Source organism: Bombus pascuorum, chromosome 8, assembly GCF_905332965.1.
Source record: "Bombus pascuorum chromosome 8, iyBomPasc1.1, whole genome shotgun sequence".
Lineage (NCBI taxonomy): Eukaryota > Metazoa > Arthropoda > Insecta > Hymenoptera > Apidae > Bombus > Bombus pascuorum.
This window is the reverse complement of record NC_083495.1, coordinates 3350121-3494299: the sequence shown is the minus strand read 5'-3', so window position 1 is coordinate 3494299 and position 144179 is coordinate 3350121.

Below are 144179 nucleotides of genomic sequence, written 5' to 3'. Positions count from 1 at the left end.
TAACGTTATACGATATAAGGTATTACTACATAACGTTATACGTTATTACGTAATATTTTATAACGTTATACGTTATTACGTAATAGTATATAACGTTATTCGTTATCACGTAATAGTATATAACGTTATACGCTATTACGTATTAGTTTATAACGTTATACGTTAGTTCGTAATAGTATATAACGTTATACGTTATAAGGTAATACTACATAACGTTATACGTCATTACGTAATACTATATAACGATATACGTTAGTACGTATTAGTATATAACGTTATACGTTATTACGTAATATTATATAACGTTATACGATATTACGTAATAGTTTACAACGTTATACGTTAGTACGTGTTAGTATACAACGCTATACGTTATAAGGTAATATTACATAACGTTATACGTCATTACGTAATAGTATATAACGATATACGTCATTACGTAATAGTATATAACGTTATTCGTTATCACGTAATAGTATATAACGTTATACGTTATTACGTAATAGTTTATAACGTTATACGTTAGTTCGTAATAGTATATAACGTTATACGTTATCAGGTAATACTACATAACGTTATACGTCATTACGTAATACTATATAACGATATACGTTAGTACGTATTAGTATATAACGTTATACGATATAAGGTATTACTACATAACGTTATACGTTATTACGTAATATTTTATAACGTTATACGTTATTACGTAATAGCATATAACGTTATACGTCATTACGTAATAGTATATAACGTTATACGTTATTACGTAATAGTATATAACGTTATACGTTAGTACGTATTAGTATATAACGTTTTACGTCATTACGTAATAGTATATAATGTTATACATTATTACGTAATAGCATATAACGTTATACGTCATTACGTAATAGTATATAACGTTATACGTTATTACGTAATGGTATATAACGTTTTACGTCATTACATAATGGTTTATAACGTTATACGTTAGTACGTATTAGTATATAACGTTATACGTTATAAGGTATTACTATATAACGTTATACGTCATTACGTATTAGTATATAACGTTATACGATATAAGGTATTACTACATAACGTTATACGTTATTACGTAATAGTTTACAACGTTATACGTTAGTACGTAGTAGTATATAACGTTATACGTTATAAGGTAATACTACATAACGTTATACGTCATAAGGTATTACTATATAACGATATACGTTATTACGTAATAGTCTATAACGTTATACGTTAGTTCGTAATAGTATATTACGTTATACGGTATAAGGTAATACTACATAACTTTATACGTCATTACGTAATACTATATAACGATATACGTCAGTACGTATTAGTATATAACGTTTTACGTCATTACGTAATAGTATATAATGTTATACGTTACTTCGTAATGGTATATAACGTTTTACGTCATTACGTAATAGTTTATAACGTTATACATCAGTACGTATTAGTATATAACGCTATACGATATAGGGTATTACTACATAACGTTATACGTCATTACGTATTAGCATATAACGTTATACGTTATAAGGTATTACTACATAACGTTATACGTTATTACGTAATAGTATATAACGTTATACGTTATCACGAAATAGCATATAACGTTATACGTTATTACGTAATAGTTTATAACGTTATACGTTAGTTCGTAATAGTATATAACGTTATACGTTATAAGGTAATACTACATAACGTTATACGTCATTACGTAACAGTATATAAAGTTATACGTTATAAGGTATTACTACATAACGTTATACGTCATTACGTAATACTATATAACGATATACGTTAGTACGTATTAGTATCTAACGTTTTACGTCATTACGTAATAGTATATAACGTTATACGTTGTTACGTAGTAGCATATATCGTTATACTACATTACGTTATAGTATATAACGTTATACGTTATTACGTAATAGTATATAACGTTATACGTTATTACGTAATAGTATATAACGTTATACGTTAGTACGTATTAGTATATAACGTTATACGTTAGTACGTATTAGTATATAACGTTTTACGTCATTACGTAATAGTATATAACGTTATACGTTATTACGTAATAGTATATAACGTTATACGTTATTACGTAATAGTATATAACGTTATACGTTATCACGTAATAGCATATAACGTTATACGTCATTACGTAATAATATATAACGTTATACGGTATTACGTAATAGTATATAACGTTATACGTCATCACGTAATAGCATATAACGTTGAACGTCATTACGTAATAGTATATAACGTTATACGTTATTACGTAATAGTATATAACGTTATACGATATTACGTAATAGTTTATAACGTTATACGTTAGTACGTGTTTGTATATAACGCTATACGTTATAAGGTAATACTACAATACGTTATACGTCATTACGTAATAGTATATAACGTTATACGTTATTACGTATTAGTATATAACGTTATACGTTATTACGTATTAGTATATAACGTTATACGTAATTACGTAATAGTATATAACGTTATTCGTTATCACGTAATAGTATATAACGTTATAGGCTATTACGTATTAGTTTATAACGTTATACGTTAGTTCGTAATAGTATATAACGTTATACGTTATAAGGTAATACTACATAACGTTATACGTCATTACGTAATACTATATAACGATATACGTTAGTACGTATTAGTATATAACGTTATACGTTATTACGTAATAGTATATAACGTTATACGATATTACGTAATAGTTTACAACGTTATACGTTAGTACGTGTTAGTATACAACGCTATACGTTATAAGGTAATATTACATAACGTTATACGTCATTACGTAATAGTATATAACGATATACGTCATTACGTAATAGTATATAACGTTATACGTTATTACGTAATAGTATATAACGTTATACGTTATCACGTAATAGCATATAACGTTATGCGTTATTACGTAATAGTTTATAACGTTATACGTTCTTACGTAATAGCATATAACGTTATACGTCATTACGTAATAGTATATAACGTTATACGTCATTACGTAATAGTTTATAACGTTATACGTTATTACGTAATAGTTTATAACGTTATGCGTTATTACGTAATAGTATATAACGTTATATGTTAATTCGTCCTAGTATATAACGTTATGCGTTATTACGTAATAGTTTATAACGTTATACATTAGTACGTATTAGTATATAACGTTATACGTTATAAGGTATTACTACATAACGTTATACGTCATTACGTATTAGTATATAACGTTATACGTTATAAGGTATTACTACATAACGTTATACGTTATTACGTAATTGTTTATAACGTTATACGTTATTACGTAATAGCATATAACGTTATTCGTTATCACGTAATAGTATATAACGTTATACGTCATTACGTAATAGTATATAACGTTATACGTCATTACGTAATAGTTTATAACGTTATACGTTATTACGTAATAGTTTATAACGTTATGCGTTATTACGTAATAGTATATAACGTTATATGTTAATTCGTCCTAGTATATAACGTTATACGTCATTACGTAATAGTATATAACGTTATACGTTATTACGTAATAGTACATAACGTTATACGTTATTACGTAATAGTTTATAACGTTATACGTCATTACGTGTTAGTATATAACGTTATACGATATAAGGTATTACTACATAACGTTATACGTTATTACGTAATATTTTATAACGTTATACGTTATTACGTAATAGTATATAACGTTATTCGTTATCACGTAATAGTATATAACGTTATACGCTATTACGTATTAGTTTATAACGTTATACGTTAGTTCGTAATAGTATATAACGTTATACGTTATAAGGTAATACTACATAACGTTATACGTCATTACGTAATACTATATAACGATATACGTTAGTACGTATTAGTATATAACGTTATACGTTATTACGTAATAGTATATAACGTTATACGATATTACGTAATAGTTTACAACGTTATACGTTAGTACGTGTTAGTATACAACGCTATACGTTATAAGGTAATATTACATAACGTTATACGTCATTACGTAATAGTATATAACGTTATACGTTATTACGTAATAGTATATAACGTTATACGTAATTACGTAATAGTATATAACGTTATTCGTTATCACGTAATAGTATATAACGTTATACGTTATTACGTAATAGTTTATAACGTTATACGTTAGTTCGTAATAGTATGTAACGTTATACGTTATAAGGTAATACTACATAACGTTATACGTCATTACGTAATACTATATAACGATATACGTTAGTACGTATTAGTATATAACGTTTTACGTCATTACGTAATAGTATATAATGTTATACATTATTACGTAATAGCATATAACGTTATACGTCATTACGTAATAGTATATAACGTTATACGTTATTACGTAATGGTATATAACGTTTTACGTCATTACATAATAGTTTATAACGTTATACATTAGTACGTATTAGTATATAACGTTATACGTTATAAGGTATTACTACATAACGTTATACGTCATTACGTATTAGTATATAACGTTATACGATATAAGGTATTACTACATAACGTTATACGTTATTACGTAATATTTTATAACGTTATACGTTATTACGTAATAGTATATAACGTTATTCGTTATCACGTAATAGTATATAACGTTATACGCTATTACGTAATAGTTTATAACGTTATACGTTAGTTCGTAATAGTATATAACGTTATACGTTATAAGGTAATACTACATAACGTTATACGTCATTACGTAATACTATATAACGATATACGTTAGTACGTATTAGTATATAACGTTATACGTTATTACGTAATAGTATATAACGTTATACGATATTACGTAATAGTTTACAACGTTATACGTTAGTACGTGTTAGTATACAACGCTATACGTTATAAGGTAATATTACATAACGTTATACGTCATTACGTAATAGTATATAACGTTATACGTTATTACGTAATAGTATATAACGTTATACGTAATTACGTAATAGTATATAACGTTATTCGTTATCACGTAATAGTATATAACGTTATACGTTATTACGTAATAGTTTATAACGTTATACGTTAGTTCGTAATAGTATGTAACGTTATACGTTATAAGGTAATACTACATAACGTTATACGTCATTACGTAATACTATATAACGATATACGTTAGTACGTATTAGTATATAACGTTTTACGTCATTACGTAATAGTATATAATGTTATACATTATTACGTAATAGCATATAACGTTATACGTCATTACGTAATAGTATATAACGTTATACGTTATTACGTAATGGTATATAACGTTTTACGTCATTACATAATAGTTTATAACGTTATACATTAGTACGTATTAGTATATAACGTTATACGTTATAAGGTATTACTACATAACGTTATACGTCATTACGTATTAGTATATAACGTTATACGATATAAGGTATTACTACATAACGTTATACGTTATTACGTAATATTTTATAACGTTATACGTTATTACGTAATAGTATATAACGTTATTCGTTATCACGTAATAGTATATAACGTTATACGCTATTACGTATTAGTTTATAACGTTATACGTTAGTTCGTAATAGTATATAACGTTATACGTTATAAGGTAATACTACATAACGTTATACGTCATTACGTAATACTATATAACGATATACGTTAGTACGTATTAGTATATAACGTTATACGTTATTACGTAATATTATATAACGTTATACGATATTACGTAATAGTTTACAACGTTATACGTTAGTACGTGTTAGTATACAACGCTATACGTTATAAGGTAATATTACATAACGTTATACGTCATTACGTAATAGTATATAACGATATACGTCATTACGTAATAGTATATAACGTTATTCGTTATCACGTAATAGTATATAACGTTATACGTTATTACGTAATAGTTTATAACGTTATACGTTAGTTCGTAATAGTATATAACGTTATACGTTATCAGGTAATACTACATAACGTTATACGTCATTACGTAATACTATATAACGATATACGTTAGTACGTATTAGTATATAACGTTATACGATATAAGGTATTACTACATAACGTTATACGTTATTACGTAATATTTTATAACGTTATACGTTATTACGTAATAGCATATAACGTTATACGTCATTACGTAATAGTATATAACGTTATACGTTATTACGTAATAGTATATAACGTTATACGTTAGTACGTATTAGTATATAACGTTTTACGTCATTACGTAATAGTATATAATGTTATACATTATTACGTAATAGCATATAACGTTATACGTCATTACGTAATAGTATATAACGTTATACGTTATTACGTAATGGTATATAACGTTTTACGTCATTACATAATGGTTTATAACGTTATACATTAGTACGTATTAGTATATAACGTTATACGTTATAAGGTATTACTACATAACGTTATACGTCATTACGTATTAGTATATAACGTTATACGATATAAGGTATTACTACATAACGTTATACGTTATTACGTAATAGTTTACAACGTTATACGTTAGTACGTAGTAGTATATAACGTTATACGTTATAAGGTAATACTACATAACGTTATACGTCATAAGGTATTACTATATAACGATATACGTTATTACGTAATAGTCTATAACGTTATACGTTAGTTCGTAATAGTATATTACGTTATACGGTATAAGGTAATACTACATAACTTTATACGTCATTACGTAATACTATATAACGATATACGTCAGTACGTATTAGTATATAACGTTTTACGTCATTACGTAATAGTATATAATGTTATACGTTACTTCGTAATGGTATATAACGTTTTACGTCATTACGTAATAGTTTATAACGTTATACATCAGTACGTATTAGTATATAACGCTATACGATATAGGGTATTACTACATAACGTTATACGTCATTACGTATTAGCATATAACGTTATACGTTATAAGGTATTACTACATAACGTTATACGTTATTACGTAATAGTATATAACGTTATACGTTATCACGAAATAGCATATAACGTTATACGTTATTACGTAATAGTTTATAACGTTATACGTTAGTTCGTACTAGTATATAACGTTATACGTTATAAGGTAATACTACATAACGTTATACGTCATTACGTAACAGTATATAAAGTTATACGTTATAAGGTATTACTACATAACGTTATACGTCATTACGTAATACTATATAACGATATACGTTAGTACGTATTAGTATCTAACGTTTTACGTCATTACGTAATAGTATATAACGTTATACGTTGTTACGTAGTAGCATATATCGTTATACTACATTACGTTATAGTATATAACGTTATACGTTATTACGTAATAGTATATAACGTTATACGTTATTACGTAATAGTATATAACGTTATACGTTAGTACGTATTAGTATATAACGTTATACGTTAGTACGTATTAGTATATAACGTTTTACGTCATTACGTAATAGTATATAACGTTATACGTTATTACGTAATAGTATATAACGTTATACGTTATTACGTAATAGTATATAACGTTATACGTTATCACGTAATAGCATATAACGTTATACGTCATTACGTAATAATATATAACGTTATACGTTATTACGTAATAGTATATAACGTTATACGTCATCACGTAATAGCATATAACGTTGAACGTCATTACGTAATAGTATATAACGTTATACGTTATTACGTAATAGTATATAACGTTATACGATATTACGTAATAGTTTATAACGTTATACGTTAGTACGTGTTAGTATATAACGCTATACGTTATAAGGTAATACTACAATACGTTATACGTCATTACGTAATAGTATATAACGTTATACGTTATTACGTATTAGTATATAACGTTATACGTTATTACGTATTAGTATATAACGTTATACGTAATTACGTAATAGTATATAACGTTATTCGTTATCACGTAATAGTATATAACGTTATAGGCTATTACGTATTAGTTTATAACGTTATACGTTAGTTCGTAATAGTATATAACGTTATACGTTATAAGGTAATACTACATAACGTTATACGTCATTACGTAATACTATATAACGTTATACGTTATTACGTAATAGTATATAACGTTATACGTAATTACGTAATAGTATATAACGTTATTCGTTATCACGTAATAGTATATAACGTTATACGTTATTACGTAATAGTTTATAACGTTATACGTTAGTTCGTAATAGTATGTAACGTTATACGTTATAAGGTAATACTACATAACGTTATACGTCATTACGTAATACTATATAACGATATACGTTAGTACGTATTAGTATATAACGTTTTACGTCATTACGTAATAGTATATAATGTTATACATTATTACGTAATAGCATATAACGTTATACGTCATTACGTAATAGTATATAACGTTATACGTTATTACGTAATGGTATATAACGTTTTACGTCATTACATAATAGTATATAACGTTATACGTTATTACGTAATGGTATATAACGTTTTACGTCATTACATAATGGTTTATAACGTTATACATTAGTACGTATTAGTATATAACGTTATACGTTATAAGGTATTACTACATAACGTTATACGTCATTACGTATTAGTATATAACGTTATACGATATAAGGTATTACTACATAACGTTATACGTTATTACGTAATAGTTTACAACGTTATACGTTAGTACGTAGTAGTATATAACGTTATACGTTATAAGGTAATACTACATAACGTTATACGTCATAAGGTATTACTATATAACGATATACGTTATTACGTAATAGTCTATAACGTTATACGTTAGTTCGTAATAGTATATTACGTTATACGGTATAAGGTAATACTACATAACTTTATACGTCATTACGTAATACTATATAACGATATACGTCAGTACGTATTAGTATATAACGTTTTACGTCATTACGTAATAGTATATAATGTTATACGTTACTTCGTAATGGTATATAACGTTTTACGTCATTACGTAATAGTTTATAACGTTATACATCAGTACGTATTAGTATATAACGCTATACGATATAGGGTATTACTACATAACGTTATACGTCATTACGTATTAGCATATAACGTTATACGTTATAAGGTATTACTACATAACGTTATACGTTATTACGTAATAGTATATAACGTTATACGTTATCACGAAATAGCATATAACGTTATACGTTATTACGTAATAGTTTATAACGTTATACGTTAGTTCGTAATAGTATATAACGTTATACGTTATAAGGTAATACTACATAACGTTATACGTCATTACGTAACAGTATATAAAGTTATACGTTATAAGGTATTACTACATAACGTTATACGTCATTACGTAATACTATATAACGATATACGTTAGTACGTATTAGTATCTAACGTTTTACGTCATTACGTAATAGTATATAACGTTATACGTTGTTACGTAGTAGCATATATCGTTATACTACATTACGTTATAGTATATAACGTTATACGTTATTACGTAATAGTATATAACGTTATACGTTATTACGTAATAGTATATAACGTTATACGTTAGTACGTATTAGTATATAACGTTATACGTTAGTACGTATTAGTATATAACGTTTTACGTCATTACGTAATAGTATATAACGTTATACGTTATTACGTAATAGTATATAACGTTATACGTTATTACGTAATAGTATATAACGTTATACGTTATCACGTAATAGCATATAACGTTATACGTCATTACGTAATAATATATAACGTTATACGTTATTACGTAATAGTATATAACGTTATACGTCATCACGTAATAGCATATAACGTTGAACGTCATTACGTAATAGTATATAACGTTATACGTTATTACGTAATAGTATATAACGTTATACGATATTACGTAATAGTTTATAACGTTATACGTTAGTACGTGTTAGTATATAACGCTATACGTTATAAGGTAATACTACAATACGTTATACGTCATTACGTAATAGTATATAACGTTATACGTTATTACGTATTAGTATATAACGTTATACGTTATTACGTATTTGTATATAACGTTATACGTAATTACGTAATAGTATATAACGTTATTCGTTATCACGTAATAGTATATAACGTTATAGGCTATTACGTATTAGTTTATAACGTTATACGTTAGTTCGTAATAGTATATAACGTTATACGTTATAAGGTAATACTACATAACGTTATACGTCATTACGTAATACTATATAACGATATACGTTAGTACGTATTAGTATATAACGTTATACGTTATTACGTAATAGTATATAACGTTATACGATATTACGTAATAGTTTACAACGTTATACGTTAGTACGTGTTAGTATACAACGCTATACGTTATAAGGTAATATTACATAACGTTATACGTCATTACGTAATAGTATATAACGTTATACGTCATTACGTAATAGTATATAACGTTATACGTTATTACGTAATAGTATATAACGTTATACGTAATTACGTAATAGTATATAACGTTATTCGTTATCACGTAATAGTATATAACGTTATACGTTATTACGTAATAGTTTATAACGTTATACGTTAGTTCGTAATAGTATGTAACGTTATACGTTATAAGGTAATACTACATAACGTTATACGTCATTACGTAATACTATATAACGATATACGTTAGTACGTATTAGTATATAACGTTATACGTTATTACGTAATAGTATATAACGTTATACGATATTACGTAATAGTTTACAACGTTATACGTTAGTACGTGTTAGTATACAACGCTATACGTTATAAGGTAATATTACATAACGTTATACGTCATTACGTAATAGTATATAACGTTATACGTTATTACGTAATAGTATATAACGTTATTCGTTATCACGTAATAGTATATAACGTTATACGCTATTACGTATTAGTTTATAACGTTATACGTTAGTTCGTAATAGTATATAACGTTATACGTTATAAGGTAATACTACATAACGTTATACGTCATTACGTAATACTATATAACGATATACGTTAGTACGTATTAGTATATAACGTTATACGTTATTACGTAATAGTATATAACGTTATACGATATTACGTAATAGTTTACAACGTTATACGTTAGTACGTGTTAGTATACAACGCTATACGTTATAAGGTAATATTACATAACGTTATACGTCATTACGTAATAGTATATAACGTTATACGTTATTACGTAATAGTATATAACGTTATACGTAATTACGTAATAGTATATAACGTTATTCGTTATCACGTAATAGTATATAACGTTATACGCTATTACGTAATAGTTTATAACGTTATACGTTAGTTCGTAATAGTATGTAACGTTATACGTTATAAGGTAATACTACATAACGTTATACGTCATTACGTAATACTATATAACGATATACGTTAGTACGTATTAGTATATAACGTTTTACGTCATTACGTAATAGTATATAACGTTATACGTTGTTACGTAGTAGCATATATCGTTATACTACATTACGTTATAGTATATAACGTTATACGTTATTACGTAATAGTATATAACGTTATACGTTATTACGTAATAGTATATAACGTTATACGTTAGTACGTATTAGTATATAACGATATACGTTAGTACGTATTAGTATCTAACGTTTTACGTCATTACGTAATAGTATATAACGTTATACGTTGTTACGTAGTAGCATATATCGTTATACTACATTACGTTATAGTATATAACGTTATACGTTATTACGTAATAGTATATAACGTTATACGATATAAGGTAATACTACATAACGTTATACGTCATTACGTAATACTATATAACGATATACGTTAGTACGTAGTAGTATATAACGTTATACGTTATAAGGTATTACTACATAACGTTATACGTTATTACGTAATAGTATATAACGTTATACGATATTACGTAATAGTTTATAACGTTATACGTTAGTACGTGTTAGTATATAACGCTATACGTTATAAGGTAATACTACAATACGTTATACGTCATTACGTAATAGTATATAACGTTATACGTTATTACGTATTAGTATATAACGTTATACGTTATTACGTATTAGTATATAACGTTATACGTAATTACGTAATAGTATATAACGTTATTCGTTATCACGTAATAGTATATAACGTTATAGGCTATTACGTATTAGTTTATAACGTTATACGTTAGTTCGTAATAGTATATAACGTTATACGTTATAAGGTAATACTACATAACGTTATACGTCATTACGTAATACTATATAACGATATACGTTAGTACGTATTAGCATATAACGTTATACGTTATTACGTAATAGTATATAACGTTATACGATATTACGTAATAGTTTACAACGTTATACGTTAGTACGTGTTAGTATACAACGCTATACGTTATAAGGTAATATTACATAACGTTATACGTCATTACGTAATAGTATATAACGATATACGTCATTACGTAATAGTATATAACGTTATACGTTATTACGTAATAGTATATAACGTTATACGTTATCACGTAATAGCATATAACGTTATACGTCATTACGTAATAGTATATAACGTTATACGTTATTACGTAATAGTATATAACGTTATACGTAATTACGTAATAGTATATAACGTTATTCGTTATCACGTAATAGTATATAACGTTATACGTTATTACGTAATAGTTTATAACGTTATACGTTAGTTCGTAATAGTATGTAACGTTATACGTTATAAGGTAATACTACATAACGTTATACGTCATTACGTAATACTATATAACGATATACGTTAGTACGTATTAGTATATAACGTTTTACGTCATTACGTAATAGTATATAATGTTATACATTATTACGTAATAGCATATAACGTTATACGTCATTACGTAATAGTATATAACGTTATACGTTATTACGTAATGGTATATAACGTTTTACGTCATTACATAATAGTTTATAACGTTATACATTAGTACGTATTAGTATATAACGTTATACGTTATAAGGTATTACTACATAACGTTATACGTCATTACGTATTAGTATATAACGTTATACGATATAAGGTATTACTACATAACGTTATACGTTATTACGTAATATTTTATAACGTTATACGTTATTACGTAATAGTATATAACGTTATTCGTTATCACGTAATAGTATATAACGTTATACGCTATTACGTATTAGTTTATAACGTTATACGTTAGTTCGTAATAGTATATAACGTTATACGTTATAAGGTAATACTACATAACGTTATACGTCATTACGTAATACTATATAACGATATACGTTAGTACGTATTAGTATATAACGTTATACGTTATTACGTAATAGTATATAACGTTATACGATATTACGTAATAGTTTACAATGTTATACGTTAGTACGTGTTAGTATACAACGCTATACGTTATAAGGTAATATTACATAACGTTATACGTCATTACGTAATAGTATATAACGTTATACGTTATTACGTAATAGTATATAACGTTATACGTAATTACGTAATAGTATATAACGTTATTCGTTATCACGTAATAGTATATAACGTTATACGTTATTACGTAATAGTTTATAACGTTATACGTTAGTTCGTAATAGTATGTAACGTTATACGTTATAAGGTAATACTACATAACGTTATACGTCATTACGTAATACTATATAACGATATACGTTAGTACGTATTAGTATATAACGTTTTACGTCATTACGTAATAGTATATAATGTTATACATTATTACGTAATAGCATATAACGTTATACGTCATTACGTAATAGTATATAACGTTATACGTTATTACGTAATGGTATATAACGTTTTACGTCATTACATAATAGTTTATAACGTTATACATTAGTACGTATTAGTATATAACGTTATACGTTATAAGGTATTACTACATAACGTTATACGTCATTACGTATTAGTATATAACGTTATACGATATAAGGTATTACTACATAACGTTATACGTTATTACGTAATATTTTATAACGTTATACGTTATTACGTAATAGTATATAACGTTATTCGTTATCACGTAATAGTATATAACGTTATACGCTATTACGTATTAGTTTATAACGTTATACGTTAGTTCGTAATAGTATATAACGTTATACGTTATAAGGTAATACTACATAACGTTATACGTCATTACGTAATACTATATAACGATATACGTTAGTACGTATTAGTATATAACGTTATACGTTATTACGTAATATCGTATAACGTTATACGATATTACGTAATAGTTTACAACGTTATACGTTAGTACGTGTTAGTATACAACGCTATACGTTATAAGGTAATATTACATAACGTTATACGTCATTACGTAATAGTATATAACGATATACGTCATTACGTAATAGTATATAACGTTATTCGTTATCACGTAATAGTATATAACGTTATACGTTATTACGTAATAGTTTATAACGTTATACGTTAGTTCGTAATAGTATATAACGTTATACGTTATAAGGTAATACTACATAACGTTATACGTCATTACGTAATACTATATAACGATATACGTTAGTACGTATTAGTATATAACGTTATACGATATAAGGTATTACTACATAACGTTATACGTTATTACGTAATATTTTATAACGTTATACGTTATTACGTAATAGCATATAACGTTATACGTCATTACGTAATAGTATATAACGTTATACGTTATTACGTAATAGTATATAACGTTATACGTTAGTACGTATTAGTATATAACGTTTTACGTCATTACGTAATAGTATATAATGTTATACATTATTACGTAATAGCATATAACGTTATACGTCATTACGTAATAGTATATAACGTTATACGTTATTACGTAATGGTATATAACGTTTTACGTCATTACATAATGGTTTATAACGTTATACATTAGTACGTATTAGTATATAACGTTATACGTTATAAGGTATTACTACATAACGTTATACGTCATTACGTATTAGTATATAACGTTATACGATATAAGGTATTACTACATAACGTTATACGTTATTACGTAATAGTTTACAACGTTATACGTTAGTACGTAGTAGTATATAACGTTATACGTTATAAGGTAATACTACATAACGTTATACGTCATAAGGTATTACTATATAACGATATACGTTATTACGTAATAGTCTATAACGTTATACGTTAGTTCGTAATAGTATATTACGTTATACGGTATAAGGTAATACTACATAACTTTATACGTCATTACGTAATACTATATAACGATATACGTCAGTACGTATTAGTATATAACGTTTTACGTCATTACGTAATAGTATATAATGTTATACGTTACTTCGTAATGGTATATAACGTTTTACGTCATTACGTAATAGTTTATAACGTTATACATCAGTACGTATTAGTATATAACGCTATACGATATAGGGTATTACTACATAACGTTATACGTCATTACGTATTAGCATATAACGTTATACGTTATAAGGTATTACTACATAACGTTATACGTTATTACGTAATAGTATATAACGTTATACGTTATCACGAAATAGCATATAACGTTATACGTTATTACGTAATAGTTTATAACGTTATACGTTAGTTCGTAATAGTATATAACGTTATACGTTATAAGGTAATACTACATAACGTTATACGTCATTACGTAACAGTATATAAAGTTATACGTTATAAGGTATTACTACATAACGTTATACGTCATTACGTAATACTATATAACGATATACGTTAGTACGTATTAGTATCTAACGTTTTACGTCATTACGTAATAGTATATAACGTTATACGTTGTTACGTAGTAGCATATATCGTTATACTACATTACGTTATAGTATATAACGTTATACGTTATTACGTAATAGTATATAACGTTATACGTTATTACGTAATAGTATATAACGTTATACGTTAGTACGTATTAGTATATAACGTTATACGTTAGTACGTATTAGTATATAACGTTTTACGTCATTACGTAATAGTATATAACGTTATACGTTATTACGTAATAGTATATAACGTTATACGTTATTACGTAATAGTATATAACGTTATACGTTATCACGTAATAGCATATAACGTTATACGTCATTACGTAATAATATATAACGTTATACGTTATTACGTAATAGTATATAACGTTATACGTCATCACGTAATAGCATATAACGTTGAACGTCATTACGTAATAGTATATAACGTTATACGTTATTACGTAATAGTATATAACGTTATACGTTATTACGTAATAGTTTATAACGTTATACGTTAGTTCGTAATAGTATATAACGTTATACGTTATTACGTAATAGCATATAACGTTATACGCCATTACGTAATAGTATATAACGTTATACGTTATTACGTAATAGTATATAACGTTATACGATATTACGTAATAGTATATAACGTTATACGTTATCACGTAATAGCATATAACGTTATACGTCATTACGTAATAGTATATAACGTTATACGTTATTACGTAATAGTATATAACGTTATACGTCATCACGTAATAGCATATAACGTTGAACGTCATTACGTAATAGCATATAACGTTATACGTCATTACGTAATAGTATATAACGTTATACGTTAGTTCGTAATAGTATATAACGCTATACGTTATTACGTAATGGTATATAACGTTATACGATATTACGTAATAGTTCATAACGTTTTACGTCATTACGTAATAGTATATAACGTTATACGTCATTACGTAATAGTATATAACGTCATACGTTGTTACGTAGTAGCATATATCGTTATACTACATTACGTTATAGTATATAACGTTATACGTTATTACGTAATAGTATATAACGTTATACGTTATTACGTAATAGTATATAACGTTATACGTTAGTACGTATTAGTATATAACGTTATACGTTAGTACGTATTAGTATATAACGTTTTACGTCATTACGTAATAGTATATAACGTTATACGTCATTACGTAATAGTATATAACGTTATACGTTGTTACGTAGTAGCATATATCGTTATACTACATTACGTTATAGTATATAACGTTATACGTTATTACGTAATAGTATATAACGTTATACGTTAGTACGTATTAGTATATAACGTTATACGTTAGTACGTATTAGTATATAACGTTTTACGTCATTACGTAATAGCATATAACGTTATACGTCATTACGTAATAGTATATAACGTTATACGTTAGTTCGTAATAGTATATAACGCTATACGTTATTACGTAATGGTATATAACGTTATACGTTATTACGTAATAGCATATAACGTTATACGCCATTACGTAATAGTATATAACGTTATACGTTATTACGTAATAGTATATAACGTTATACGATATTACGTAATAGTATATAACGTTATACGTTATCACGTAATAGCATATAACGTTATACGTTATTACGTAATAGTTTATAACGTTATACGTTAGTTCGTAATAGTATATAACGTTATACGTTATTACGTAATAGCATATAACGTTATACGCCATTACGTAATAGCATATAACGTTATACGTCATTACGTAATAGTATATAACGTTATACGTTATTACGTAATAGTATATAACGTTATACGTCATCACGTAATAGCATATAACGTTGAACGTCATTACGTAATAGTATATAACGTTATACGTTATTACGTAATAGTATATAACGTTATACGTTATTACGTAATAGTTTATAACGTTATACGTTAGTTCGTAATAGTATATAACGTTATACGTTATTACGTAATAGCATATAACGTTATACGCCATTACGTAATAGGATATAACGTTATACGTTATTACGTAATAGTATATAACGTTATACGATATTACGTAATAGTTTACAACGTTATAGGTTAGTACGTAGTAGTATATAACGTTATACGTTATAAGGTAATACTACATAACGTTATACGTCATAAGGTATTACTATATAACGATATACGTTATTACGTAATAGTCTATAACGTTATACGTTAGTTCGTAATAGTATATTACGTTATACGGTATAAGGTAATACTACATAACTTTATACGTCATTACGTAATACTATATAACGATATACGTCAGTACGTATTAGTATATAACGTTTTACGTCATTACGTAATAGTATATAATGTTATACGTTACTTCGTAATGGTATATAACGTTTTACGTCATTACGTAATAGTTTATAACGTTATACATCAGTACGTATTAGTATATAACGCTATACGATATAGGGTATTACTACATAACGTTATACGTCATTACGTATTAGCATATAACGTTATACGTTATAAGGTATTACTACATAACGTTATACGTTATTACGTAATAGTATATAACGTTATACGTTCTCACGAAATAGCATATAACGTTATACGTTATTACGTAATAGTTTATAACGTTATACGTTAGTTCGTAATAGTATATAACGTTATACGTTATAAGGTAATACTACATAACGTTATACGTCATTACGTAACAGTATATAAAGTTATACGTTATAAGGTATTACTACATAACGTTATACGTCATTACGTAATACTATATAACGATATACGTTAGTACGTATTAGTATCTAACGTTTTACGTCATTACGTAATAGTATATAACGTTATACGTTGTTACGTAGTAGCATATATCGTTATACTACATTACGTTATAGTATATAACGTTATACGTTATTACGTAATAGTATATAACGTTATACGTTATTACGTAATAGTATATAACGTTATACGTTAGTACGTATTAGTATATAACGTTATACGTTAGTACGTATTAGTATATAACGTTTTACGTCATTACGTAATAGTATATAACGTTATACGTTATTACGTAATAGTATATAACGTTATACGTTATTACGTAATAGTATATAACGTTATACGTTATCACGTAATAGCATATAACGTTATACGTCATTACGTAATAATATATAACGTTATACGTTATTACGTAATAGTATATAACGTTATACGTCATCACGTAATAGCATATAACGTTGAACGTCATTACGTAATAGTATATAACGTTATACGTTATTACGTAATAGTATATAACGTTATACGTTATTACGTAATAGTTTATAACGTTATACGTTAGTTCGTAATAGTATATAACGTTATACGTTATTACGTAATAGCATATAACGTTATACGCCATTACGTAATAGTATATAACGTTATACGTTATTACGTAATAGTATATAACGTTATACGATATTACGTAATAGTATATAACGTTATACGTTATCACGTAATAGCATATAACGTTATACGTCATTACGTAATAGTATATAACGTTATACGTTATTACGTAATAGTATATAACGTTATACGTCATCACGTAATAGCATATAACGTTGAACGTCATTACGTAATAGCATATAACGTTATACGTCATTACGTAATTGTATATAACGTTATACGTTAGTTCGTAATAGTATATAACGCTATACGTTATTACGTAATGGTATATAACGTTATACGATATTACGTAATAGTTCATAACGTTTTACGTCATTACGTAATAGTATATAACGTTATACGTCATTACGTAATAGTATATAACGTCATACGTTGTTACGTAGTAGCATATATCGTTATACTACATTACGTTATAGTATATAACGTTATACGTTATTACGTAATAGTATATAACGTTATACGTTATTACGTAATAGTATATAACGTTATACGATATTACGTAATAGTTTATAACGTTATACGTTATTACGTAATAGTATTTAACGTTATACGTTATCACGTAATAGTTTACAACGTTATACGTTAGTACGTGTTAGTATACAACGCTATACGTTATAAGGTAATATTACATAACGTTATACGTCATTACGTAATAGTATATAACGATATACGTCATTACGTAATAGTATATAACGTTATACGTTATTACGTAATAGTATATAACGTTATACGTTATCACGTAATAGCATATAACGTTATACGTCATTACGTAATAGTATATAACGTTATACGTTATTACGTAATAGTATATAACGTTATACGTAATTACGTAATAGTATATAACGTTATTCGTTATCACGTAATAGTATATAACGTTATACGTTATTACGTAATAGTTTATAACGTTATACGTTAGTTCGTAATAGTATATAACGTTATACGTTATAAGGTAATACTACATAACGTTATACGTCATTACGTAATACTATATAACGATATACGTTAGTACGTATTAGTATATAACGTTATACGTTATAAGGTATTACTACATAACGTTATACGTCATTACGTATTAGTATATAACGTTATACGATATAAGGTATTATTACATAACGTTATACCTTATTACGTAATAGTTTACAACGTTATACGTTAGTACGTAGTAGTATATAACGTTATACGTTATAAGGTATTACTACATAACGTTATACGTTATTACGTAATAGTATATAACGTTATACGATATTACGTAATAGTTTATAACGTTATACGTTAGTACGCGTTAGTATATAACGCTATACGTTATAAGGTAATACTACAATACGTTATACGTCATTACGTAATAGTATATAACGTTATACGTTATTACGTATTAGTATATAACGTTATACGTTATTACGTATTAGTATATAACGTTATACGTAATTACGTAATAGTATATAACGTTATTCGTTATCACGTAATAGTATATAACGTTATACGCTATTACGTATTAGTTTATAACGTTATACGTTAGTTCGTAATAGTATATAACGTTATACGTTATAAGGTAATACTACATAACGTTATACGTCATTACGTAATACTATATAACGATATACGTTAGTACGTATTAGTATATAACGTTATACGTTATTACGTAATAGTATATAACGTTATACGATATTACGTAATAGTTTACAACGTTATACGTTAGTACGTGTTAGTATACAACGCTATACGTTATAAGGTAATATTACATAACGTTATACGTCATTACGTAATAGTATATAACGATATACGTCATTACGTAATAGTATATAACGTTATACGTTATTACGTAATAGTATATAACGTTATACGTTATCACGTAATAGCATATAACGTTATACGTCATTACGTAATAGTATATAACGTTATACGTTATTACGTAATAGTATATAACGTTATACGTAATTACGTAATAGTATATAACGTTATTCGTTATCACGTAATAGTATATAACGTTATACGTTATTACGTAATAGTTTATAACGTTATACGTTAGTTCGTAATAGTATGTAACGTTATACGTTATAAGGTAATACTACATAACGTTATACGTCATTACGTAATACTATATAACGATATACGTTAGTACGTATTAGTATATAACGTTTTACGTCATTACGTAATAGTATATAATGTTATACATTATTACGTAATAGCATATAACGTTATACGTCATTAAGTAATAGTATATAACGTTATACGTTATTACGTAATGGTATATAACGTTTTACGTCATTACATAATAGTTTATAACGTTATACATTAGTACGTATTAGTATATAACGTTATACGTTATAAGGTATTACTACATAACGTTATACGTCATTACGTATTAGTATATAACGTTATACGATATAAGGTATTACTACATAACGTTATACGTTATTACGTAATATTTTATAACGTTATACGTTATTACGTAATAGTATATAACGTTATTCGTTATCACGTAATAGTATATAACGTTATACGCTATTACGTATTAGTTTATAACGTTATATGTTAGTTCGTAATAGTATATAACGTTATACGTTATAAGGTAATACTACATAACGTTATACGTCATTACGTAATACTATATAACGATATACGTTAGTACGTATTAGTATATAACGTTATACGTTATTACGTAATAGTATATAACGTTATACGATATTACGTAATAGTTTACAACGTTATACGTTAGTACGTGTTAGTATACAACGCTATACGTTATAAGGTAATATTACATAACGTTATACGTCATTACGTAATAGTATATAACGATATACGTCATTACAGAGTAGTATATAACGTTATACGTTATTACGTAATAGTATATAACGTTATACGTTATCACGTAATAGCATATAACGTTATACGTCATTACGTAATAGTATATAACGTTATACGTTATTACGTAATAGTATATAACGTTATACGTAATTACGTAATAGTATATAACGTTATTCGTTATCACGTAATAGTATATAACGTTATACGTTATTACGTAATAGTTTATAACGTTATACGTTAGTTCGTAATAGTATATAACGTTATACGTTATAAGGTAATACTACATAACGTTATACGTCATTACGTAATACTATATAACGATATACGTTAGTACGTATTAGTATATAACGTTATACGATATAAGGTATTACTACATAACGTTATACGTTATTACGTAATATTTTATAACGTTATACGTTATTACGTAATAGCATATAACGTTATACGTCATTACGTAATAGTATATAACGTTATACGTTATTACGTAATAGTATATAACGTTATACGTTAGTACGTATTAGTATATAACGTTTTACGTCATTACGTAATAGTATATAATGTTATACATTATTACGTAATAGCATATAACGTTATACGTCATTACGTAATAGTATATAACGTTATACGTTATTACGTAATGGTATATAACGTTTTACGTCATTACATAATGGTTTATAACGTTATACATTAGTACGTATTAGTATATAACGTTATACGTTATAAGGTATTACTACATAACGTTATACGTTAGTTCGTAATAGTATATTACGTTATACGGTATAAGGTAATACTACATAACTTTATACGTCATTACGTAATACTATATAACGATATACGTCAGTACGTATTAGTATATAACGTTTTACGTCATTACGTAATAGTATATAATGTTATACGTTACTTCGTAATGGTATATAACGTTTTACGTCATTACGTAATAGTTTATAACGTTATACATCAGTACGTATTAGTATATAACGCTATACGATATAGGGTATTACTACATAACGTTATACGTCATTACGTATTAGCATATAACGTTATACGTTATAAGGTATTACTACATAACGTTATACGTTATTACGTAATAGTATATAACGTTATACGTTATCACGAAATAGCATATAACGTTATACGTTATTACGTAATAGTTTATAACGTTATACGTTAGTTCGTAATAGTATATAACGTTATACGTTATAAGGTAATACTACATAACGTTATACGTCATTACGTAACAGTATATAAAGTTATACGTTATAAGGTATTACTACATAACGTTATACGTCAATACGTAATACTATATAACGATATACGTTAGTACGTATTAGTATCTAACGTTTTACGTCATTACGTAATAGTATATAACGTTATACGTTGTTACGTAGTAGCATATAACGTTATACGACATTACGTTATAGTATATAACGTTATACGTTATTACGTAATAGTATATAACGTTATACGTTAGTACGTATTAGTATATAACGTTATACGTTAGTACGTATTAGTATATAACGTTTTACGTCATTACGTAATAGTATATAACGTTATACGTCATTACGTAATAGTATATAACGTTATACGTTATTACGTAATAGTATATAACGTTATACGTAATTACGTAATAGTATATAACGTTATTCGTTATCACGTAATAGTATATAACGTTATACGTTATTACGTAATAGTTTATAACGTTATACGTTAGTTCGTAATAGTATATAACGTTATACGTTATAAGGTAATACTACATAACGTTATACGTCATTACGTAATACTATATAACGATATACGTTAGTACGTATTAGTATATAACGTTATACGATATAAGGTATTACTACATAACGTTATACGTTATTACGTAATATTTTATAACGTTATACGTTATTACGTAATAGCATATAACGTTATACGTCATTACGTAATAGTATATAACGTTATACGTTATTACGTAATAGTATATAACGTTATACGTTAGTACGTATTAGTATATAACGTTTTACGTCATTACGTAATAGTATATAATGTTATACATTATTACGTAATAGCATATAACGTTATACGTCATTACGTAATAGTATATAACGTTATACGTTATTACATAATGGTATATAACGTTTTACGTCATTACATAATGGTTTATAACGTTATACATTAGTACGTATTAGTATATAACGTTATACGTTATAAGGTATTACTACATAACGTTATACGTTAGTTCGTAATAGTATATTACGTTATACGGTATAAGGTAATACTACATAACTTTATACGTCATTACGTAATACTATATAACGATATACGTCAGTACGTATTAGTATATAACGTTTTACGTCATTACGTAATAGTATATAATGTTATACGTTACTTCGTAATGGTATATAACGTTTTACGTCATTACGTAATAGTTTATAACGTTATACATCAGTACGTATTAGTATATAACGCTATACGATATAGGGTATTACTACATAACGTTATACGTCATTACGTATTAGCATATAACGTTATACGTTATAAGGTATTACTACATAACGTTATACGTTATTACGTAATAGTATATAACGTTATACGTTATCACGAAATAGCATATAACGTTATACGTTATTACGTAATAGTTTATAACGTTATACGTTAGTTCGTAATAGTATATAACGTTATACGTTATAAGGTAATACTACATAACGTTATACGTCATTACGTAACAGTATATAAAGTTATACGTTATAAGGTATTACTACATAACGTTATACGTCATTACGTAATACTATATAACGATATACGTTAGTACGTATTAGTATATAACGTTATACGTTATAAGGTATTACTACATAACGTTATACGTCATTACGTATTAGTATATAACGTTATACGATATAAGGTATTATTACATAACGTTATACCTTATTACGTAATAGTTTACAACGTTATACGTTAGTACGTAGTAGTATATAACGTTATACGTTATAAGGTATTACTACATAACGTTATACGTTATTACGTAATAGTATATAACGTTATACGATATTACGTAATAGTTTATAACGTTATACGTTAGTACGCGTTAGTATATAACGCTATACGTTATAAGGTAATACTACAATACGTTATACGTCATTACGTAATAGTATATAACGTTATACGTTATTACGTATTAGTATATAACGTTATACGTTATTACGTATTAGTATATAACGTTATACGTAATTACGTAATAGTATATAACGTTATTCGTTATCACGTAATAGTATATAACGTTATACGCTATTACGTATTAGTTTATAACGTTATACGTTAGTTCGTAATAGTATATAACGTTATACGTTATAAGGTAATACTACATAACGTTATACGTCATTACGTAATACTATATAACGATATACGTTAGTACGTATTAGTATATAACGTTATACGTTATTACGTAATAGTATATAACGTTATACGATATTACGTAATAGTTTACAACGTTATACGTTAGTACGTGTTAGTATACAACGCTATACGTTATAAGGTAATATTACATAACGTTATACGTCATTACGTAATAGTATATAACGATATACGTCATTACGTAATAGTATATAACGTTATACGTTATTACGTAATAGTATATAACGTTATACGTTATCACGTAATAGCATATAACGTTATACGTCATTACGTAATAGTATATAACGTTATACGTTATTACGTAATAGTATATAACGTTATACGTAATTACGTAATAGTATATAACGTTATTCGTTATCACGTAATAGTATATAACGTTATACGTTATTACGTAATAGTTTATAACGTTATACGTTAGTTCGTAATAGTATGTAACGTTATACGTTATAAGGTAATACTACATAACGTTATACGTCATTACGTAATACTATATAACGATATACGTTAGTACGTATTAGTATATAACGTTTTACGTCATTACGTAATAGTATATAATGTTATACATTATTACGTAATAGCATATAACGTTATACGTCATTAAGTAATAGTATATAACGTTATACGTTATTACGTAATGGTATATAACGTTTTACGTCATTACATAATAGTTTATAACGTTATACATTAGTACGTATTAGTATATAACGTTATACGTTATAAGGTATTACTACATAACGTTATACGTCATTACGTATTAGTATATAACGTTATACGATATAAGGTATTACTACATAACGTTATACGTTATTACGTAATATTTTATAACGTTATACGTTATTACGTAATAGTATATAACGTTATTCGTTATCACGTAATAGTATATAACGTTATACGCTATTACGTATTAGTTTATAACGTTATATGTTAGTTCGTAATAGTATATAACGTTATACGTTATAAGGTAATACTACATAACGTTATACGTCATTACGTAATACTATATAACGATATACGTTAGTACGTATTAGTATATAACGTTATACGTTATTACGTAATAGTATATAACGTTATACGATATTACGTAATAGTTTACAACGTTATACGTTAGTACGTGTTAGTATACAACGCTATACGTTATAAGGTAATATTACATAACGTTATACGTCATTACGTAATAGTATATAACGATATACGTCATTACAGAATAGTATATAACGTTATACGTTATTACGTAATAGTATATAACGTTATACGTTATCACGTAATAGCATATAACGTTATACGTCATTACGTAATAGTATATAACGTTATACGTTATTACGTAATAGTATATAACGTTATACGTAATTACGTAATAGTATATAACGTTATTCGTTATCACGTAATAGTATATAACGTTATACGTTATTACGTAATAGTTTATAACGTTATACGTTAGTTCGTAATAGTATATAACGTTATACGTTATAAGGTAATACTACATAACGTTATACGTCATTACGTAATACTATATAACGATATACGTTAGTACGTATTAGTATATAACGTTATACGATATAAGGTATTACTACATAACGTTATACGTTATTACGTAATATTTTATAACGTTATACGTTATTACGTAATAGCATATAACGTTATACGTCATTACGTAATAGTATATAACGTTATACGTTATTACGTAATAGTATATAACGTTATACGTTAGTACGTATTAGTATATAACGTTTTACGTCATTACGTAATAGTATATAATGTTATACATTATTACGTAATAGCATATAACGTTATACGTCATTACGTAATAGTATATAACGTTATACGTTATTACGTAATGGTATATAACGTTTTACGTCATTACATAATGGTTTATAACGTTATACATTAGTACGTATTAGTATATAACGTTATACGTTATAAGGTATTACTACATAACGTTATACGTTAGTTCGTAATAGTATATTACGTTATACGGTATAAGGTAATACTACATAACTTTATACGTCATTACGTAATACTATATAACGATATACGTCAGTACGTATTAGTATATAACGTTTTACGTCATTACGTAATAGTATATAATGTTATACGTTACTTCGTAATGGTATATAACGTTTTACGTCATTACGTAATAGTTTATAACGTTATACATCAGTACGTATTAGTATATAACGCTATACGATATAGGGTATTACTACATAACGTTATACGTCATTACGTATTAGCATATAACGTTATACGTTATAAGGTATTACTACATAACGTTATACGTTATTACGTAATAGTATATAACGTTATACGTTATCACGAAATAGCATATAACGTTATACGTTATTACGTAATAGTTTATAACGTTATACGTTAGTTCGTAATAGTATATAACGTTATACGTTATAAGGTAATACTACATAACGTTATACGTCATTACGTAACAGTATATAAAGTTATACGTTATAAGGTATTACTACATAACGTTATACGTCAATACGTAATACTATATAACGATATACGTTAGTACGTATTAGTATCTAACGTTTTACGTCATTACGTAATAGTATATAACGTTATACGTTGTTACGTAGTAGCATATAACGTTATACGACATTACGTTATAGTATATAACGTTATACGTTATTACGTAATAGTATATAACGTTATACGTTAGTACGTATTAGTATATAACGTTATACGTTAGTACGTATTAGTATATAACGTTTTACGTCATTACGTAATAGTATATAACGTTATACGTCATTACGTAATAGTATATAACGTTATACGTTATTACGTAATAGTATATAACGTTATACGTAATTACGTAATAGTATATAACGTTATTCGTTATCACGTAATAGTATATAACGTTATACGTTATTACGTAATAGTTTATAACGTTATACGTTAGTTCGTAATAGTATATAACGTTATACGTTATAAGGTAATACTACATAACGTTATACGTCATTACGTAATACTATATAACGATATACGTTAGTACGTATTAGTATATAACGTTATACGATATAAGGTATTACTACATAACGTTATACGTTATTACGTAATATTTTATAACGTTATACGTTATTACGTAATAGCATATAACGTTATACGTCATTACGTAATAGTATATAACGTTATACGTTATTACGTAATAGTATATAACGTTATACGTTAGTACGTATTAGTATATAACGTTTTACGTCATTACGTAATAGTATATAATGTTATACATTATTACGTAATAGCATATAACGTTATACGTCATTACGTAATAGTATATAACGTTATACGTTATTACGTAATGGTATATAACGTTTTACGTCATTACATAATGGTTTATAACGTTATACATTAGTACGTATTAGTATATAACGTTATACGTTATAAGGTATTACTACATAACGTTATACGTTAGTTCGTAATAGTATATTACGTTATACGGTATAAGGTAATACTACATAACTTTATACGTCATTACGTAATACTATATAACGATATACGTCAGTACGTATTAGTATATAACGTTTTACGTCATTACGTAATAGTATATAATGTTATACGTTACTTCGTAATGGTATATAACGTTTTACGTCATTACGTAATAGTTTATAACGTTATACATCAGTACGTATTAGTATATAACGCTATACGATATAGGGTATTACTACATAACGTTATACGTCATTACGTATTAGCATATAACGTTATACGTTATAAGGTATTACTACATAACGTTATACGTTATTACGTAATAGTATATAACGTTATACGTTATCACGAAATAGCATATAACGTTATACGTTATTACGTAATAGTTTATAACGTTATACGTTAGTTCGTAATAGTATATAACGTTATACGTTATAAGGTAATACTACATAACGTTATACGTCATTACGTAACAGTATATAAAGTTATACGTTATAAGGTATTACTACATAACGTTATACGTCATTACGTAATACTATATAACGATATACGTTAGTACGTATTAGTATATAACGTTATACGTTATTACGTAATAGTATATAACGTTATACGTTATCACGTAATAGCATATAACGTTATACGTCATTACGTAATAGTATATAACGTTATACGTTATTACGTAATAGTATATAACGTTATACGTAATTACGTAATAGTATATAACGTTATTCGTTATCACGTAATAGTATATAACGTTATACGTTATTACGTAATAGTTTATAACGTTATACGTTAGTTCGTAATAGTATATAACGTTATACGTTATAAGGTAATACTACATAACGTTATACGTCATTACGTAATACTATATAACGATATACGTTAGTACGTATTAGTATATAACGTTATACGTTATAAGGTATTACTACATAACGTTATACGTCATTACGTATTAGTATATAACGTTATACGATATAAGGTATTATTACATAACGTTATACCTTATTACGTAATAGTTTACAACGTTATACGTTAGTACGTAGTAGTATATAACGTTATACGTTATAAGGTATTACTACATAACGTTATACGTTATTACGTAATAGTATATAACGTTATACGATATTACGTAATAGTTTATAACGTTATACGTTAGTACGCGTTAGTATATAACGCTATACGTTATAAGGTAATACTACAATACGTTATACGTCATTACGTAATAGTATATAACGTTATACGTTATTACGTATTAGTATATAACGTTATACGTTATTACGTATTAGTATATAACGTTATACGTAATTACGTAATAGTATATAACGTTATTCGTTATCACGTAATAGTATATAACGTTATACGCTATTACGTATTAGTTTATAACGTTATACGTTAGTTCGTAATAGTATATAACGTTATACGTTATAAGGTAATACTACATAACGTTATACGTCATTACGTAATACTATATAACGATATACGTTAGTACGTATTAGTATATAACGTTATACGTTATTACGTAATAGTATATAACTTTATACGATATTACGTAATAGTTTACAACGTTATACGTTAGTACGTTTTAGTATACAACGCTATACGTTATAAGGTAATATTACATAACGTTATACGTCATTACGTAATAGTATATAACGATATACGTCATTACGTAATAGTATATAACGTTATACGTTATTACGTAATAGTATATAACGTTATACGTTATCACGTAATAGCATATAACGTTATACGTCATTACGTAATAGTATATAACGTTATACGTTATTACGTAATAGTATATAACGTTATACGTAATTACGTAATAGTATATAACGTTATTCGTTATCACGTAATAGTATATAACGTTATACGTTATTACGTAATAGTTTATAACGTTATACGTTAGTTCGTAATAGTATGTAACGTTATACGTTATAAGGTAATACTACATAACGTTATACGTCATTACGTAATACTATATAACGATATACGTTAGTACGTATTAGTATATAACGTTTTACGTCATTACGTAATAGTATATAATGTTATACATTATTACGTAATAGCATATAACGTTATACGTCATTAAGTAATAGTATATAACGTTATACGTTATTACGTAATGGTATATAACGTTTTACGTCATTACATAATAGTTTATAACGTTATACATTAGTACGTATTAGTATATAACGTTATACGTTATAAGGTATTACTACATAACGTTATACGTCATTACGTATTAGTATATAACGTTATACGATATAAGGTATTACTACATAACGTTATACGTTATTACGTAATATTTTATAACGTTATACGTTATTACGTAATAGTATATAACGTTATTCGTTATTACGTAATAGTATATAACGTTATACGTTATCACGTAATAGCATATAACGTTATACGTCATTACGTAATAGTATATAACGTTATACGTTATTACGTAATAGTATATAACGTTATACGTAATTACGTAATAGTATATAACGTTATTCGTTATCACGTAATAGTATATAACGTTATACGTTATTACGTAATAGTTTATAACGTTATACGTTAGTTCGTAATAGTATATAACGTTATACGTTATAAGGTAATACTACATAACGTTATACGTCATTACGTAATACTATATAACGATATACGTTAGTACGTATTAGTATATAACGTTATACGATATAAGGTATTACTACATAACGTTATACGTTATTACGTAATATTTTATAACGTTATACGTTATTACGTAATAGCATATAACGTTATACGTCATTACGTAATAGTATATAACGTTATACGTTATTACGTAATAGTATATAACGTTATACGTTAGTACGTATTAGTATATAACGTTTTACGTCATTACGTAATAGTATATAATGTTATACATTATTACGTAATAGCATATAACGTTATACGTCATTACGTAATAGTATATAACGTTATACGTTATTACGTAATGGTATATAACGTTTTACGTCATTACATAATGGTTTATAACGTTATACATTAGTACGTATTAGTATATAACGTTATACGTTATAAGGTATTACTACATAACGTTATACGTTAGTTCGTAATAGTATATTACGTTATACGGTATAAGGTAATACTACATAACTTTATACGTCATTACGTAATACTATATAACGATATACGTCAGTACGTATTAGTATATAACGTTTTACGTCATTACGTAATAGTATATAATGTTATACGTTACTTCGTAATGGTATATAACGTTTTACGTCATTACGTAATAGTTTATAACGTTATACATCAGTACGTATTAGTATATAACGCTATACGATATAGGGTATTACTACATAACGTTATACGTCATTACGTATTAGCATATAACGTTATACGTTATAAGGTATTACTACATAACGTTATACGTTATTACGTAATAGTATATAACGTTATACGTTATCACGAAATAGCATATAACGTTATACGTTATTACGTAATAGTTTATAACGTTATACGTTAGTTCGTAATAGTATATAACGTTATACGTTATAAGGTAATACTACATAACGTTATACGTCATTACGTAACAGTATATAAAGTTATACGTTATAAGGTATTACTACATAACGTTATACGTCAATACGTAATACTATATAACGATATACGTTAGTACGTATTAGTATCTAACGTTTTACGTCATTACGTAATAGTATATAACGTTATACGTTGTTACGTAGTAGCATATAACGTTATACGACATTACGTTATAGTATATAACGTTATACGTTATTACGTAATAGTATATAACGTTATACGTTAGTACGTATTAGTATATAACGTTATACGTTAGTACGTATTAGTATATAACGTTTTACGTCATTACGTAATAGAATATAACGTTATACGTCATTAGGTAATAGTATATAACGTTATACGTTATTACGTAATAGTATATAACGTTATACGTAATTACGTAATAGTATATAACGTTATTCGTTATCACGTAATAGTATATAACGTTATACGTTATTACGTAATAGTTTATAACGTTATACGTTAGTTCGTAATAGTATATAACGTTATACGTTATAAGGTAATACTACATAACGTTATACGTCATTACGTAATACTATATAACGATATACGTTAGTACGTATTAGTATATAACGTTATACGATATAAGGTATTACTACATAACGTTATACGTTATTACGTAATATTTTATAACGTTATACGTTATTACGTAATAGCATATAACGTTATACGTCATTACGTAATAGTATATAACGTTATACGTTATTACGTAATAGTATATAACGTTATACGTTAGTACGTATTAGTATATAACGTTTTACGTCATTACGTAATAGTATATAATGTTATACATTATTACGTAATAGCATATAACGTTATACGTCATTACGTAATAGTATATAACGTTATACGTTATTACGTAATGGTATATAACGTTTTACGTCATTACATAATGGTTTATAACGTTATACATTAGTACGTATTAGTATATAACGTTATACGTTATAAGGTATTACTACATAACGTTATACGTTAGTTCGTAATAGTATATTACGTTATACGGTATAAGGTAATACTACATAACTTTATACGTCATTACGTAATACTATATAACGATATACGTCAGTACGTATTAGTATATAACGTTTTACGTCATTACGTAATAGTATATAATGTTATACGTTACTTCGTAATGGTATATAACGTTTTACGTCATTACGTAATAGTTTATAACGTTATACATCAGTACGTATTAGTATATAACGCTATACGATATAGGGTATTACTACATAACGTTATACGTCATTACGTATTAGCATATAACGTTATACGTTATAAGGTATTACTACATAACGTTATACGTTATTACGTAATAGTATATAACGTTATACGTTATCACGAAATAGCATATAACGTTATACGTTATTACGTAATAGTTTATAACGTTATACGTTAGTTCGTAATAGTATATAACGTTATACGTTATAAGGTAATACTACATAACGTTATACGTCATTACGTAACAGTATATAAAGTTATACGTTATAAGGTATTACTACATAACGTTATACGTCATTACGTAATACTATATAACGATATACGTTAGTACGTATTAGTATCTAACGTTTTACGTCATTACGTAATAGTATATAACGTTATACGTTGTTACGTAGTAGCATATAACGTTATACGACATTACGTTATAGTATATAACGTTATACGTTATTACGTAATAGTATATAACGTTATACGTTAGTACGTATTAGTATATAACGTTATACGTTAGTACGTATTAGTATATAACGTTTTACGTCATTACGTAATAGTATATAACGTTATACGTCATTACGTAATAGTATATAATGTTATACGTTATTTCGTAATGGTATATAACGTTTTACGTCATTACGTAATAGTTTATAACGTTATACATCAGTACGTATTAGTATATAACGCTATACGATATAGAGTATTACTACATAACGTTATACGTCATTACGTATTAGCATTTAACGTTATACGTTATAAGGTATTACTACATAACGTTATACGTTATTACGTAATAGTATATAACGTTATACGTTATCACGAAATAGCATATAACGTTATACGTTATTACGTAATAGTTTATAACGTTATACGTTAGTTCGTAATAGTATATAACGTTATACGTTATAAGGTAATACTACATAACGTTATACGTCATTACGTAACAGTATATAAAGTTATACGTTATAAGGTATTACTACATAACGTTATACGTCATTACGTAATACTATATAACGATATACGTTAGTACGTATTAGTATCTAACGTTTTACGTCATTACGTAATAGTATATAACGTTATACGTTGTTACGTAGTAGCATATAACGTTATACGACATTACGTTATAGTATATAACGTTATACGTTATTACGTAATAGTATATAACGTTATACGTTAGTACATATTAGTATATAACGTTTTACGTCATTACGTAATAGTATATAACGATATACGTCATTACGTAATACTATATAACGTTATACGTTATTACGTAATAGTATAGAACGTTATACGTTATCACGTAATAGCATATAACGTTATACGTCATTACGTAATAGTATATAACGTTATACGTTATTACGTTATAGTATATAACGTTATACGTTATTACGTAATACTATATAACGTTATACGTTAGTTCGTAATAGTACATAACGTTATAGGTTATAAGGTAATACTACATAACGTTATACGTCATTACGTAATACTATATAACGATATACGTTAGTACGTATTAGTATATAACGTTATACATTATTACGTATTAGTTTATAACGTTATACGTTAGTTCGTAATAGTATATAACGTTATACGTTATAAGGTAATACTACATAACGTTATACGTCATTACGTAATACTATATAACGTTATACGTTAGTACGTATTAGTATATAACGTTATACGTTAGTACGTATTAGTATATAACGTTTTACGTCATTACGTAATAGTATATAACGATATACGTCATTACGTAATACTATATAACGTTATACGTTATTACGTAATAGTATATAACGTTGTACGTTATCACGTAATAGCATATAACGTTATACGTCATTACGTAATAGTATATAACGTTATACGTTATTACGTAATAGTATATAACGTTATACGTAATTACGTAATAGTATATAACGTTATTCGTTATCACGTAATAGTATATAACGTTATACGTTATTACGTAATAGTTTATAACGTTATACGTTAGTTCGTAATAGTATATTACGTTATACGGTATAAGGTAATACTACATAACTTTATACGTCATTACGTAATACTATATAACGATATACGTCAGTACGTATTAGTATATAACGTTTTACGTCATTACGTAATAGTATATAATGTTATACGTTATTACGTAATAGTATATAACGTTATACGTTATCACGTAATAGTATATAACGTTATACGTTATCACGTAATAGCATATAACGTTATACGTCATTACGTAATAGTATATAACGTTATACGTTATTACGTAATAGTATATAACGTTATACGTTATCATGTAATAGCATATAACGTGAAACGTCATTACGTAATAGTATATAACGTTATACGTTATTACGTAATAGTATATAACGTTATACGTTATCACGTAATAGCATATAACGTTATACGTCATTACGTAATAGTATATAACGTTATACGTTATTACGTAATAGTATATAACGTTATACGTTATTACGTAATAGTATATAACGTTATACGATATTACGTAATAGTTTATAACGTTATATGTTAGTTCGTAATAGTATATAACGTTATACGTTATTACGTAATAGCATATAACGTTATACGCCATTACGTAATAGTATATAACGTTATACGTTATTACGTAATAGTATATAACGTTATACGATATTACGTAATAGTTTATAACGTTATACGTTAGTACGTGTTAGTATATAACGCTATACGTTATAAGGTAATACTACATAACGTTATACGTCATTACGTAATAGTATATAACGTTATACGTCATTACGTAATAGTATATAACGTTATACGTTATTACGTAATAGTATATAACGTTATACGTTATCACGTAATAGCATATAACGTTATACGTTAGTTCGTAATAGTATATAACGTTATACGTTATTACGTAATGGTATATAACGTTATACGATATTACGTAATAGTTCATAACGTTATACGTTAGTTCGTAATAGTATATAACGTTATACGTTATAAGGTAATACTACATAACGTTATACGTCATTACGTAATAGTATATAACGTTATACGTTATTACGTAATAACATATAACGTTATACGTCATTACGTCATCGTATATAACGATATACGTTATTACGTAACATTATATAACGTTATACGTTATTACGTAACATTATATAACGTTATACGTTATTACGTAATAGTATATAACGTTATACGTTATCACGTAATAGCATATAACGTTATACGTCATTACGTAATAGTATATAACGTTATACGTTATTACGTAATAGTATATAACGTTATACGTAATTACGTAATAGTATATAACGTTATTCGTTATCACGTAATAGTATATAACGTTATACGTTATTACGTATTAGTTTATAACGTTATACGTTAGTTCGTAATAGTATATAACGTTATACGTTATAAGGTAATACTACATAACGTTATACGTCATTACGTAATACTATATAACGATATACGTTAGTACGTATTAGTATATAACGTTATACGCTATTACGTATTAGTTTATAACGTTATACGTTAGTTCGTAATAGTATATAACGTTATACGTTATAAGGTAATACTACATAACGTTATACGTCATTACGTAATACTATATAACGTTATACGTTAGTACGTATTAGTATATAACGTTATACGTTAGTACGTATTAGTATATAACGTTTTACGTCATTACGTAATAGTATATAACGATATACGTCATTACGTAATAGTATATAACGTTATACGTTATTACGTAATAGTATATAACGTTATACGTTATCACGTAATAGTATATAACGTTATACGTCATTACGTAATAGTATATAACGTTATACGTTATTACGTAATAGTATATAACGTTATACGTCATAACGTAATAGTATATAACGTTATACGCCATTACGTAATAGTATATATCGTTATACGTTATTACGTAATAGTATATAACGTTATACGACATTACGTAATAGTTTATAACGTTATACGTTAGTACGTGTTAGTATATAACGCTATACGTTATAAGGTAATACTACATAACGTTATACGTCATTACGTAATAGTATATAACGTTATACGTCATTACGTAATAGTATATAACGTTATACGTTATTACGTAATAGTATATAACGTTATACGTTATCACGTAATAGCATATAACGTTAGACGTTAGTTCGTAATAGTATATAACGTTATACGTTATTACGTAATGGTATATAACGTTATACGATATTACGTAATAGTTCATAACGTTATACGTTAGTTCGTAATAGTATATAACGTTATACGTTATAAGGTAATACTACATAACGTTATACGTCATTACGTAATAGTATATAACGTTATACGTTATTACGTAATAACATATAACGTTATACGTCATTACGTCATCGTATATAACGATATACGTTATTACGTAACATTATATAACGTTATACGTTATTACGTAACATTATATAACGTTATACGTTATTACGTAATAGTATATAACGTTATACGTTATCACGTAATAGCATATAACGTTATACGTCATTACGTAATAGTATATAACGTTATACGTTATTACGTAATAGTATATAACGTTATACGTAATTACGTAATAGTATATAACGTTATTCGTTATCACGTAATAGTATATAACGTTATACGTTATTACGTATTAGTTTATAACGTTATACGTTAGTTCGTAATAGTATATAACGTTATACGTTATAAGGTAATACTACATAACGTTATACGTCATTACGTAATACTATATAACGATATACGTTAGTACGTATTAGTATATAACGTTATACGTTATTACGTATTAGTTTATAACGTTATACGTTAGTTCGTAATAGTATATAACGTTATACGTTATAAGGTAATACTACATAACGTTATACGTCATTACGTAATACTATATAACGTTATACGTTAGTACGTATTAGTATATAACGTTATACGTTAGTACGTATTAGTATATAACGTTTTACGTCATTACGTAATAGTATATAACGATATACGTCATTACGTAATAGTATATAACGTTATATACTATTACGTAATAACGTATAACGTTATACGTTATCACGTAATAGCATATAACGTTATACGTCATTACGTAATAGTATATAACGTTATACGTTATTACGTAATAGTATATAACGTTATACGTAATTACGTAATAGTATATAACGTTATTCGTTATCACGTAATAGTATATAACGTTATACGTTATTACGTAATAGTTTATAACGTTATACGTTAGTTCGTAATAGTATATAACGTTATACGTTATAAGGTAATACTACATAACGTTTACGTCATTACGTAATACTATATAACGATATACGTTAGTACGTATTAGTATATAACGTTTTACGTCATTACGTAATAGTTTATAACGTTATACATCAGTACGTATTAGTATATAACGCTATACGATATAGGGTATTACTACATAACGTTATACGTCATTACGTATTAGCATATAACGTTATACGTTATAAGGTATTACTACATAACGTTATACGTTATTACGTAATAGCATATAACGTTATACGTCATTACGTAATAGTATATAACGTTATACGTTATTACGTTATAGTATATAACGTTATACGTTATTACGTAATAGTATATAACGTTATACGTTAGTACATATTAGTATATAACGTTTTACGTCATTACGTAATAGTATATAACGATATACGTCATTACGTAATACTATATAACGTTATACGTTATTACGTAATAGTATAGAACGTTATACGTTATCACGTAATAGCATATAACGTTATACGTCATTACGTAATAGTATATAACGTTATACGTTATTACGTTATAGTATATAACGTTATACGTTATTACGTAATACTATATAACGTTATACGTTAGTTCGTAATAGTACATAACGTTATAGGTTATAAGGTAATACTACATAACGTTATACGTCATTACGTAATACTATATAACGATATACGTTAGTACGTATTAGTATATAACGTTATACATTATTACGTATTAGTTTATAACGTTATACGTTAGTTCGTAATAGTATATAACGTTATACGTTATAAGGTAATACTACATAACGTTATACGTCATTACGTAATACTATATAACGTTATACGTTAGTACGTATTAGTATATAACGTTATACGTTAGTAGGTAAAAGTATATAACGTTTTACGACAGAACGTAATAGTATATAACGTTATACGTCATTACGTCATACTATATAACGTTATACGTTATTACGTAATAGTATATAACGTTGTACGTTATCACGTAATAGCATATAACGTTATACGTCATTACGTAATAGTATATAACGTTATACGTTATTACGTAATAGTATATAACGTTATACGTAATTACGTAATAGTATATAACGTTATTCGTTATCACGTAATAGTATATAACGTTATACGTTATTACGTAATAGTTTATAACGTTATACGTTAGTTCGTAATAGTATATTACGTTATACGGTATAAGGTAATACTACATAACTTTATACGTCATTACGTAATACTATATAACGATATACGTCAGTACGTATTAGTATATAACGTTTTACGTCATTACGTAATAGTATATAATGTTATACGTTATTACGTAATAGTATATAACGTTATACGTTATCACGTAATAGTATATAACGTTATACGTTATCACGTAATAGCATATAACGTTATACGTCATTACGTAATAGTATATAACGTTATACGTTATTACGTAATAGTATATAACGTTATACGTTATCATGTAATAGCATATAACGTGAAACGTCATTACGTAATAGTATATAACGTTATACGTTATTACGTAATAGTATATAACGTTATACGTTATCACGTAATAGCATATAACGTTATACGTCATTACGTAATAGTATATAACGTTATACGTTATTACGTAATAGTATATAACGTTATACGTTATTACGTAATAGTATATAACGTTATACGATATTACGTAATAGTTTATAACGTTATATGTTAGTTCGTAATAGTATATAACGTTATACGTTATTACGTAATAGCATATAACGTTATACGCCATTACGTAATAGTATATAACGTTATACGTTATTACGTAATAGTATATAACGTTATACGATATTACGTAATAGTTTATAACGTTATACGTTAGTACGTGTTAGTATATAACGCTATACGTTATAAGGTAATACTACATAACGTTATACGTCATTACGTAATAGTATATAACGTTATACGTCATTACGTAATAGTATATAACGTTATACGTTATTACGTAATAGTATATAACGTTATACGTTATCACGTAATAGCATATAACGTTATACGTTAGTTCGTAATAGTATATAACGTTATACGTTATTACGTAATGGTATATAACGTTATACGATATTACGTAATAGTTCATAACGTTATACGTTAGTTCGTAATAGTATATAACGTTATACGTTATAAGGTAATACTACATAACGTTATACGTCATTACGTAATAGTATATAACGTTATACGTTATTACGTAATAACATATAACGTTATACGTCATTACGTCATCGTATATAACGATATACGTTATTACGTAACATTATATAACGTTATACGTTATTACGTAACATTATATAACGTTATACGTTATTACGTAATAGTATATAACGTTATACGTTATCACGTAATAGCATATAACGTTATACGTCATTACGTAATAGTATATAACGTTATACGTTATTACGTAATAGTATATAACGTTATACGTAATTACGTAATAGTATATAACGTTATTCGTTATCACGTAATAGTATATAACGTTATACGTTATTACGTATTAGTTTATAACGTTATACGTTAGTTCGTAATAGTATATAACGTTATACGTTATAAGGTAATACTACATAACGTTATACGTCATTACGTAATACTATATAACGATATACGTTAGTACGTATTAGTATATAACGTTATACGCTATTACGTATTAGTTTATAACGTTATACGTTAGTTCGTAATAGTATATAACGTTATACGTTATAAGGTAATACTACATAACGTTATACGTCATTACGTAATACTATATAACGTTATACGTTAGTACGTATTAGTATATAACGTTATACGTTAGTACGTATTAGTATATAACGTTTTACGTCATTACGTAATAGTATATAACGATATACGTCATTACGTAATAGTATATAACGTTATACGTTATTACGTAATAGTATATAACGTTATACGTTATCACGTAATAGCATATAACGTTATACGTCATTACGTAATAGTATATAACGTTATACGTTATTACGTAATAGTATATAACGTTATACGTCATAACGTAATAGTATATAACGTTATACGCCATTACGTAATAGTATATATCGTTATACGTTAGTACGTAATAGTATATAACGTTATACGACATTACGTAATAGTTTATAACGTTATACGTTAGTACGTGTTAGTATATAACGCTATACGTTATAAGGTAATACTACATAACGTTATACGTCATTACGTAATAGTATATAACGTTATACGTCATTACGTAATAGTATATAACGTTATACGTTATTACGTAATAGTATATAACGTTATACGTTATCACGTAATAGCATATAACGTTAGACGTTAGTTCGTAATAGTATATAACGTTATACGTTATTACGTAATGGTATATAACGTTATACGATATTACGTAATAGTTCATAACGTTATACGTTAGTTCGTAATAGTATATAACGTTATACGTTATAAGGTAATACTACATAACGTTATACGTCATTACGTAATAGTATATAACGTTATACGTTATTACGTAATAACATATAACGTTATACGTCATTACGTCATCGTATATAACGATATACGTTATTACGTAACATTATATAACGTTATACGTTATTACGTAACATTATATAACGTTATACGTTATTACGTAATAGTATATAACGTTATACGTTATCACGTAATAGCATATAACGTTATACGTCATTACGTAATAGTATATAACGTTATACGTTATTACGTAATAGTATATAACGTTATACGTAATTACGTAATAGTATATAACGTTATTCGTTATCACGTAATAGTATATAACGTTATACGTTATTACGTATTAGTTTATAACGTTATACGTTAGTTCGTAATAGTATATAACGTTATACGTTATAAGGTAATACTACATAACGTTATACGTCATTACGTAATACTATATAACGATATACGTTAGTACGTATTAGTATATAACGTTATACGTTATTACGTATTAGTTTATAACGTTATACGTTAGTTCGTAATAGTATATAACGTTATACGTTATAAGGTAATACTACATAACGTTATACGTCATTACGTAATACTATATAACGTTATACGTTAGTACGTATTAGTATATAACGTTATACGTTAGTACGTATTAGTATATAACGTTTTACGTCATTACGTAATAGTATATAACGATATACGTCATTACGTAATAGTATATAACGTTATACGTTATTACGTAATAGCATATAACGTTATACGTTATCACGTAATAGCATATAACGTTATACGTCATTACGTAATAGTATATAACGTTATACGTTATTACGTAATAGTATATAACGTTATACGTAATTACGTAATAGTATATAACGTTATTCGTTATCACGTAATAGTATATAACGTTATACGTTATTACGTAATAGTTTATAACGTTATACGTTAGTTCGTAATAGTATATAACGTTATACGTTATAAGGTAATACTACATAACGTTTACGTCATTACGTAATACTATATAACGATATACGTTAGTACGTATTAGTATATAACGTTTTACGTCATTACGTAATAGTTTATAACGTTATACATCAGTACGTATTAGTATATAACGCTATACGATATAGGGTATTACTACATAACGTTATACGTCATTACGTATTAGCATATAACGTTATACGTTATAAGGTATTACTACATAACGTTATACGTTATTACGTAATAGTATATAACGTTATACGTTATCACGAAATAGCATATAACGTTATACGTTATTACGTAATAGTTTATAACGTTATACGTTAGTTCGTAATAGTATATAACGTTATACGTTATAAGGTAATACTACATAACGTTATACGTCGTTACGTAACAGTATATGAAGTTATACGTTATAAGGTATTACTACATAACGTTATACGTCATTACGTAATACTATATAACGATATACGTTAGTACGTATTAGTATCTAACGTTTTACGTCATTACGTAATAGTATATAACGTTATACGTTGTTACGTAGTAGCATATAACGTTATACGACATTACGTTATAGTATATAACGTTATACGTTATTACGTAATAGTATATAACGTTATACGTTAGTACGTATTAGTATATAACGTTATACGTTAGTACGTATTAGTATATAACGTTTTACGTCATTACGTAATAGTATATAACGTTTTACGTCATTACGTAATAGTATATAACGATATACGTCATTACGTAATACTATATAACGTTATACGTTATTACGTAATAGTATATAACGTTATACGTTATCACGTAATAGCATATAACATTATACGTCATTACGTAATAGTATATAACGTTATACGTTATTACGTAATAGTATATAACGTTATACGTAATTACGTAATAGTATATAACGTTATTCGTTATCACGTAATAGTATATAACGTTATACGTTATTACGTAATAGTTTATAACGTTATACGTTAGTTCGTAATAGTATATTACGTTATACGGTATAAGGTAATACTACATAACTTTATACGTCATTACGTAATACTATATAACGATATACGTCAGTACGTATTAGTATATAACGTTTTACGTCATTACGTAATAGTATATAATGTTATACGTTATTACGTAATAGTATATAACGTTATACGTTATCACGTAATAGTATATAACGTTATACGTTATCACGTAATAGCATATAACGTTATACGTCATTACGTAATAGTATATAACGTTATACGTTATTACGTAATAGTATATAACGTTATACGTTATCATGTAATAGCATATAACGTGAAACGTCATTACGTAATAGTATATAACGTTATACGTTATTACGTAATAGTATATAACGTTATACGTTATCACGTAATAGCATATAACGTTATACGTCATTACGTAATAGTATATAACGTTATACGTTATTACGTAATAGTATATAACGTTATACGTTATTACGTAATAGTATATAACGTTATACGATATTACGTAATAGTTTATAACGTTATATGTTAGTTCGTAATAGTATATAACGTTATACGTTATTACGTAATAGCATATAACGTTATACGCCATTACGTAATAGTATATAACGTTATACGTTATTACGTAATAGTATATAACGTTATACGATATTACGTAATAGTTTATAACGTTATACGTTAGTACGTGTTAGTATATAACGCTATACGTTATAAGGTAATACTACATAACGTTATACGTCATTACGTAATAGTATATAACGTTATACGTCATTACGTAATAGTATATAACGTTATACGTTATTACGTAATAGTATATAACGTTATACGTTATCACGTAATAGCATATAACGTTATACGTTAGTTCGTAATAGTATATAACGTTATACGTTATTACGTAATGGTATATAACGTTATACGATATTACGTAATAGTTCATAACGTTATACGTTAGTTCGTAATAGTATATAACGTTATACGTTATAAGGTAATACTACATAACGTTATACGTCATTACGTAATAGTATATAACGTTATACGTTATTACGTAATAACATATAACGTTATACGTCATTACGTCATCGTATATAACGATATACGTTATTACGTAACATTATATAACGTTATACGTTATTACGTAACATTATATAACGTTATACGTTATTACGTAATAGTATATAACGTTATACGTTATCACGTAATAGCATATAACGTTATACGTCATTACGTAATAGTATATAACGTTATACGTTATTACGTAATAGTATATAACGTTATACGTAATTACGTAATAGTATATAACGTTATTCGTTATCACGTAATAGTATATAACGTTATACGTTATTACGTATTAGTTTATAACGTTATACGTTAGTTCGTAATAGTATATAACGTTATACGTTATAAGGTAATACTACATAACGTTATACGTCATTACGTAATACTATATAACGATATACGTTAGTACGTATTAGTATATAACGTTATACGCTATTACGTATTAGTTTATAACGTTATACGTTGGTTCGTAATAGTATATAACGTTATACGTTATAAGGTAATACTACATAACGTTATACGTCATTACGTAATACTATATAACGTTATACGTTAGTACGTATTAGTATATAACGTTATACGTTAGTACGTATTAGTATATAACGTTTTACGTCATTACGTAATAGTATATAACGATATACGTCATTACGTAATAGTATATAACGTTATACGTTATTACGTAATAGTATATAACGTTATACGTTATCACGTAATAGCATATAACGTTATACGTCATTACGTAATAGTATATAACGTTATACGTTATTACGTAATAGTATATAACGTTATACGTAATTACGTAATAGTATATAACGTTATACGCCATTACGTAATAGTATATAACGTTATACGTTATTACGTAATAGTATATAACGTTATACGATATTACGTAATAGTTTATAACGTTATACGTTAGTACGTGTTAGTATATAACGCTATACGTTATAAGGTAATACTACATAACGTTATACGTCATTACGTAATAGTATATAACGTTATACGTCATTACGTAATAGTATATAACGTTATACGTTATTACGTAATAGTATATAACGTTATACGTTATCACGTAATAGCATATAACGTTAGACGTTAGTTCGTAATAGTATATAACGTTATACGTTATTACGTAATGGTATATAACGTTATACGATATTACGTAATAGTTCATAACGTTATACGTTAGTTCGTAATAGTATATAACGTTATACGTTATAAGGTAATACTACATAACGTTATACGTCATTACGTAATAGTATATAACGTTATACGTTATTACGTAATAACATATAACGTTATACGTCATTACGTCATCGTATATAACGATATACGTTATTACGTAACATTATATAACGTTATACGTTATTACGTAACATTATATAACGTTATACGTTATTACGTAATAGTATATAACGTTATACGTTATCACGTAATAGCATATAACGTTATACGTCATTACGTAATAGTATATAACGTTATACGTTATTACGTAATAGTATATAACGTTATACGTAATTACGTAATAGTATATAACGTTATTCGTTATCACGTAATAGTATATAACGTTATACGTTATTACGTATTAGTTTATAACGTTATACGTTAGTTCGTAATAGTATATAACGTTATACGTTATAAGGTAATACTACATAACGTTATACGTCATTACGTAATACTATATAACGATATACGTTAGTACGTATTAGTATATAACGTTATACGTTATTACGTATTAGTTTATAACGTTATACGTTAGTTCGTAATAGTATATAACGTTATACGTTATAAGGTAATACTACATAACGTTATACGTCATTACGTAATACTATATAACGTTATACGTTAGTACGTATTAGTATATAACGTTATACGTTAGTACGTATTAGTATATAACGTTTTACGTCATTACGTAATAGTATATAACGATATACGTCATTACGTAATAGTATATAACGTTATACGTTATTACGTAATAGCATATAACGTTATATACTATTACGTAATAGCATATAACGTTATACGTCATTACGTAATAGTATATAACGTTATACGTTATTACGTAATAGTATATAACGTTATACGTAATTACGTAATAGTATATAACGTTATTCGTTATCACGTAATAGTATATAACGTTATACGTTATTACGTAATAGTTTATAACGTTATACGTTAGTTCGTAATAGTATATAACGTTATACGTTATAAGGTAATACTACATAACGTTTACGTCATTACGTAATACTATATAACGATATACGTTAGTACGTATTAGTATATAACGTTTTACGTCATTACGTAATAGTTTATAACGTTATACATCAGTACGTATTAGTATATAACGCTATACGATATAGGGTATTACTACATAACGTTATACGTCATTACGTATTAGCATATAACGTTATACGTTATAAGGTATTACTACATAACGTTATACGTTATTACGTAATAGTATATAACGTTATACGTTATCACGAAATAGCATATAACGTTATACGTTATTACGTAATAGTTTATAACGTTATACGTTAGTTCGTAATAGTATATAACGTTATACGTTATAAGGTAATACTACATAACGTTATACGTCGTTACGTAACAGTATATGAAGTTATACGTTATAAGGTATTACTACATAACGTTATACGTCATTACGTAATACTATATAACGATATACGTTAGTACGTATTAGTATCTAACGTTTTACGTCATTACGTAATAGTATATAACGTTATACGTTGTTACGTAGTAGCATATAACGTTATACGACATTACGTTATAGTATATAACGTTATACGTTATTACGTAATAGTATATAACGTTATACGTTAGTACGTATTAGTATATAACGTTATACGTTAGTACGTATTAGTATATAACGTTTTACGTCATTACGTAATAGTATATAACGTTTTACGTCATTACGTAATAGTATATAACGTTATACGTTATTACGTAATAGTATATAATGTTATACGTTATTACGTAATAGTATATAACGTTATACGTTATCACGTAATAGCATATAACATTATACGTCATTACGTAATAGTATATAACGTTATACGTTATTACGTAATAGTATATAACGTTATACGTTACCACGTAATAGCATATAACGTTGAACGTCATTACGTAACAGTATATAACGTTATACGTTATTACGTAATAGTATATAACGTTATACGTTATCACGTAATAGCAGATAACGTTATACGTCATTACGTAATAGTATATAACGTTATACGTTATTACGTAATAGTATATAATGTTATACGTTATTACGTAATAGTATATAACGTTATACGATATTACGTAATAGTTTATAACGTTATACGTTAGTTCGTAATAGTATATAACGTTATACGTTATTACGTAATAGCATATAACGTTATACGCCATTACGTAATAGTATATAACGTTATACGTTATTACGTAATAGTATATAACGTTATACGATATTACGTAATAGTTTATAACGTTATACGTTAGTACGTGTTAGTATATAACGCTATACGTTATAAGGTAATACTACATAACGTTATACGTCATTACGTAATAGTATATAACGTTATACGTCATTACGTAATAGTATATAACGTTATACGTTATTACGCAATAGTATATAACGTTATACGTTATCACGTAATAGCATATATCGTTATACGTTAGTTCGTAATAGTATATAACGTTATACGTTATTACGTAATGGTATATAACGTTATACGATATTACGTAATAGTTCATAACGTTATACGTTAGTTCGTAATAGTATATAACGTTATACGTTGTAAGGTAATACTACATAACGTTATACGTCATTACGTAATAGTATATAACGTTATACGTTCTTACGTAATAACATATAACGTTATACGTCATTACGTCATCGTATATAACGATATACGTTATTACGTAACATTATATAACGTTATACGTTATTACGTAACATTATATAACGTTATGCGTTATTACGTAATAGTATATAACGTTATACGTTATCACGTAATAGCATATAACGTTATACGTCATTACGTAATAGTATATAACGTTATTCGTTATTACGTAATAGTATATAACGTTATACGTAATTACGTAATAGTATATAACGTTATTCGTTATCACGTAATAGTATATAACGTTATACGTTATTACGTATTAGTTTATAACGTTATACGTTAGTTCGTAATAGTATATAACGTTATACGTTATAAGGTAATACTACATAACGTTATACGTCATTACGTAATACTATATAACGATATACGTTAGTACGTATTAGTATATAACGTTATACGTTATTACGTATTAGTTTATAACGTTATACGTTAGTTCGTAATAGTATATAACGTTATACGTTATAAGGTAATACTACATAACGTTATACGTCATTACGTAATACTATATAACGTTATACGTTAGTACGTATTAGTATATAACGTTATACGTTAGTACGTATTAGTATATAACGTTTTACGTCATTACGTAATAGTATATAACGTTATACGTTATTACGTAATAGTATATAACGTTATACGTTATCACGTAATAGCATATAACGTTATACGTCATTACGTAATAGTATATAACGTTATACGTTATTACGTAATAGTATTTAACGTTATACGTTATCACGTAATAGCATATAACGTTGGACGTCATTACGTAATAGTATATAACGTTATACGATATTACGTAATAGTTTACAACGTTATACGTTAGTACGTGTTAGTATACAACGCTATACGTTATAAGGTAATATTACATAACGTTATACGTCATTACGTAATAGTATATAACGATATACGTCATTACGTAATAGTATATAACGTTATACGTTATTACGTAATAGTATATAACGTTATACGTTATCACGTAATAGCATATAACGTTATACGTCATTACGTAATAGTATATAACGTTATACGTTATTACGTAATAGTATTTAACGTTATACGTTATCACGTAATAGCATATAACGTTGGACGTCATTACGTAATAGTATATAACGTTATACGATATTACGTAATAGTTTACAACGTTATACGTTAGTACGTGTTAGTATACAACGCTATACGTTATAAGGTAATATTACATAACGTTATACGTCATTACGTAATAGTATATAACGATATACGTCATTACGTAATAGTATATAACGTTATACGTTAGTTCGTAATAGTATATAACGTTATACGTTATAAGGTAATACTACATAACGTTATACGTCATTACGTAATACTATATAACGATATACGTTAGTACGTATCAGTATATAACGTTATACGTTATAAGGTATTACTACATAACGTTATACGTCATTACGTATTAGTATATAACGTTATACGATATAAGGTATTATTACATAACGTTATGCCTTATTACGTAATAGTTTACAACGTTATACGTTAGTACGTAGTAGTATATAACGTTATACGTTATAAGGTATTACTACATAACGTTATACGTTATTACGTAATAGTATATAACGTTATACGATATTACGTAATAGTTTATAACGTTATACGTTAGTACGTGTTAGTATATAACGCTATACGTTATAAGGTAATACTACATAACGTTATACGTCATTACGTAATACTATATAACGATATACGTTAGTACGCATTAGTATATAACGATATACGTTAGTACGTATTAGTATATAACGTTATACGTTATCACGTAATAGCATATAACGTTATACGTCATTACGTAATAGTATATAACGTTATACGTTATTACGTATTAGTATATAACGTTATACGTTATTACGTATTAGTATATAACGTTATACCTAATTACGTAATAGTATATAACGTTATTCGTTATCACGTAATAGTATATAACGTTATACGCTATTACGTATTAGTTTATAACGTTTTACGTTAGTTCGTAATAGTATATAACGTTATACGTTATAAGGTAATACTACATAACGTTATACGTCATTACGTAATACTATATAACGATATACGTTAGTACGTATTAGTATATAACGATATACGTTAGTACGTATTAGTATATAACGTTTTACGTCATTACGTAATAGTATATAATGTTATACGTTATTACGTAATAGTATATAACGTTTTACGTCATTACGTAATAGTTTATAACGTTATACATTAGTCCGTATTTGTATATAACCTTATACGTTATTACGTAATAGTATATAACGTTATACGTTATTACGTAATAGTATAGAACATTATACGTTATTACGTAATAGTTTATAACGTTATACGTCATAACGTGTTAGTATATAACGTAATTCATTATTACGTAATAGTATATAACGTTATACGTTATTACGTAATAGTTTATAACGTTATACGTTATTACGTAATAGCATATAACGTTATACGTCATTACGTAATAGTATATAATGTTATACGTTATTACGTAATAGTATATAACGTTTTACGTCATTACGTAATAGTATATAACGTTATACGTTATCACGTAATAGCATATATCGTTATACGTTAGTTCGTAATAGTATATAACGTTATACGTTATTACGTAATGGTATATAACGTTATACGATATTACGTAATAGTTCATAACGTTATACGTTAGTTCGTAATAGTATATAACGTTATACGTTGTAAGGTAATACTACATAACGTTATACGTCATTACGTAATAGTATATAACGTTATACGTTCTTACGTAATAACATATAACGTTATACGTCATTACGTCATCGTATATAACGATATACGTTATTACGTAACATTATATAACGTTATACGTTATTACGTAACATTATATAACGTTATGCGTTATTACGTAATAGTATATAACGTTATACGTTATCACGTAATAGCATATAACGTTATACGTCATTACGTAATAGTATATAACGTTATTCGTTATTACGTAATAGTATATAACGTTATACGTAATTACGTATTAGTTTATAACGTTATTCGTTATCACGTAATAGTATATAACGTTATACGTTATTACGTATTAGTTTATAACGTTATACGTTAGTTCGTAATAGTATATAACGTTATACGTTATAAGGTAATACTACATAACGTTATACGTCATTACGTAATACTATATAACGATATACGTTAGTACGTATTAGTATATAACGTTATACGTTATTACGTATTAGTTTATAACGTTATACGTTAGTTCGTAATAGTATATAACGTTATACGTTATAAGGTAATACTACATAACGTTATACGTCATTACGTAATACTATATAACGTTATACGTTAGTACGTATTAGTATATAACGTTATACGTTAGTACGTATTAGTATATAACGTTTTACGTCATTACGTAATAGTATATAACGTTATACGTTATTACGTAATAGTATATAACGTTATACGTTATCACGTAATAGCATATAACGTTATACGTCATTACGTAATAGTATATAACGTTATACGTTATTACGTAATAGTATTTAACGTTATACGTTATCACGTAATAGCATATAACGTTGGACGTCATTACGTAATAGTATATAACGTTATACGATATTACGTAATAGTTTACAACGTTATACGTTAGTACGTGTTAGTATACAACGCTATACGTTATAAGGTAATATTACATAACGTTATACGTCATTACGTAATAGTATATAACGATATACGTCATTACGTAATAGTATATAACGTTATACGTTATTACGTAATAGTATATAACGTTATACGTTATCACGTAATAGCATATAACGTTATACGTCATTACGTAATAGTATATAACGTTATACGTTATTACGTAATAGTATTTAACGTTATACGTTATCACGTAATAGCATATAACGTTGGACGTCATTACGTAATAGTATATAACGTTATACGATATTACGTAATAGTTTACAACGTTATACGTTAGTACGTGTTAGTATACAACGCTATACGTTATAAGGTAATATTACATAACGTTATACGTCATTACGTAATAGTATATAACGATATACGTCATTACGTAATAGTATATAACGTTATACGTTAGTTCGTAATAGTATATAACGTTATACGTTATAAGGTAATACTACATAACGTTATACGTCATTACGTAATACTATATAACGATATACGTTAGTACGTATCAGTATATAACGTTATACGTTATAAGGTATTACTACATAACGTTATACGTCATTACGTATTAGTATATAACGTTATACGATATAAGGTATTATTACATAACGTTATGCCTTATTACGTAATAGTTTACAACGTTATACGTTAGTACGTAGTAGTATATAACGTTATACGTTATAAGGTATTACTACATAACGTTATACGTTATTACGTAATAGTATATAACGTTATACGATATTACGTAATAGTTTATAACGTTATACGTTAGTACGTGTTAGTATATAACGCTATACGTTATAAGGTAATACTACATAACGTTATACGTCATTACGTAATACTATATAACGATATACGTTAGTACGTATTAGTATATAACGATATACGTTAGTACGTATTAGTATATAACGTTATACGTTATCACGTAATAGCATATAACGTTATACGTCATTACGTAATAGTATATAACGTTATACGTTATTACGTATTAGTATATAACGTTATACGTTATTACGTATTAGTATATAACGTTATACCTAATTACGTAATAGTATATAACGTTATTCGTTATCACGTAATAGTATATAACGTTATACGCTATTACGTATTAGTTTATAACGTTTTACGTTAGTTCGTAATAGTATATAACGTTATACGTTATAAGGTAATACTACATAACGTTATACGTCATTACGTAATACTATATAACGATATACGTTAGTACGTATTAGTATATAACGATATACGTTAGTACGTATTAGTATATAACGTTTTACGTCATTACGTAATAGTATATAATGTTATACGTTATTACGTAATAGTATATAACGTTTTACGTCATTACGTAATAGTTTATAACGTTATACATTAGTCCGTATTAGTATATAACCTTATACGTTATTACGTAATAGTATATAACGTTATACGTTATTACGTAATAGTATAGAACATTATACGTTATTACGTAATAGTTTATAACGTTATACGTCATAACGTGTTAGTATATAACGTAATTCATTATTACGTAATAGTATATAACGTTATACGTTATTACGTAATAGTTTATAACGTTATACGTTATTACGTAATAGCATATAACGTTATACGTCATTACGTAATAGTATATAATGTTATACGTTATTACGTAATAGTATATAACGTTTTACGTCATTACGTAATGGTATATAACGTTATACGTTATTACGTAATAGCATATAACGATATACGTCATTACGTAATAGTATATATGGTTATACGTTATTACGTAATGGCATATAACGTTATACGTCATTATGTAATAGCATATAACGTTATACGTTATTACGTAATAATATATAACGTTATCCGTTATTACGTAATAGTTTACAACGTTATACGTTAATACGTACTAGTATATAACGTTATACGTTATAAGGTATTACTACATAACGTTATACGTCATAAGGTAATACTATATATCGATATACGCTAGTACGTAATAGTATATAACATTTTACGTCATTACGTAATAGTGTATAACGTTATACGTTATTACGTAAAAGCATACAACGTTATACGTCGTTACGTAATAGTATATAACGTTATACGACATTACGTATTAGTATATAACGTTATACGTTATTACGTAATAGTATATAACGTTATACGTTAGTACGTATTAGTATATAACGTTATACGTTAGTACGTATTAGTATATAACGTTTTACGTCATTGCGTAATAGTATATAACGTTATACGTTATTACGTAATAGTATATAACGTTATACGTTATTACGTAATAGTACATAACGTTATACGTTATCACGTAATAGCATATAACGTTATACGTCATTACGTAATAGTATATAACGTTATACGTTATTACGTAATAGTATATAACGTTATACGTTATCACGTAATAGCATATAACGTTGAACGTCATTACGTAATAGTATATAACGTTATACGTTATTACGTAATAGTATATAACGTTATACGTTATCACGTAATAGCATATAACGTTATACGTTATAAGGTAATACTACATAACGTTATACGTCATTACATAATACTATATAACGATATACGTTAGTACGTATTAGTATCTAACGTTTTACGTCATTACGTAATAGTATATAACGTTATAAGTTATTACGTAGTAGCATATAACGTTATACGACATTACGTTATAGTATATAACGTTATACGTTATTACGTTATAGTATATATCGTTATACGATATTACGTAATAGATTATAACGTTATACGTTAGTACGTATTAGTATATAACGTTATACGTAAGTACGTATTAGTATATAACGTTTTACGTCATTACGTAATATTATATAACGTTATACGTTATTACGTAATAGTATATAACGTTATACGTTATTACGTAATAGTATATAACGTTATACGTTATCACGTAATACTATATAACGATATACGTTAGTACGTATTAGTATATAACGTTTTACGTCATTACGTAATAGTATATAATGTTATACATTATTACGTAATAGCATATAACGTTATACGTCATTACGTAATAGTATATAACGTTATACGTTATTACGTAAAGGTATATAACGTTTTACGTCATTACATAATAGTTTATAACGTTATACATTAGTACGTATTAGTATATAACGTTATACGTTATAAGGTATTACTACATAACGTTATACGTCATTACGTATTAGTATATAACGTTATACGATATAAGGTATTACTACATAACGTTATACGTTATTACGTAATATTTTATAACGTTATACGTTATTACGTAATAGCATATAACGTTATTCGTCATTACGTAACAGTATATAACGTTATACGTTATTACGTAATAGTATATAACGTTATACGTTAGTACGTATTAGTATATAACGTTTTACGTCATTACGTAATAGTATATAATGTTATACATTATTACGTAATAGCATATAACGTTATACGTCATTACGTAATAGTATATAACGTTATACGTTATTACGTAATGGTATATAACGTTTTACGTCATTACATAATAGTTTATAACGTTATACATTAGTACGTATTAGTATATAACGTTATACGTTATAAGGTATTACTACATAACGTTATACGTCATTACGTATTAGTATATATCGTTATACGATATAAGGTATTACTACATAACGTTATACGTTATTACGTAATAGTTTACAACGTTATACGTTAGTACGTAGTAGTATATAACGTTATACGTTATAAGGTAATACTACATAACTTTATACGTCATTACGTAATACTATATAACGATATACGTCAGTACGTATTAGTATATAACGTTTTACGTCATTACGTAATAGTATATAATGTTATACGTTATTTCGTAATGGTATATAACGTTTTACGTCATTACGTAATAGTTTATAACGTTATACATCAGTACGTATTAGTATATAACGCTATACGATATAGGGTATTACTACATAACGTTATACGTCATTACGTATTAGCATATAACGTTATACGTTATAAGGTATTACTACATAACGTTATACGTTATTACGTAATAGTATATAACGTTATACGTTATCACGAAATAGCATATAACGTTATACGTCATTACGTAATAGTATATAACGTTATACGTTGTTACGTAGTAGCATATAACGTTATACGACATTACGTTATAGTATATAACGTTATACGTTATTACGTAATAGTATATAACGTTATACGTTAGTACGTATTAGTATATAACGTTATACGTTAGTACGTATTAGTATATAACGTTTTACGTCATTACGTAATAGTATATAACGTTATACGTTATTACGTAATAGTATATAACGTTATACGTTATCACGTAATAGCATATAACGTTATACGTCATTACGTAATAGTATATAACGTTATACGTTATTACGTAATAGTATATAACGTTATACGTTATCACGTAATAGCATATAACGTTGAACGTCATTACGTAATAGTATATAACGTTATACGTTATTACGTAATAGTATATAACGTTATACGTTATCACGTAATTGCATATAACGTTATACGTTATTACGTAATAGTATATAACGTTATACGTCATTACGTAATAGTATATAACGTTATACGATATTACGTAATAGTTTATAACGTTATACGCTAGTTCGTAATAGTATATAACGTTATACGTTATAAGGTAATACTACATAACGTTATACGTCATTACGTAATACTATATAACGATATACGTTAGTACGTATTAGTATATAACGTTATAGGTCATTACGTAATACTATATAACGATATACGTTAGTACGTAACATTATATAACGTTATACGTTGTTACGTAATAGCATATAACGTTATAAGCCATTACGTAATAGTATATAACGTTATACGTTATTACGTAATAGTATATAACGTTATACGATATTACGTAATAGTTTATAACGTTATACGTTAGTACGTGTTAGTATATAACGCTATACGTTATATGGTAATACTACATAACGTTATACGTCATTATGTAATAGTATATAATGTTAATCGTCATTACGTAATAGTATATAACGTTATACGTTATTACGTAATTGTATATAACGTTATACGTTATCACGTAATAGTATATAACATTATACGTTTGTTCGTAATAGTATATAACGTTATACGTTATTACGTAATAGTATATAACGTTATACGATATTACGTAATAGTTCATAACGTTATACGTTAGTTCGTAATAGTATATAACGTTATACGTTATAAGGTATTACTACATAACGTTATACGTTAATACGTAATAGTTTATAACGTTATACGTCATTATGTAATAGCATATAACGTTGTACGTCATTACGTAATAGTTTATAACGTTATACGTTAGTTCGTAATAGTATATAACGTTATACGTTATAAGGTAATACTACATAACGTTATACGTCATTACGTAATACTATATAACGATATACGTTAGTACGTATTAGTATCTAACGTTTTACGTCATTACGTAATAGTATATAACGTTATACGTTATTACGTAATAGTATATAACGTTATACGTCATTACGTAATAGTATATAACGTTATACGTTATCACGTAATAGCATATAACGTTATACGTCATTACGTTATAGTATATAACGTTATACGTTAGTACGTATTAGTATATAACGTTTTACGTCATTACGTAATAGTATATAACGTGATACGTTATTACGTAATAGTATATAACGTTATACGTTATTACGTAATAGTATATAACGTTATACGTTATCACGTAATAGCATATAACGTTATACGTCATTACGTTATAGTATATAACGTTATACGTTATTACGTAATAGTATATAACGGTATACGTTATCACGTAATAGCATATAACGTTGAACGTCATTACGTAATAGTATATAACGTTATACGTTATTACGTAATAGTATATAACGTTATACGTTATCACGTAATAGCATATAACGTTATACGTCATTACGTATTAGTATATAACATTATACGTTATTACGTAATAGTATATAACGTTATACGTTATTACGTAATAGTATATAACGTTATACGATATTACGTAATATTTTATAACGTTATACGTTAGTACGTGTTAGTATATAACGCTATACGTTATAAGGTAATACTACAATACGTTATACGTCATTACGTAATAGTATATAACGTTATACGTCATTACGTAATAGTATATAACGTTATACGTTATTACGTAATAGTATATAACGATATACGTTATTACGTAACATTATATAACGTTATACGTTATTACGTAATAGTATATAACGTTATACGTTATCACGTAATAGCATATAACGTTACACGTCATTACGTAATAGTATATAACGTTATACGTTATTACGTATTAGTATATAACGTTATACGTAATTACGTAATAGTATATAACGTTATTCGTTATCACGTAATAGTATATAACGTTATACGTTATTACGTATTAGTTTATAACGTTATACGTTAGTTCGTAATAGTATATAACGTTATACGTTATATGGTAATACTACATAACGTTATACGTCATTACGTAATACTATATAACGATATACGTTAGTACGTATTAGTATATAACGTTATACGTTATTACGTAATAGTATATAACGTTATACGATATTACGTAATAGTTTACAACGTTATACGTTAGTACGTGTTAGTATACAACGCTATACGTTATAAGGTAATATTACATAACGTTATACGTCATTACGTAATAGTATATAACGATATACGTCATTACGTAATAGTATATAACGTTATACGTTATTACGTAATAGTATATAACGTTATACGTTATCACGTAATAGCATATAACGTTATACGTCATTACGTAATAGTATATAACGTTATACGTTATTACGTAATAGTATATAACGTTATACGTAATTACGTAATATTATATAACGTTATTCGTTATCACGTAATAGTATATAACGTTATACGTTATTACGTAATAGTTTATAACGTTATACGTTAGTTCGTAATAGTATATAACGTTATACGTTATAAGGTAATACTACATAACGTTATACGTCATTACGTAATACTATATAACGATATACGTTAGTACGTATTAGTATATAACGTTTTACGTCATTACGTAATAGTATATAATGTTATACGTTATTACGTAATAGTAGATAACGTTTTACGTCATTACATAATAGTTTATAACGTTATACATTAGTACGTATTAGTATATAAATTTATACGTTATAAGGTATTACTACGTACCGTTATACGTCATTACGTATTAGTATATAACGTTATACGATATAAGGTATTACTACATAACGTTATACGTTATTACGTAATATTTTATAACGTTATACGTTATTACGTAATAGCATATAACGTTATACGTCATTACGTAATAGTATATAACGTTATACGTTATTACGTAATAGTATATAACGTTATACGTTAGTACGTATTAATATAACGTTTTACGTCATTACGTAATAGTATATAATGTTATACATTATTACGTAATAGCATATAACGTTATACGTCATTACGTAATAGTATATAACGTTATACGTTATTACGTAATGGTATATAACGTTTTACGTCATTACATAATAGTTTATAACGTTATACATTAGTACGTATTAGTATATAACGTTATACGTTATAAGGTATTACTACATAACGTTATACGTCATTACGTATTAGCATATAACGTTATACGTTATAAGGTATTACTACATAACGTTATACGTTATTACGTAATAGTATATAACGTTATACGTTATCACGAAATAGCATATTACGTTATACGTTATTACGTAATAGTTTATAACGTTATACGTTAGTTCGTAATAGTATATAACGTTATACGTTATAAGGTAATACTACATAACGTTATACGTCATTACGTAACAGTATATAAAGTTATACGTTATAAGGTATTACCACATAACGTTATACGTCATTACGTAATACTATATAACGTTATACGTTATTACGTAATAGTATATAACGTTATACGTTATTACGTAGTAGCATATAACGTTATACGACATTACGTTATAGTATATAACGTTATACGTTATTACGTAATAGTATATAACGTTGAACGTCATTACGTAATAGTATATAACGTTATACGTTATTACGTAATAGTATATAACGTTATACGTTATCATTTGTAATAGTTTATAACGTTATACGTTAGTACGTGTTAGTATATAACGCTATACGTTATAAGGTAATACTACAATACGTTATACGTCATTACGTAATAGTATATAACGTTATACGTCATTACGTAATAGTATTTAACGTTATACGTTATTACGTAATAGTATATAACGATATACGTTATTACGTAACATTATATAACGTTATACGTTATTACGTAATAGTATATAACGTTATACGTTATCACGTAATAGCATATAACGTTATACGTCATTACGTAATAGTATATAACGTTATACGTTATTACGTATTAGTATATAACGTTATACGTAATTACGTAATAGTATATAACGTTATTCGTTATCACGTAATAGTATATAACGTTATACGTTATTACGTATTAGTTTATAACGTTATACGTTAGTTCGTAATAGTATATAACGTTATACGTTATAAGGTAATACTACATAACGTTATACGTCATTACGTAATACTATATAACGATATACGTTAGTACGTATTAGTATATAACGTTATACGTTATTACGTAATAGTATATAACGTTATACGATATTACGTAATAGTTTACAACGTTATACGTTAGTACGTGTTAGTATACAACGCTATACGTTATAAGGTAATATTACATAACGTTATACGTCATTACGTAATAGTATATAACGATATACGTCATTACGTAATAGTATATAACGTTATACGTTATTACGTATTAGTATATAACGTTTTACGTCATTACGTAATAGTATATAATGTTACACGTTATTACGTAATAGTAGATAACGTTTTACGTCATTACATAATAGTTTATAACGTTATACATTAGTACGTATTAGTATATAAATTTATACGTTATAAGGTATTTCTACATACCGTTATACGTCATTACGTATTAGTATATAACGTTATACGATATAAGGTATTACTACATAACGTTATACGTTATTACGTAATATTTTATAACGTTATACGTTATTACGTAATAGCATATAACGTTATACGTCATTACGTAATAGTATATAACGTTATACGTTATTACGTAATAGTATATAACGTTATACGTTAGTACGTATTAATATAACGTTTTACGTCATTACGTAATAGTATATAATGTTATACATTATTACGTAATAGCATGTAACGTTATACGTCATTACGTAATAGTATATAACGTTATACGTCATTACGTAATAGTATATAACGTTATACGTTATTACGTATTAGTATATAACGTTTTACGTCATTACGTAATAGTATATAATGTTACACGTTATTACGTAATAGTAGATAACGTTTTACGTCATTACATAATAGTTTATAACGTTATACATTAGTACGTATTAGTATATAAATTTATACGTTATAAGGTATTTCTACATACCGTTATACGTCATTACGTATTAGTATATAACGTTATACGATATAAGGTATTACTACATAACGTTATACGTTATTACGTAATATTTTATAACGTTATACGTTATTACGTAATAGCATATAACGTTATACGTCATTACGTAATAGTATATAACGTTATACGTTATTACGTAATAGTATATAACGTTATACGTTAGTACGTATTAATATAACGTTTTACGTCATTACGTAATAGTATATAATGTTATACATTATTACGTAATAGCATGTAACGTTATACGTCATTACGTAATAGTATATAACGTTATACGTTATTACGTAATGGTATATAACGTTTTACGTCATTACATAATAGTTTATAACGTTATACATTAGTACGTATTAGTATATAACGTTATACGTTATAAGGTATTACTACATAACGTTATACGTCATTACGTATTAGTATATAACGTTATACGATATAAGGTATTACTACATAACGTTATACGTTATTACGTAATAGTTTACAACGTTACACGTTAGTACGTAGTAGAATATAACGTTATAAGTTATAAGGTAATACTACATAACGTTATACGTTATAAGGTAATACTACATAACGTTATACGTCATAAGGTATTACTATATAACGATATACGTTATTACGTAATAGTCTATAACGTTATACGTTAGTTCGTAATAGTATATTACGTTATACGGTATAAGGTAATACTACATAACTTTATACGTCATTACGTAATACTATATAACGATATACGTCAGTACGAATTAGTATATAACATTTTACGTCATTACGTAATAGTATATAATGTTATACGTTATTTCGTAATGGTATATAACGTTTTACGTCATTACGTAATAGTTTGTAACGTTATACATCAGTACGTATTAGTATATAACGCTATACGATATAGGGTATTACTACATAACGTTATACGTCATTACGTATTAGCATATAACGTTATACGTTATAAGGTATTACTACATAACGTTATACGTTATTACGTAATAGTATATAACGTTATACGTTATCACGAAATAGCATATTACGTTATACGTTATTACGTAATAGTTGATAACGTTATACGTTAGTTCGTAATAGTATATAACGTTATACGTTATAAGGTAATACTACATAACGTTATACGTCATTACGTAAAAGTATATAAAGTTATACGTTATAAGGTATTACTACATAACGTTATACGTCATTACGTAATACTATATAACGTTATACGTTATTACGTAATAGTATATAACGTTATACGTTGTTACGTAGTAGCATATAACGTTATACGACATTACGTTATAGTATATAACGTTATACGTTATTACGTAATAGTATATAACGTTATACGATATTACGTAATAGATTATACCGTTATACGTTAGTACGTATTAGTATATAACGTTATACGTTAGTACGTATTAGTATATAACGTTTTACGTCATTACGTAATAGTATATAACGTTATACGTTATTACGTAATAGTATATAACGTTATACGTTATCACGTAATAGCATATAACGTTGAACGTCATTACGTAATAGTATATAACGTTATACGTTATTACGTAATAGTATATAACGTTATACGTTATCACGTAATAGCATATAACGTTATACGTCATTACGTAATAGTATATAACGTTATACGTTATTACGTAATAGTATATAACGTTATACGTTATTACGTAATAGTATATAACGTTATACGATATTACGTAATAGTTTATAACGTTATACGTTAGTACGTGTTAGTATATAACGCTATACGTTATAAGGTAATACTACATAACGTTATACGTCATTACGTAATAGTATATAACGTTATACGTCATTACGTAATAGTATATAACGTTATACGTTATTACGTAATAGTATATAACGTTATACGTTATCATGTAATAGCATATAACGTTATACGTTAGTTCGTAATAGTATATAACGTTATACGTTATTACGTAATGGTATATAACGTTATACGATATTACGTAATAGTTCATAACGTTATACGTTAGTTCGTAATAGTATATAACGTTATACGTTATAAGGTAATACTACATAACGTTATACGTCATTACGTAATAGTATATAACGTTATACGTTATTACGTAATAACATATAACGTTATACGTCATTACGTCATAGTATATAACGATATACGTTATTACGTAACATTATATAACGTTATACGTTATTACGTAATAGTATATAACGTTATACGTTATCACGTAATAGCATATAACGTTATACGTCATTACGTAATATTATATAACGTTATACGTTATTACGTAATAGTATATAACGTTATACGTAATTACGTAATAGTATATAACGTTATTCGTTATCACGTAATAGTATATAACGTTATACGTTATTACGTATTAGTTTATAACGTTATACGTTAGTTCGTAATAGTATATAACGTTATACGTTATAAGGTAATACTACATAACGTTATACGTCATTACGTAATAGTATATAACGTTATACGTTATTACGTAGTAACGTATAACGTTATACGTCATTACGTCATAGTATATAACGATATACGTTATTACGTAACAGTATATAACGTTATGCGTTATTACGTAATAGTATATAACGTTATACGTCATAACGTAATAGCATATAACGTTACACGTCATAAAGTAATACTACATAACGTTATCCGTTATTACGTAATAATATGTAACGTTATACGTAATTACGTAATAGTATATAACGTTATTCGTTATCACGTAATAGTATATAACGTTATGCGTTATTACGTATTAGTTTATAACGTTATACGTTAGTTCGTAATAGTATATAACGTTATACGTTATAAGGTAATACTACATAACGTTATACGTCATTACGTAATACTATATAACGATATACGTTAGTACGTATTAGTATATAACGTTATACGTTATTACGTATTAGTTTATAACGTTATACGTTAGTTCGTAATAGTATATAACGTTATACGTTATAAGGTAATACTACATAACGTTATACGTCATTACGTAATACTATATAACGTTATACGTTAGTACGTATTAGTATATAACGTTATACGTTATCACGTAATAGCATATAACGTTATACGTCATTACGTAATATTATATAACGTTATCCGTTATTACGTAATAGTATATAACGTTATACGTAATTACGTAATAGTATATAACGTTATTCGTTATCACGTAATAGTATATAACGTTATACGTTATTACGTATTAGTTTATAACGTTATACGTTATTACGTAATAGTATATAACGTTATACGATATTACGTAATAGATTATACCGTTATACGTTAGTACGTATTAGTATATAACGTTATACGTTAGTACGTATTAGTATATAACGTTTTACGTCATTACGTAATAGTATATAACGTTATACGTTATTACGTAATAGTATATAACGTTATACGTTATCACGTAATAGCATATAACGTTGAACGTCATTACGTAATAGTATATAACGTTATACGTTATTACGTTATAGTATATAACGTTATACGTTATTACGTAATAGTATATAACGTTATACGATATTACGTAATAGTTTATAACGTTATACGTTAGTACGTGTTAGTATATAACGCTATACGTTATAAGGTAATACTACATAACGTTATACGTCATTACGTAATAGTATATAACGTTATACGTCATTACGTAATAGTATATAACGTTATACGTTATTACGTAATAGTATATAACGTTATACGTTATCATGTAATAGCATATAACGTTATACGTTAGTTCGTAATAGTTCATAACGTTATACGTTAGTTCGTAATAGTATATAACGTTATACGTTATAAGGTAATACTACATAACGTTATACGTCATTACGTAATAGTATATAACGTTATACGTTATTACGTAATAACATATAACGTTATACGTCATTACGTCATAGTATATAACGATATACGTTATTACGTAACATTATATAACGTTATACGTTATTACGTAATAGTATATAACGTTATACGTTATCACGTAATAGCATATAACGTTATACGTCATTACGTAATATTATATAACGTTATACGTTATTACGTAATAGTATATAACGTTATACGTAATTACGTAATAGTATATAACGTTATTCGTTATCACGTAATAGTATATAACGTTATACGTTATTACGTATTAGTTTATAACGTTATACGTTAGTTCGTAATAGTATATAACGTTATACGTTATAAGGTAATACTACATAACGTTATACGTCATTACGTAATAGTATATAACGTTATACGTTATTACGTAATAACGTATAACGTTATACGTCATTACGTCATAGTATATAACGATATACGTTATTACGTTATAGTATATAACGTTATGCGTTATTACGTAATAGTATATAACGTTATACGTCATAACGTAATAGCATATAACGTTATACGTCATAAAGTAATATTATATAACGTTATCCGTTATTACGTAATAGTATATAACGTTATACGTAATTACGTAATAGTATATAACGTTATTCGTTATCACGTAATAGTATATAACGTTATACGTTATTACGTATTAGTTTATAACGTTATACGTTAGTTCGTAATAGTATATAACGTTATACGTTATAAGGTAATACTACATAACGTTATACGTCATTACGTAATAGTATATAACGTTATACGTTATTACGTAATAACATATAACGTTATACGTCATTACGTCATAGTATATAACGATATACGTTATTACGTAACATTATATAACGTTATGCGTTATTACGTAATAGTATATAACGTTATACGTCATAACGTAATAGCATATAACGTTACACGTCATAAAGTAATACTACATAACGTTATCCGTTATTACGTAATAATATGTAACGTTATACGTAATTACGTAATAGTATATAACGTTATTCGTTATCACGTAATAGTATATAACGTTATGCGTTATTACGTATTAGTTTATAACGTTATACGTTAGTTCGTAATAGTATATAACGTTATACGTTATAAGGTAATACTACATAACGTTATACGTCATTACGTAATACTATATAACGTTATACGTTAGTACGTATTAGTATATAACGTTATACGTTATCACGTAATAGCATATAACGTTATACGTCATTACGTAATATTATATAACGTTATCCGTTATTACGTAATAGTATATAACGTTATACGTAATTACGTAATAGTATATAACGTTATTCGTTATCACGTAATAGTATATAACGTTATACGTTATTACGTATTAGTTTATAACCTTATACGTTATTACGTAATAGTATATAACGTTATACGATATTACGTAATAGATTATACCGTTATACGTTAGTACGTATTAGTATATAACGTTATACGTTAGTACGTATTAGTATATAACGTTTTACGTCATTACGTAATAGTATATAACGTTATACGTTATTACGTAATAGTATATAACGTTATACGTTATCACGTAATAGCATATAACGTTGAACGTCATTACGTAATAGTATATAACGTTATACGTTATTACGTAATAGTATATAACGTTATACGTTATCACGTAATAGCATATAACGTTATACGTCATTACGTATTGGTATATAACGTTATACGTTATTACGTAATAGTATATAACGTTATACGTTATTACGTAATAGTATATAACGTTATACGATATTACGTAATAGTTTATAACGTTATACGTTAGTACGTGTTAGTATATAACGCTATACGTTATAAGGTAATACTACATAACGTTATACGTCATTACGTAATAGTATATAACGTTATACGTCATTACGTAATAGTATATAACGTTATACGTTATTACGTAATAGTATATAACGTTATACGTTATCATGTAATAGCATATAACGTTATACGTTAGTTCGTAATAGTATATAACGTTATACGTTATTACGTAATGGTATATAACGTTATACGATATTACGTAATAGTTCATAACGTTATACGTTAGTTCGTAATAGTATATAACGTTATACGTTATAAGGTAATACTACATAACGTTATACGTCATTACGTAATAGTATATAACGTTATACGTTATTACGTAATGACGTATAACGTTATGCGTCATTACGTCATAGTATATAACGATATACGTTATTACGTAACATTATATAACGTTATACGTTATTACGTAATAGTATATAACGTTATACGTTATCACGTAATAGCATATAACGTTATACGTCATTACGTAATATTATATAACGTTATACGTTATTACGTAATAGTATATAACGTTATACGTAATTACGTAATAGTATATAACGTTATTCGTTATCACGTAATAGTATATAACGTTATACGTTATTACGTATTAGTTTATAACGTTATACGTTAGTTCGTAATAGTATATAACGTTATACGTTATAAGGTAATACTACATAACGTTATACGTCATTACGTAATAGTATATAACGTTATACGTTATTACGTAATAACATATAACGTTATACGTCATTACGTCATAGTATATAACGATATACGTTATTACGTAACATTATATAACGTTATACGTTATTACGTAATAGTATATAACGTTATACGTTATCACGTAATAGCATATAACGTTATACGTCATTACGTAATATTATATAACGTTATCCGTTATTACGTAATAGTATATACCGTTATACGTAATTACGTAATAGTATATAACGTTATTCGTTATCACGTAACAGTATATAACGTTATACGTTATTACGTATTAGTTTATAACGTTATACGTTAGTTCGTAATAGTATATAACGTTATACGTTATAAGGTAATACTACATAACGTTATACGTCATTACGTAATACTATATAACGATATACGTTAGTACGTATTAGTATATAACGTTATACGTTATTACGTATTAGTTTATAACGTTATACGTTAGTTCGTAATAGTATATAACGTTATACGTTATAAGGTAATACTACATAACGTTATACGTCATTACGTAATACTATATAACGTTATACGTTAGTACGTATTAGTATATAACGTTATACGTTAGTACGTATTAGTATATAACGTTTTACGTCATTACGTAATAGTATATAACGTTATACGTTATTACGTAATAGTGTATAACGTTATACGTTATCACGTAATAGCATATAACGTTATACGTCATTACGTAATAGTATATAACGTTATACGTTATTACGTAATAGTATATAACGTTATACGTTATCACGTAATAGCATATAACGTTGGACGTCATTACGTAATAGTATATAACGTTATACGTTATTACGTAATAGTATATAACGTTATACGTTATCACGTAATAGCATATAACGTTATACGTCATTACGTAATAGTATATAACGTTATACGTTATTACGTAATAGGGTATAACGTTATACGTTATCACGTAATAGCATATAACGTTATACGTCATTACGTAATACTATATAACGATATACGTTAGTACGTATTAGTATATAACGTTATACGTTATTACGTAATAGTATATAACGTTATACGATATTACGTAATAGATTATACCGTTATACGTTAGTACGTATTAGTATATAACGTTATACGTTAGTACGTATTAGTATATAACGTTTTACGTCATTACGTAATAGTATATAACGTTATACGTTATTACGTAATAGTATATAACGTTTTACGTCATTACGTAATAGTATATAACGTTATACGTTATTACGTAATAGTATATAACGTTATACGTTATTACGTAATAGTATATAACGTTATACGATATTACGTAATAGATTATACCGTTATACGTTAGTACGTATTAGTATATAACGTTATACGTTAGTACGTATTAGTATATAACGTTTTACGTCATTACGTAATAGTATATAACGTTATACGTTATTACGTAATAGTATATAACGTTTTACGTCATTACGTAATAGTATATAACGTTATACGTTATTACGTATTAGTATATAACGTTATACGTAATTACGTAATAGTATATAACGTTATTCGTTATCACGTAATAGTATATAACGTTATACGTTATTACGTATTAGTTTATAACGTTATACGTTAGTTCGTAATAGTATATAACGTTATACGTTATAAGGTAATACTACATAACGTTATACGTCATTACGTAATACTATATAACGATATACGTTAGTACGTATTAGTATATAACGTTATACGTTATTACGTAATAGTATATAACGTTATACGATATTACGTAATAGTTTACAACGTTATACGTTAGTACGTGTTAGTATACAACGCTATACGTTATAAGGTAATATTACATAACGTTATACGTCATTACGTAATAGTATATAACGATATACGTCATTACGTAATAGTATATAACGTTATACGTTATTACGTAATAGTATATAACGTTATACGTTATCACGTAATAGCATATAACGTTATACGTCATTACGTAATAGTATATAACGTTATACGTTATTACGTAATAGTATATAACGTTATACGTAATTACGTAATATTATATAACGTTATTCGTTATCACGTAATAGTATATAACGTTATACGTTATTACGTATTAGTTTATAACGTTATACGTTAGTTCGTAATAGTATATAACGTTATACGTTATAAGGTAATACTACATAACGTTATACGTCATTACGTAATAGTATATAACGTTATACGTTATTACGTAATAACATATAACGTTATACGTCATTACGTCATAGTATATAACGATATACGTTATTACGTAACATTATATAACGTTATACGTTATTACGTAATAGTATATAACGTTATACGTTATCACGTAATAGCATATAACGTTATACGTCATTACGTAATATTATATAACGTTATCCGTTATTACGTAATAGTATATAACGTTATACGTAATTACGTAATAGTATATAACGTTATTCGTTATCACGTAATAGTATATAACGTTATGCGTTATTACGTATTAGTTTATAACGTTATACGTTAGTTCGTAATAGTATATAACGTTATACGTTATAAGGTAATACTACATAACGTTATACGTCATTACGTAATACTATATAACGTTATACGTTAGTACGTATTAGTATATAACGTTATACGTTATCACGTAATAGCATATAACGTTATACGTCATTACGTAATATTATATAACGTTATCCGTTATTACGTAATAGTATATAACGTTATACGTAATTACGTAATAGTATATAACGTTATTCGTTATCACGTAATAGTATATAACGTTATACGTTATTACGTATTAGTTTATAACCTTATACGTTATTACGTAATAGTATATAACGTTATACGATATTACGTAATAGATTATACCGTTATACGTTAGTACGTATTAGTATATAACGTTATACGTTAGTACGTATTAGTATATAACGTTTTACGTCATTACGTAATAGTATATAACGTTATACGTTATTACGTAATAGTATATAACGTTATACGTTATCACGTAATAGCATATAACGTTGAACGTCATTACGTAATAGTATATAACGTTATACGTTATTACGTAATAGTATATAACGTTATACGTTATCACGTAATAGCATATAACGTTATACGTCATTACGTATTGGTATATAACGTTATACGTTATTACGTAATAGTATATAACGTTATACGTTATTACGTAATAGTATATAACGTTATACGATATTACGTAATAGTTTATAACGTTATACGTTAGTACGTGTTAGTATATAACGCTATACGTTATAAGGTAATACTACATAACGTTATACGTCATTACGTAATAGTATATAACGTTATACGTCATTACGTAATAGTATATAACGTTATACGTTATTACGTAATAGTATATAACGTTATACGTTATCATGTAATAGCATATAACGTTATACGTTAGTTCGTAATAGTATATAACGTTATACGTTATTACGTAATGGTATATAACGTTATACGATATTACGTAATAGTTCATAACGTTATACGTTAGTTCGTAATAGTATATAACGTTATACGTTATAAGGTAATACTACATAACGTTATACGTCATTACGTAATAGTATATAACGTTATACGTTATTACGTAATAACATATAACGTTATGCGTCATTACGTCATAGTATATAACGATATACGTTATTACGTAACATTATATAACGTTATACGTTATTACGTAATAGTATATAACGTTATACGTTATCACGTAATAGCATATAACGTTATACGTCATTACGTAATATTATATAACGTTATACGTTATTACGTAATAGTATATAACGTTATACGTAATTACGTAATAGTATATAACGTTATTCGTTATCACGTAATAGTATATAACGTTATACGTTATTACGTATTAGTTTATAACGTTATACGTTAGTTCGTAATAGTATATAACGTTATACGTTATAAGGTAATACTACATAACGTTATACGTCATTACGTAATAGTATATAACGTTATACGTTATTACGTAATAACATATAACGTTATACGTCATTACGTCATAGTATATAACGATATACGTTATTACGTAACATTATATAACGTTATACGTTATTACGTAATAGTATATAACGTTATACGTTATCACGTAATAGCATATAACGTTATACGTCATTACGTAATATTATATAACGTTATCCGTTATTACGTAATAGTATATACCGTTATACGTAATTACGTAATAGTATATAACGTTATTCGTTATCACGTAATAGTATATAACGTTATACGTTATTACGTATTAGTTTATAACGTTATACGTTAGTTCGTAATAGTATATAACGTTATACGTTATAAGGTAATACTACATAACGTTATACGTCATTACGTAATACTATATAACGATATACGTTAGTACGTATTAGTATATAACGTTATACGTTATTACGTATTAGTTTATAACGTTATACGTTAGTTCGTAATAGTATATAACGTTATACGTTATAAGGTAATACTACATAACGTTATACGTCATTACGTAATACTATATAACGTTATACGTTAGTACGTATTAGTATATAACGTTATACGTTAGTACGTATTAGTATATAACGTTTTACGTCATTACGTAATAGTATATAACGTTATACGTTATTACGTAATAGTGTATAACGTTATACGTTATCACGTAATAGCATATAACGTTATACGTCATTACGTAATAGTATATAACGTTATACGTTATTACGTAATAGTATATAACGTTATACGTTATCACGTAATAGCATATAACGTTGGACGTCATTACGTAATAGTATATAACGTTATACGTTATTACGTAATAGTATATAACGTTATACGTTATCACGTAATAGCATATAACGTTATACGTCATTACGTAATAGTATATAACGTTATACGTTATTACGTAATAGGGTATAACGTTATACGTTATCACGTAATAGCATATAACGTTATACGTCATTACGTAATACTATATAACGATATACGTTAGTACGTATTAGTATATAACGTTATACGTTATTACGTAATAGTATATAACGTTATACGATATTACGTAATAGATTATACCGTTATACGTTAGTACGTATTAGTATATAACGTTATACGTTAGTACGTATTAGTATATAACGTTTTACGTCATTACGTAATAGTATATAACGTTATACGTTATTACGTAATAGTATATAACGTTTTACGTCATTACGTAATAGTATATAACGTTATACGTTATTACGTAATAGTATATAACGTTATACGTTATTACGTAATAGTATATAACGTTATACGTTATCACGTAATAGCATATAACGTTATACGTTATTACGTAATAGTATATAACGTTATACGTTATCACGTAATAGCATATAACGTTATACGTCATTACGTAATAGTATATAACGTTATACGTCATTACGTAATAGTATATAACGTTATACGTTATTACGTATTAGTATATAACGTTATACGTAATTACGTAATAGTATATAACGTTATTCGTTATCACGTAATAGTATATAACGTTATACGTTATTACGTATTAGTTTATAACGTTATACGTTAGTTCGTAATAGTATATAACGTTATACGTTATAAGGTAATACTACATAACGTTATACGTCATTACGTAATACTATATAACGATATACGTTAGTACGTATTAGTATATAACGTTATACGTTATTACGTAATAGTATATAACGTTATACGATATTACGTAATAGTTTACAACGTTATACGTTAGTACGTGTTAGTATACAACGCTATACGTTATAAGGTAATATTACATAACGTTATACGTCATTACGTAATAGTATATAACGATATACGTCATTACGTAATAGTATATAACGTTATACGTTATTACGTAATAGTATATAACGTTATACGTTATCACGTAATAGCATATAACGTTATACGTCATTACGTAATAGTATATAACGTTATACGTTATTACGTAATAGTATATAACGTTATACGTAATTACGTAATATTATATAACGTTATTCGTTATCACGTAATAGTATATAACGTTATACGTTATTACGTAATAGTTTATAACGTTATACGTTAGTTCGTAATAGTATATAACGTTATACGTTATAAGGTAATACTACATAACGTTATACGTCATTACGTAATACTATATAACGATATACGTTAGTACGTATTAGTATATAACGTTTTACGTCATTACGTAATAGTATATAATGTTATACGTTATTACGTAATAGTAGATAACGTTTTACGTCATTACATAATAGTTTATAACGTTATACATTAGTACGTATTAGTATATAAATTTATACGTTATAAGGTATTACTACATACCGTTATACGTCATTACGTATTAGTATATAACGTTATACGATATAAGGTATTACTACATAACGTTATACGTTATTACGTAATATTTTATAACGTTATACGTTATTACGTAATAGCATATAACGTTATACGTCATTACGTAATAGTATATAACGTTATACGTTATTACGTAATAGTATATAACGTTATACGTTATTACGTAATGGTATATAACGTTTTACGTCATTACATAATAGTTTATAACGTTATACATTAGTACGTATTAGTATATAACGTTATACGTTATAAGGTATTACTACATAACGTTATACGTCATTACGTATTAGTATATAACGTTATACGATATAAGGTATTACTACATAACGTTATACGTTATTACGTAATAGTTTACAACGTTATACGTTAGTACGTAGTAGTATATAACGTTATAAGTTATAAGGTAATACTACATAACGTTATACGTTATAAGGTAATACTACATAACGTTATACGTCATAAGGTATTACTATATAACGATATACGTTATTACGTAATAGTCTATAACGTTTTACGTTAGTTCGTAATAGTATATTACGTTATACGGTATAAGGTAATACTACATAACTTTATACGTCATTACGTAATACTATATAACGATATACGTCAGTACGAATTAGTATATAACGTTTTACGTCATTACGTAATAGTATATAATGTTATACGTTATTTCGTAATGGTATATAACGTTTTACGTCATTACGTAATAGTTTATAACGTTATACATCAGTACGTAATAGTATATAACGCTATACGATATAGGGTATTACTACATAACGTTATACGTCATTACGTATTAGCATATAACGTTATACGTTATAAGGTATTACTACATAACGTTATACGTTATTACGTAATAGTATATAACGTTATCCGTTATCACGAAATAGCATATTACGTTATACGTTATTACGTAATAGTTTATAACGTTATACGTTAGTTCGTAATAGTATATAACGCTATACGTTATAAGGTAATACTACATAACGTTATACGTCATTACGTAAAAGTATATAAAGTTATACGTTATAAGGTATTACTACATAACGTTATACGTCATTACGTAATACTATATAACGTTATACGTTATTACGTAATAGTTTATAACCTTATACGTTATTACGTAATAGTATATAACGTTATACGATATTACGTAATAGATTATACCGTTATACGTTAGTACGTATTAGTATATAACGTTATACGTTAGTACGTATTAGTATATAACGTTTTACGTCATTACGTAATAGTATATAACGTTATACGTTATTACGTAATAGTATATAACGTTATACGTTATCACGTAATAGCATATAACGTTGAACGTCATTACGTAATAGTATATAACGTTATACGTTATTACGTAATAGGATATAACGTTATACGTTATCACGTAATAGCATATAACGTTATACGTCATTACGTATTGGTATATAACGTTATACGTTATTACGTAATAGTATATAACGTTATACGTTATTACGTAATAGTATATAACGTTATACGATATTACGTAATAGTTTATAACGTTATACGTTAGTACGTAATAGTATATAACGTTATACGATATTACGTAATAGTTTATAACGTTATACGTTAGTACGTGTTAGTATATAACGCTATACGTTATAAGGTAATACTACATAACGTTATACGTCATTACGTAATAGTATATAACGTTATACGTCATTACGTAATAGTATATAACGTTATACGTTATTACGTAATAGTATATAACGTTATACGTTATCATGTAATAGCATATAACGTTATACGTTAGTTCGTAATAGTATATAACGTTATACGTTATTACGTAATGGTATATAACGTTATACGATATTACGTAATAGTTCATAACGTTATACGTTAGTTCGTAATAGTATATAACGTTATACGTTATAAGGTAATACTACATAACGTTATACGTCATTACGTAATAGTATATAACGTTATACGTTATTACGTAATAACATATAACGTTATACGTCATTACGTCATAGTATATAACGATATACGTTATTACGTAACATTATATAACGTTATACGTTATTACGTAATAGTATATAACGTTATACGTTATCACGTAATAGCATATAACGTTATACGTCATTACGTAATATTATATAACGTTATACGTTATTACGTAATAGTATATAACGTTATACGTAATTACGTAATAGTATATAACGTTATACGTTATCACGTAATAGTATATAACGTTATACGTTATTACGTATTAGTTTATAACGTTATACGTTAGTTCGTAATAGTATATAACGTTATACGTTATAAGGTAATACTACATAACGTTATACGTCATTACGTAATAGTATATAACGTTATACGTTATTACGTAATAACATATAACGTTATACGTCATTACGTCATAGTATATAACGATATACGTTATTACGTAACATTATATAACGTTATACGTTATTACGTAATAGTATATAACGTTATACGTTATCACGTAATAGCATATAACGTTATACGTCATTACGTAATATTATATAACGTTATACGTTATTACGTAATAGTATATAACGTTATTCGTTATCACGTAATAGTATATAACGTTATTCGTTATCACGTAATAGTATATAACGTTATACGTTATTACGTATTAGTTTATAACGTTATACGTTAGTTCGTAATAGTATATAACGTTATACGTTATAAGGTAATACTACATAACGTTATACGTCATTACGTAATACTATATAACGATATACGTTAGTACGTATTAGTATATAACGTTATACGTTATTACGTATTAGTTTATAACGTTATACGTTAGTTCGTAATAGTATATAACGTTATACGTTATAAGGTAATACTACATAACGTTATACGTCATTACTTAATACTATATAACGTTATACGTTAGTACGTATTAGTATATAACGTTATACGTTAGTACGTATTAGTATATAACGTTTTACGTCATTACGTAATAGTATATAACGTTATACGTTATTACGTAATAGTGTATAACGTTATACGTTATCACGTAATAGCATATAACGTTATACGTCATTACGTAATAGTATATAACGTTATACGTTATTACGTAATAGTATATAACGTTATACGTTATCACGTAATAGCATATAACGTTGGACGTCATTACGTAATAGTATATAACGTTATACGTTATTACGTAATAGTATAAAACGTTATACGTTATCACGTAATAGCATATAACGTTATACGTCATTACGTAATAGTATATAACGTTATACGTTATTACGTAATAGTGTATAACGTTATACGTTATCACGTAATAGCATATAACGTTATACGTCATTACGTAATACTATATAACGTTATACGTCATTACGTAATGGTATATAACGTTATACGTTATTACGTAATAGTATATAACGTTATACGTTATTACGTAATAGTATATAACGTTATACGATATTACGTAATAGTTTATAACGTTATACGTTAGTACGTGTTAGTATATAACGCTATACGTTATAAGGTAATACTACATAACGTTATACGTCATTACGTAATAGTATATAACGTTATACGTCATTACGTAATAGTATATAACGTTATACGTTATTACGTAATAGTATATAACGTTATACGTTATAAGGTAATACTACATAACGTTATACGTCATTACGTAATAGTATATAACGTTATTCGTTATTACGTAATAACATATAACGTTATACGTCATTACGACATAGTATATAACGATATACGTTATTACGTAACATTATATAACGTTATACGTTATTACGTAATAGTATATAGCGTTATACGTTATCACGTAATAGCATATAACGTTATACGTCATTACGTAATAGTATATAACGTTATACGTTATTACGTAATAGTATATAACGTTATACGTAATTACGTAATAGTATATAACGTTATTCGTTATCACGTAATAGTATATAACGTTATACGTTATTACGTATTAGTTTATAACGTTATACGTTAGTTCGTAATAGTATATAACGTTATACGTTATAAGGTAATACTACATAACGTTATACGTCATTACGTAATACTATATAACGATATACGTTAGTACGTATTAGTATATAACGTTATACGTTATTACGTATTAGTTTATAACGTTATACGTTAGTTCGTAATAGTATATAACGTTATACGTTATAAGATAATACTACATAACGTTATACGTCATTACGTAATACTATATAACGTTATACGTTAGTACGTATTAGTATATAACGTTATACGTTAGTACGTATTAGTATATAACGTTTTACGTCATTACGTAATAGTATATAACGTTATACGTTATTACGTAATAGTGTATAACGTTATACGTTATCACGTAATAGCATATAACGTTATACGTCATTACGTAATAGTATATAACGTTATACGTTATTACGTAATAGTATATAACGTTATACGTTATCACGTAATAGCATATAACGTTGGACGTCATTACGTAATAGTATATAACGTTATACGTTATTACGTAATAGTATATAACGTTATACATTATCACGTAATAGCATATAACGTTATACGTCATTACGTAATAGTATATAACGTTATACGTTATTACGTAATAGTATATAACGTTATACGTTATTACGTAATAGTATATAACGTTATACGATATTACGTAATAGTTTATAACGTTATACGCTAGTTCGTAATAGTATATAACGTTATACGTTATAAGGTAATACTACATAACGTTATACGTCATTACGTAATACTATATAACGATATACGTTAGTACGTAACATTATATAACGTTATACGTTATCACGTAATAGCATATAACGTTATACGTCATTACGTAATAGTATATAACGTTATACGTTATTACGTAATAGTATATAACGTTATACGTTATTACGTAATAGTATATAACGTTTTACGTCATTACGTAATAGTATATAACGTTATACGTTATTACGTAATAGTGTATAACGTTATACGTTAGTACGTATTAGTATATAACGTTATACGTCATTACGTAATACTATATAACGATATACGTTAGTACGTAACATTATATAACGTTATACGTTGTTACGTAATAGCATATAACGTTATACGTTATAAGGTATTACTACATAACGTTATACGTTATTACGTAATAGTATATAACGTTATCCGTTATCACGAAATAGCATATTACGTTATACGTTATTACGTAATAGTTTATAACGTTATACGTTAGTTCGTAATAGTATATAACGCTATACGTTATAAGGTAATACTACATAACGTTATACGTCATTACGTAAAAGTATATAAAGTTATACGTTATAAGGTATTACTACATAACGTTATACGTCATTACGTAATACTATATAACGTTATACGTTATTACGTAATAGTATATAACGTTATACGTTGTTACGTAGTAGTATATAACGTTATACGACATTACGTTATAGTATATAACGTTATACGTTATTACGTAATAGTATATAACGTTATACGATATTACGTAATAGATTATACCGTTATACGTTAGTACGTATTAGTATATAACGTTATACGTTAGTACGTATTAGTATATAACGTTTTACGTCATTACGTAATAGTATATAACGTTATACGTTATTACGTAATAGTATATAACGTTATACGTTATCACGTAATAGCATATGACGTTGAACGTCATTACGTAATAGTATATAACGTTATACGTTATTACGTAATAGTATATAACGTTATACGTTATCACGTAATAGCATATAACGTTATACGTCATTACGTAATAGTATATAACGTTATACGTTATTACGTAATAGTATATAACGTTATACGTTATTACGTAATAGTATATAACGTTATACGATATTACGTAATAGTTTATAACGTTATACGTTAGTACGTGTTAGTATATAACGCTATACGTTATAAGGTAATACTACATAACGTTATACGTCATTACGTAATAGTATATAACGTTATACGTCATTACGTAATAGTATATAACGTTATACGTTATTACGTAATAGTATATAACGTTATACGTTATCATGTAATAGCATATAACGTTATACGTTAGTTCGTAATAGTATATAACGTTATACGTTATTACGTAATGGTATATAACGTTATACGATATTACGTAATAGTTCATAACGTTATACGTTAGTTCGTAATAGTATATAACGTTATACGTTATAAGGTAATACTACATAACGTTATACGTCATTACGTAATAGTATATAACGTTATACGTTATTACGTAATAACGTATAACGTTATACGTCATTACGTCATAGTATATAACGATATACGTTATTACGTAACATTATATAACGTTATACGTTATTACGTAATAGTATATAACGTTATACGTTATCACGTAATAGCATATAACGTTATACGTCATTACGTAATATTATATAACGTTATACGTTATTACGTAATAGTATATAACGTTATACGTAATTACGTAATAGTATATAACGTTATTCGTTATCACGTAATAGTATATAACGTTATACGTTATTACGTATTAGTTTATAACGTTATACGTTAGTTCGTAATAGTATATAACGTTATACGTTATAAGGTAATACTACATAACGTTATACGTCATTACGTAATAGTATATAACGTTATACGTTATTACGTAATAACATATAACGTTATACGTCATTACGTCATAGTATATAACGATATACGTTATTACGTAACATTATATAACGTTATACGTTATTACGTAATAGTATATAACGTTATACGTTATCACGTAATAGCATATAACGTTATACGTCATTACGTAATATTATATAACGTTATACGTTATTACGTAATAGTATATAACGTTATTCGTTATCACGTAATAGTATATAACGTTATTCGTTATCACGTAATAGTATATAACGTTATACGTTATTACGTATTAGTTTATAACGTTATACGTTAGTTCGTAATAGTATATAACGTTATACGTTATAAGGTAATACTACATAACGTTATACGTCATTACGTAATACTATATAACGATATACGTTAGTACGTATTAGTATATAACGTTATACGTTATTACGTATTAGTTTATAACGTTATACGTTAGTTCGTAATAGTATATAACGTTATACGTTATAAGGTAATACTACATAACGTTATACGTCATTACGTAATACTATATAACGTTATACGTTAGTACGTATTAGTATATAACGTTATACGTTAGTACGTATTAGTATATAACGTTTTACGTCATTACGTAATAGTATATAACGTTATACGTTATTACGTAATAGTGTATAACGTTATACGTTATCACGTAATAGCATATAACGTTATACGTCATTACGTAATAGTATATAACGTTATACGTTATTACGTAATAGTATATAACGTTATACGTTATCACGTAATAGCATATAACGTTGGACGTCATTACGTAATAGTATATAACGTTATACGTTATTACGTAATAGTATAAAACGTTATACGTTATCACGTAATAGCATATAACGTTATACGTCATTACGTAATAGTATATAACGTTATACGTTATTACGTAATAGTGTATAACGTTATACGTTATCACGTAATAGCATATAACGTTATACGTCATTACGTAATACTATATAACGTTATACGTCATTACGTAATGGTATATAACGTTATACGTTATTACGTAATAGTATATAACGTTATACGTTATTACGTAATAGTATATAACGTTATACGATATTACGTAATAGTTTATAACGTTATACGTTAGTACGTGTTAGTATATAACGCTATACGTTATAAGGTAATACTACATAACGTTATACGTCATTACGTAATAGTATATAACGTTATACGTCATTACGTAATAGTATATAACGTTATACGTTATTACGTAATAGTATATAACGTTATACGTTATAAGGTAATACTACATAACGTTATACGTCATTACGTAATAGTATATAACGTTATTCGTTATTACGTAATAACATATAACGTTATACGTCATTACGACATAGTATATAACGATATACGTTATTACGTAACATTATATAACGTTATACGTTATTACGTAATAGTATATAGCGTTATACGTTATCACGTAATAGCATATAACGTTATACGTCATTACGTAATAGTATATAACGTTATACGTTATTACGTAATAGTATATAACGTTATACGTAATTACGTAATAGTATATAACGTTATTCGTTATCACGTAATAGTATATAACGTTATACGTTATTACGTATTAGTTTATAACGTTATACGTTAGTTCGTAATAGTATATAACGTTATACGTTATAAGGTAATACTACATAACGTTATACGTCATTACGTAATACTATATAACGATATACGTTAGTACGTATTAGTATATAACGTTATACGTTATTACGTATTAGTTTATAACGTTATACGTTAGTTCGTAATAGTATATAACGTTATACGTTATAAGATAATACTACATAACGTTATACGTCATTACGTAATACTATATAACGTTATACGTTAGTACGTATTAGTATATAACGTTATACGTTAGTACGTGTTAGTATATAACGTTTTACGTCATTACGTAATAGTGTATAACGTTATACGTTATCACGTAATAGCATATAACGTTATACGTTATCACGTAATAGCATATAACGTTATACGTCATTACGTAATAGTATATAACGTTATACGTTATTACGTAATAGTATATAACGTTATACGTTATCACGTAATAGCATATAACGTTGGACGTCATTACGTAATAGTATATAACGTTATACGTTATTACGTAATAGTATATAACGTTATACGTTATCACGTAATAGCATATAACGTTATACGTCATTACGTAATAGTATATAACGTTATACGTTATTACGTAACAGTATATAACGTTATACGTTATTACGTAATAGTATATAACGTTATACGATATTACGTAATAGTTTATAACGTTATACGCTAGTTCGTAATAGTATATAACGTTATACGTTATAAGGTAATACTACATAACGTTATACGTCATTACGTAATACTATATAACGATATACGTTAGTACGTATTAGTATATAACGTTATACGTCATTACGTAATACTATATAACGATATACGTTAGTACGTAACATTATATAACGTTATACGTTGTTACGTAATAGCATATAACGTTATAAGCCATTACGTAATAGTATATAACGTTATACGTTATTACGTAATAGTATATAACGTTATACGTAATTACGTAATAGTATATAACGTTATTCGTTATCACGTAATAGTATATAACGTTATACGTTATTACGTAATAGGTTATAACGTTATACGTTATTACGTAATAGCATATAACGTTATACGTCATTACGTAATAGTATATAACGTTATACGTTATTACGTAATAGTATATAACGTTATACGTTAGTACGTATTAGTATATAACGTTTTACGTCATTAGGTAATAGTATATAATGTTATACGTTATTACGTACTAGCATATAACGTTATACGTCATTACGTAATAGTATATAACGTTATACGTTATAAGGTAATACTCCATAACGTTATACGTCATTACGTGATAATATATAACGTTATACGTTATTACGTAATAGTTTACAACGTTATACGTTTGTACGTAGTATTATATAACGTTATACGTTATAAGGTAATACTACATAACGTTATACGTTATAAGGTAATACTACATAACGTTATACGTCATTACGTAATACTATATAACGATATACGTTAGTACGTATTAGTATATAACGTTATACGTTATTGCGTATTAGTTTATAACGTTATACGTTAGTTCGTAATAGTATATAACGTTATACGTTATAAGGTAATACTACATAACGTTATACGTCATTACGTAATACTATATAACGTTATACGTTAGTACGTATTAGTATATAACGTTATACGTTAGTACGTATTAGTATATAACGTTTTACGTCATTACGTAATAGTATATAACGTTATACGTTATTACGTAATAGTGTATAACGTTATACGTTATCACGTAATAGCATATAACGTTATACGTCATTACGTAATAGTATATAACGTTATACGTTATTACGTAATAGTATATAACGTTATACGTTATCACGTAATAGCATATAACGTTGGACGTCATTACGTAATAGTATATAACGTTATACGTTATTACGTAATAGTATATAACGTTATACGTTATCACGTAATAGCATATAACGTTATACGTCATTACGTAATAGTATATAACGTTATACGTTATTACGTAATAGTGTATAACGTTATACGTTATCACGTAATAGCATATAACGTTATACGTCATTACGTAATACTATATAACGATATACGTTAGTACGTATTAGTATATAACGTTATACGTTATTACGTAATAGTATATAACGTTATACGATATTACGTAATAGATTATACCGTTATACGTTAGTACGTATTAGTATATAACGTTATACGTTAGTACGTATTAGTATATAACGTTTTACGTCATTACGTAATAGTATATAACGTTATACGTTATTACGTAATAGTATATAACGTTTTACGTCATTACGTAATAGTATATAACGTTATACGTTATTACGTAATAGTATATAACGTTATACGTTATTACGTAATAGTATATAACATTATACGTTATCACGTAATAGCATATAACGTTATACGTTATTACGTAATAGTATAGAACGTTATACGTTATCACGTAATAGCATATAACGTTATACGTCATTACGTAATAGTATATAACGTTATACGTTATTACGTAATAGTATATAACGTTATACGTTATTACGTAATAGTATATAACGTTATACGATATTACGTAATAGTTTATAACGTTATACGTTAGTACGTGTTAGTATATAACGCTATACGTTATAAGGTAATACTACATAACGTTATACGTCATTACGTAATAGTATATAACGTTATACGTCATTACGTAATAGTATATAACGTTATACGTTATTACGTAATAGTATATAACGTTATACGTTATCATGTAATAGCATATAACGTTATACGTTAGTTCGTAATAGTATATAACGTTATACGTTATTACGTAATGGTATATAACGTTATACGATATTACGTAATAGTTCATAACGTTATACGTTAGTTCGTAATAGTATATAACGTTATACGTTATAAGGTAATACTACATAACGTTATACGTCATTACGTAATAGTATATAACGTTATTCGTTATTACGTAATAACATATAACGTTATACGTCATTACGACATAGTATATAACGATATACGTTATTACGTAACATTATATAACGTTATACGTTATTACGTAATAGTATATAACGTTATACGTTATCACGTAATAGCATATAACGTTATACGTCATTACGTAATAGTATATAACGTTATACGTTATTACGTAATAGTATATAACGTTATACGTTATCACGTAATAGCATATAACGTTATACGTCATTACGTAATAGTATATAACGTTATACGTTATTACGTAATAGTATATAACGTTATACGTTATTACGTAATAGTATATAACGTTATACGATATTACGTAATAGTTTATAACGTTATACGCTAGTTCGTAATAGTATATAACGTTATACGTTATAAGGTAATACTACATAACGTTATACGTCATTACGTAATACTATATAACGATATACGTTAGTACGTATTAGTATATAACGTTATACGTCATTACGTAATACTATATAACGATATACGTTAGTACGTAACATTATATAACGTTATACGTTGTTACGTAATAGCATATAACGTTATAAGCCATTACGTAATAGTATATAACGTTATACGTTATTACGTAATAGTATATAACGTTATACGTAATTACGTAATAGTATATAACGTTATTCGTTATCACGTAATAGTATATAACGTTATACGTTATTACGTAATAGGTTATAACGTTATACGTTATTACGTAATAGCATATAACGTTATACGTCATTACGTAATAGTATATAACGTTATACGTTATTACGTAATAGTATATAACGTTATACGTTAGTACGTATTAGTATATAACGTTTTACGTCATTAGGTAATAGTATATAATGTTATACGTTATTACGTACTAGCATATAACGTTATACGTCATTACGTAATAGTATATAACGTTATACGTTATAAGGTAATACTCCATAACGTTATACGTCATTACGTGATAATATATAACGTTATACGTTATTACGTATTAGTTTATAACGTTATACGTTAGTTCGTAATAGTATATAACGTTATACGTCATTACGTAATAGTATATAACGTTATACGTTATAAGGTAATACTCCATAACGTTATACGTCATTACGTGATAATATATAACGTTATACGTTATTACGTAATAGTTTACAACGTTATACGTTTGTACGTAGTATTATATAACGTTATACGTTATAAGGTAATACTACATAACGTTATACGTTATAAGGTAATACTACATAACGTTATACGTCATAAGGTATTACTATATAACGATATACGTTATTACTTAATAGTCTATAACGTTATACGTTAGATCGTAATAGTATATAACGTTATACGTTATAAGGTAATACTACATAGCGTTATACGTTATTACGTAATAGTATGTAACGTTATACGTTATCACGAAATAGCATATAACGTTATACGTTATTACATAATAGTTTATAACGTTATACGTTAGTTCGTAATAGTATATAACGTTATACATTATAAGGTAATACTACATAACGTTATACGTCACTACGTAACAGTATATAAAGTTATACGTTATAAGGTATTACTACATAACGTTATACGTTATTACGTATTAGTTTATAACGTTATACGTTAGTTCGTAATAGTATATAACGTTATACGTTATAAGGTAATACTACATAACGTTATACGTCATTACGTAATACTATATAACGTTATACGTCATTACGTAATAGTATATAACGTTATACGTTATTACGTAATAGTATATAACGTTTTACGTCATTACGTAATAGTATATAACGTTATACGTTATTACGTAATAGTATATAACGTTATACGTTATTACGTAATAGTATATAACGTTATACGTTATCACGTAATAGCATATAACGTTATACGTTATTACGTAATAGTATAGAACGTTATACGTTATCACGTAATAGCATATAACGTTATACGTCATTACGTAATAGTATATAACGTTATACGTTATTACGTAATAGTATATAACGTTATACGTTATTACGTAATAGTATATAACGTTATACGATATTACGTAATAGTTTATAACGTTATACGTTAGTACGTGTTAGTATATAACGCTATACGTTATAAGGTAATACTACATAACGTTATACGTCATTACGTAATAGTATATAACGTTATACGTCATTACGTAATAGTATATAACGTTATACGTTATTACGTAATAGTATATAACGTTATACGTTATCATGTAATAGCATATAACGTTATACGTTAGTTCGTAATAGTATATAACGTTATACGTTATTACGTAATGGTATATAACGTTATACGATATTACGTAATAGTTCATAACGTTATACGTTAGTTCGTAATAGTATATAACGTTATACGTTATAAGGTAATACTACATAACGTTATACGTCATTACGTAATAGTATATAACGTTATTCGTTATTACGTAATAACATATAACGTTATACGTCATTACGACATAGTATATAACGATATACGTTATTACGTAACATTATATAACGTTATACGTTATTACGTAATAGTATATAACGTTATACGTTATCACGTAATAGCATATAACGTTATACGTCATTACGTAATAGTATATAACGTTATACGTTATTACGTAATAGTATATAACGTTATACGTAATTACGTAATAGTATATAACGTTATTCGTTATCACGTAATAGTATATAACGTTATACGTTATTACGTATTAGTTTATAACGTTATACGTTAGTTCGTAATAGTATATAACGTTATACGTTATAAGGTAATACTACATAACGTTATACGTCATTACGTAATACTATATAACGATATACGTTAGTACGTATTAGTATATAACGTTATACGTTATTACGTATTAGTTTATAACGTTATACGTTAGTTCGTAATAGTATATAACGTTATACGTTATAAGGTAATACTACATAACGTTATACGTCATTACGTAATACTATATAACGTTATACGTTAGTACGTATTAGTATATAACGTTATACGTTAGTACGTATTAGTATATAACGTTTTACGTCATTACGTAATAGTATATAACGTTATACGTTATTACGTAATAGTGTATAACGTTATACGTTATCACGTAATAGCATATAACGTTATACGTCATTACGTAATAGTATATAACGTTATACGTTATTACGTAATAGTATATAACGTTATACGTTATCACGTAATAGCATATACCGTTGGACGTCATTACGTAATAGTATATAACGTTATACGTTATTACGTAATAGTATATAACGTTATACGTTATCACGTAATAGCATATAACGTTATACGTCATTACGTAATAGTATATAACGTTATACGTTATTACGTAATAGTATATAACGTTATACGTTATTACGTAATAGTATATAACGTTATACGATATTACGTAATAGTTTATAACGTTATACGCTAGTTCGTAATAGTATATAACGTTATACGTTATAAGGTAATACTACATAACGTTATACGTCATTACGTAATACTATATAACGATATACGTTAGTACGTATTAGTATATAACGTTATACGTCATTACGTAATACTATATAACGATATACGTTAGTACGAAACATTATATAACGTTATACGTTGTTACGTAATAGCATATAACGTTATAAGCCATTACGTAATAGTATATAACGTTATACGTTATTACGTAATAGTATATAACGTTATACGTAATTACGTAATAGTATATAACGTTATTCGTTATCACGTAATAGTATATAACGTTATACGTTATTACGTAATAGGTTATAACGTTATACGTTATTACGTAATAGCATATAACGTTATACGTCATTACGTAATAGTATATAACGTTATACGTTATTACGTAATAGTATATAACGTTATACGTTAGTACGTATTAGTATGTAACGTTTTACGTCATTAGGTAATAGTATATAATGTTATACGTTATTACGTACTAGCATATAACGTTATACGTCATTACGTAATAGTATATAACGTTATACGTTATAAGGTAATACTCCATAACGTTATACGTCATTACGTGATAATATATAACGTTATACGTTATTACGTAATAGTTTACAACGTTATACGTTTGTACGTAGTATTATATAACGTTATGCGTTATAAGGTAATACTACATAACGTTATACGTTATAAGGTAATACTACATAACGTTATACGTCATAAGGTATTACTATATAACGATATACGTTATTACTTAATAGTCTATAACGTTATACGTTAGATCGTAATAGTATATAACGTTATACGTTATAAGGTAATACTACATAGCGTTATACGTTATTACGTAATAGTATGTAACGTTATACGTTATCACGAAATAGCATATAACGTTATACGTTATTACATAATAGTTTATAACGTTATACGTTAGTTCGTAATAGTATATAACGTTATACATTATAAGGTAATACTACATAACGTTATACGTCACTACGTAACAGTATATAAAGTTATACGTTATAAGGTATTACTACATAACGTTATACGTTAATACGTAATAGTTTATAACGTTATACGTCATTATGTAATAGCATATAACGTTATACGTTATTACGTAATAGTATATAACGTTATACGATATTACGTAATAGATTATACCGTTATACGTTAGTACGTATTAGTATATAACGTTATACGTTATTACGTAATAGTATATAACGTTATACGATATTACGTAATAGATTATACCGTTATACGTTAGTACGTATTAGTATATAACGTTATACGTTAGTACGTATTAGTATATAACGTTTTACGTCATTACGTAATAGTATATAACGTTATACGTTATTACGTAATAGTATATAACGTTTTACGTCATTACGTAATAGTATATAACGTTATACGTTATTACGTAATAGTATATAACGTTATACGTTATTACGTAATAGTATATAACGTTATACGATATTACGTAATAGTTTATAACGTTATACGTTAGTACGTGTTAGTATATAACGCTATACGTTATAAGGTAATACTACATAACGTTATACGTCATTACGTAATAGTATATAACGTTATACGTCATTACGTAATAGTATATAACGTTATACGTTATTACGTAATAGTATATAACGTTATACGTTATCATGTAATAGCATATAACGTTATATGTTAGTTCGTAATAGTATATAACGTTATACGTTATTACGTAATGGTATATAACGTTATACGATATTACGTAATAGTTCATAACGTTATACGTTAGTTCGTAATAGTATATAACGTTATACGTTATAAGGTAATACTACATAACGTTATACGTCATTACGTAATAGTATATAACGTTATTCGTTATTACGTAATAACATATAACGTTATACGTCATTACGACATAGTATATAACGATATACGTTATTACGTAACATTATATAACGTTATACGTTATTACGTAATAGTATATAACGTTATACGTTATCACGTAATAGCATATAACGTTATACGTCATTACGTAATAGTATATAACGTTATACGTTATTACGTAATAGTATATAACGTTATACGTTATCACGTAATAGCATATAACGTTATACGTCATTACGTAATAGTATATAACGTTATACGTTATTACGTAATAGTATATAACGTTATACGTTATTACGTAATAGTATATAACGTTATACGATATTACGTAATAGTTTATAACGTTATACGCTAGTTCGTAATAGTATATAACGTTATACGTTATAAGGTAATACTACATAACGTTATACGTCATTACGTAATACTATATAACGATATACGTTAGTACGTATTAGTATATAACGTTATACGTCATTACGTAATACTATATAACGATATACGTTAGTACGTAACATTATATAACGTTATACGTTGTTACGTAATAGCATATAACGTTATAAGCCATTACGTAATAGTATATAACGTTATACGTTATTACGTAATAGTATATAACGTTATACGTAATTACGTAATAGTATATAACGTTATTCGTTATCACGTAATAGTATATAACGTTATACGTTATTACGTAATAGGTTATAACGTTATACGTTATTACGTAATAGCATATAACGTTATACGTCATTACGTAATAGTATATAACGTTATACGTTATTACGTAATAGTATATAACGTTATACGTTAGTACGTATTAGTATATAACGTTTTACGTCATTAGGTAATAGTATATAATGTTATACGTTATTACGTACTAGCATATAACGTTATACGTCATTACGTAATAGTATATAACGTTATACGTTATAAGGTAATACTCCATAACGTTATACGTCATTACGTGATAATATATAACGTTATACGTTATTACGTAATAGTTTACAACGTTATACGTTTGTACGTAGTATTATATAACGTTATACGTTATAAGGTAATACTACATAACGTTATACGTTATAAGGTAATACTACATAACGTTATACGTCATAAGGTATTACTATATAACGATATACGTTATTACTTAATAGTCTATAACGTTATACGTTAGATCGTAATAGTATATAACGTTATACGTTATAAGGTAATACTACATAGCGTTATACGTTATTACGTAATAGTATGTAACGTTATACGTTATCACGAAATAGCATATAACGTTATACGTTATTACATAATAGTTTATAACGTTATACGTTAGTTCGTAATAGTATATAACGTTATACATTATAAGGTAATACTACATAACGTTATACGTCACTACGTAACAGTATATAAAGTTATACGTTATAAGGTATTACTACATAACGTTATACGTTAATACGTAATAGTTTATAACGTTATACGTCATTATGTAATAGCATATAACGTTATACGTTATTACGTAATAGTATATAACGTTATACGATATTACGTAATAGATTATACCGTTATACGTTAGTACGTATTAGTATATAACGTTATACGTTATTACGTAATAGTATATAACGTTATACGATATTACGTAATAGATTATACCGTTATACGTTAGTACGTATTAGTATATAACGTTATACGTTAGTACGTATTAGTATATAACGTTTTACGTCATTACGTAATAGTATATAACGTTATACGTTATTACGTAATAGTATATAACGTTTTACGTCATTACGTAATAGTATATAACGTTATACGTTATTACGTAATAGTATATAACGTTATACGTTATTACGTAATAGTATATAACGTTATACGATATTACGTAATAGTTTATAACGTTATACGTTAGTACGTGTTAGTATATAACGCTATACGTTATAAGGTAATACTACATAACGTTATACGTCATTACGTAATAGTATATAACGTTATACGTCATTACGTAATAGTATATAACGTTATACGTTATTACGTAATAGTATATAACGTTATACGTTATCATGTAATAGCATATAACGTTATACGTTAGTTCGTAATAGTATATAACGTTATACGTTATTACGTAATGGTATATAACGTTATACGATATTACGTAATAGTTCATAACGTTATACGTTAGTTCGTAATAGTATATAACGTTATACGTTATAAGGTAATACTACATAACGTTATACGTCATTACGTAATAGTATATAACGTTATTCGTTATTACGTAATAACATATAACGTTATACGTCATTACGACATAGTATATAACGATATACGTTATTACGTAACATTATATAACGTTATACGTTATTACGTAATAGTATATAACGTTATACGTTATCACGTAATAGCATATAACGTTATACGTCATTACGTAATAGTATATAACGTTATACGTTATTACGTAATAGTATATAACGTTATACGTTATCACGTAATAGCATATAACGTTATACGTCATTACGTAATAGTATATAACGTTATACGTTATTACGTAATAGTATATAACGTTATACGTTATTACGTAATAGTATATAACGTTATACGATATTACGTAATAGTTTATAACGTTATACGCTAGTTCGTAATAGTATATAACGTTATACGTTATAAGGTAATACTACATAATGTTATACGTCATTACGTAATACTATATAACGATATACGTTAGTACGTATTAGTATATAACGTTATACGTCATTACGTAATACTATATAACGATATACGTTAGTACGTAACATTATATAACGTTATACGTTGTTACGTAATAGCATATAACGTTATAAGCCATTACGTAATAGTATATAACGTTATACGTTATTACGTAATAGTATATAACGTTATACGTAATTACGTAATAGTATATAACGTTATTCGTTATCACGTAATAGTATATAACGTTATACGTTATTACGTAATAGGTTATAACGTTATACGTTATTACGTAATAGCATATAACGTTATACGTCATTACGTAATAGTATATAACGTTATACGTTATTACGTAATAGTATATAACGTTATACGTTAGTACGTATTAGTATATAACGTTTTACGTCATTAGGTAATAGTATATAATGTTATACGTTATTACGTACTAGCATATAACGTTATACGTCATTACGTAATAGTATATAACGTTATACGTTATAAGGTAATACTCCATAACGTTATACGTCATTACGTGATAATATATAACGTTATACGTTATTACGTAATAGTTTACAACGTTATACGTTTGTACGTAGTATTATATAACGTTATACGTTATAAGGTAATACTACATAACGTTATACGTTATAAGGTAATACTACATAACGTTATACGTCATAAGGTATTACTATATAACGATATACGTTATTACTTAATAGTCTATAACGTTATACGTTAGATCGTAATAGTATATAACGTTATACGTTATAAGGTAATACTACATAGCGTTATACGTTATTACGTAATAGTATGTAACGTTATACGTTATCACGAAATAGCATATAACGTTATACGTTATTACATAATAGTTTATAACGTTATACGTTAGTTCGTAATAGTATATAACGATATACGTTATTACGTAACATTATATAACGTTATACGTTATTACGTAATAGTATATAACGTTATACGTTATCACGTAATAGCATATAACGTTATACGTCATTACGTAATATTATATAACGTTATACGTTATTACGTAATAGTATATAACGTTATACGTAATTACGTAATAGTATATAACGTTATTCGTTATCACGTAATAGTATATAACGTTATACGTTATTACGTATTAGTTTATAACGTTATACGTTAGTTCGTAATAGTATATAACGTTATACGTTATAAGGTAATACTACATAACGTTATACGTCATTACGTAATACTATATAACGATATACGTTAGTACGTATTAGTATATAACGTTATACGTTATTACGTATTAGTTTATAACGTTATACGTTAGTTCGTAATAGTATATAACGTTATACGTTATAAGGTAATACTACATAACGTTATACGTCATTACGTAATACTATATAACGTTATACGTTAGTACGTATTAGTATATAACGTTATACGTTAGTACGTATTAGTATATAACGTTTTACGTCATTACGTAATAGTATATAACGTTATACGTTATTACGTAATAGTGTATAACGTTATACGTTATCACGTAATAGCATATAACGTTATACGTCATTACGTAATAGTATATAACGTTATACGTTATTACGTAATAGTATATAACGTTATACGTTATCACGTAATAGCATATAACGTTGGACGTCATTACGTAATAGTATATGACGTTATACGTTATTACGTAATAGTATATATCGTTATACGTTATCACGTAATAGCATATAACGTTATACGTCATTACGTAATAGTATATAACGTTATACGTTATTACGTAATAGTGTATAACGTTATACGTTATCACGTAATAGCATATAACGTTATACGTCATTACGTAATACTATATAACGATATACGTTAGTACGTATTAGTATATAACGTTATACGTTATTACGTAATAGTATATAACGTTATACGATATTACGTAATAGTATATAACGTTATACGTTATTACGTAATAGTATATAACGTTATACGTTATCACGTAATAGCATATAACGTTATACGTCATTACGTAATAGTATATAACGTTATACGTTATTACGTAATAGTATATAACGTTTTACGTCATTACGTAATAGTATATAACGTTATACGTTATTACGTAATAGTATATAACGTTATACGTTATTACGTAATAGTATATAACGTTATACGTTATCACGTAATAGCATATAACGTTATACGTTATTACGTAATAGTATAGAACGTTATACGTTATCACGTAATAGCATATAACGTTATACGTCATTACGTAATAGTATATAACGTTATACGTTATTACGTAATAGTATATAACGTTATACGTTATTACGTAATAGTATATAACGTTATACGATATTACGTAATAGTTTATAACGTTATACGTTAGTACGTGTTAGTATATAACGCTATACGTTATAAGGTAATACTACATAACGTTATACGTCATTACGTAATAGTATATAACGTTATACGTCATTACGTAATAGTATATAACGTTATACGTTATTACGTAATAGTATATAACGTTATACGTTATCATGTAATAGCATATAACGTTATACGTTAGTTCGTAATAGTATATAACGTTATACGTTATTACGTAATGGTATATAACGTTATACGATATTACGTAATAGTTCATAACGTTATACGTTAGTTCGTAATAGTATATAACGTTATACGTTATAAGGTAATACTACATAACGTTATACGTCATTACGTAATAGTATATAACGTTATTCGTTATTACGTAATAACATATAACGTTATACGTCATTACGACATAGTATATAACGATATACGTTATTACGTAACATTATATAACGTTATACGTTATTACGTAATAGTATATAACGTTATACGTTATCACGTAATAGCATATAACGTTATACGTCATTACGTAATAGTATATAACGTTATACGTTATTACGTAATAGTATATAACGTTATACGTAATTACGTAATAGTATATAACGTTATTCGTTATCACGTAATAGTATATAACGTTATACGTTATTACGTATTAGTTTATAACGTTATACGTTAGTTCGTAATAGTATATAACGTTATACGTTATAAGGTAATACTACATAACGTTATACGTCATTACGTAATACTATATAACGATATACGTTAGTACGTATTAGTATATAACGTTATACGTTATTACGTATTAGTTTATAACGTTATACGTTAGTTCGTAATAGTATATAACGTTATACGTTATAAGGTAATACTACATAACGTTATACGTCATTACGTAATACTATATAACGTTATACGTTAGTACGTATTAGTATATAACGTTATACGTTAGTACGTATTAGTATATAACGTTTTACGTCATTACGTAATAGTATATAACGTTATACGTTATTACGTAATAGTGTATAACGTTATACGTTATCACGTAATAGCATATAACGTTATACGTCATTACGTAATAGTATATAACGTTATACGTTATTACGTAATAGTATATAACGTTATACGTTATCACGTAATAGCATATAACGTTGGACGTCATTACGTAATAGTATATAACGTTATACGTTATTACGTAATAGTATATAACGTTATACGTTATCACGTAATAGCATATAACGTTATACGTCATTACGTAATAGTATATAACGTTATACGTTATTACGTAATAGTATATAACGTTATACGTTATTACGTAATAGTATATAACGTTATACGATATTACGTAATAGTTTATAACGTTATACGCTAGTTCGTAATAGTATATAACGTTATACGTTATAAGGTAATACTACATAACGTTATACGTCATTACGTAATACTATATAACGATATACGTTAGTACGTATTAGTATATAACGTTATACGTCATTACGTAATACTATATAACGATGTACGTTAGTACGTAACATTATATAACGTTATACGTTGTTACGTAATAGCATATAACGTTATAAGCCATTACGTAATAGTATATAACGTTATACGTTATTACGTAATAGTATATAACGTTATACGTAATTACGTAATAGTATATAACGTTATTCGTTATCACGTAATAGTATATAACGTTATACGTTATTACGTAATAGGTTATAACGTTATACGTTATTACGTAATAGCATATAACGTTATACGTCATTACGTAATAGTATATAACGTTATACGTTATTACGTAATAGTATATAACGTTATACGTTAGTACAGTAGCGGACAAAAGTTTAAGACGATGATTTGTAAACCGGATTACAAACATCTTATACGCATATTGTTCTTCTATTCGGTTTGTCTCTTTGGAATAACGTAGCTGTATGTTTGACCTTCGTAACCTCAGACAGTCAGTTGTTAAATACAAACAATGTAGGAGTTACAACAGTTAGTTACCGCCTAGCACTTGGAAACAGTGGACATTAGTTTAAGACGATCTGTGTAAAACGTGAGTACGAGTACAGTTTTTGAACATTTTGATTCTGGAATGTCAAAATCATTGTTTAGTGTACCTTTTATTGCTTAAAATTCATTTAGGTAGGAACAGACTATGGGTAAATCAAAGAATTTACTTGAAAACGAAAGGGAACAAATCGTAAGGCTGCGAAAGCAAAGTAAAACCTTCACCGAAATAGCAAATATAGTGAACAGGTCAGAAACAGCTTGTAAACAAGCTTGGTATAAATGTTTAAAGACAGGCATGTATTGCGATCAACCGAAAAACGGAAGACCACGGAAAACAACACCGAAAATGGATCGCCGGATTCATCGATTGAGCGAAAAGGATCGTTTTCGTAGTGCAAATAATATTGCTGCGGAGATAAACTATGAAAACGATACACAAATTAGTGCTAGAACTGTTAGGAGAAGATTAGAAGACTTTAACTTAAGAGGACGAAAACCCCAAAAGAAACCACTGCTGAGTTCTAGGAATCGAAAAAGACGACTTGCATTTGCTAAAGCTCATAAGCATTGGACAAGTGAAGATTGGCAAAAGGTATTGTTTTCTGACGAATCGAAATTCAATCGCGTCTGTTCTGACGGGATACGGTACGTTAGACGTCGAATTGGCGAAAGTTTGAAAACACAGTGCGTTTTAAAAACTCTTAAACATGGTGGTGGCAACGTTATGGTGTGGGCGTGTTTTTCTCGAAGCGGCCCTGGTCCGATATGTCGTATCAATGGAATTATGGACCGTTTTCAATACAAGGACATACTCAAGAACACAATGTTACCTTTTGCACGCAACAATATGAGTGATGATTTTATTTTTCAAAATGATAATGATCCGAAGCACACGGCTCGGGTTGTGAAACAGTTTTTTCAAGAAGAAAATATCACCGTGCTGCCGTGGCCGTCGCAATCACCAGACATTAACCCAATCGAGAATTTGTGAAGCATCATAAAAAAGACAGTACAAGGTTATAAACCGAAAAATTTAAATGAACTTTACTCTACGATTGAAACAGCCTGGAATAATATTACGGTAGATTAATATAAAAAATTAATAGATTCTATGCCAAGAAGATGTACCGAAGGGATAAGAAATAACGGATATTGAACAAAATATTGAATTTAAACAAAAATTGTGTATATTTTTTAACCAAAAATTAATATTTTTTGTATAGTCTTAAACTTTTGACCGACGAAATATTATACAGATTTCGTTCCTTTTTTATAACTTAGCTATTGAGCAAAATATCAAAATGAAATTTTTTTTCTAAGTGTACAAACAAATGTACAATTAGTTAATACCAAAAGTAGAACACCGTATTTATATTTTTTATGGAAAGTAAATCAATTATTTATTTCTTCCATTTCGTCTTAAACTTTTGTCCGCTACTGTACGTATTAGTATGTAACGTTTTACGTCATTAGGTAATAGTATATAATGTTATACGTTATTACGTACTAGCATATAACGTTATACGTCATTACGTAATAGTATATAACGTTATACGTTATAAGGTAATACTCCATAACGTTATACGTCATTACGTGATAATATATAACGTTATACGTTATTACGTAATAGTTTACAACGTTATACGTTTGTACGTAGTATTATATAACGTTATACGTTATAAGGTAATACTACATAACGTTATACGTTATAAGGTAATACTACATAACGTTATACGTCATAAGGTATTACTATATAACGATATACGTTATTACTTAATAGTCTATAACGTTATACGTTAGATCGTAATAGTATATAACGTTATACGTTATAAGGTAATACTACATAGCGTTATACGTTATTACGTAATAGTATGTAACGTTATACGTTATCACGAAATAGCATATAACGTTATACGTTATTACATAATAGTTTATAACGTTATACGTTAGTTCGTAATAGTATATAACGTTATACATTATAAGGTAATACTACATAACGTTATACGTCACTACGTAACAGTATATAAAGTTATACGTTATAAGGTATTACTACATAACGTTATACGTTAATACGTAATAGTTTATAACGTTATACGTCATTATGTAATAGCATATAACGTTGTACGTCATTACGTAATAGTTTATAACGTTATACGTTAGTTCGTAATAGTATATAACGTTATACGTTATAAGGTAATACTACATAACGTTATACGTCATTACGTAATACTATATAACGATATACGTTAGTACGTATTAGTATCTAACGTTTTACGTCATTACGTAATAGTATATAACGTTATACGTTGTTACGTAGTAGCATATAACGTTATACGACATTACGTTATAGTATATAACGTTATACGTTATTACGTAATAGTATATAACGTTATACGATATTACGTAATAGATTATAACGTTATACGTTAGTACGTATTAGTATATAACGTTATACGTTAGTACGTATTAGTATATAACGTTTTACGTCATTACGTAATAGTATATAACGTTATACGTTATTACGTAATAGTATATAACGTTATACGTTATTACGTAATAGTATATAACGTTATACGTTATCACGTAATAGCATATAACGTTATACGTCATTACGTTATAGTATATAATGTTATACGTTATTACGTAATAGTATATAACGTTATACGTTATCACGTAATAGCATATAACGTTGAACGTCATTACGTAATAGTATATAACGTTATACGTTATTACGTAATAGTATATAACGTTATACGTTATCACGTAATAGCATATAACGTTATACGTCATGACGTATTAGTATATAACATTATACGTTATTACGTAATAGTATATAACGTTATACGTTATTACGTAATAGTATATAACGTTATACGATATTACGTAATAGTTTATAACGTTATACGTTAGTACGTGTTAGTATATAACGCTATACGTTATAAGGTAATACTACAATACGTTATACGTCATTACGTAATAGTATATAACGTTATGCGTCATTACGTAATAGTATATAACGTTATACGTTATTACGTAATAGTATATAACGTTATACGTTATCACGTAATAGCATATAACGTTATACGTTAGTTCGTAATAGTATATAACGTTATACGTGATTACGTAATGGTATATAACGTTATACGATATTACGTAATAGTTCATAACGTTATACGTTAGTTCGTAATAGTATATAACGTTATACGTTATAAGGTAATACTACATAACGTTATACGTCATTACGTAATAGTATATAACGTTATACGTTATTACGTAATAACATATAAGGTTATACGTCATTACGTCATAGTATATAACGATATACGTTATTACGTAACATTATATAACGTTATACGTTATTACGTAATAGTATATAACGTTATACGTTATCACGTAATAGCATATAACGTTATACGTCATTACGTAATAGTATATAACGTTATACGTTATTACGTAATAGTATATAACGTTATACGTAATTACGTAATAGTATATAACGTTATTCGTTATCACGTAATAGTATATAACGTTATACGTTATTACGTATTAGTTTATAACGTTATACGTTAGTTCGTAATAGTATATAACGTTATACGTTATAAGGTAATACTACATAACGTTATACGTCATTACGTAATACTATATAACGATATACGTTAGTACGTATTAGTATATAACGTTATACGTTATTACGTATTAGTTTATAACGTTATACGTTAGTTCGTAATAGTATATAACGTTATACGTTATAAGGTAATACTACATAACGTTATGCGTTATTACGTAATACTATATAACGATATACGTTAGTACGTATTAGTATCTAACGTTTTACATCATTACGTAATAGTATATAACGTTATACGTTATTACGTAGTAGCATATAACGTTATACGACATTACGTTATAGTATATAACGTTATACGTTATTACGTAATAGTATATAACGTTATACGTTATTACGTAATAGTATATAACGGTATACGTTATCACGTAATAGCATATAACGTTGAACGTCATTACGTAATAGTATATAACGTTATACGTTATTACGTAATAGTATATAACGTTATACGTTATCACGTAATAGCATATAACGTTATACGTCATTACGTAAAAGGATATAACGTTATACGTTATTACGTAATAGTATATAACGTTATACGTTATCACGTAATAGCATATAACGTTGGACGTCATTACGTAATACTATATAACGATATACGTTAGTACGTAACATTATATAACGTTATACGTTATTACGTAATAGCATATAACGTTATAAGCCATTACGTAATAGTATATAACGTTATACGTTATTACGTAATAGTATATAACGTTATACGATATTACGTAATAGTTTATAACGTTATACGTTAGTACGTGTTACTATATAACGCTATACGTTATAAGGTAATACTACATAACGTTGTACGTCATTACGTAATAGTATATAATGTTATACGTCATTACGTAATAGTATATAACGTTATACGTTATTACGTAATAGTATATAACGTTATACGTTATCACGTAATAGCATATAACGTTATACGTTAGTTCGTAATAGTATATAACGTTATACGTTATTACGTAATAGTATATAACGTTATACGATATTACGTAATAGTTCATAACGTTATACGTTGGTTCGTAATAGTATATAACGTTATACGTTATAAGGTAATACTACATAACGTTGTACGTCATTACGTAATAGTATATAATGTTATACGTCATTACGTCATAGTATATAACGTTATACGTTATTACGGAATAGTATATAACGTTATACGTTATCACGTAATAACATATAACGTTATACGTTATAAGGTAATACTCCATAACGTTATACGTCATTACGTGATAATATATAACGTTATACGTTATTACGTAATAGTTTACAACGTTATACGTTAGTACGTAGTAGTATATAACGTTATACGTTATAAGGTACTAATACATAACGTTATACGTTATTACGTAATAGTATATAACGTTATACGTTATCACGAAATAGCATATAACGTTATACGTTATTACGTAATAGTTTAAAACGTTATACGTTATTACGTAATAGCATATAACGTTTTCCGTCATTACGTAATAGTATATAATGTTATACGTTATTACGTAATGGTATATAACGTTTTACGTCATTACGTAATAGTTTAAAACGTTATACATCAGTACGTATTAGTATATAACGCTGTACGTTATAGGGTATTACTACATAACGTTATACGTCATTACGTATTAGCATATAACGTTATACGTTATAAGGTATTACTACATAACGTTATACGTTATTTCGTAATAGTATATAATGTTATACGTTATTACGTAATAGTATATAACGTTTTACGTCATTACATAATAGTTTATAACGTTATACATTAGTACGTATTAGTATATAACGATATACGTTATAAGGTATTACTACATAACGTTATACGTCATTACGTATTAGTATATAACGTTATACGTTATAAGGTATTACTACATAACGTTATACGTTATTACGTAATAGTTTATAACGTTATACGTTATTACGTAATAGCATATAACGTTATACGTTAGTACGTATTAGTATATAACGTTTTACGTCATTACGTAATAGTATATAACGTTATACGTTATTACGTAATAGTATATAACGTTATACGTTAGTACGTATTAGTATATAACGTTTTACGTCATTACGTAATAGTATATAACGTTATACGTTATTACGTAATAGTATATAACGTTATACGTTAGTACGTGTTAGTATATAACGCTATACGTTATAAGGTAATACTACATAACGTTATACGTCATAAGGTAATACTATATAACGATATACGCTAGTACGTAATAGTATACAACGTTTTACGTCATTACGTAATAGTATATAACGTTATATGTTATTACGTAATAGCATATAACGTTATACGCCATTACGTAATAGTATATAACGTTATACTTTAGTACGTATTAGTATATAACGTTTTACGTCATTACGTAATAGCATATAACGTTATACGCCATTACGTAATAGTATATAACGTTATACGTTAGTACGTATTAGTATATAACGTTTTACGTCATTACGTAATAGTATATAACGTTATACGTTATTACGTAATAGTATATAACGTTATACGATATTACGTAATTGTTTATAACGTTATACGTTAGTACGTGTTAGTATATAACGCTATACGTTATAAGGTAATACTACATAACGTTGTACGTCATTACGTAATAGTATATAGTGTTATACGTCATTACGTAATAGTATATAACGTTATACGTTATTACGTAATAGTATATAACGTTATACGTTATCACGTAATAACATATAACGTTATACGTCATTAGGTAATAGTATTTAACGATATACGTTATTACGTAACATTATAAAACGTTATACGTTATTACGTAATAGTATATAACGTTTTACGTTATCACGTAATAGCATATAACGTTATACGTCATTACGTAATAGTATATAACGTTATACGTTATTACGTAATAGTATATAACGTTATACGTAATTACGTAATAGTATATAACGTTATTCGTTATCACGTAATAGTATATAACGTTATACGTTATTACGTATTAGTTTATAACGTTATACGTTAGTTCGTAATAGTATATAACGTTATACGTTATAAGGTAATACTACATAACGTTATACGTCATTACGTAATACTATATAACGATATACGTTAGTACGTATTAGTATATAACGTTATACGTTATTACGTAATAGTATATAACGTTATACGATATTACGTAATAGTTTATAACGTTATACGTTAGTACGTGTTAGTATATAACACTATACGTTATAAGGTAATACTACATAACGTTATACGTCATTACGTAATAGTATATAACGTTATACGTCATTACGTAATAGTATATAACGTTATACGTTATTACGTAATAGTATATAACGTTATACGTTATCACGTAATAGCATATAACGTTATACGTCATTACGTAATAGTATATAACGTTATACGTTATTACGTAATAGTATATAATGTTATACGTAATTACGTAATAGTATAAAACGTTATTCGTTATCACGTAATAGTATATAACGTTATACGTTATTACGTAATAGTTTATAACGTTATACGTTAGTTCGTAATAGTATATAACGTTATACGTTATAAGGTAATACTACATAACGTTATACGTCATTACGTAATACTATATAACGATATACGTTAGTACGTATTAGTATATAACGTTTTACGTCATTACGTAATAGTATATAATGTTATACGTTATTACGTAATAGTATATAACGTTTTACGTCATTACATAATAGTTTATAACGTTATTCATTAGTACGTATTAGTATATAACGTTATACGTTATAAGGTATTACTACATAACGTTATACGTCATTACGTATTAGTATATAACGTTATACGATATAAGGTATTACTACATAACGTTATACGTTATTACGTAATAGTTTATAACGTTATACGTTATTACGTAATAGCATATAACGTTATACGTCATTACGTAATAGTATATAACGTTATACGTTAGTACGTATTAGTATATAACGTTTTACGTCATTACGTAATAGTATATAATGTTATACGTTATTACGTAGTAGCATATAACGTTATACGTCATTACGTAATAGTATATAACGTTATACGTTATAAGGTAATACTCCATAACGTTATACGTCATTACGTGATAATATATAACGTTATACGTTATTACGTAATAGCTTACAACGTTATACGTTAGTACGTAGTAGTATATAACGTTATACGTTATAAGGTACTAATACATAACGTTATACGTTATTACGTAATAGTATATAACGTTATACGTTATCACGAAATAGCATATAACGTTATACGTTATTACGTAATAGTTTAAAACGTTATACGTTATTACGTAATAGCATATAACGTTATACGTCATTACGTATTAGCATATAACGTTATACGTTATAAGGTATTACTACATAACGTTATACGTTATTTCGTAATAGTATATAATGTTATACGTTATTACGTAATAGTATATAACGTTTTACGTCATTACATAATAGTTTATAACGTTATACATTAGTACGTATTAGTATATAACGATATACGTTATAAGGTATTACTACATAACGTTATACGTCATTACGTATTAGTATATAACGTTATACGTTATAAGGTATTACTACATAACGTTATATGTTATTACGTAATAGTTTATAACGTTATACGTTATTACGTAATAGCATATAACGTTATACGTTAGTACGTATTAGTATATAACGTTTTACGTCATTACGTAATAGTATATAACGTTATACGTTATTACGTAATAGTATATAACGTTATACATTAGTACGTATTAGTATATAACGTTTTACGTCATAACGTAATAGTATATAACGTTATACGTTATTACGTAATAGTATATAACGTTATACGTTATTACGTAATAGTATATAACGTTACACGATAGTTCGTACTAGTATATAACGTTATACGTTATAAGGTAATACTACATAACGTTATACGTCATAAGGTAATACTATATAACGATATACGCTAGTACGTAATAGTATACAACGTTTTACGTCATTACGTAATAGTATATAACGTTATATGTTATTACGTAATAGCATATAACGTTATACGCCATTACGTAATAGTATATAACGTTATACGTTAGTACGTATTAGTATATAACGTTTTACGTCATTACGTAATAGTATATAACGTTATACGTTATTACGTAATAGTATATAACGTTATACGTTAGTACGTATTAGTATATAACGTTTTACGTCATTACGTAATAGTATATAATGTTATACGTTATTACGTAATAGCATATAACGTTATACGTCATTACGTAATAGTATATAACGTTATACGTTATAAGGTAATACTCCATAACGTTATACGTCATTACGTACTAGTATATAACGTTATACGTTATAAGGTATTACTACATAACGTTATACGTCATTACGTATTAGTATATAACGTTATACGTTATTACGTAATAGTACATAACGTTATACGTTATTACGTAATAGTTTATAACGTTATACGTCATTACGTGTTAGTATATAACGTAATACATTATTACGTAATAGTATATAACGTTATACGTTATTACGTAATAGTATAGAACGTTATACGTCATTACGTGTTAGTATATAACGTAATTCATTATTACGTAATAGTATATAACGTTATACGTTATTACGTAATAGTTTATAACGTTATACGTTATTCCGTAATAGTATATAACGTTATACGTTACAAGGTAATACTACATAACGTTATACGTCATTACGTAATACTATATAACGATATACGTTAGTACGTATTAGTATATAACGTTTTACGTCATTACGTAATAGTATATAATGTTATACGTTATTACGTAATAGTATATAACGTTTTACGTCATTACGTAATAGTTTATAACGTTATACATTAGTACGTATTAGTATATAACCTTATACGTTATTACGTAATAGTATATAACGTTATACGTTATTACGTAATAGTATAGAACGTTATACGTTATTACGTAATAATTTATAACGTTATACGTCATAACGTGTTAGTATATAACGTAATTCATTATTACGTAATAGTATATAACGCTATACGTTATTACGTAATAGTTTATAACGTTATACGTTATTCCGTAATAGTATATAACGTTATACGTTACAAGGTAATACTACATAACGTTATACGTCATTACGTAATACTATATAACGATATACGTTAGTACGTATTAGTATATAACGTTTTACGTCATTACGTAATAGTATATAATGTTATACGTTATTACGTAATAGTATATAACGTTTTACGTCATTACGTAATAGTTTATAACGTTATACATTAGTTCGTATTAGTATATAACCTTATACGTTATTACGTAAAAGTATATAACGTTATACGTTATTACGTAATAGTATAGAACATTATACGTTATAAGGTATTACTACATAACGTTATACGTCATTACGTATTAGTATATAACGTTATACGTTATTACGTAATAGTACATAACGTTATACGTTATTACGTAATAGTTTATAACGTTATACGTCATTACGTGTTAGTATATAACGTAATACATTATTACGTAATAGTATATAACGTTATACGTTATTACGTAATAGTATAGAACGTTATACGTCATTACGTGTTAGTATATAACGTAATTCATTATTACGTAATAGTATATAACGTTATACGTTATTACGTAATAGTTTATAACGTTATACGTTATTCCGTAATAGTATATAACGTTATACGTTACAAGGTAATACTACATAACGTTATACGTCATTACGTAATACTATATAACGATATACGTTAGTACGTATTAGTATATAACGTTTTACGTCATTACGTAATAGTATATAATGTTATAAGTTATTACGTAATAGTATATAACGTTTTACGTCATTACGTAATAGTTTATAACGTTATACATTAGTACGTATTAGTATATAACCTTACACGTTATTACGTAATAGTATATAACGTTATACGTTATTACGTAATAGTATAGAACGTTATACGTTATTACGTAATAATTTATAATGTTATCCGTCATAACGTGTTAGTATATAACGTAATTCATTATTACGTAACAGTATATAACGTTATACGTTATTACGTAATAGTTTATAACGTTATACGTTATTCCGTAATAGTATATAACGTTATACGTTACAAGGTAATACTACATAACGTTATACGTCATTACGTAATACTATATAACGATATACGTTAGTACGTATTAGTATATAACGTTTTACGTCATTACGTAATAGTATATAATGTTATACGTTATTACGTAATAGTATATAACGTTTTACGTCATTACGTAATTGTTTATAACGTTATACATTAGTTCGTATTAGTATATAACCTTATACGTTATTACGTAATAGTATATAACGTTATGTGTTATTACGTAATAGTATAGAACATTATACGTTATTACGTAATAGTTTATAACGTTATACGTCATAAAGTGTTAGTATATAACGTAATTCATTATTACGTAATAGTATATAACGTTATACGTTATTACGTAATAGTTTATAACGTTATACGTTATTACGTAATAGCATATAACGTTATACGTCATTACGTAATAGTATATAATGTTATACGTTATTACGTAATAGTATATAACGTTTTACGTCATTACGTAATGGTATATAACGTTATACGTTATTACGTAATAGCATATAACGATATACGTCATTACGTAATAGTATATATGGTTATACGTTATTACGTAATGGCATATAACGTTATACGTCATTATGTAATAGCATATAACGTTATACGTTATTACGTAATAATATATAACGTTATCCGTTATTACGTAATAGTTTACAACGTTATACGTTAATACGTACTAGTATATAACGTTATACGTTATAAGGTATTACTACATAACGTTATACGTCATAAGGTAATACTATATATCGATATACGCTAGTACGTAATAGTATATAACGTTTTACGTCATTACGTAATAGTGTATAACGTTATACGTTATTACGTAAAAGCATACAACGTTATACGTCGTTACGTAATAGTATATAACGTTATACGTTAGTACGTATTAGTATATAACGTTATACGTTATAAGGTAATACTACATAACGTTATGCGTCATTACGTATTACTATATAACGATATAAGTTAGTACGTATTAGTATATAACGTTTTACGTCATTACGTAATAGTATATAACGTTATACGATATTACGTAATAGTATATAACGTTATACGTCATTACGTATTAGTATATAACGTTATACATTATTACGTAATAGTATATAACGTTATACGTCATTACGTAATAGTTTATAACGTTATATACTAATACGTACTAATGTATAACGTTATAAGTTATAAGGTATTACTACATAACGTTATACGTCATTACGTATTAGTATATAACGTTATACGTTATTACGTAATAGTACATAACGTTATACGTTATTACGTAATAGTTTATAACGTTATACGTCATTACGTGTTAGTATATAACGTAATTCATTATTACGTAATAGTATATAACGTTATACGTTATTACGTAATAGTTTATAACGTTATACGTTATTCCGTAATAGTATATAACGTTATACGTTACAAGGTAATACTACATAACGTTATACGTCATTACGTAATACTATATAACGATATACGTTAGTAGGTATTAGTATATAACGTTTCACGTCATTACGTAATAGTATATAATGTTATACGTTATTACGTAATAGTATATAACGTTTTACGTCATTACGTAATAGTTTATAACGTTATACATTAGTACGTATTAGTATATAACCTTATACGTTATTACGTAATAGTATATAACGCTATACGTTATTACGTAATAGTATAGAACGTTATACGTTATTACGTAATAGTTTATAACGTTATACGTCATTACGTAATAGTATATAATGTTATACGTTATTACGTAATAGTATATAACGTTTTACGTCATTACGTAATGGTATATAACGTTATACGTTATTACGTAAGAGCATATAACGATATACGTCATTACGTAATAGTATATATGGTTATACGTTATTACGTAATGGCATATAACGTTATACGTCATTATGTAATAGCATATAACGTTATACGTTATTACGTAATAGTATATAACGTTATCCGTAATTACGTAATAGTTTACAACGTTATACGTTAATACGTACTAGTATATAACGTTATACGTTATAAGGTATTACTACATAACGTTATACGTCATAAGGTAATACTATATAACGATATACGCTAGTACGTAATAGTATATAACGTTTTACGTCATTACGTAATAGTATATAACGTTATACGTTATTACGTAATAGTATATAACGTTATACGTTATTACGTAATAGTATATAACGTTATACGTTACAAGGTAATACTACATAACGTTATATGTCATTACGTAATACTATATAACGATATACGTTAGTACGTATTAGTATATAACGTTTTACGTCATTACGTAATAGTATATAATGTTATAAGTTATTACGTAATAGTATATAACGTTTTACGTCATTACGTAATAGTTTATAACGTTATACATTAGTACGTATTAGTATATAACCTTACACGTTATTACGTAATAGTATATAACGTTATACGTTATTACGTAATAGTATAGAACGTTATACGTTATTACGTAATAATTTATAATGTTATACGTCATAACGTGTTAGTATATAACGTAATTCATTATTACGTAACAGTATATAACGTTATACGTTATTACGTAATAGTTTATAACGTTATACGTTATTCCGTAATAGTATATAACGTTATACGTTACAAGGTAATACTACATAACGTTATACGTCATTACGTAATACTATATAACGATATACGTTTGTACGTATTAGTATATAACGTTTTACGTCATTACGTAATAGTATATAATGTTATACGTTATTACGTAATAGTATATAACGTTTTACGTCATTACGTAATAGTTTATAACGTTATACATTAGTTCGTATTAGTATATAACCTTATACGTTATTACGTAATAGTATATAACGTTATATGTTATTACGTAATAGTATAGAACATTATACGTTATTACGTAATAGTTTATAACGTTATACGTCATAAAGTGTTAGTATATAACGTAATTCATTATTACGTAATAGTATATAACGTTATACGTTATTACGTAATAGTTTATAACGTTATACGTTATTACGTAATAGCATATAACGTTATACGTCATTACGTAATAGTATATAATGTTATACGTTATTACGTAATAGTATATAACGTTTTACGTCATTACGTAATGGTATATAACGTTATACGTTATTACGTAATAGCATATAACGATATACGTCATTACGTAATAGTATATATGGTTATACGTTATTACGTAATGGCATATAACGTTATACGTCATTATGTAATAGCATATAACGTTATACGTTATTACGTAATAATATATAACGTTATCCGTTATTACGTAATAGTTTACAACGTTATACGTTAATACGTACTAGTATATAACGTTATACGTTATAAGGTATTACTACATAACGTTATACGTCATAAGGTAATACTATATATCGATATACGCTAGTACGTAATAGTATATAACGTTTTACGTCATTACGTAATAGTGTATAACGTTATACGTTATTACGTAAAAGCATACAACGTTATACGTCGTTACGTAATAGTATATAACGTTATACGTTAGTACGTATTAGTATATAACGTTATACGTTATAAGGTAATACTACATAACGTTATGCGTCATTACGTATTACTATATAACGATATAAGTTAGTACGTATTAGTATATAACGTTTTACGTCATTACGTAATAGTATATAACGTTATACGATATTACGTAATAGTATATAACGTTATACGTCATTACGTATTAGTATATAACGTTATACATTATTACGTAATAGTATATAACGTTATACGTCATTACGTAATAGTTTATAACGTTATACATTAGTACGTACTAGTATATAACGTTATAAGTTATAAGGTATTACTACATAACGTTATACGTCATTACGTATTAGTATATAACGTTATACGTTATTACGTAATAGTACATAACGTTATACGTTATTACGTAATAGTTTATAACGTTATACGTCATTACGTGTTAGTATATAACGTAATTCATTATTACGTAATAGTATATAACGTTATACGTTATTACGTAATAGTTTATAACGTTATACGTTATTCCGTAATAGTATATAACGTTATACGTTACAAGGTAATACTACATAACGTTATACGTCATTACGTAATACTATATAACGATATACGTTAGTAGGTATTAGTATATAACGTTTCACGTCATTACGTAATAGTATATAATGTTATACGTTATTACGTAATAGTATATAACGTTTTACGTCATTACGTAATAGTTTATAACGTTATACATTAGTACGTATTAGTATATAACCTTATACGTTATTACGTAATAGTATATAACGCTATACGTTATTACGTAATAGTATAGAACGTTATACGTTATTACGTAATAGTTTATAACGTTATACGTCATTACGTAATAGTATATAATGTTATACGTTATTACGTAATAGTATATAACGTTTTACGTCATTACGTAATGGTATATAACGTTATACGTTATTACGTAAGAGCATATAACGATATACGTCATTACGTAATAGTATATATGGTTATACGTTATTACGTAATGGCATATAACGTTATACGTCATTATGTAATAGCATATAACGTTATACGTTATTACGTAATAGTATATAACGTTATCCGTAATTACGTAATAGTTTACAACGTTATACGTTAATACGTACTAGTATATAACGTTATACGTTATAAGGTATTACTACATAACGTTATACGTCATAAGGTAATACTATATAACGATATACGCTAGTACGTAATAGTATATAACGTTTTACGTCATTACGTAATAGTATATAACGTTATACGTTATTACGTAATAGTTTATAACGTTATACGTTATTCCGTAATAGTATATAACGTTATACGTTACAAGGTAATACTACATAACGTTATACGTCATTACGTAATACTATATAACGATATACGTTAGTACGTATTAGTATATAACGTTTTACGTCATTACGTAATAGTATATAATGTTATAAGTTATTACGTAATAGTATATAACGTTTTACGTCATTACGTAATAGTTTATAACGTTATACATTAGTACGTATTAGTATATAACCTTACACGTTATTACGTAATAGTATATAACGTTATACGTTATTACGTAATAGTATAGAACGTTATACGTTATTACGTAATAATTTATAATGTTATACGTCATAACGTGTTAGTATATAACGTAATTCATTATTACGTAACAGTATATAACGTTATACGTTATTACGTAATAGTTTATAACGTTATACGTTATTCCGTAATAGTATATAACGTTATACGTTACAAGGTAATACTACATAACGTTATACGTCATTACGTAATACTATATAACGATATACGTTTGTACGTATTAGTATATAACGTTTTACGTCATTACGTAATAGTATATAATGTTATACGTTATTACGTAATAGTACATAACGTTTTACGTCATTACGTAATAGTTTATAACGTTATACATTAGTTCGTATTAGTATATAACCTTATACGTTATTACGTAATAGTATATAACGTTATATGTTATTACGTAATAGTATAGAACATTATACGTTATTACGTAATAGTTTATAACGTTATACGTCATAAAGTGTTAGTATATAACGTAATTCATTATTACGTAATAGTATATAACGTTATACGTTATTACGTAATAGTATATAACGTTATACGTTATTACGTAATAGCATATAACGTTATACGTCATTACATAATAGTATATAATGTTATACGTTATTACGTAATAGTATATAACGTTTTACGTCATTACGTAATGGTATATAACGTTATACGTTATTACGTAATAGCATATAACGATATACGTCATTACGTAATAGTATATATGGTTATACGTTATTACGTAATGGCATATAACGTTATACGTCATTATGTAATAGCATATAACGTTATACGTTATTACGTAATAATATATAACGTTATCCGTTATTACGTAATAGTTTACAACGTTATACGTTAATACGTACTAGTATATAACGTTATACGTTATAAGGTATTACTACAAAACGTTATACGTCATAAGGTAATACTATATATCGATATACGCTAGTACGTAATAGTATATAACGTTTTACGTCATTACGTAATAGTGTATAACGTTATACGTTATTACGTAAAAGCATACAACGTTATACGTCGTTACGTAATAGTATATAACGTTATACGTTAGTACGTATTAGTATATAACGTTATACGTTATAAGGTAATACTACATAACGTTATGCGTCATTACGTATTACTATATAACGATATAAGTTAGTACGTATTAGTATATAACGTTTTACGTCATTACGTAATATCGTATAACGTTATACGATATTACGTAATAGTATATAACGTTATACGTCATTACGTATTAGTATATAACGTTATACATTATTACGTAATAGTATATAACGTTATACGTCATTACGTAATAGTTTATAACGTTATACATTAGTACGTACTAGTATATAACGTTATACGTTATAAGGTATTACTACATAACGTTATACGTCATTACTTATTAGTATATAACGTTATACGTTATTACGTAATAGTACATAACGTTATACGTTATTACGTAATAGTTTATAACGTCATACGTCATTACGTGTTAGTATATAACGTAATACATTATTACGTAATAGTATATAACGTTATACGTTATTACGTAATAGTTTATAACGTTATACGTTATTCCGTAATAGTATATAACGTTATACGTTACAAGGTAATACTACATAACGTTATACGTCATTACGTAATACTATATAACGATATACGTTAGTAGGTATTAGTATATAACGTTTTACGTCATTACGTAATAGTATATAATGTTATACGTTATTACGTAACAGTATATAACGTTTTACGTCATTACGTAATAGTTTATAACGTTATACATTAGTACGTATTAGTATATAACCTTATACGTCATTACGTAATAGTATATAACGCTATACGTTATTACGTAATAGTATAGAACGTTATACGTTATTACGTAATAGTTTATAACGTTATACGTCATTAAGTAATAGCATATAACGATATACGTCATTACGTAATAGTATATATGGTTATACGTTATTACGTAATGGCATATAACGTTATACGTCATTATGTAATAGCATATAACGTTATACGTTATTACGTAATAGTATATAACGTTATCCGTAATTACGTAATAGTTTACAACGTTATACGTTAATACGTACTAGTATATAACGTTATACGTTATAAGGTATTACTACATAACGTTATACGTCATAAGGTAATACTATATAACGATATACGCTAGTACGTAATAGTATATAACGTTTTACGTCATTACGTAATAGTATATAACGTTATACGTTATTACGTAAAAGCATTCAACGTTATACGTCGTTACGTAATAGTATATAACGTTATACGTTAGTACGTCATAGTATATAACGTTATACGTTAGTACGTATTTGTATATAACGTTATACGTTATAAGGTAATACTACATCACGTTATGCGTCATTACGTATTACTATATAACGATATAAGTTAGTACGTATTAGTATATAACGTTTTACGTCATTACGTAGTAGTATATAACGTTATACGATATTACGTAATAGTATATAACGTTATACGTCATTACGTATTAGTATATAACGTTATACATTATTACGTAATAGTATATAACGTTATACGTCATTACGTAATAGTTTATAACGTTATACATTAGTACGTACTAGTATATAACGTTATACGTTATAAGGTATTACTACATAACGTTATACGTCATTACGTATTAGTATATAACGTTATACGTTATTACGTAATAGTACATAACGTTATACGTTATTACGTAATAGTTTATAACGTTATACGTCATTACGTGTTAGTATATAACGTAATACATTATTACGTAATAGTATATAACGTTATACGTTATTACGTAATAGTATAGAACGTTATACGTTATTACGTAATAGTTTATAATGTTATACGTCATTACGTATTAGTATATAACGTAATTCATTATTACGTAATAGTATATAACGTTATACGTTATTACGTAATAATTTATAACGTTATACGTTATTCCGTAATAGTATATAACGTTATACGTTACAAGGTAATACTACATAACGTTATACGTCATTACGTAATACTATATAACGATATACGTTAGTAGGTATTAGTATATAACGTTTTACGTCATTACGTAATAGTATATAATGTTATACGTTATTACGTAATAGTATATAACGTTTTACGTCATTACGTAATAGTTTATAACGTTATACATTAGTACGTATTAGTATATAACCTTATACGTTATTACGTAATAGTATATAACGCTATACGTTATTACGTAATAGTATAGAACGTTATACGTTATTACGTAATAGTTTATAACGTTATACGTCATAACGTGTTAGTATATAACGTAATTCATTATTACGTAATAGTATATAACGTTATACGTCATTACGTAATAGTATATAATGTTATACGTTATTACGTAATAGTATATAACGTTTTACGTCATTACGTAATAGTTTATAACGTTATACATTAGTACGTATTAGTATATAACCTTATACGTTATTACGTAATAGTATATAACGCTATACGTTATTACGTAATAGTATAGAACGTTATACGTTATTACGTAATAGTTTATAACGTTATACGTTATTACGTAATAGCATATAACGATATACGTCATTACGTAATAGTATATATGGTTATACGTTATTAGGTAATGGCATATAACGTTATACGTCATTATGTAATAGCATATAACGTTATACGTTATTACGTAATAATATATAACGTTATCCGTTATTACGTAATAGTTTACAACGTTATACGTTAATACGTACTAGTATATAACGTTATACGTTATAAGGTATTACTACATAACGTTATACGTCATAAGGTAATACTATATAACGATATACGCTAGTACGTAATAGTATATAACGTTTTACGTCATTACGTAATAGTATATAACGTTATACGTCATTACGTAATAGTATATAACGTTATACGTTATTACGTAATAGTATATAACGTTATACGTTATTACGTAATAGTTTATAACGTTATGCGTTATTACGTAATAGTATATAACGTTACACGTTAATACGTGCTAGTATATAACGTTATGCGTTATTACGTAATAGTTTATAACGTTATACATTAGTACGTATTAGTATATAACGTTATACGTTATAAGGTATTACTACATAACGTTTACGTCATTACGTATTAGTATATAACGTTATACGTTATAAGGTATTACTACATAACGTTATACGTTATTACGTAATTGTTTATAACGTTATACGTTATTACGTAATAGCATATAACGTTATACGTTATTACGTAATAGTTTATAACGTTATACGTTATTCCGTAATAGTATATAACGTTATACGTTACAAGGTAATACTACATAACGTTATACGTCATTACGTAATACTATATAACGATATACGTTAGTACGTATTAGTATATAACGTTTTACGTCATTACGTAATATTATATAATGTTATACGTTATTACGTAATAGTATATAACGTTTTACGTCATTACGTAATAGTTTATAACGTTATACATTAGTACGTATTAGTATATAACCTTATACGTTATTACGTAATAGTATATAACGTTATACGTTATTACGTAATAGTATATAACGTTATACGTTATTACGTAATAGTTTATAACGTTATACGTTATTACGTAATAGCATATAACGTTATACGTCATTACGTAATAGTATATAACGCTATACGTTATTACGTAATAGTACATAACGTTATACGTTATTACGTAATAGTTTATAACGTTATACGTCATTACGTGTTAGTATATAACGTAATTCATTATTACGTAATAGTATATAACGTTATACGTTATTACGTAATAGCATATAACGTTATACGTCATTACTTAATAGTATATAACGATATACGTTATTACGTAACAGTATATAACGTTATACGTTATTACGTAATAGTATATAACGTTATATACTATTACGTAATAGTTTATAGCGTTATACGTTAGTTCGTAATAGTATATAACGTTCTACGTTATAAGGTAATACTACATAACGTTATACGTCATTACGTATTAGTATATAACGTTATACGTTATAAGGTATTACTACATAACGTTATGCGTTATTACGTAATAGTGTATAACGTTATACGTTATTACGTAATAGCATATAACGTTATACGTCATTACGTAATAGTATATAACGTTATACGTCATTACGTAATAGTATATAACGTTATACGTTATTACGTAATAGTTTATAACGTTATACGTTATTACGTAATAGCATATAACGTTATACGTCATTACGTAATAGTATATAATGTTATACGTTATTACGTAAGAGTATATAACGTTTTACGTCATTACGTAATGGTATATAACGTTATACGTTATTACGTAATAGCATATAACGATATACGTCACTACGTAATAGTATATATGGTTATACGTTATTCGGTAATGGCATATAACTTTATACGTCATTATGTAATAGCATATAACGTTATACGTTATTACGTAATAATATATAACGTTATCCGTTATTACGTAATAGTTTACAACGTTATACGTTAATACGTACTAGTATATAACGTTATACGTTATAAGGTATTACTACATAACGTTATACGTCATAAGGTAATACTATATAACGATATACGCTAGTACGTAATAGTATATAACGTTTTACCTCATTACGTAATAGTATATAACGTTATACGTTATTACGTAGAAGCATACAACGTTATACGTCGTTACGTAATAGTATATAACGTTATACGTTAGTACGTATTAGTATATAACGTTATACGTTATAAGGTAATACTACATAACGTTATGCGTCATTACGTATTACTATATAACGATATAAGTTAGTACGTATTAGTATATAACGTTTTACGTCATTACGTAATAGTATATAACGTTATACGATATTACGTAATAGTATATAACGTTATACGTCATTACGTATTAGTATATAACGTTATACATTATGACGTAATAGTATATAACGTTATACGTCATTCCGTAATAGTTTATAACGTTATACATTAGTACGTATTAGTATATAACGTTATACGTTATAAGGTATTACTACATAACGTTATGCGTTATTACGTAATAGTTTATAACGTTATACGTTATTACGTATTAGCATATAACGTTATACGTCATTACGTAATAGTATATAACGTTATACGTCATTACGTAATAGTATATAACGTTATACGTTATTACGTAATAGTTTATAACGTTATGCGTTATTACGTAATAGTATATAACGTTACACGTTAATACGTGCTAGTATATAACGTTATGCGTTATTACGTAATTGTTTATAACGTTATACGTTATAAGGTATTACTACATAACGTTATACGTTATTACGTAATCGTTTATAACGTTATACGTTATTACGTAATAGCATATAACGTTATACGTCATTACGTAATAGTATATAACGTTATACGTTATTACGTAATAGTACATAACGTTATACGTTATTACGTAATAGTTTATAACGTTATACGTCATTACGTGTTAGTATATAACGTAATACATTATTACGTAATAGTATATAACGTTATACGTTATTACGTAATAGTATAGAACGTTATACGTTATTACGTAATAGTTTATAACGTTATACGTCATTACGTGTTAGTATATAACGTAATTCATTATTACGTAATAGTATATAACGTTATACGTTATTACGTAATAGTTTATAACGTTATACGTTATTCCGTAATAGTATATAACGTTATACGTTACAAGGTAATACTACATAACGTTATACGTCATTACGTAATACTATATAACGATATACGTTAGTACGTATTAGTATATAACGTTTTACGTTATTACGTAATTGTTTATAACGTTATACGTTATTACGTAATAGCATATAACGTTATACGTCATTACGTAATAGTATATAACGTTATACGTTATTACCTAATAGTACATAACGTTATACGTTATTACGTAATAGTTTATAACGTTATACGTCATTACGTGTTAGTATATAACGTAATACATTATTACGTAATATTATATAACGTTATACGATATTACGTAATAGTATAGAACGTTATAAGTTATTACGTAATAGTTTATAACGTTATACGTCATTACGTGTTAGTATATAACGTAATTCATTATTACGTAATAGTATATAACGTTATACGTTATTACGTAATAGCATATAACGTTATACGTCATTACTTAATAGTATATAACGATATACGTTATTACGTAACAGTATATAACGTTATACGTTATTACGTAATAGCATATAACGATATACGTCATTACGTAATAGTATATATGGTTATACGTTATTACGTAATGGCATATAACGTTATACATTATTACGTAATAGTATATAACGTTATACGTCATTACGTAATAGTTTATAACGTTATACATTAGTACGTACTAGTATATAACGTTATACGTTATAAGGTATTACTACATAACGTTATACGTCATTACGTATTAGTATATAACGTTATACGTTATTACGTAATAGTACATAACGTTATACGTTAATACGTACTAGTATATAACGTTATACGTTATAAGGTATTACTACATAACGTTATACGTCATAAGGTAATACTATATAACGATATACGCTAGTACGTAATAGTATATAACGTTTTACGTCATTACGTAATAGTATATAACGTTATACGTTATTACGTAAAAGCATTCAACGTTATACGTCGTTACGTAATATTATATAACGTTATACGTTAGTACGTATTTGTATATAACGTTATACGTTAGTACGTATTTGTATATAACGTTATACGTTTAAGGTAATACTACATCACGTTATGCGTCATTACGTATTACTATATAACGATATAAGTTAGTACGTATTAGTATATAACGTTTTACGTCATTACGTAATAGTATATAACGTTATACGATATTACGTAATAGTATATAACGTTATACGTCATTACGTATTAGTATATAACGTTATACGATATTACGTAATAGTATATAACGTTATACGTCATTACGTATTAGTATATAACGTTATACGTTATTACGTAATAGTACATAACGTTATACGTTAATACGTACTAGTATATAACGTTATACGTTATAAGGTATTACTACATAACGTTATACGTCATAAGGTAATACTACATAACGATATACGCTACTACGTAATAGTATATAACGTTTTACGTCATTACGTAATAGTATATAACGTTATACGTTATTACGTAAAAGCATTCAACGTTATACGTCGTTACGTAATAGTATATAACGTTATACGTTAGTACGTATTTGTATATAACGTTATACGTTAGTACGTATTTGTATATAACGTTATACGTTATAAGGTAATACTACATCACGTTATGCGTCATTACGTATTACTATATAACGATATAAGTTAGTACGTATTAGTATATAACGTTTTACGTCATTACGTAATAGTATATAACGTTATACGGTATTACGTAATAGTATATAACGTTATACGTCATTACGTATTAGTATATAACGTTATACATTATTACGTAATAGTATATAACGTTATACGTCATTACGTAATAGTTTATAACGTTATACATTAGTACGTATTAGTATATAACGTTATACGTTATAAGGTATTACTACATAACGTTATGCGTTATTACGTAATAGTTTATAACGTTATACGTTATTACGTAATAGCATATAACGTTATACGTCATTACGTAATAGTATATAACGTTATACGTCATTACGTAATAGTATATAACGTTATACGTTATTACGTAATAATTTATAACGTTATGCGTTATTACGTAATAGTATATAACGTTATATGTTAATTCTTCCTAGTATATAACGTTATGCGTTATTACGTAATAGTTTATAACGTTATACATTAGTACGTATTAGTATATAACGTTATACGTTATAAGGTATTACTACATAACGTTATACGTCATTACGTATTAGTATATAACGTTATACGTTATAAGGTATTACTACATAACGTTATACGTTATTACGTAATTGTTTATAACGTTATACGTTATTACGTAAAAGCATATAACGTTATACGTCATTACGTAATAGTATATAACGTTATACGTTATTACGTAATAGTACATAACGTTATACGTTATTACGTAATAGTTTATAACGTTATACGTCATTACGTGTTAGTATATAACGTAATTCATTATTACGTAATAGTATATAACGTTATACGTTATTACGTAATAGCATATAACGTTATACGTCATTACTTAATAGTATATAACGATATACGTTATTACGTAACAGTATATAACGTTATACGTTATTACGTAATAGTATATAACGTTATATGTTATTACGTAATAGTTTATAGCGTTATACGTTAGTTCGTAATAGTATATAACGTTCTACGTTATAAGGTAATACTACATAACGTTATACGTCATTACGTATTAGTATATAACGTTATACGTTATAAGGTATTACTACATAACGTTATGCGTTATTACGTAATAGTTTATAACGTTATACGTTATTACGTAATAGCATATAACGTTATACGTCATTACGTAATAGTATATAACGTTATACGTCATTACGTAATAGTATATAACGTTATACGTTATTACGTAATAGTTTATAACGTTATACGTTATTACGTAATAGCATATAACGTTATACGTCATTACGTAATAGTATATAATGTTATACGTTATTACGTAAGAGTATATAACGTTTTACGTCATTACGTAATGGTATATAACGTTATACGTTATTACGTAATAGCATATAACGATATACGTCATTACGTAATAGTATATATGGTTATACGTTATTCGGTAATGGCATATAACTTTATACGTCATTATGTAATTGCATATAACGTTATACGTTATTACGTAATAATATATAACGTTATCCGTTATTACGTAATAGTTTACAACGTTATACGTTAATACGTACTAGTATATAACGTTATACGTTATAAGGTATTACTACAAAACGTTATACGTCATAAGGTAATACTATATATCGATATACGCTAGTACGTAATAGTATATAACGTTTTACGTCATTACGTAATAGTGTATAACGTTATACGTTATTACGTAAAAGCATACAACGTTATACGTCGTTACGTAATAGTATATAACGTTATACGTTAGTACGTATTAGTATATAACGTTATACGTTATAAGGTAATACTACATAACGTTATGCGTCATTACGTATTACTATATAACGATATAAGTTAGTACGTATTAGTATATAACGTTTTACGTCATTACGTAATATCGTATAACGTTATACGATATTACGTAATAGTATATAACGTTATACGTCATTACGTATTAGTATATAACGTTATACATTATTACGTAATAGTATATAACGTTATACGTCATTACGTAATAGTTTATAACGTTATACATTAGTACGTACTAGTATATAACGTTATACGTTATAAGGTATTACTACATAACGTTATACGTCATTACTTATTAGTATATAACGTTATACGTTATTACGTAATAGTACATAACGTTATACGTTATTACGTAATAGTTTATAACGTCATACGTCATTACGTGTTAGTATATAACGTAATACATTATTACGTAATAGTATATAACGTTATACGTTATTACGTAATAGTTTATAACGTTATACGTTATTCCGTAATAGTATATAACGTTATACGTTACAAGGTAATACTACATAACGTTATACGTCATTACGTAATACTATATAACGATATACGTTAGTAGGTATTAGTATATAACGTTTTACGTCATTACGTAATAGTATATAATGTTATACGTTATTACGTAATAGTATATAACGTTTTACGTCATTACGTAATAGTTTATAACGTTATACATTAGTACGTATTAGTATATAACCTTATACGTCATTACGTAATAGTATATAACGCTATACGTTATTACGTAATAGTATAGAACGTTATACGTTATTACGTAATAGTTTATAACGTTATACGTCATTAAGTAATAGCATATAACGATATACGTCATTACGTAATAGTATATATGGTTATACGTTATTACGTAATGGCATATAACGTTATACGTCATTATGTAATAGCATATAACGTTATACGTTATTACGTAATAGTATATAACGTTATCCGTAATTACGTAATAGTTTACAACGTTATACGTTAATACGTACTAGTATATAACGTTATACGTTATAAGGTATTACTACATAACGTTATACGTCATAAGGTAATACTATATAACGATATACGCTAGTACGTAATAGTATATAACGTTTTACGTCATTACGTAATAGTATATAACGTTATACGTTATTACGTAAAAGCATTCAACGTTATACGTCGTTACGTAATAGTATATAACGTTATACGTTAGTACGTATTTGTATATAACGTTATACGTTAGTACGTATTTGTATATAACGTTATACGTTATAAGGTAATACTACATCACGTTATGCGTCATTACGTATTACTATATAACGATATAAGTTAGTACGTATTAGTATATAACGTTTTACGTCATTACGTAGTAGTATATAACGTTATACGATATTACGTAATAGTATATAACGTTATACGTCATTACGTATTAGTATATAACGTTATACATTATTACGTAATAGTATATAACGTTATACGTCATTACGTAATAGTTTATAACGTTATACATTAGTACGTACTAGTATATAACGTTATACGTTATAAGGTATTACTACATAACGTTATACGTCATTACGTATTAGTATATAACGTTATACGTTATTACGTAATAGTACATAACGTTATACGTTATTACGTAATAGTTTATAACGTTATACGTCATTACGTGTTAGTATATAACGTAATACATTATTACGTAATAGTATATAACGTTATACGTTATTACGTAATAGTATAGAACGTTATACGTTATTACGTAATAGTTTATAATGTTATACGTCATTACGTATTAGTATATAACGTAATTCATTATTACGTAATAGTATATAACGTTATACGTTATTACGTAATAATTTATAACGTTATACGTTATTCCGTAATAGTATATAACGTTATACGTTACAAGGTAATACTACATAACGTTATACGTCATTACGTAATACTATATAACGATATACGTTAGTAGGTATTAGTATATAACGTTTTACGTCATTACGTAATAGTATATAATGTTATACGTTATTACGTAATAGTATATAACGTTTTACGTCATTACGTAATAGTTTATAACGTTATACATTAGTACGTATTAGTATATAACCTTATACGTTATTACGTAATAGTATATAACGCTATACGTTATTACGTAATAGTATAGAACGTTATACGTTATTACGTAATAGTTTATAACGTTATACGTCATAACGTGTTAGTATATAACGTAATTCATTATTACGTAATAGTATATAACGTTATACGTCATTACGTAATAGTATATAATGTTATACGTTATTACGTAATAGTATATAACGTTTTACGTCATTACGTAATAGTTTATAACGTTATACATTAGTACGTATTAGTATATAACCTTATACGTTATTACGTAATAGTATATAACGCTATACGTTATTACGTAATAGTATAGAACGTTATACGTTATTACGTAATAGTTTATAACGTTATACGTTATTACGTAATAGCATATAACGATATACGTCATTACGTAATAGTATATATGGTTATACGTTATTAGGTAATGGCATATAACGTTATACGTCATTATGTAATAGCATATAACGTTATACGTTATTACGTAATAATATATAACGTTATCCGTTATTACGTAATAGTTTACAACGTTATACGTTAATACGTACTAGTATATAACGTTATACGTTATAAGGTAATACTACATAACGTTATACGTCATAAGGTAATACTATATAACGATATACGCTAGTACGTAATAGTATATAACGTTTTACGTCATTACGTAATAGTATATAACGTTATACGTCATTACGTAATAGTATATAACGTTATACGTTATTACGTAATAGTATATAACGTTATACGTTATTACGTAATAGTTTATAACGTTATGCGTTATTACGTAATAGTATATAACGTTACACGTTAATACGTGCTAGTATATAACGTTATGCGTTATTACGTAATAGTTTATAACGTTATACATTAGTACGTATTAGTATATAACGTTATACGTTATAAGGTATTACTACATAACGTTTACGTCATTACGTATTAGTATATAACGTTATACGTTATAAGGTATTACTACATAACGTTATACGTTATTACGTAATTGTTTATAACGTTATACGTTATTACGTAATAGCATATAACGTTATACGTTATTACGTAATAGTTTATAACGTTATACGTTATTCCGTAATAGTATATAACGTTATACGTTACAAGGTAATACTACATAACGTTATACGTCATTACGTAATACTATATAACGATATACGTTAGTACGTATTAGTATATAACGTTTTACGTCATTACGTAATATTATATAATGTTATACGTTATTACGTAATAGTATATAACGTTTTACGTCATTACGTAATAGTTTATAACGTTATACATTAGTACGTATTAGTATATAACCTTATACGTTATTACGTAATAGTATATAACGTTATACGTTATTACGTAATAGTATATAACGTTATACGTTATTACGTAATAGTTTATAACGTTATACGTTATTACGTAATAGCATATAACGTTATACGTCATTACGTAATAGTATATAACGCTATACGTTATTACGTAATAGTACATAACGTTATACGTTATTACGTAATAGTTTATAACGTTATACGTCATTACGTGTTAGTATATAACGTAATTCATTATTACGTAATAGTATATAACGTTATACGTTATTACGTAATAGCATATAACGTTATACGTCATTACTTAATAGTATATAACGATATACGTTATTACGTAACAGTATATAACGTTATACGTTATTACGTAATAGTATATAACGTTATATACTATTACGTAATAGTTTATAGCGTTATACGTTAGTTCGTAATAGTATATAACGTTCTACGTTATAAGGTAATACTACATAACGTTATACGTCATTACGTATTAGTATATAACGTTATACGTTATAAGGTATTACTACATAACGTTATGCGTTATTACGTAATAGTTTATAACGTTATACGTTATTACGTAATAGCATATAACGTTATACGTCATTACGTAATAGTATATAACGTTATACGTCATTACGTAATAGTATATAACGTTATACGTTATTACGTAATAGTTTATAACGTTATACGTTATTACGTAATAGCATATAACGTTATACGTCATTACGTAATAGTATATAATGTTATACGTTATTACGTAAGAGTATATAACGTTTTACGTCATTACGTAATGGTATATAACGTTATACGTTATTACGTAATAGCATATAACGATATACGTCACTACGTAATAGTATATATGGTTATACGTTATTCGGTAATGGCATATAACTTTATACGTCATTATGTAATAGCATATAACGTTATACGTTATTACGTAATAATATATAACGTTATCCGTTATTACGTAATAGTTTACAACGTTATACGTTAATACGTACTAGTATATAACGTTATACGTTATAAGGTATTACTACATAACGTTATACGTCATAAGGTAATACTATATAACGATATACGCTAGTACGTAATAGTATATAACGTTTTACCTCATTACGTAATAGTATATAACGTTATACGTTATTACGTAGAAGCATACAACGTTATACGTCGTTACGTAATAGTATATAACGTTATACGTTAGTACGTATTAGTATATAACGTTATACGTTATAAGGTAATACTACATAACGTTATGCGTCATTACGTATTACTATATAACGATATAAGTTAGTACGTATTAGTATATAACGTTTTACGTCATTACGTAATAGTATATAACGTTATACGATATTACGTAATAGTATATAACGTTATACGTCATTACGTATTAGTATATAACGTTATACATTATGACGTAATAGTATATAACGTTATACGTCATTCCGTAATAGTTTATAACGTTATACATTAGTACGTATTAGTATATAACGTTATACGTTATAAGGTATTACTACATAACGTTATGCGTTATTACGTAATAGTTTATAACGTTATACGTTATTACGTATTAGCATATAACGTTATACGTCATTACGTAATAGTATATAACGTTATACGTCATTACGTAATAGTATATAACGTTATACGTTATTACGTAATAGTTTATAACGTTATGCGTTATTACGTAATAGTATATAACGTTACACGTTAATACGTGCTAGTATATAACGTTATGCGTTATTACGTAATTGTTTATAACGTTATACGTTATAAGGTATTACTACATAACGTTATACGTTATTACGTAATCGTTTATAACGTTATACGTTATTACGTAATAGCATATAACGTTATACGTCATTACGTAATAGTATATAACGTTATACGTTATTACGTAATAGTACATAACGTTATACGTTATTACGTAATAGTTTATAACGTTATACGTCATTACGTGTTAGTATATAACGTAATACATTATTACGTAATAGTATATAACGTTATACGTTATTACGTAATAGTATAGAACGTTATACGTTATTACGTAATAGTTTATAACGTTATACGTCATTACGTGTTAGTATATAACGTAATTCATTATTACGTAATAGTATATAACGTTATACGTTATTACGTAATAGTTTATAACGTTATACGTTATTCCGTAATAGTATATAACGTTATACGTTACAAGGTAATACTACATAACGTTATACGTCATTACGTAATACTATATAACGATATACGTTAGTACGTATTAGTATATAACGTTTTACGTTATTACGTAATTGTTTATAACGTTATACGTTATTACGTAATAGCATATAACGTTATACGTCATTACGTAATAGTATATAACGTTATACGTTATTACCTAATAGTACATAACGTTATACGTTATTACGTAATAGTTTATAACGTTATACGTCATTACGTGTTAGTATATAACGTAATACATTATTACGTAATAGTATATAACGTTATACGATATTACGTAATAGTATAGAACGTTATAAGTTATTACGTAATAGTTTATAACGTTATACGTCATTACGTGTTAGTATATAACGTAATTCATTATTACGTAATAGTATATAACGTTATACGTTATTACGTAATAGCATATAACGTTATACGTCATTACTTAATAGTATATAACGATATACGTTATTACGTAACAGTATATAACGTTATACGTTATTACGTAATAGCATATAACGATATACGTCATTACGTAATAGTATATATGGTTATACGTTATTACGTAATGGCATATAACGTTATACATTATTACGTAATAGTATATAACGTTATACGTCATTACGTAATAGTTTATAACGTTATACATTAGTACGTACTAGTATATAACGTTATACGTTATAAGGTATTACTACATAACGTTATACGTCATTACGTATTAGTATATAACGTTATACGTTATTACGTAATAGTACATAACGTTATACGTTAATACGTACTAGTATATAACGTTATACGTTATAAGGTATTACTACATAACGTTATACGTCATAAGGTAATACTATATAACGATATACGCTAGTACGTAATAGTATATAACGTTTTACGTCATTACGTAATAGTATATAACGTTATACGTTATTACGTAAAAGCATTCAACGTTATACGTCGTTACGTAATATTATATAACGTTATACGTTAGTACGTATTTGTATATAACGTTATACGTTAGTACGTATTTGTATATAACGTTATACGTTTAAGGTAATACTACATCACGTTATGCGTCATTACGTATTACTATATAACGATATAAGTTAGTACGTATTAGTATATAACGTTTTACGTCATTACGTAATAGTATATAACGTTATACGATATTACGTAATAGTATATAACGTTATACGTCATTACGTATTAGTATATAACGTTATACGATATTACGTAATAGTATATAACGTTATACGTCATTACGTATTAGTATATAACGTTATACGTTATTACGTAATAGTACATAACGTTATACGTTAATACGTACTAGTATATAACGTTATACGTTATAAGGTATTACTACATAACGTTATACGTCATAAGGTAATACTACATAACGATATACGCTACTACGTAATAGTATATAACGTTTTACGTCATTACGTAATAGTATATAACGTTATACGTTATTACGTAAAAGCATTCAACGTTATACGTCGTTACGTAATAGTATATAACGTTATACGTTAGTACGTATTTGTATATAACGTTATACGTTAGTACGTATTTGTATATAACGTTATACGTTATAAGGTAATACTACATCACGTTATGCGTCATTACGTATTACTATATAACGATATAAGTTAGTACGTATTAGTATATAACGTTTTACGTATTACGTAATAGTATATAACGTTATACGGTATTACGTAATAGTATATAACGTTATACGTCATTACGTATTAGTATATAACGTTATACATTATTACGTAATAGTATATAACGTTATACGTCATTACGTAATAGTTTATAACGTTATACATTAGTACGTATTAGTATATAACGTTATACGTTATAAGGTATTACTACATAACGTTATGCGTTATTACGTAATAGTTTATAACGTTATACGTTATTACGTAATAGCATATAACGTTATACGTCATTACGTAATAGTATATAACGTTATACGTCATTACGTAATAGTATATAACGTTATACGTTATTACGTAATAGTTTATAACGTTATGCGTTATTACGTAATAGTATATAACGTTATATGTTAATTCTTCCTAGTATATAACGTTATGCGTTATTACGTAATAGTTTATAACGTTATACATTAGTACGTATTAGTATATAACGTTATACGTTATAAGGTATTACTACATAACGTTATACGTCATTACGTATTAGTATATAACGTTATACGTTATAAGGTATTACTACATAACGTTATACGTTATTACGTAATTGTTTATAACGTTATACGTTATTACGTAAAAGCATATAACGTTATACGTCATTACGTAATAGTATATAACGTTATACGTTATTACGTAATAGTACATAACGTTATACGTTATTACGTAATAGTTTATAACGTTATACGTCATTACGTGTTAGTATATAACGTAATTCATTATTACGTAATAGTATATAACGTTATACGTTATTACGTAATAGCATATAACGTTATACGTCATTACTTAATAGTATATAACGATATACGTTATTACGTAACAGTATATAACGTTATACGTTATTACGTAATAGTATATAACGTTATATGTTATTACGTAATAGTTTATAGCGTTATACGTTAGTTCGTAATAGTATATAACGTTCTACGTTATAAGGTAATACTACATAACGTTATACGTCATTACGTATTAGTATATAACGTTATACGTTATAAGGTATTACTACATAACGTTATGCGTTATTACGTAATAGTTTATAACGTTATACGTTATTACGTAATAGCATATAACGTTATACGTCATTACGTAATAGTATATAACGTTATACGTCATTACGTAATAGTATATAACGTTATACGTTATTACGTAATAGTTTATAACGTTATACGTTATTACGTAATAGCATATAACGTTATACGTCATTACGTAATAGTATATAATGTTATACGTTATTACGTAAGAGTATATAACGTTTTACGTCATTACGTAATGGTATATAACGTTATACGTTATTACGTAATAGCATATAACGATATACGTCATTACGTAATAGTATATATGGTTATACGTTATTCGGTAATGGCATATAACTTTATACGTCATTATGTAATTGCATATAACGTTATACGTTATTACGTAATAATATATAACGTTATCCGTTATTACGTAATAGTTTACAACGTTATACGTTAATACGTACTAGTATATAACGTTATACGTTATAAGGTATTACTACATAACGTTATACGTCATAAGGTAATACTATATAACGATATACGCTAGTACGTAATAGTATATAACGTTTTACCTCATTACGTAATAGTATATAACGTTATACGTTAGTACGTAGAAGCATACAACGTTATACGTCGTTACGTAATAGTATATAACGTTATACGTTAGTACGTATTAGTATATAACGTTATACGTTATAAGGTAATACTACATAACGTTATGCGTCATTACGTATTACTATATAACGATATAAGTTAGTACGTATTAGTATATAACGTTTTACGTCATTACGTAATAGTATATAACGTTATACGATATTACGTAATAGTATATAACGTTATACGTCATTACGTATTAGTATATAACGTTATACATTATGACGTAATAGTATATAACGTTATACGTCATTCCGTAATAGTTTATAACGTTATACATTAGTACGTATTAGTATATAACGTTATACGTTATAAGGTATTACTACATAACGTTATGCGTTATTACGTAATAGTTTATAACGTTATACGTTATTACGTATTAGCATATAACGTTATACGTCATTACGTAATAGTATATAACGTTATACGTCATTACGTAATAGTATATAACGTTATACGTTATTAAGTAATAGTTTATAACGTTATGCGTTATTACGTAATAGTATATAACGTTACACGTTAATACGTGCTAGTATATAACGTTATGCGTTATTACGTAATTGTTTATAACGTTATACGTTATAAGGTATTACTACATAACGTTATACGTTATTACGTAATCGTTTATAACGTTATACGTTATTACGTAATAGCATATAACGTTATACGTCATTACGTAATAGTATATAACGTTATACGTTATTACGTAATAGTACATAACGTTATACGTTATTACGTAATAGTTTATAACGTTATACGTCATTACGTGTTAGTATATAACGTAATTCATTATTACGTAATAGTATATAACGTTATACGTTATTACGTAATAGCATATAACGTTATACGTCATTACTTAATAGTATATAACGATATACGTTATTACGTAACAGTATATAACGTTATACGTTATTACGTAATAGTATATAACGTTATATGTTATTACGTAATAGTTTATAGCGTTATACGTTAGTTCGTAATAGTATATAACGTTCTACGTTATAAGGTAATACTACATAACGTTATACGTCATTACGTATTAGTATATAACGTTATACGTTATAAGGTATTACTACATAACGTTATGCGTTATTACGTAATAGTTTATAACGTTATACGTTATTACGTAATAGCATATAACGTTATACGTCATTACGTAATAGTATATAACGTTATACGTCATTACGTAATAGTATATAACGTTATACGTTATTACGTAATAGTTTATAACGTTATACGTTATTACGTAATAGCATATAACGTTATACGTCATTACGTAATAGTATATAATGTTATACGTTATTACGTAAGAGTATATAACGTTTTACGTCATTACGTAATGGTATATAACGTTATACGTTATTACGTAATAGCATATAACGATATACGTCATTACGTAATAGTATATATGGTTATACGTTATTCGGTAATGGCATATAACTTTATACGTCATTATGTAATTGCATATAACGTTATACGTTATTACGTAATAATATATAACGTTATCCGTTATTACGTAATAGTTTACAACGTTATACGTTAATACGTACTAGTATATAACGTTATACGTTATAAGGTATTACTACATAACGTTATACGTCATAAGGTAATACTATATAACGATATACGCTAGTACGTAATAGTATATAACGTTTTACCTCATTACGTAATAGTATATAACGTTATACGTTAGTACGTAGAAGCATACAACGTTATACGTCGTTACGTAATAGTATATAACGTTATACGTTAGTACGTATTAGTATATAACGTTATACGTTATAAGGTAATACTACATAACGTTATGCGTCATTACGTATTACTATATAACGATATAAGTTAGTACGTATTAGTATATAACGTTTTACGTCATTACGTAATAGTTTATAACGTTATACATTAGTACGTATTAGTATATAACGTTATACGTTATAAGGTACTACTACATAACGTTATGCGTTATTACGTAATAGTTTATAACGTTATACGTTATTACGTATTAGCATACAACGTTATACGTCATTACGTAATAGTATATAACGTTATACGTCATTACGTAATAGTATATAACGTTATACGTTATTACGTAATAGTTTATAACGTTATGCGTTATTACGTAATAGTATATAACGTTACACGTTAATACGTGCTAGTATATAACGTTATGCGTTATTACGTAATTGTTTATAACGTTATACGTTATAAGGTATTACTACATAACGTTATACGTTATTACGTAATCGTTTATAACGTTATACGTTATTACGTAATAGCATATAACGTTATACGTCATTACGTAATAGTATATAACGTTATACGTTATTACGTAATAGTACATAACGTTATACGTTATTACGTAATAGTTTATAACGTTATACGTCATTACGTGTTAGTATATAACGTAATACATTATTACGTAATAGTATATAACGTTATACGTTATTACGTAATAGTATAGAACGTTATACGTTATTACGTAATAGTTTATAACGTTATACGTCATTACGTGTTAGTATATAACGTAATTCATTATTACGTAATAGTATATAACGTTATACGTTATTACGTAATAGTTTATAACGTTATACGTTATTCCGTAATAGTATATAACGTTATACGTTACAAGGTAATACTACATAACGTTATACGTCATTACGTAATACTATATAACGATATACGTTAGTACGTATTAGTATATAACGTTTTACGTTATTACGTAATTGTTTATAACGTTATACGTTATTACGTAATAGCATATAACGTTATACGTCATTACGTAATAGTATATAACGTTATACGTTATTACGTAATAGTACATAACGTTATACGTTATTACGTAATAGTTTATAACGTTATACGTCATTACGTGTTAGTATATAACGTAATACATTATTACGTAATAGTATATAACGTTATACGATATTACGTAATAGTATAGAACGTTATAAGTTATTACGTAATAGTTTATAACGTTATACGTCATTACGTGTTAGTATATAACGTAATTCATTATTACGTAATAGTATATAACGTTATACGTTATTACGTAATAGCATATAACGTTATACGTCATTACTTAATAGTATATAACGATATACGTTATTACGTAACAGTATATAACGTTATACGTTATTACGTAATAGCATATAACGATATACGTCATTACGTAATAGTATATATGGTTATACGTTATTACGTAATGGCATATAACGTTATACATTATTACGTAATAGTATATAACGTTATACGTCATTACGTAATAGTTTATAACGTTATACATTAGTACGTACTAGTATATAACGTTATACGTTATAAGGTATTACTACATAACGTTATACGTCATTACGTATTAGTATATAACGTTATACGTTATTACGTAATAGTACATAACGTTATACGTTAATACGTACTAGTATATAACGTTATACGTTATAAGGTATTACTACATAACGTTATACGTCATAAGGTAATACTATATAACGATATACGCTAGTACGTAATAGTATATAACGTTTTACGTCATTACGTAATAGTATATAACGTTATACGTTATTACGTAAAAGCATTCAACGTTATACGTCGTTACGTAATAGTATATAACGTTATACGTTAGTACGTATTTGTATATAACGTTATACGTTAGTACGTATTTGTATATAACGTTATACGTTATAAGGTAATACTACATCACGTTATGCGTCATTACGTATTACTATATAACGATATAAGTTAGTACGTATTAGTATATAACGTTTTACGTCATTACGTAGTAGTATATAACGTTATACGATATTACGTAATAGTATATAACGTTATACGTCATTACGTATTAGTATATAACGTTATACATTATTACGTAATAGTATATAACGTTATACGTCATTACGTAATAGTTTATAACGTTATACATTAGTACGTACTAGTATATAACGTTATACGTTATAAGGTATTACTACATAACGTTATGCGTCATTACGTATTAGTATATAACGTTATACGTTATTACGTAATAGTACATAACGTTATACGTTATTACGTAATAGTTTATAACGTTATACGTCATTACGTGTTAGTATATAACGTAATACATTATTACGTAATAGTATATAACGTTATACGTTATTACGTAATAGTATAGAACGTTATACGTTATTACGTAATAGTTTATAATGTTATACGTCATTACGTATTAGTATATAACGTAATTCATTATTACGTAATAGTATATAACGTTATACGTTATTACGTAATAATTTATAACGTTATACGTTATTCCGTAATAGTATATAACGTTATACGTTACAAGGTAATACTACATAACGTTATACGTCATTACGTAATACTATATAACGATATACGTTAGTAGGTATTAGTATATAACGTTTTACGTCATTACGTAATAGTATATAATGTTATACGTTATTACGTAATAGTATATAACGTTTTACGTCATTACGTAATAGTTTATAACGTTATACATTAGTACGTATTAGTATATAACCTTATACGTTATTACGTAATAGTATATAACGCTATACGTTATTACGTAATAGTATAGAACGTTATACGTTATTACGTAATAGTTTATAACGTTATACGTCATAACGTGTTAGTATATAACGTAATTCATTATTACGTAATAGTATATAACGTTATACGTCATTACGTAATAGTATATAATGTTATACGTTATTACGTAATAGTATATAACGTTTTACGTCATTACGTAATAGTTTATAACGTTATACATTAGTACGTATTAGTATATAACCTTATACGTTATTACGTAATAGTATATAACGCTATACGTTATTACGTAATAGTATAGAACGTTATACGTTATTACGTAATAGTTTATAACGTTATACGTTATTACGTAATAGCATATAACGATATACGTCATTACGTAATAGTATATATGGTTATACGTTATTAGGTAATGGCATATAACGTTATACGTCATTATGTAATAGCATATAACGTTATACGTTATTACGTAATAATATATAACGTTATCCGTTATTACGTAATAGTTTACAACGTTATACGTTAATACGTACTAGTATATAACGTTATACGTTATAAGGTATTACTACATAACGTTATACGTCATAAGGTAATACTATATAACGATATACGCTAGTAGGTAATAGTATATAACGTTTTACGTCATTACGTAATAGTATATAACGTTATACGTTATTACGTAAAAGCATACAACGTTATACGTCGTTACGTAATAGTATATAACGTTATACGTTATTACGTAATAGTTTATAACGTTATGCGTTATTACGTAATAGTATATAACGTTACACGTTAATACGTGCTAGTATATAACGTTATGCGTTATTACGTAATAGTTTATAACGTTATACATTAGTACGTATTAGTATATAACGTTATACGTTATAAGGTATTACTACATAACGTTTACGTCATTACGTATTAGTATATAACGTTATACGTTATAAGGTATTACTACATAACGTTATACGTTATTACGTAATTGTTTATAACGTTATACGTTATTACGTAATAGCATATAACGTTATACGTTATTACGTAATAGTTTATAACGTTATACGTTATTCCGTAATAGTATATAACGTTATACGTTACAAGGTAATACTACATAACGTTATACGTCATTACGTAATACTATATAACGATATACGTTAGTACGTATTAGTATATAACGTTTTACGTCATTACGTAATAGTATATAATGTTATACGTTATTACGTAATAGTATATAACGTTTTACGTCATTACGTAATAGTTTATAACGTTATACATTAGTACGTATTAGTATATAACCTTATACGTTATTACGTAATAGTATATAACGTTATACGTTATTACGTAATAGTATAGAACGTTATACGTTATTACGTAATAGTTTATAACGTTATACGTCATTACGTGTTAGTATATAACGTAATTCATTATTACGTAATAGTATATAACGTTATACGTTATTACGTAATAGTTTATAACGTTATACGTTATTACGTAATAGCATATAACGTTATACGTCATTACGTAATAGTATATAATGTTATACGTTATTACGTAAGAGTATATAACGTTTTACGTCATTACGTAATGGTATATAACGTTATACGTTATTACGTAATAGCATATAACGATATACGTCATTACGTAATAGTATATATGGTTATACGTTATTCGGTAATGGCATATAACTTTATACGTCATTATGTAATAGCATATAACGTTATACGTTATTACGTAATAATATATAACGTTATCAGTTATTACGTAATAGTTTACAACGTTATACGTTAATACGTACTAGTATATAACGTTATACGTTATAAGGTATTACTACATAACGTTATACGTCATAAGGTAATACTATATAACGATATACGCTAGTACGTAATAGTATATAACGTTTTACGTCATTACGTAATAGTATATAACGTTATACGTTATTACGTAAAAGCATACAACGTTATACGTCGTTACGTAATAGTATATAACGTTATACGTTAGTACGTATTAGTATATAACGTTATACGTTATAAGGTAATACTACATAACGTTATGCGTCATTACGTATTACTATATAACGATATAAGTTAGTACGTATTAGTATATAACGTTTTACGTCATTACGTAATAGTATATAACGTTATACGATATTACGTAATAGTATATAACGTTATACGTCATTACGTATTAGTATATAACGTTATACATTATGACGTAATAGTATATAACGTTATACGTCATTCCGTAATAGTTTATAACGTTATACATTAGTACGTATTAGTATATAACGTTATACGTTATAAGGTATTACTACATAACGTTATGCGTTATTACGTAATCGTTTATAACGTTATACGTTATTACGTAATAGCATATAACGTTATACGTCATTACGTAATAGTATATAACGTTATACGTCATTACGTAATAGTATATAACGTTATACGTTATTACGTAATAGTTTATAACGTTATGCGTTATTACGTAATAGTATATAACGTTACACGTTAATACGTGCTAGTATATAACGTTATGCGTTATTACGTAATTGTTTATAACGTTATACGTTATAAGGTATTACTACATAACGTTATACGTTATTACGTCATTGTTTATAACGTTATACGTTATTACGTAATACCATATAACGTTATACGTCATTACGTAATAGTATATAACGTTATACGTTATTACGTAATAGTACATAACGTTATACGTTATTACGTAATAGTTTATAACGTTATACGTCATTACGAGTTAGTATATAACGTAATACATTATTACGTAATAGTATATAACGTTATACGTTATTACGTAATAGTATAGAACGTTATACGTTATTACGTAATAGTTTATAACGTTATACGTCATTACGTGTTAGTATATAACGTAATTCATTATTACGTAATAGTATATAACGTTATACGTTATTACGTAATAGTTTATAACGTTATACGTTATTCCGTAATAGTATATAACGTTATACGTTACAAGGTAATACTACATAACGTTATACGTCATTACGTAATACTATATAACGATATACGTTAGTACGTATTAGTATATAACGTTTTACGTTATTACGTAATTGTTTATAACGTTATACGTTATTACGTAATAGCATATAACGTTATACGTCATTACGTAATAGTATATAACGTTATACGTTATTACGTAATAGTACATAACGTTATACGTTATTACGTAATAGTTTATAACGTTATACGTCATTACGTGTTAGTATATAACGTAATACATTATTACGTAATAGTATATAACGTTATACGTTATTACGTAATAGTATAGAACGTTATAAGTTATTACGTAATAGTTTATAACGTTATACGTCATTACGTGTTAGTATATAACGTAATTCATTATTACGTAATAGTATATAACGTTATACGTTATTACGTAATAGCATATAACGTTATACGTCATTACTTAATAGTATATAACGATATACGTTATTACGTAACAGTATATAACGTTATACGTTATTACGTAATAGCATATAACGATATACGTCATTACGTAATAGTATATATGGTTATACGTTATTACGTAATGACGTATAACGTTATACATTATTACGTAATAGTATATAACGTTATACGTCATTACGTAATAGTTTATAACGTTATACATTAGTACGTACTAGTATATAACGTTATACGTTATAAGGTATTACTACATAACGTTATACGTCATTACGTATTAGTATATAACGTTATACGTTATTACGTAATAGTACATAACGTTATACGTTAATACGTACTAGTATATAACGTTATACGTTATAAGGTATTACTACATAACGTTATACGTCATAAGGTAATACTACATAACGATATACGCTACTACGTAATAGTATATAACGTTTTACGTCATTACGTAATAGTATATAACGTTATACGTTATTACGTAAAAGCATTCAACGTTATACGTCGTTACGTAATAGTATATAACGTTATACGTTAGTACGTATTTGTATATAACGTTATACGTTAGTACGTATTTGTATATAACGTTATACGTTATAAGGTAATACTACATCACGTTATGCGTCATTACGTATTACTATATAACGATATAAGTTAGTACGTATTAGTATATAACGTTTTACGTCATTACGTAATAGTATATAACGTTATACGGTATTACGTAATAGTATATAACGTTATACGTCATTACGTATTAGTATATAACGTTATACATTATTACGTAATAGTATATAACGTTATACGTCATTACGTAATAGTTTATAACGTTATACATTAGTACGTATTAGTATATAACGTTATACGTTATAAGGTATTACTACATAACGTTATGCGTTATTACGTAATAGTTTATAACGTTATACGTTATTACGTAATAGCATATAACGTTATACGTCATTACGTAATAGTATATAACGTTATACGTCATTACGTAATAGTATATAACGTTATACGTTATTACGTAATAGTTTATAACGTTATGCGTTATTACGTAATAGTATATAACGTTATATGTTAATTCGTCCTAGTATATAACGTTATGCGTTATTACGTAATAGTTTATAACGTTATACATTAGTACGTTTTAGTATATAACGTTATACGTTATAAGGTATTACTACATAACGTTATACGTCATTACGTATTAGTATATAACGTTATACGTTATAAGGTATTACTACATAACGTTATACGTTATTACGTAATTGTTTATAACGTTATACGTTTTTACGTAATAGCATATAACGTTATACGTCATTACGTAATATTATATAACGTTATACGTTATTACGTAATAGTACATAACGTTATACGTTATTACGTAATAGTTTATAACGTTATACGTCATTACGTGTTAGTATATAACGTAATACATTATTACGTAATAGTATATAACGTTATACGTTATTACGTAATAGTATAGAACGTTATAAGTTATTACGTAATAGTTTATAACGTTATACGTCATTACGTGTTAGTATATAACGTAATTCATTATTACGTAATAGTATATAACGTTATACGTTATTACGTAATAGCATATAACGTTATACGTCATTACTTAATAGTATATAACGATATACGTTATTACGTAACAGTATATAACGTTATACGTTATTACGTAATAGTATATAACGTTATACGTTATTACGTAATAGTTTATAGCGTTATACGTTAGTTCGTAATAGTATATAACGTTCTACGTTATAAGGTAATACTACATAACGTTATACGTCATTACGTATTAGTATATAACGTTATACGTTATAAGGTATTACTACATAACGTTATACGCTATTACGTAGTAGTTTATAACGTTATACGTTATTACGTAATAGTTTATAACGTTATACGTTAGTTCGTAATAGCATATAACGTTATACGTCATTACGTATTACTACATAACGTTATACGTCATTACGTATTAGTATATAACGTTATACGTCATTACGTAATAGTATATAACGTTATACGTTAGTACGTATCAGTATATAACGTTTTACGTCATTACGTAATAGTATATAACGTTATACGTTATAACGTAATAGCATATAACGTTATACGTCACTACGTAATAGTGTATAACGTTATACGTTATTACGTAATAGAATATAACGTTATACGTCATTACGTATTACTACATAACGTTATACGTCATTACGTATTAGTATATAACGTTATACGTCATTACGTAATAGTATATAACGTTATACGTTATTACGTAATAGTATATAACGTTAGGCGTTATTACGTAATAGTTTATAACGTTATACGTTATAAGGTATTACTACATAACGTTATACGTCATTACGTATTAGTATATAACGTTATACGTCATTACGTAATAGTATATAACGTTATACGTTATTACGTAATAGTATAT